Source organism: Dendrobates tinctorius, unplaced genomic scaffold, assembly GCF_039654945.1.
Source record: "Dendrobates tinctorius isolate UK_male_01 unplaced genomic scaffold, ASM3965494v1 ptg000021l, whole genome shotgun sequence".
In the NCBI taxonomy this organism is placed as follows: Eukaryota; Metazoa; Chordata; class Amphibia; order Anura; family Dendrobatidae; genus Dendrobates; species Dendrobates tinctorius.
Genome location: NW_027361689.1, coordinates 14,365,982 through 14,510,160, shown reverse-complemented (window position 1 = coordinate 14,510,160; position 144,179 = coordinate 14,365,982). Strand labels below are relative to the sequence as shown.

Sequence of the window (144,179 nt, the reverse complement as noted above, 5' to 3'; positions counted from 1 at the left end):
GGGGAATATTCAAAGAAATATTAAGAGACTAAATTGAAATAGTTTACAATGCATTGATAATTAGGATAATTTGGGTTAAAATACGTGTATTCATCACACCTTCGTATGTGAGGTATTTGGTTTAAAGTTAATATGTGACACAGTCTGAGTGACAGTGACTGAGTGTATGAGCAGCTGCTGAGCGAGTAATGTGATACGTTTGTATGAGGCCTCAGGATTCTGAATGAGGAAAGAAAAAAAACCCCAAAAGCTTTTATCTTTAGGAGAAATATGCAGATCAGTTAAATTATTAGAATATTAGGATATATAATGAAATATTATCTATACAACATATATTTCTATATTTCTATAGTAATTATTATTTCTTGATTTAGTTAATTGTGGATAAGTGCAAAGTGCAATCGCACATCAAAATGGTTTATGCAAATTAATTTTTCCAAAGGATAATTTTATGATATTCAAATTAATTTTAATGGTTACACATCTTCAGACAAATAATGGTATAAGCAAGAATAAATTTACATAATTTATACATTAATTATTTTTAATTTTGGTTTTGATAAATGAATTATTTCATAGAACAATATTTTTTGGTATTAAGGGGGAAAATATGTTTTTGATCCTGACTACATCATCACATTTGCTTAATACCTCTTCTTCACACATTTTAATAGGAAAAAATATTAATAAGGTGCAATGGTATAAGTATTGGGTATAATAACAAGTATTATAAGGATTCATTTCTTTACACTAAGAGGAATTACATGCAAAGTTGCATGATTTGAATATTTTGATAACACAAGTTTATGACAATTATGAAATAATCCAGATCATGGAAATATTAAGGGTATATGTTACTGAAGACATAACTACTCTGCATCAACATAAAGGCCTTATTCTTATTTTTATTTTTATTCTTATTTTTCATTATTTTTAATTCTTTCACCAATATTTAGTAAAGTAATATCTACTGAGAATATTGCTTCATTAAATATAGCAATTATATGGTTCTTTTACTAAGGAAATGTTTCACTTCTGAGTTATATGCAACAATTCTTTTATTCATTCATTTGCTCACTCATATATTCTTATTTTGGTTCATGGCTATACATTCCTACATATTATTAGTATAATAAATATATTCCTTATTAATAAAGATGATAACACTGGTTACATAAAACACAGTGACACCTATGGGTTGAAAAAGGTAATTACACCCATGACATAAAAATGTTCTATCACATGAAAAAATGGATAATAATGTATTATCACTTATTATTGGTTTATTATTTCAAATATTGAAATCCATATACGGTACAAATTCTGATAATAATTATATGGATATTACTGATTGCTATGGTACGCTGTGATATTTTAGGATAGGAAAATTACCAGATTTGGTATAGACTAGGGAATGAAGACTTCAAGCAAGATACTGAAATTATGTTAATAAAGACTTTTCACATTTCTAAACTTCATTGATTCTTATCAGTTGCAAGAAGAAGAATGCCGCGATCCAGAAATCCCAGAAGGTAACAAAGCTATGACTTCTGAGAAATGAACTGTGTTAATTACAAGTGCAGTATCCACCACCGACATTCACAATTAAAGTGTCTAACCTGACAACCAGAGGACGATGATCCTATGATGCTGAGAAGAACTGTGTTATCACGTTCTTATCAAGTTACAGAGGTTTTCAATCACCTGAAAAGCTTCGATGAAAGCTGGTGAACAATGAAGGTAATTATCAGGAAGCTACAACCCTGACATATGTCCTGTGCATTAGGACAAGGACTGGTTATGGTGCTATGTTTAGCAAGGAAGAGTCATTTTAACCCTTGCTTTGCTGACCAAAGACGTCACACCTGTTCAAAGACCAGTACCGATGGAGGATTCCAGAATATCCAAGGCGAGCCAATGTAAACCCAGGTTTTTAAAGGTGACACTACACAGATATTAAAGCTGCATTTCATCTATAGACTTTGTTTCTTATTAACATTTGAATTTATGGACTTTGATTTGATACACAACACAATTTCTATATGCTATAAGAAAACTGTATTTTTAAAAGAACCAAGAAGAAGACAGAAGACATCAAAATGAAGACCAGATGACATCAGATGATGATGACTGGACCTGAGATGCTTCAATTTAGACTTAGGGAAGTATAATTATACATATTTTATATGAATATTGTTCACGGCTTACCATAACATGAATTCACATCAATTATGTCATTGAGTACTTATAACGGTAATCTAATATTATTATTATTATTATTATTATTATTATTGATATTAAATTATTTTGTCAAAGAAGAAGAAAAGAAGAAAAAAGATCGTTATATTTGAGGGTTCCAATTAATGTCTGTCTCCCTCAAAAGGGGGAATTGTTAAATATTAATAATTCGTTAAATATTTCTTATTACACCCAGTTCTGTAGAATGGTTTAGCTTACACGACATAGGCTATTTTTAAGCTTGGCTCATGGTAGAAAGACAGCTCCATATATGTAGAGACCACGTGCTTTAGGAGACGTATATAATTCATGGCTAACTGTAGAGGTCGCTCTTCTTCCCTCACCATCATGAGACACAGACGCAAGATGACATAACTCAACAGCTGGTATGTTACTTTAGTACGAAGAAGCCGAACTGAGAGACAGATGCCATTTGCCATGTGGGATCTCAGAGTATGAACTATGGACAATTTCTCTTTCACCTATTTTTATTCACCTGTTTTTCTGTAATAACCTTTCTTTGATGGAAAAATCCAAATAAACCACTATATTTTTATCTGGTAACTAGTCCTGAGTATTTTACAGGATATGCATTATTTTACACAATGAAAGGTGGGAAGCAGATGGGGAGAGGGGATCATTAATGGGGATGTTAAAATCCCCCATGATGAGGGTGGGGATGTCACAGGATGGGAACTGTGGGAGTCAAGTGGCAAAACGATCTAGGAACTGATGGGAAGGACCGGAGGGTGATACAGTCATATGTAAAAGTTTGGGCACCCCTATTAATGTTAACCTTTTTTCTTTATAACAATTTTGGTTTTTGCAACAGCTATTTCAGTTTCATATATCTAATAACTGATGGACTCAGTTATATTTCTGTATTCAAATGAGGTTTATGGTACTAACAGAAAATGTGCAATCTGCATTTAAACAAAATTTGACCGGTGCAAAAGTATGGGCACCCTTATCGTTTTCTTGATTTGAACACTCCTAACTACTTTTTACTGACTTCCTGAAGCGCTAAATTGGTTTTGTAACCTCATTGAGCTTTGAACTTCATAGCCAGGTGTATCAAATCATGAGAAAAGGTATTTAAAGTGGCCACTTGCAAGTAGTTCTCCTATTTGATTCTCCTATGAAGAGTGGCATCATGGGCTCCTCAAAACAACTCTCAAATGATCTGAAAACAAAGATTATTCAACATAGCTTTTCAGGGGAAGGATACAAAAAGTTGTCTCAGAGATTTATCCTGTCAGTTTCCACTGTGAGGAACATAGTAAGGAAATGGAAGAACACAGGTACAGTTCTTGTTAAGCCCAGAAGTGGCAGGCCAAGAAAAATATCAGAAAGGCAGAGAAGAATGGTGAGAACAGTCAAGGACAATCCACAGACCACCTCCAAAGACCTGCAGCATCATCTTGCTGCAGATGGTGTCACTGTGCATCGGTCAACAATACAGCGCATGCATAACGCCTTTTTGTATGACCAAACAACTCAATCTTTGTTTCATCAGTCCACAGGACCTTCTTCCAAAATGTAACTGGCTTGTCCAAATGTGCTTTTGCATACCTCAGGCGACTCTGTTTGTGGCGTGCTTGCAGAAACGGCTTCTTTCGCATCACTCTCCCATACAGCTTCTCCTTGTGCAAAGTGCGCTGTATTGTTGACCGATGCACAGTGACACCATCTGCAGCAAGATGATGCTGCAGGTCTTTGGAGGTGGTCTGTGGATTGTCCTTGACTGTTCTCACCATTCTTCTTCTCTGCCTTTCTGATATTTTTCTTGGCCTGCCACTTCTGGGCTTAACAAGAACTGTACCTGTGTTCTTCCATTTCCTTACTATGTTCCTCACAGTGGAAACTGACAGGATAAATCTCTGAGACAACTTTTTGTATCCTTCCCCTGAAAAGCTATGTTGAATAATCTTTGTTTTCAGATCATTTGAGAGTTGTTTTGAGGAGCCCATGATGCCACTCTTCATAGGAGAATCAAATAGGAGAACTACTTGCAAGTGGCCACTTTAAATACCTTTTCTCATGATTTGATACACCTGGCTATGAAGTTCAAAGCTCAATGAGGTTACAAAACCAATTTAGTGCTTCAGGAAGTCAGTAAAAAGTAGTTAGGAGTGTTCAAATCAAGAAAATGATAAGGGTGCCCATACTTTTGCACCGGTCAAATTTTGTTTAAATGCAGATTGCACATTTTCTGTTAGTACAATAAACCTCATTTGAATCCAGAAATATAACTGAGTCCATCAGTTATTAGATATATGAAACTGAAATACCTGTTGCAAAAACCAAAATTGTTATAAAGAAAAAAGGTTAACATTAATAGGGGTGCCCAAACTTTTACATATGACTGTACATAACCACCACTCGCAGGGAGAAGGGACGGTAGAGTCTGAGAGCGTGGACCTCAAAGGAGAGGAACATTAGTGATGGTACTTGGGGGATAACCTGAAAAGTACATTTTGCTGAGAGGAGCAGACCAACACCTCCACCTGGTCTGTTGTCAGATCTGATGGTATGTGAAAAATGTAGGCTACCATATGAGACAGCAGCAGCAGCACTGGTGTCTGACTGCTGGATTCAGGTTTCAGTAAAAGCCAGAAGGTTAAGGGTATTTGAAGGGAAAAAGTTGTGGATGTAGGAGAATTTATTACATGCTGACCGTGCGTTCCAGAGAGCACAGACAGAAGGTATGCAAGAAACATTAATAAGATTTGTGAAGTTTCTGATTGTAGCAGGGGAGGGATTAAACTTAGTATTGCAAGAAGGGTCAGGGTTGGGTGAGATATCTCCTGCGACTAGGAGGAGAATGGAGAGAGTGACCAGGTGGTTGAGCGATTTGTGAGATCATCTCATGTGCTGTATGGTGAGAGTGAATGGATTAGTGCGGTTTAGGATTGTAAAAAGAGCGTAAGAACTGTACATAGGAGAGGAGATAGGGGCTGATATGGATTAAGTGCACAGAGTATGTAAAGGGGAGGTAGATATGAGTGATTGCAGAAGCTAGAAGGTAAATGATACAAATACATATGGTGAATATATTTTATAATGGCCTGGAAACAAGTTGTTTTTGATTGTGTTGCATGTCATAACTGTCTCCTGCTCTGTCCAACTGCCATGTTTAACTGTCCAGGGACCTTTAAAAATTGTATTTAAATTAAATCTGCATAAATTCCCCTGCATAAATGCTTCCCCCTAGCTCTGGCTAAATATTATGCCCAACTCGTGCTTCTGGAGACATTCACCCACAAGTTAGGTGGGCTCTCATAGCTACGAAAATGTCAAACATGTGGTTTAGGCACAAAGAAGCTCAGAAGGGGGGGGGCATTTGGATTTGGGAGTGCAATATTCGCTGGCTTTCTTTTGGAGCGAGGAGCCATTTTGCTTTTCCAGAGCCTTTGAACTACCAGTGACATGGAAATCCCCTACATTAAGTTAAATTGGTTATTTATTGGCTAATTATTATTATTCTTCACTATTATAGCGCCATTTATTCTATGGCACTTTACAAGTGAAAAAGGGGCAGCCATAGACAAGTATAATAAACATAAGCAATACGAGGCACACACAAGTACAGAGGGAGAGAGGACCCTGCCCGCGAGGGTTCACAGTCTACAGGGGATGGGTGAGGATACACTAGGAGAGGGGAGAGCTGGTCGTGCGGCGGTTCAGTAGACTGAGGATCACTGGAGGTTGTAGGCTTGTCGGAAGAGGTGGGTCTTCAGGTTCCTTTTGAAGGTTAAAATACATCATTTGAAAGGTAACTCACCAAACCCTGACTGATGCACTGGCAGGATGCAGCAGAGCCCCATTGATAAAGGCTGGGCAGCACAAGTGCACTCCACTGAAGAGGACAGCCAGTAACCCAACATGGTCCGGCTGCCCAGTGGAAAAAAAAAATGCACACTAATAAGGCTTGCATAAGACATAAGTCACTCTGATAAGTGTGATGCAAAGTGTCCGAGCAGTCTATTGATGACGCCCATAATCTTAGCAGGCGGGTCGCTCAGCACTGTATACATGCATCACACAGAAAAACCAAGCCAACATGAAGAGGTCTAGCTGCATTCTGCAAAAATGATAAAAAGTGCAAAAAGATAAATAGATATGGGGTATTAGTTACTATTTTGGCCAAAGCAGATAAGTCACAACCCAACGTCAAGGGTCCCCAGATATTGTGAGTCCCTATCACTAAATCTAAACAGCACACATAAGGAAAAAAAATTCCAAAAATACATCATTTGAAAGGTTTTTTTTTTCCACTGGGCAGCCGGACCATGTTGGGTTACTGACTGTCCTCATCAGTGGAATGCACTTGTGCTGCCCCAGCCTTTATCAATGGGGCTCTGCTGCATCCTGCCAGTGCATTAGTCAGGGTTTGATGAGTTACCTTTCAAATTATGTATTTTTGGAATTTTTTTTCCTTATGTGCGCTCCTTTTGAAGGTTACCATGGTAGGCTAATAAACACTTGTTTGATATTACCTCATTTTGCAACAGAATTGGTATTATTTCTATATGACTGCAAGGTGGGCCCCAAGAATGATTTTTCTCTGGTGGGCCCAAGGTACTCCAGTCTGACGCTGATTACAGACATTGTCGTATCTAGGGGGGGGCAGCCGGGGCAGTTGCCCCGGGCGCAGCCAGCAGGGGGGCGCAGTCGGGCCGCCTAATGCAGCGGTCCGCAGTGTCCTCCCTGGCGGCTGCGTTCTGCCGCCCCCCGGCCTGAGAGTCGGCGGTTCTCTGTGTCAGCTGTCAAGCTGACAGCCGTCGCAGAGAAGGAGGCCGTGCCGGCTCCCAGGGAGCAATCGTACTGGCGTCTATACAGACGCCTGTACAATTGAAGCTCTGACCGCCGGGCCAGAGCGACGTCAGCATCGTGATCAGGTCATGTGATCACGCTGCTGACGTCACTCCCCGGCGCCCAAAGCAAACGCTGGTGGTAAGTGTGCTCCACTATGTGGAGCTGAAGAACCACCGAAGATGGGAGATGGGGGGGATTTGTAGAGGGGATGGCGGTTAATGTGTGGGGATGGGGGTTAATGAGTGGGGATGCCATGGGGTTAATGTGTGGGGGGATTTGGAGAGGAGATGGGGGTTATTTAATGTGATGGGGTTAATGAGTGGGGATTGGGTTAATGTGTGCGGGGGTTAATGAATGGGGATTAATGTGTGGGGGCGTTAATGAGTGGGGATGGGGGTTAATGAATGGGGATGGGGGTTAATGTGTGGGGGTATTTGGAGTGCAGATGGTTATTTAATGTGTGGGGGGATTTGGAGTGGTGATGGGGTTAATGAGTGGGGATTGGGTTAATGTGTGCGGGGGTTAATGAATGGGGATGGAGGTTAATGTATGGGGGCGTTAATGAGTGGGGTTGGGGTTAATGTGTGGGGGTATTTGGAGTGCTGAAGGGGGTTAATGAGTGGGGTTGGGGTTAATGTGTGGGGGTATTTGGAGTGCTGAAGGGGGTTAATGAGTGGGGTTGGGGTTAATGTGTGGGGGGATTTGGAGTGGGGATGGGGGGTTATTTAATGTGTGGGGGGGATTTGGAATGGGGATGGGGGTACTTAATGTATGTGGGGGATTGGGGATGGGGGGATTTAATGTGTGGGGAGATTTGAGGACACAATAAAGAGTATGTATGAGGAAACAGTATGGGGGATTGGTGCAGACAGTATGGGGAGCGAATGGGTTAATGTATGTGGATGGACACAGTATGGGGAGTCGGGGATATGTGTGAGCAGACAGTATAGAGAGTGAGGGGGTAAATATATGAGGAGACAGTATAGTGAACAGGTGGGATGCTAGAGGGGAATAGTGTGAGGCGACAGTATATTGCAGATATTTTTATTTAGGAGCATTATAATGACACTTCTATCTTTAAGGGCTTCGTGTGGAGATTTGCTGCAGAAGACCGGAGAAGATGGAAGTCTGCAGAGATGAGATGTGGGTGAGAAAACTCATCATGGGGTCTAGAAGAAAAGGTGACTGACTGCAGAGACGACGTCATCTATAAGGTACTTGGATGTAAATGTTATTTGTGACGCTGACTAATTCTCATGTTTTTATTTGTTAGGAACATTAAAGGGGATGTCCAGGTTTGTGCTGAGTCTGCAGACATTCTATGTGACTGCAGACGTCTGAATTCTCACAGTGCTCACTGAACGCTGTTAGGATTCTCTCATGCCGGTAATTTACATACATGCGGTCACATGCTGACATGTGTGGCCTCACTCAATGAAAATGAACGGAGCGAGGCCGGGCACGTCTAGTTGGAATGTGGCCAGAAGTATATAAATCACATACTTGTGCTGACATGACTGTACATCGGCAAGGGAGAATCCTAAAAGTGTGCAGGGGGGGGGGCTGGGGGGCGCCGAACCAAATTCTTGCCCCGGGTGCCAGAAAGCCTAGATACGCCACTGATTACAGAGATAATATATTTACATTGTTTTTTTTGTGTGTTTTGCCATTAGCTATCTAAACACACCGAAAGATGCTTTTATTTGTGAAAACTAGTTTTTGCATCACCATATTTTGAGAGCTATAATTTTCTTATATTTATAGTCATGTAAGGCTTGTTTTTTTGCAGGATGAGGTGATATTTTTATTGGTACCGTTTTTGGGCACATAACATTTTTTCATCACTTTCTATTCCGATTTTTGTAAGGCAGAATGAACAAAAAACAGCAATTCAGCAATTGTTTATTTTTTATACCGTTGGTAAAAGTGATAAGGAAACTTGATTCTTCGGGTCAGTGTGATTACAGCGATGCTACATATATATAATTTTTTTATGTTTTGCCGCTTTTACACAATAAAAATTATTCTATAGAAAAAAATAATTATTTTTTTGCCACTTTTTTTGTTTATTTTTTAAGGTGTTCACTGATGAGGTTAAATAGTGTTACAGTCTTATAGATAAGGTCGTTCCGGACATGACATTACTAAATATGTGTAATTTTTTTGCTAATTTTTGCTTTTATGTAAATATACTGTTAGGCGTCAGGTTTCTGCGTCTGCTCTGCAGGAATCCAGAGCCTCACATTCTGCGGTCTCCTGCTGTCTTTCTACTGCAGAGGAGATTACTTTGCAGCAGACCGCTCCAGAGACTAAGTTCCTCTGTGCTCCCACTGGGCATGCTCACGAGGCGATCTCCCATTGGAGATCGGGAGTCATGTGCCCAGGTCCTGCTCCAGATCTCATTGGTCCATCTCGGAGATCTGGAAGGTCCCGCACGGCTATAAAAAGCGCGCATAACCGTTTGGCCATGCGCTAGTATAGACTTTTCAAGCTAAATGTGTGAATGGTGACGCATGTATGACTCTGGTGACTGACTCATTTGAAACCCCTTCCCTCTGATATTACGCATGTGGATAGGGAATTAGTGCAGCATTCAGCGCCAGTCAGTGGCAAGCCTTAGGCCACTGTGCACACCGCACCTCTACTCTAGCGTCCGATATTGCGCCTGCTTCCTAGCTTTGTCGACTAGCGGCCGTTCCCTACGCCGCGCTGCAGTTGCAGCCCTCCTTGGCATCCGCAGTAGCGACGCTGCACACACGGTAGGTCTAGAAGGACGCAGCTCCTCTGCCTTAGGTCCTGCTCCTGTGACCAGATACTGTGTGTGCATTTCCCTGTGGTCTGTGACGCTAACAGGCTCAGTGTTTTCGTATGTTTATGTTGCGGTGCCTCTGTGTGTGAACAGAGCCCGCTTTGCGCACTTCGGGTGAAGTCTAAACCGTGCGCATTATACCGCCATATTGCTCGTCTGTCATTACCAAGCGGCTGTGTAACACCTATTGCACGGTGGACCCCGAGCGGCGAACGCACTTTATTATTTATTTTTATTTAGTGCGTTCCGCCGTTCCTAACATATATGTACTTATTAGTATAATTTTTTGCATTTTTTTATTTATGTTGTGATATTTTTTCAAATATTTTTACAACTTTTTTTAACTACTTTTTCCTTTCTCTTTCACTTAGTATTGGGATAGGATGCAGCTGGAGTGAGGGACAGATTCTGACTGCGCAGTGTAACAACGCTGTGTGTACTCTGCAACCCATATCTGTGGTAGTTCTGTGTTAAAAGCCGCTGTGTGTACTTTGCACCCAAACCTGTGGGAGTAGTCTCCTTTAATCCACTGTGTGTATCACCCCCCTGCTTGTGGAAGTACGGTTCTTTAAGCTGCTGTATGTACTCTGCATCCCCCCGCCTGCGGCAATACTGTCCTTTCAGCTGCTGTGTGTACTCTGCATCCCCTACCTGTGGGAGTACTGTCCTTGAAGCCGCAGTGTGTACTCTGCACCCCCCAACTGTGTAAGTATTGTCCCTCACGCCTCAGTATATACTCAGCACCACACCTGCCTGTGGGAGTACTATCCTTTAAGCTGCTGTGTGTACTCTGCACCTCCACCTGTGGGAGTACTGTCCTTTAAGCCGTTGTGTGTATTCTGCACCTATATCTGTGGGAGTACTGTCCTTTAAGCCGCTCTGTGTTTTCTAGTACTAATAATTGGCATGAACTGTCTCATTGCCATTTCTAGGCCCGAAAAATAATTTTTCTGAACTACTGTATGTTTTTTAGTAGTTATCACGCTGCTGCAATGCAGGTAGGTGCAGGCTCCACTAGATAACAGTAGAGTGAAAGTAGGACTGCACCTAAACAGAGCTGGCCTGCAGTGCAGCAGTGAGGTTACCACAGGTGGCAGCAGAATAGTCAAACAAGCTGGGTCAAATCCTAGACTGTAGAGCAGTACCAAAGGAATAAGCAAACTCACGGTCAAGCCAGGAGATCAGTAACAGTCAGGAGCGGATACGCCAAAAGACAGAAGCAGGTCAGGATACAAGCCAAGTGAAAACCAGGGAGTCAGCACACTAAAGGGAAACACTGTCAAGACGGGAATAGGGGAAAACAGAGACACAGGTTCAGACAGCAAACGCAGTAGGACAAATCAGAGCAATCGGAGTCAGCTACAGCAGCCCTAGGCAAAAACTATAACTGTCATTGCCTGCAGGAAGCAGTGGCGATAAATAGCCAACCTGAACCAAGACTGAGGCTGGGAGGTTAACCGATCATGACAGTACCCTCCTCTCGAGGGGAGGCCACCGGACCCCCAGGTTTCCCAGGACACCGCGCATGAAACGCCCGAGCCAATCGATTGGCATGAACTGATCATGCCGGGACCCAGGATCGATCCTCAGGACCGTAACCCCTCCAATGGACCAAATAATGCAGAGAACTGCGGACCCTGCACAAATCCACCTCATACTCCATCTGCCCATCCACAGAAACCGGAGTTGGAGGGTATGGAGGCCCACCAGAGGAAGGTACAAATGACTTCAGGAGAGACTTATGGAACACATTGGGGATCTGAAGCGACGGCGGTAGATGTAAGCGAAAGGCAACTGGATTGACAACCTCAATGATCTCATAAGGACCTATAAATCTGGGACGTAGCTTAGTGGAAGGAACTTTCAGCTGAATGTTCTTAGTAGACAACCGCACTTTATCTCTCACTAGGAATATAGGTCCTGTAGATCGTTGCTTACCCGCAAACAGTTTATGTTTGCCTTGAACCTCCCCAATGTTCCTCTGGACCTCCTTCCATACCTCCCTCAACCTCTGAATGGCCGAATCAGCCCTTGGATACCCCGAGTCCATCCTGCAAAACTCACCAAAATGAGGTTCACCCGAGCCGTAATTACTAAAGAACGGATAGATGCCCATGGACTGATTAATATGATTATTAAAGGCAAACTCAGCCACTGGTAAGAAAGAACACCAATCATCCTGCTGTGACGTGGCAAGACAATACAAAATTTGCTCAAGAGACAATACAAAGTTTTTTCTAATCCTCTCCGTCTGACCGTTGGTTTCGGGATGATAGGCCGAGGAGAAGGCCAAGCTAATACCTAACCTTTTACAAAAAGCCCTTCAAATTGTACCCCCTGTGAGAATCATGTGGGAATAGTGGATGAGGGCAGGTATATCTCGCCCAGATTCCTTTCCTATGTGGCCTAGTCTGGTCAGTATCGCACCTGCTTGCTAATGAATAATGGGAGGTGGATATAAAAGGATGCCAGGTGGTTGTGTGAGTGTCTCAGCCTGGGAACACAGAGAGCCTGTCTGTGTGAGAGACACACGTGAGTGGAAGCAGTGCCCACTGCAACTGTGGTTTGGCTGGACGGGAGAAGCCCGCCAGTTGGTAGTTAGGTTGTCCATTGTTTAGTTAGTGCCGGACAGGCAAGGATTTGTTTTATGTTTTATTTCCTTTTTGCATTGCTTTCACCGTTAATAAACCTGACCCAGGGTCAGTTACACCCGAATCCCAGCTCTGCGCCTGAGTTTCATGCTGAATGCACGTGACCTTTGACCCCAGCAAAGGCGATCCCGGAGTGTTTTATCACACCCCCTATCTGAAACCACACGCAAAGGCACACTATGCAATCGCACCACGTGCTCAACAAACAACCTAGGGTCACAACTCCCGGATATTACTGCTGCGGGGAGAGCTGCACACAGTAGAAAGGGAGCTGGGCAAGGTGACAGGTAAGGCTACTTTCAGACTTCAGATTTCTAAATCCGGCGGGCTGCGGCGAAAAGTTGTCAAACCTGATCCGGTAGAAGCCGCAGCCCGCCGGATCATCTGTTTTTGCCGGATACGGTGCAGGAGAGGGAGAGGGAGAAAGAGTCTTTGTGCATGCGCTCTGCAAAAAAGCGGTCCGGCGCTGTCAAAAAAGTTGCATGCAATGTTTTTTTGCAGACGCCGGACAGGCATTTTTTGCCGTTTCCGGCAAAAGCCGGACACGCCGCATGGCCATCAGGCGCAATGCGGCGATAATGTAAGTCTATGGGAAAAAAAGTCGGATCCGGTGGCAACAGGCGCCGGATCCGGTTTTTACATTTTTTGCCGCATCGCGCCTGATGCTTCAAAACGGAGATCTGAAAGTAGCCTAACAAACAGGACCTGAACCATGTGACAGAGTAGGAGGTGGTCGGGGGAGGAGCCAGATGCCGGGGTACAGAGGAGACAATAAACACAGGAGAGTAGTCAAACAAGCTAAGATCAGAACCAGAAGATCACAAGGTACCAAAGGGGTGAGACGGGATTATTAGAAGGGAAGCCATAGGTCAGAAATCCAAAAGAATAAACAAGCAGAGTACCGCACGGAGAGCAAGCAAAACAATTGCAAACCGGGCACACACTCCAGGGGTCAGGCACACAGACTAGACGAAAGTATGGCTGACAGGGAATCCTAGTCTGGAGTGAGTATAAATACCCTTCCCAGATCCAAAGGGAGGCCAGCAAAATTAACCCTGAGAGAACAGGACATTAAAGGGAATCTGTCACCCCTTTTCTCGACTATGAGCTGCCGGCACCGACATCAGGGGCTTATCTACAGCATTCTGTAATGCTGTAGATAAGCCCCCGATGTAACCTGAAAGATAAGAAAAAAGAGTTAGATTATACTCACCCCAGCGTTTGGTCCTGTCCGTTGGGTGTCACCGTCCGGTCTGGCACCTCCCATCTTCTAACGGTGACGTCCTCTTCTTTGCTGCCAGTCGTGGTTCCGGCGCAGGCGCACTGCTCTGCCCTCTTGAGGGCAGAGTAGAGTCCTGCAGTACAAAATGCTGTAGATAAGCCCTTGATATCAGTGCCAGCAGCTCATAGTCGAGAAAAAGGGTGACAGATTCCCTTTAACCATGACCAAACCATGACAGTACCCCCCTCTTAACAGGGGGCCACTGGAGCCCCAGGATTCTCAGGGTATCTGGCATGAAAAGCCTGCAACAGTAGATCAGCGTGAACAGAACTGGCCGGAACTCATGACCGATCCTCAATGGAATATCCCTTCCAGTGGATTAGGTACTGAAGCCTCCGGCGCACCCACCATGAATCAATGATGCGCCCTACCTCGTACTCCAGCTGCCCCTCTACCAACACTGGCGGAATATTGGATGAGGAATCTTCTCTTACCGTCCCCACAGGTTTTAATAGCAACCGGTGGAAGACATTAGATATTTTGAAGGAGGTGGGCAACTGTAATCTGTAGGCCACCGGGTTGATCACCTCTACAATCTTGTATGGACCTATAAACCTGGGGCCCAACTTCATAGAGGGTATCTTAAGTTTGATGTTACAGGTAGACAACCACAACTTCTCCCCCACAGCCAACGCAGGAGCTGACCCCCTTCTCCTGTCCGCAAAATGTTTGTACTTCTTCTGGGCTTTGGAGATGTTCCCCTGAACCTCTGTCCAAAGGGTTCTTAACTGATGCACCATACCCTCGGCACCAGGGCAACCAGAATCCATGCGGGAAAATTCTCCAAACTGCGGAACAAACCCATAATTGACCTGAAAGGGAGATTTGCCAGTAGACTGATTAATACGGCAGTTGAACGCAAATTCTGCCATGGGCAATACCTCACAGCAATCCACCTGTCTGGAAGAGGCCAGACATCTCAGAATTTTTTCCAATGAGTGATTGGTGCGTTCAGTCTGTCCGTTAGATTCCGGGTGGTAAGCAGAGGAGAATGATAACGTGACCCCCTACTTCTTACAAAAAGCCCTCCAAAACCTGGCCACAAATTGCACACCCCTGTCAGACACCACATTAACAGGTACCCCATGCAACCGAACTATATGCTGTATAAACAAGCGAGCAAAGGTTTCAGCAGTAGGTAACGCAGGTAACAGCACAAAGTGGGCTTGCTTAGAAAACCTATCAACCACTACCCATACTACTAGTTGCCCTTGGAAGGGGGAAGATTAGTGATATAGTCCATGGACAGGTGTGTCCATGGTCTATCCGGAATTGGCAAAGGCACCAAATCCCCGGCCGGCCAGACTTGAGAGCTTTTAGAGCGAGCGCACACTTCACAAGTATTTACAAACCTTTTGATATCAGTACCCATAGAGGGCCACCAAAAACCCTTAGCCACTGCCCCCTGGGTAGCTGCAATACCAGGGTGTGCACTTAACACAGAATCATGAAATTCTTGCAGGAGTGTGAGACGGAAATGTTCGGGTACAAACAATTTACCTGGGGGTTTATTCCTAAGAGTTTGTGCTTGTGCTTCCAGAATCTCTCTCTGTAACTCAGATGAGACTTCTGCCACAACCACTCCGGGTTGAAGAATGGAGGAAGGAGGTTCTGGAGGGGACACAGAATTAAAACTTTGGGATAAGGCATCCGCCTTTACATTTTTAGACCCTGGTCGGAACGTAATGGTAAAAATGAAACCGAGAAAAAAAAGTGCCTACCGAGCCTGTCTGTGGGACAATCTCTTAGCAGACTCGATATAGGCCAGGTTTTTATGATCATGTAAAATATAGCGTGGCACTACTGCAGGGTGCACAAGTAGGTTACCCAAACCAAAGAGTGAAAATAGAATAACTTGGCACTCAACTTATGGCTTTCATGAAATGGAAAAGAATTTTATTTTATTTTTGCAGTCTGCAAACGTTTTGGCCTACGTCGATGTGACAAGTGGTGGAAACCACGTCCAGACCAACGCCCACTCCTATTAACTATCTAAGCCTCATTAGGACCTGCTGTATTGACACACTCATGTGAAACAAAGGGAATTCAGATATAGCAGCAGGCCGGACTTCAATCCTTGTCATACCACGCAATAGCCTTACAAGAGCCATCTGTACAGGCACCCAGTCCTTTTGTGAACTCATTTTCTGGTCTGCCTCTGGTTTCTGGTGAGGGAACTGTTTGTGCTGACAGAGGAATTGTGAGTTCTCTTTCCGGGCTCCCTCTGGTGGTGGCAGGAGGTAATGAAGCTGATCTAATTAACAGAGACCTGCCACCTGATAATGAGGACGACAATTGGACATCTGGAGTCTCAGACTGGATTTAAGACAGCCGACTCCCTATTCCCATGTTGGTGATTTTTTCCTGCCTCCTGAGGTCTTGGTTTCCAGCTCATTCCTGTCTTCTCAAGCTAAGTTTTCTCTGCTAATGTTCACATTTGATTTGGTTTTGTCTATTCAGTTTTTGTGTGGGCAGCCAGCCCCGTCTGGGGCTGTGCTGAATTTCCACTCTTATGTTACTGTATGTGCCAGTTTGCTTTTTGTCCCTTATTAGATTGGCCTCTTTTTGCTCTGTTCTCAGAATATGCCAGAGTTCTGATATAGTGGGTGAAGTCTAGTGACTTCAGGATTTTTTTTGCTATCAGAAGTGTTGGACATTTTTTGCATGGTTTTTTGGCGTGACTGCAGACAGTATCTTTCCTTTCCTGTCCTTTCTAGTTAGTGTGGGCCCCATCGTTTGCTCAGCCTATTTTCCTACCTGTGTTTGTGCTTTCATCTTGTTTCACTGTCAATACATGTGTGGGGGCTGTCTATTCCTTTGGGGTCTGCTCTGGGGCAGTTTAGATTTCCCCTTTTCTTGCTTTAGGCTTATTTAGTCCTCCGGCTGTGACGAGGCATCTAGAATCATCGTAGGTATGCTCCACGGCTGCTGTTTGTTGTGTGGTTAGGATCAGGGGTCTGCAATCCGCATAGTTACCAACCTCTCTGGTTTTCTGTGACTTAGCTTGGTTTTGTTTTCCTCCTCGGTGACCCAATCATAACACAGATCATAAATATAAGAATCTTGCTTGGACAAGGAGCTGGATAGCTCACCATATATTGGTTATTACACAGTACTTTACCTGGACAGTGAGCTGGATAGCCTACCATTATAGTACCCATAACAGGTGTTGGCACATTACTTACCTCATTACCTCCTTGTCAAATTATTTAAAGCAGTCGGACTGATGAAGGCCATGTAGGCCGAAACATTTGCAGACTGCAAAAATAAAATTCTTTTCCATTTCATGAAAGCCATAAGTTGAGTGCCAAGTTATTGTATTTTCAGGTTTTTATGATCAGTGATGACCGTAATGGGATGAACAGGCCTCTCCAGAAAATGCCTCCATTCTTCAAAGGCCAATTTAGCCGCCAACAATTCCCTGTTGCCAACATCATAATTTCTATCGGCCGAAGAGAATTTTTAAGAGAAAAAGGCACCCTTAAGATTAGTAAGGGTGGACAGACCCTGGGACAACACTGCTCCCACCCCCACCTCCGAAGCGTCGACCTCCACGATAAAAGGACTTAACAGATCCGGTTGTATCAACACGGGTGCTGAAGTAAAACATTTCTTCAGTGTCTGGAAGGAATTTTTTGCGGCCACGGACCAATTTTTTACATCCTCCCCTTTGAGAGTGAGGTCCGTCAAGGAATTCAACACCTGCGAAAACCCTTTAATGAACTTCCTATAGTAATTAGCAAAGCCCAGGAATGTTACAACCCCTTCAGGTCATGAGGTTGCACCCAATCTGAAATGGCCTGAACCTTCCCCGGATCCATGCGGAATCGCTCCCCTGATACAATTAAACCCAGAAAAGACAGTTCTTGCATAAAGAATGAACAGTTCCCTGTCACGTCGCCGTCAGACTCGGGGCCTGCTGTTCCGCCCTCAGCCACTAGGAGGCGACGGACTGTCACGCCGCCCTCGGGCTCAGGGCCCGCTGTCCAGGCCTCGGCCACCAGGAGGCGCCGGACTGACATGTCGTCGTCGAACTTGGGGCCTGCTGTTCCGCCCTCAGCCACTAGGAGGTGCCGTGGCTCGCGCCCGAGTGATGGCGGCAACAGTGAAAGGGCTTCTGCGCAGGCGAATAGTGGACGCAGACTCTGCTCCTCTGTCAGTCATGAAGGGGTTGGTGCATTGTCATCAGGTCTGGTCCTGGGGGCGGTCCTGATGACATCATCAGCCCGGGAGCCTGTGAGGGATGACCTGATCCCTCAAATACCTTGGGACTGGGCTTGCAAGCCGCCGGATATATTCTTGGTTCCCCTGCGTGTTACTGTGTGAATTGCTATAGTTTATGACTCTGACCTTGGCCTGGACTTCTGACCCTGCTTCTGCCTAATAATTCTGTACCTCTGCTGCCCTCCAGGTTTATGACTCTGACTTTGGCCTGAATCTGACTCTGCTACTGTCTACTGTTTTTGTACCTTGCTGCCCGACTGGTTTAGACCCGGATACCACTACGTTTTTGTCCTGTTTTGGAACACCTTTCTGGCGACCGTCCTGCTCTGGCCACTGCTCCTATTCAGACAGCGCCTCCTGGGCTCTGCTATAAATCCAGATAAATGTATAGGGGTAAAGGGTATCAGTGTTTCTCGGGGTGTTGGCTGGCTGCAGCCCAGACCGCAGACGGACGTCACATTATATCCGGCCATAAAAAAAAACAAACTGCTTTTTGTGTATATGTCCATCTTACATAAAAGCAGTCTCCTGAATTTTTTTTTGCTTTCTTCTTCTGACTGAGCTGATTTCCTGGCCTAACACCTGCTCCAGTGCACAGCCTGAAGGAACACTCCCATCTTCCTACACCAGCATGCTGCAGCCTGGAAGCTTCAAGGGAAATGCTGAGCGTCAGAAATCCACATTTCTGGGACGTCGGCCTCTGGGCAGCTCTGGTCGTGCTGGCCCAGAGGCTCAGGTATTGCCCGCAAATGCGGCTAAACTTTTGTTACCCGTTTCTCTCTCGTTTTCTAATAAAACTCTGTGTGTGAAGGCTTATGTGGATTGTGGTTCCGCAGGCAACTTCATGGATTTTTTGCTTGCAAAAAATCTTGGTGTACCTCTGCTAAAACTTAATGCCCCTATTCAGACCACTGTGATTAATGGTACATCCATTATCCAGGGTGGAGTGGAATTTGTTGCTACAGACATTGCTATGTCAGTGGGGGCATTACACAACGAACAGATGTCATTTTTTGTTATACATAATTTATCTAATCCAGTTGTGTTAGGCATGCCATGGTTGCACCAGCATAATCCGGTTATTGACTGGCGCTTATGTGATATCATTCGCTGGAGTCCACGGTGTCAGAATCACTGTATGTCACTGTCAGTGAACCAAATTAAAATTAAAAACCCCTCCATTCCATATGCGATCAGAGATTATGAAGATGTCTTCTCCATAGTGGTCTGAGAAACTACCTCCTCATAGAGAGTACGACTGTCCTATAGACTTGGTCCCAGGTGCCCGTCTCCCTAAGGGGAGAATATTCAACCTCTCTGGTCCGGAGCGTGTAGCCATGAATGACTACATAGCAGACAGTCTACGTAAAGGCTTTATTAGACCTTCCACCTCACTTGTAGGAGCTGGGTTTTTCTTTGTAGAAAAAAAAGATGGTGGACTCAGACCATGCATTGATTATCGTGAGCTGAACGCAATTACTGTAAAAAATCAGTACCCGCTCCCACTCATTCCTGATCTGTTTAATCAGCTACTGGGAGCCCGCTGGTTTACTAAACTTGACCTCCGGGGGGCATATAATCTGGTCCGCACAAGAAGCGGTGACGAATGGAAAACGGCCTTTAATACACCTCTTGGTCACTTTGAGTACCTTGTAATGCCGTTTGGACTCAGTAACGCACCTGCCGTATTTCAACACTTGGTCAATGATATTTTCAGAGACATTTGTGGGGTGTATGTCGTTGTGTATCTTGATGACATTTTGATTTATTCTGCTGACCCTGTGACACATGCTCAACACGTCCGTTCGGTAATGCAGAGACTGCGAAAAAACTCTTTGTTTGCGAAACTAGAAAAATGTGGGTTTTTTTGCCGAAGAGGTACAGTTCTTAGGGTACATGGTCTCAGGCAAGGGGTTTCGCATGGACCATGCCAAGATTCAACCCATTAAGGCTTGGGTGCAACCCGAATCGCTGAAAGCGCTGCAGCGATTTTTGGGATTTGCGAATTATTACCACAAGTTTATCAGGGGTTTCTCTGAGATTGCCAAGCCACTCACGGACCTTACCCGAAAAGGGGCGGACGTGACTAATTGGAATCCTGAGGCTATTCGGGCATTTTCCACACTAAAAGAGTGCTTCGTGGCCAACCCGGTTCTGATTCAACCGGACTTAGACTGCCCGTTTATTGTAGAAGTTGATGCCTCCGAAGTCGGAGTGGGAGCAGTGCTATCACAAGGCACTGCATCCCTCACTCAGCTTCGCCCATGTGCGTTTTTCTCCCGCAAATTCTCTGCCACGGAGAGAAACTATGACATCGGTAATCGCGAATTATTGGCGATCAAATGGGCCTTCGAGGAATGGCGCCACTTCCTCGAAGGTGCCAAACACAAGGTCACTGTTATTACAACATCTTTATCAACGATTTAGATGAAGGAATTGAGGGTAAACTGATTAAATTTGCTGATGACACAAAGCTAGGAGGGATAGCTAATACTAGAGAAGAGAGAGGATTCAAAAAGATATAAATAAACTGGAGCAGTGGGCAGCAACTAACAGAATGGTTTTTAACAGGGAGAAATGCAAAGTACTACATCTGGGCAATAAAAATGAAAAAAGCAGATATAGAATGGGAGGAATAGGGCTAAGTGACAGCACATGTGAAAAAGACTTGGGTATACTAATAGATCACAGACTGAATATGAGTCAACAGTGTGATGCAGCAGCAAAAAAGGCAAATGCAATTCTAGGATGTATTAACAGAAGCATACAGTCTAGATCACGTGAAGTCATTATTTCCCTCTACTCCTCTTTGGTCAGACCTCATCTGGAGTATTGTGTCCAGTTTTGGGCACCACATTTTAAAAAAGACATCAACAAACTGGAGCAAGTTCAGAAAAGAGCGACCAGAATGGTGACCGGTCTGCAAACCCTGTCTTATGAGGAAAGGTTGCAGGATTTGGAAATGTTTAGTTTGCAAAAGAGAAGACTGAGAGGAGACTTAATAGCTGTCTACAAATATCTAAAGGGCTGTCACATTGTAGAAGGATCAACTTTATTCTCATTCGCACAAGGAAAGACTAGAAGCAATGGGATGAAACTGAATGGGAGGAGACACAGATTAGATATTAGAAAAAACTTTTTGACAGTTAGAGTGATCAATGAGTGGAACAGGCTGCCACGAGAAGTGGTGAGTTCTCCTTCAATGGAAGTCTTCAAACAGAGGCTGGAGAGACATCTGACTGGGATGATTTAGCGAATCCTGCTTTGAGCAGGGGGTTGGACCAGATGGCCCAGGAGGTCCCTTCCAACTCTACGATTCTATGATTCTATGATTCTACAGACCACAAAAACCTAACCTACCTAGAGTCAGCTAAAAGACTAAATCCCAGGCAGGCCAGGTGGGCCTTGTTTTTCTCCAGGTTTGATTTTTTAATCACCTTTCGCCCCGGTACTAAAAATGTGAGGGCAGATGCCCTCTCTCGCAGTTTTTGCCCCACACAGACCGAGGACTGTGAACCAGTCCCGATATTGGCTAATGGAATCGTCGTGTCGGCAGTGTCTTTGGACCTTCTGGAGGAGATCCGTAGGTCTTCAGAGCAAGCTCCTGACACTACGCCCCCCAAAAAATTGTTCGTTCCGGCTAACCTTCGTCTGCAGGTTCTAAAAGAATCACACGACTCTGTCCTGGCAGGCCATCCGGGTCTCAATAATACCACCAGGCTGGTAACTAGGAACTTTTGGTGGCCGACGGTGGTCAAGGACTGTAAGGACTATGTTTCAGCGTGTGAAGTCTGTGCCCGCGCCAAGTCCCTCCATAGTCGCCCTGCCGGCTGGCTTCAGTCCTTGCCCACCCCTGAGAGTCCATGGACCCACATCTCCATGGATTTCATTACAGACCTGCCGCCATCAGATGGGAAAACTTGTATCTGGGTGGTGGTAGACAGGTTCAGCAAACAGTGCCATTTTATTCCCCTGTCTGGGTTGCCTAACTATGAAACTTTAAGTTGTTCGTTCTGCACATTGTACGTCTGCACGGCGTTCCGGCAAATATTGTGTCCGACAGGGGTACCCAGTTTGTCTCGAAGTTCTGGAGGGCATTCTGTAGACGCATTGGTGTGGAGTTGTCCTTCTCCTCGGCATACCATCCCGAAACTAATGGTCAAACTGAGCGTACTAACCAAGCTCTGGAACAATACCTCCGCTGTTATGTGTCAGGACATCAGACCGATTGGGTGAACATCTGCCATTGGCTGAGTTCGCCCTCAATAATCAATATCAAGACTCCATTAAAACTACCCCTTTTTTTTGTAACCTTGGACTACATCCGCGCTTTGGGTCGTTTTCGGCCAGGATGTCGGAGCTCCCTGGGGTTGAGCAAAATATACATCGGCTAAAAACGATTTGGTCTGAGGTTAATTCAAATTTGAAAGGGGCTCAGGTTAGACAGGCTTCGGCTGCAAATAGACAACGATCTAAGGGGCCGCACCTGGGAGTTGGCGACAAGGTTTGGCTCTCTACAAAAAACATCAAGCTTAAGGTACCGTCCGCCAAACTAGGTCCCAGGTTCATCGGCCCATACGAAATTATCGAGGTGGTTAACCCAGTAGCCTTCCGCTTAAAACTTCCACAGTCATTCAAATTGCCTAACGTATTCCACAGGTCTCTCCTCAAACCTTATCGTTCTCCCATTCACCCTGTTCAGTCCCCTCCTCTTCCTGTTTCGGTCGGGGGAGCTCTGGAGTATGAAGTCCAGGGTATCCTTGACTCCCGCCTTGTGAGGGGCTCAGTACAGTATCTGGTACACTGGAAGGGCTACGGCCCAGAGGAAAGGTCCTGGGTTCCTGCGGGGAACATCCATGCCAAGGCATTAATCATCTCCTTCACCCTGACAAACCGGGTTTTGAGGGTCCGGAGGCCCCTCCTGGAGAGGGGGGTACTGTCACGTCGCCGTCAGACTCGGGGCCTGCTGTTCCGCCCTCAGCCACTAGGAGGCGACGGACTGTCACGCCGCCCTCGGGCTCAGGGCCTGCTGTCCAGGCCTCGGCCACCAGGAGGCGTCGGACTGACATGTCGTCGTCGAACTTGGGGCCTGCTGTTCCGCCCTCAGCCACTAGGTGGCGCCGTGGCTCGCGCCCGAGTGATGGCGGCAACAGTGAAAGGGCTTCTGCGCAGGCGTCTAGTGGACGCAGACTCCGCTCCTCTGTCAGTCATGAAGGGGTTGGTGCATTGTCATCAGGTCTGGTCCTGGGTGCGGTCCTGATGACATCATCAGCCCGGGAGCCTGTGAGGGATGACCTGATCCCTCAAATACCTTGGGACTGGGCTTGCAAGCCGCCGGATATATTCTTGGTTCCCCTGCGTGTTACTGTGTGAATTGCTATAGTTTATGACTCTGACCTTGGCCTGGACTTCTGACCCTGCTTCTGCCTAACGATTCTGTACCTCTGCTGCCCTCCTGGTTTATGACTCTGACCTTGGCCTGAATCTGACTCTGCTACTGTCTACTGTTTTTGTACCTTGCTGCCCGACTGGTTTAGACCCGGATACCACTACGTTTTTGTCCTGTTTTGGAACACCTTTCTGGCGACCGTCCTGCTCTGGCCACTGCTCCTATTCAGACAGCGCCTCCTGGGCTCTGCTATAAATCCAGATCCCTGTATTGGGGTAAAGGGTATCAGTGTTTCTCGGGGTGTTGGCTGGCTGCAGCCCAGACCGCAGACGGACGTCACATTCCCCAGCTTAGAGTATAAATGGTTCTCCATGAGCCTCACAAGAACCGTATGTAGATGGTGTAAGTGTGACTGACTGTCCTCTGAGTATATCAAGATGTCATCCTGGTAAATGACCACATAGCACCCAATCAGGTCAGAAAAAACAACAATGAAATTCTGGAAAACAGCAGGGACGTTAGTGAGACCGAGGGGCATAACCAAATTTTTAAATAACCCCTCGGTCATCAGAAACGCTGTTTTCCATTCATCTCCCTCCCGTATTCTTATAAGGTTATAAGCCCCTCATAAATCTAGCTTAGAAAACCATTTGGCACCCGTGAGTTGATTGCATAAATCGGGAATCAGAAGGAAAGGGTACGTGTTTTTCACAATAATTTTATTCTGTTCCCGAAAGTCGAGGCATGGTCGCAAAGCACCATCTTTTCTCTTCACAAAGAAAAACCCTGCTGCCACGGGTGAGACAGAGGGCCGAATATGCCCCTTGCGGAGGCTCTCTGTGACGTACTCTTTCATGGCTTGACACTCAGGCCCGGTCAAATTGTACAGATGAGCCTTGGGTAATTTGGCCCCTGGGACTAAATCAACAGCACAATCATAAGGTCGATGTGGTGGAAGCGACTCAGCCTTGCTTTCGGAAAACACATCTTCGAAGTCCTTAAGGTACTCTGGAATACCCTCCAGACCGACAGACGACAAAGATACAGATTTTACCGGGTTAACAAAAGGTCCTAGGTTACAACACGGCCTGTTATCCTTACATCCCCATTGAGTGATCTCCCCCGCCACCCAATCAATGACAGGATTGTGGCGTTGCGGCCAGGGCATCCCCAATACCAGTCCGGGAGGCAGATTATTCATAACGAAACAACTTAATTTTTCCACATGAGTGGAACCCACTTTCAGAGAAAAGACATCAGTCCTGAAATAAATTCCATCCCGGGTAAGAGGGGATGAATCAACAGCCACAATTTTAACAGGGTCTTTCTGGAACGATGAACAGTTCAGACAGATCAGGCTGGACCAAAACAAGGACAGATATAAAGCATTTCTTTAATAAAGCAAACGACGCCACAGCCCTAGTTTTTGAGTTCAGCCCACTTACAAGTCAGATCTGTGAGGGGCTTGACTACCTGTAAAAATCCCTTAATGAATTTCCTATAATAGTTTGCAAACCCCAAAAAACGTTGAAGACCCGTTAAGTCGTTGGTTTGCACCCAATCCACAATGGTTCGTACCTTCCCAGGGTCCATACGAAACCTCTTGTCAGACAGAATAAACCCCAGAAAGGACAATTCTTGGACAAAGAATGAACATTTTTCAGGTTTTGCAAAAAGCGAGTTCTCCTGTAACCTCTGGAGAACAGCACATAGATGATAAATGTGAACTTGTTTGTTAGATGAAAACACAAGGATATCGTCTAAATATACTACCATGAAGCGCCCAATAAAATCAGAAAATACATGGTTAATAAAATCCTGAAAAACAGCTGGTGCATTAGTGAGACCGAAGGGCATAAACAAATTCTCAAATAATCCTTCAGAAGTGAGAAATGCTGTTTTCCACTCATCCCCCTCCCTAAGAGGGACAGAGGGACAGTTCATTCCACGTTTTCAGCTTGGATACCCAATAGATATACAGCACAGAGAAATCACGAATGATTGGTTGATTCCTCAATGTTTTGTTGAACCTCACAGATGTCAGACATCCATGCCTATTCATCGCTTGTTATTTACGGAGGCTGACCGGAATACCGACAGACGTGTTTGAGCTGGTATTCAACTACTGCCCTCTGCTGCTCAAAAAGCCTTACCAACATATACAGTGTGGAGCTCCAGTGCTTGGTTATGTCGCACAACAGTCGCTGAGATGGCACTTGCAAGTGCTGCTGCAGCACTGCCAGACCGGCGACAGCTGTAGCTGACTTACATCAAAAACCAGAAAAGAGGCATGTAAATAAGAGGGATCACCAGTGAAGTATAATGTGATACAAGATAATAAACTTTTTATTAATCATCCAAGACAAACAACATGCAGTGCAAATATAAAAACAATTAAAACCGCACAATCGCGTTCATTTTACATAATAACCCCTGCACAAACCCTCATAATCCTATTTATTACGAATATGCTAACAATATGCCTAGTATAGGTATATATGGTCTAATCCACAAGTAATAAAAAAACCATGCACTCCACCTTCCACCTAATATGTAAATGGATGCAAACTACCTGGTAAGTCTAACAAAATGTTAGAGCAAACAAACTGCTCAAAGTAGCACAAAACCCCTGAAAAATAAGAAATGATCATTCACAAATGAAAACATGGGGGTTGATAAGGTATAGTGCTGCTGATGCAGTATAAACAGGCCAATAATCAAGGGTCCCAATTGCAAATGGCCCCCTCTATACAACCTGTGTAAGAGCAAAATAATGCTGGCAGGTAAAACCCTGGTCCAATAACCAGTGAAGCCAGTTGTTCTGGCGTAACGCGTCGGGCGTTTCCTCTGCCCCTGCCTCACCACTCTTCACTCCTACCTTCACTGGTTATTGGACCAGGGTTTTACCTGCCAGCATTATTTTGCTCTTACACAGGTTGTATAGAGGGGGCCATTTGCAATTGGGACCCTTGATTATTGGCCTGTTTATACTGCATCAGCAGCACTATACCTTATCAACCCCCATGTTTTCATTTGTGAATGATCATTTCTTATTTTTCAGGGGTTTTGTGCTACTTTGAGCAGTTTGTTTGCTCTAACATTTTGTTAGACTTACCAGGTAGTTTGCATCCATTTACATATTAGGTGGAAGGTGGAGTGCATGGTTTTTTCATTACTTGTGGATTAGACCATATATACCTATACTAGGCATATTGTTAGCATATTCGTAATAAATAGGATTATGAGGGTTTGTGCAGGGGTTATTATGTAAAATGAACGCGATTGTGCGGTTTTAATTGTTTTTATATTTGCACTGCATGTTGTTTGTCTTGGATGATTAATAAAAAGTTTATTATCTTGTATCACATTATACTTCACTGGTGATCCCTCTTATTTACATGCCTCTTTTCTGGTTTTTGATGTTGGTCTTTAGCATGTAATTGGTGATCCCTTACAGTGGTGCCCTCCATAATTTTTTGAGGTTGCAGCTGTAGCTGACTTGCAAAAATGAGCGCACATGCGGCACACCTTCACAAGTAGCTCAGGCAAATCTGAGTAGGTTTTCAGAAAATGCCAAACCACCAAATTGAGTATGTGGGCCAGGCATGGTATATGTGCAAGCTTATCAAGCTTCAGAGCCACCACCATGTTACGGAAATTATCACACATGATCAGCGTCGGACTGGAACACCTTGGGCCCACCAGAGAAAATCATTCTTGGGGCCCACTATGTAGCTGCATAGAGTTAAATACCAGACCACCAATTATGCGGTAAAACACGCTAATATCCGGGTATAATATAAGGTTGTACATGTCTTAATTATGTAGCAGGAGTTGGGGTAGCCCCCTCACATAGTATAATGCAGCCATCTCATAGAATATAATGCAGCCAGCTCATAGAATATAATACTGCCCCCCTCATAGGGTATAATGCACCCCCTCATAGGGTATAATGCACCCCCTCATAGGGTATAATGCACCCCCTCATAGGGAATAATGCTGCCCCCCCCTCATAGGGAATAATGCTGCCCTCCTCATAGAGTATAATGCTGCCCCCCTCATAGGGTATAATGCTGCCCCCCTCATAGGGTATAATGCTGCCCCCTCATAGGGTATAATGCTGCCCCCCTCATAGGGTATAATGCTGCCCCCCTCATAGGGTATAATGCTGCCCCCCATAGGGGTATAATGCACTCCCTCATAGGGTATAATACTGCCCCCCTCATAGGGTATAATGCTGCCTCCTCATAGGGTATAATGCTGCCCCCTCATAGGGTACAATGCTGCCCCCCATAGGGGTATAATGCACTCCCTCATAGGGTATAATACTGCCCCCCTCATAGGGTATAATGCTGCCTCCTCATAGGGTATAATGCTGCCCCCTCATAGGGTATAATACTGCCCCCCTCATAGGGAATAATACTGCCCCCCTCATAGGGTATAATGCTGCCCCCCTCATAGGGTATAATGCTATATAGATATATAGATATAGAGTTAGATAGATATAGATAGAAAGATAGATGTAGAAATAGATAGATATAGAGATAGATAGTAGATAATGGATAGAAAGTAGATAATGGATAGATATAGATAGAAAGATTCATAGAGATAGATATAGAAAGAAATATAGATAGATAGATAGATAGATAGATAGATAGATAGATAGATAGATCGATAGGTAGATAGATATAGAGATAGATAGAAAATAGATAATGGATAGATAGATAGATATAGAGAGATAGCTATAGATAGAAAGATATAGAGATAGATAGATAGATAGATATATAGATAGAGATAGATAATAGATAGAGATATACAGATATAATAATAATAATAATAATATAGACATATATAGATAGATATAGAGATAAATATATATAGATAGATGGCTATAAATAAAAATAGATATAGAGATATATATATAGAGATAGATAGATATAGAGATAATAGATATAGAGATAGATAGATATAGAAAGATAGATATAGAGATAGATATAGAGATAATAGCTAGATATAGAGATATGTATAGAGATCGACAGATATAGAGTTAGAAAGATAGATAGATATAGAGAGAGATATAGAGATAGATAGAGATAGCTAGATAGATGGATATATAGATAATAGAGATAATAGATAGATATAATAGATAGATATAGAGATAGATGGATAGATCAATAGATAGATAGATAAAGAGATAGATAGATAATGAGATATAGAGATAGATATAGAGATATAGTGTTAGATAGAAAGATAGATATAGAGATAGATAGATATAGAGATAGATAGATAGATATAGAGATAGATAGATATAGAGATAACAGATAGATATAGAGATAGATAGATAGATATAGAGATAATATATAGATAGATAGATAGAGATAATATAGAGATAGCTATAGAGATAGATATAGAAACAGATGTAGATATAGAGATAGATATAGAGATAGATAGGTAGATAGATATAGAGATAATAGATAGATATAGAGATAGATATAGATATAAAGATAGATAGAGATAGAGCGGTAGAGAGATAGATATAGAGATAGATACAGAGATCGATAAATAGATAGAGAGATAGATATAGATATAGATAATAGATAGAATCATAGAATCGTAGAGTTGGAAGGGACCTCCTGGGCCATCTGGTCCAACCCCCTGCTCAAAGCAGGATTCGCTAAATCATCCCAGTCAGATGTCTGTCCAGCCTCTGTTTGAAGACTTCCATTGAAGGAGAACTCACCACTTCTCGTGGCAGCCTGTTCCACTCATTGATCACTCTAACTGTCAAAAAGTTTTTTCTAATATCTAATCTGTGTCTCCTCCCATTCAGTTTCATCCCATTGCTTCTAGTCTTTCCTTGTGCAAATGAGAATAAAGTTGATCCTTCTACAATGTGACAGCCCTTTAGATATTTGTAGACAGCTATTAAGTCTCCTCTCAGTCTTCTCTTTTGCAAACTAAACATTCCCAAATCCTGCAACCTTTCCTCATAAGACAGGGTTTGCAGACCGGTCACCATTCTGGTCGCTCTTTTCTGAACTTGCTCCAGTTTGTTGATGTCTTTTTTAAAATGTGGTGCCCAAAACTGGACACAATATTCCAGATGAGGTCTGACCAAAGAGGAGTAGAGGGAAATAATGACTTCACGTGATCTAGACTGTATGCTTCTGTTAATACATCCTAGAATTGCATTTGCCTTTTTTGCTGCTGCATCACACTGTTGACTCATATTCAGTCTGTGATCTATTAGTATACCCAAGTCTTTTTCACATGTGCTGTCACTTAGCCCTATTCCTCCCATTCTATATATGTTTTTTCCATTTTTATTGCCCAGATGTAGTACTTTGCATTTCTCCCTGTTAAAAACCATTCTGTTAGTTGCTGCCCACTTCTCCAGTTTATTTAAATCTTTTTGAATCCTCTCTAGTATTAGCTATCCCTCCTAGCTTTGTGTCATCAGCAAATTTAATCAGTTTACCCTCAATTCCTTCATCTAAATCGTTGATAAAGATGTTGAACAATACAGGGCCCAGGACAGAGCCCTGTGGTACCCCACTTGAGACATTCTTCCAACTGGATGTGCAGCCATTTACGACCACTCTTTGGGTCCGATCACTAAGCCAGTTATGAATCCACCTAACAGTTGCCTTGTCCATTCCATACTTAGTCATTTTTTCAATAAGGATTGTATGAGAGACTTTGTCAAATGCTTTGCTGAAGTCAAGATATACTATATCTACAGCATTTCCTTGATCCACCCAATCAGTGATACCGTCATAGAAGGAAATTAAGTTAGTCTGACATGACTTATTAGTTTCAAACCCATGCTGACTCTGTTTAATCACTTCATTCTTATCCAGGTATTGACATACATGTTGTTTAATAATTTGTTCAAAGATCTTTCCTGGTATAGAAGTCAGACTCACCGGCCTATAGTTACCTGGGTCCACCTTCTTCCCCTTTTTGAAGATAGGAACAACATTTGCTCTTCTCCAGTCTTCTGGCACTTCTCCTGTTCTCCAAGAATTTTCAAAGATTATAGAGAGGGGTTCAAAAATTATAGAGATAGATAGATAAAGATAGAGATAGATAGATAAAGATAGATAATAAATATAGAGATAACAGATAGATATAGAGATAGGTAGATATAGATAATAGAGATAGCTAGATAGACATAATAGATATAGATATAGATATAGATAGATATAGAGATAGATAGAAAGATAGATATAGAGATAGATGTAGAGATAGAAAGATAGATATAGAGATAGAGCGATAGAGATAGATATAGATAATAGATAGAGATAGATAGATAGAGAAAGATAGATATAGAGATAGAAAGATAGATATACAGAGAGATAGATATAGAGATAAATAGATAGATATAGAGAGAGATATAGAGAGAAATAGATATAGATATAGAGATAATAGATATATATAGAGATAGATAGATATAGATATAGAGAGAGATAGATACAGAGAAAAGATATAGAGATAAATAGAGAAAGATAGATAGATATAGAGATAGAGCGATAGATAGATATACAGAGAGATAGATATAGAGATAGATAGAGATATATAGATAGATAGCTATAGAGAGAGATATAGAGATAGATATAGAGAGAAATAGATATAGAGATAGATATAGATATATATAGATATAGAGATAGATATAGATATAGAGATAGAGCGATAGATAGCGAGAGATATAGATATAGAGATAGAGAGATACAGAGAAAAGATATAGAGATAGATAACGGATAGATAAATAGATAGGTATAGAGATAGATATAGATATTAGATAGAGATATATATAGATAAAGATAGATAGATATAGATGGTAGCTAGATAGATAATAAATATAGAGATAGATAGAGTAAGATAGATAGATAGACATAATAGATAGATATAGAGATATATATAGAAAGATATAGAGATAGATAGATAGATGTAGAGATAGAAAGATAGATATAAAGATAGAGCGATAGATAGATAGATATAGAAATAGATAGATATAGATAAATAGATAATAGATAGAGATAGAAAGATAGATATAAGAGAGATAGAGAGAGAGATATATATAGAGATAGATAGATAGATAGAGAGAGACAGATAGAGAGAGCGAGAGAGATATAAAAAACAAAACAAAACAATACTCACCTCTCCTCCTCGCTCCCACGCTGATCCCGGCTTCAGTGTCAGGAGCTGCCCCCTCTGCCAGACACACAGCGGGTGCGCGATGTACTGACGTCATCGCGCACTGGCTGTGAGCCAGGAGCAGAGGGGACTGAGGGCGGCACCGGCCCTGATTTACAGCTGTAGTCTGCAGAGCGGCTTACTGGGCTGGGGGCGGGGCCTCTGGGGGTGGAGACTGTGAAATGATATTCACTGCTTCGCAGTGAATGAATATTCATTTCTCTTTAGCAGCGGGGACAGGGGCTCCTGCCTCCTGACACCCGCTGCTTCTCCGCTGGCAGGGGCCCCCATAGCAGCTGCATGGTGTGCGACACAACACTGGCTGGGGGCCCCTGGAGCAGCGGGGGCCCTAGGCAACTGCTGGCCCTGTATGCCAGCAGGTGCCAGGGCCCACCAGATGCCAGGGCCCACCGGAGAATCCACCGGTTCTCCGGTGGGCCAGTCCGAGGCTGCACATGATCATGCCTAGTTGTAGGTTCAGTAGCGAGAGTCACAGATCTGTCTGCTATGTTATACCTTTCTACAACTCTGGGGTGGTGTGCTGTTTTGTCACCTAAACAAATTTTTTTGAGCAGAGACTGCTGCCGCTTCACCGAGGAAGTGCTGCAGTGCTTCCAGCTTGCGACTGATATGGACGACGTGATTCGAGATGTAAATTCTGAGATTGAGAAGGAGGGGTATCAGGAACTGGTGTAGGAGGTGGAGGAAACCCTAATTGAACTAAGGCCCGCAATCCTTTGCCTCAGTAGCACCTGTGCCGTCCCAGGATACGACTCGGTCCCAGTAACCACAAGGTTCATGCAGTGTGCCCTCAGAGAAATGTAGAGTCACTGTCTGCAAGCACTTGTCCACGTGTAGGTTCTTATGTGGAGTTTCCCAGTTGCTGTGTTGGTCAGGGCACAGGTGATGTTATGGGACAAATGCTAGTGTAAGATATGGATGGCACACTGGGAAAAATCGTGGCGGATGGGGACCGAGTACCAAGGGATGCCCGCCACCATGAGGTTGCTGAAAGCTTCGGTGTCCACAAGCCTAAATGGCAACATTTCCAGGTCAAACAGTCTGAAAATGTGTTTCTTTAGTGTTTGGACCTATGGATAGGTGGCTGGGAATGTACAATGACAGGTACAGGGTGGGAAGCATCCGCGCCAGCGTCATGGACAGGGAATTGGCAAGTACATACTACAGGAGAAGAGGCAGTTGTGTCACCTGCAGACATTGATTGTGGACCCAGTTGTTCAGCCCACCTAGTCGGGTGCTTTGATGACATGTTCCTCAGCATACTGGTGGTGGTCAGGCTGGTAGTGGTCAGGACCCTGCTGATCTTTGAACAACACGGGTTGCAAATGACCATTCTTTTATAGTCCGCATTTTCGTTAAAAAAGTGCCAGACTGGGGAACACCTAACTCTTGTCTTGGGAACTTGCTGCGTGTTGGTGCTCTAGGGAACAGTTGCCCACCTTCTCCCTATGGTGATCCCACTGCCTCTTCCTGCCTGTTGCAGTGCTGCGGATCTCTCCCCCTGTGCGCTGCTGGCCTCGCTCTGCATGGCACCTTCCCAGGTTGGGTCAGTGACTTTATCGTCCACCACCTCGTCTTCCACTTCAGCACTATGCTCCACCTGACTTGTTGACGAAACATTATTGTTGGCAACTGTGTCATCATCATCTACCTCTTGAGACACTTATTGCCATTGCCCATCGTCGTGTTTTAGTGAATGTGGCTGCTCAATTATTTGGGCATCCCTACCCACAAGCTCCTCGTGTCCCTCTTGAAACATGCAGGGTGAGATGCCATCATCAATAAATGGAAATATAAGGAGCTAGTGTCCGAGAGAGGGATCACTTGTCTAATTAGACTTGCCATTGAGGGAGTAAGGAGGATCAGGGTGAAGATTATGTGGTCCAGACTCTTGGTTATTTTTTGTTTTGACCAGGGACATCCCATCCCACATCAACTTAGTGTCTCCCAGCAGCTGGCACAAAGACACCACAGTGATTCTGAGGACAGAAGACCCCTGATCCACATAGCACAGAATGGACCAGAACTGACAAGCTCAAGTGATCCCACAGCCCAAGCCTCCCAGAGTAGCAAGGATTACAGGTGTGCGCCACAGCACCCAGCTTAAGGGCCGAGTCTCACTGTGTTGCTCTGTCTGCTCCATTGTGACCATGCATAAGTGCTTTATTTTCTATAGCGCTCCGAAACTCACGTTTACTTATTTTTTGTTTTGACCAGGGACATCCCATCCCCCATCAACTTAGTGGGTGTCTTTGTGCCAGCGGCTGGGAGACACTAAGTTGATGGGGGATGGGATGTCACTGGTCAAAACAAAAAATAAGTAAACGTGAGTTCCAGACTCTTGGTTAGTAAGACTGGACCGTGTGGAAGACATGGTAGTGCTGGGAAAAATCCTGGAAGCATTATGTGTCATCTAGCCCACCTCCTGTTCGCACTGATCACTGACCTGGAAGCTGGACTGAAGTCCCCTGGATTTCCCTCACTGCCACCGCCCTTCTGACATCTCCTGCTGGGATAGAAAGAAAAGGCAAATGGGCGTCTATTGGAATGTGGCCAAAACTTGCTGCTGCACGTCCCATGGTTTTCCCCTTTTTCTTTCTTCAAAACATGGGAGGTATGGTGAACATAGCCTGAGGCTGTGTACGCAGAGTCTCCTTAGGGTAAGTGTACACATTAAACAAGATGGCCCTGATAAAATAATAAAACTCCCCTCCCGTGCCAGCGCAGTTCCCGAGATGACGGCACTCGCGATCCTGGGGCTTTGGTGCGGTAGCATGACATGTGATGCTGGCATCCAATCAACGTTGACATCACTGTCCCAGCCTTCATATGAATTGAACATGAAGAGGAAATCAGAGATCAGCCGCAGCCCGGACTTCCTGTTCATGCTCAATCTGTCTGAAGGCGGAGACAGTGACGCCAGCGCTGATTGGCACCGGCCATGACGGGACACAACACCGCATCACAGCCCCGGGGAGAGCGAGTGCCGACACCGCGGGAACGGCACCAACACGAGAGGTTAGTATAAGGGAGGGGAGTATAGGCTTTATTATTTTATGGAGGCCAAACCTTTTCATCAAGCAGGAGTTTTCCTAGCAGTGGATAACCCCTTTAAGTATCTGGTGCAGAAAAGTCTGCACCATCTCTGCATCTCTTGGCAGGAGAACCACAGCATTAAATACAAGCATTTAACAAATATTTTTAGTGCTGATTTGTACCCACTCATTAATATGAGTGAAATCTGCAGCAAAAACGCTGAGAAACTGACTTCCTGAAGATTTAAATCTGCACGGAAAAAATAAGCAACGTGTGAACGAGACCTCAGGATTCTCCTTCACTCTGCAGGCATCAGGAAAATCTTCAGGTTTTGTGGCAAAACTGAGCAGGAAAAAACAGCCACAAACACGCAATGTATGCACACAGCTTTACGAGGCTTTCGGAGCAGAAACTCAACAAAAATTCCATATTTGAATGAAGAGTTTTGAGATTTGGAGAGTTTGCCCTCAGTTTCCCTTCCAAAACCCCTCAAAAAACTCTGTATGCACATAGCCCAAAGTGTTTTTTTGAGGGGAATTTTGTAGCAGATTTACTCCAAAAAACGTAATAAAAAACCTGTGACCAATTCACACTGCGCACTGCTGAGCGCCAGCGGCTGCGCCTCGCACATGCGCAATGGGGCAGAGGAATGAGACATCTCCAGAAACCAAAAGTCCTACCAGAGCTCCTTTACGTAAACTACGTACGCCTACACGTAGCTTACGGCAGGCTGATCACATGCACCGAAGTGTAATTCACATGAGCGCAAGGATATCCTGTGGAATAAGTAGTTCCGGCCCTGTGTGTAGGAAGAGACTTGTTGCATTGAATGCGTCTCATTCGTTACCGAGAATTGTGTGTATCCGTGCGCTGCGGTCTCCGCTGGGCGAGCGCATCCAGATTCACGACGAGCAGGTACGTAACGTATGAGAGTTTTTATCACTGCAGCTGTCCTGTGTTATGGCGCCTCTCTACCGTAGAGCACCCAGTATGGTGTGTTTTTCCCTTCCCTTCCTCTTTCCTGGTAAAAAAAAGCCCCATTTCCTCCTAATGTTTTGCTTTGGACTCTTTAAGGGGCTGTAATGGCCGAGTCTGATGCCAGTTTTGTGCCATTCTTGCTTCCTACAGAAGTCAAGGGAAGTGTCACACGCCTGACACTTGTTACGGGGGAGCAGCCGTGGAGTGGGCGCAGTGTTTATCAGCAGAACCATCAAAATCCACAGAAAATGTTGATAAAATCCCACGTCTCCTACGTAGGCGTTTAGTAATGGGCGTTTCTATTCACTGACAGCAAGCGGGACCTGGAAAAAAAGCTTCCTCAAAGCTCAGCATCAATTCACCCCATGATCTAGTAACTTTTTGATATGCAACAGTTAAATTGGCGCCTAAGATAAAGTCTGCCCCCCTCCGATACCCGAAGCAAAAGGGAGCGGGGCCCGGACTACCCCTTTTTAATTTTGGACAGGTGTGCAATACCTTGCGCTCACACCAGGTGGCAGACGCGAGTCGCTGACCCCATTTATCAACCGAAACCAAAGCAGGTGGAGTCGGATGACCCCTTGGAGGTTTGTTCACACGCTGCGGTTTTTTCTCCTCGTGGTTTTCATGGGTAAAAAAATAACAAATAAAACATTGCTGCATTTTACTGGATCAGCAGAGTAAATGAGATTTCTGAAATAGTTATTTTTTTTCCTTGCAGATTTGAAGCAGTTTCTTATCTGCAGAATGTCGATTCTTTCAGCCGTTTTGCAGAGTTTTTCATCCGTTTTAATGAATGGAAAAAAAATGCATATATTTTATGCTGCGTCTTTCCTGCCAATACTCCTGGTATTTGGTACCCCAAAAAATCTTCTGCAAATAGTCAGTGTGTTCACTTACGCCTTAAAGGGGTTGTCCGGCATTGGGGTACAAGTCTATGTGACTGCTGAGACTTGCGAATCCATACAGCGAGCGCAGTGTGCACTGTCAGGATTTCTGGTGCCGGGAGCGCAAGTATGTGATTTGCATCCATGCAGTCACATGCTAACTACAGCCATGGCCAAAAATTTTGAGAATGACACAAATATTAATTTTTACAAAGTCTACTGCTTCATTTTTTCTAATGGCAATTTGCATATACTCCAGAATGTTATAAAGAGTGATCAGCTTAACAGCAATTACTTGCAAAGTCAATATTTGCCTAGAAAATTAACTTTATCCCCCAAAACACATTTCAACATCATTGCAGCCCTGCCTTAAAAGGACCAGCTACATCGTTTCAGTGATTGCTCCATTAACACAGGTGTGGGTGTTGATGAGGACAGGGCTGGAGATCAATCTGTCATGATTAAGTAAGAATGACACCACTGGACACTTTAAAAGGAGGCTGATGCTTGGCATCATTGTTTCTCTTCTGTTAACCATGGTTATCTCTAAAGAAACACGTGCAGTCATCATTGCACTGCACAAAAATGGCCTAACAGGGAAGAGTATCGCAGCTAGAAAGATTGCACCTCAGTCCACAATCTATCGCATCATCAAGAACTTCAAGGAGAGAGGTTCCCTTGTTGCCAAAAAGGCTCCAGGGCACCCAAGAAAGACCAGCAAGTGCCAGGACCGTCTCTTAAAGTGTTTCAGCTGCGGGATCGGGCTACCAGCAGTGCAGAGCTTGCTCAGGAATGGCAGCAGGCAGGTGTGAGTGCATCTGCACGCACTGTGAGGCGGAGACTCTTGGAGCAAGGCCTGGTCTCAAGGAGGGCAGCAAAGAAGCCACTTCTCTCCAGGAAAAACATCATGGACAGACTGATATTCTGCAAGAGGTACAGGGAGTGGACTGCTGAGGACTGGGGTAAAGTCATTTTCTCTGATGAATCCCCTTTTCGATTGTTTGGGACATCTGGAAAACGGCTTATTCGGAGAAGACAAGGTGAGCGCTACCACCAGTCTTGTCTCATGCCAACTGTCAAGCATCCTGAAACCATTCATGTGTGGGGTGGCTTCTCAGCCAAGGGAATGGGCTCTCTCTCAGTCTTGCCTAAAAACACAGCCATGAATAAAGAATGGTACCAGAATGTCCTCCAAGAGCAACTTCTCCCAACCGTCCAAGAGCAGTTTGGCGATCAACAATGCCTTTTTCAACACGATGGAGCACCTTCCAATAAAGCAAAGGTGATAACTAAATGGCTCAGGGAACAAAACATAGAGATTTTGGGACCATGGACTGGAAACTCCCCAGATCTTAATCCCATTGAGAACTTGTGGTCAATCATCAAGAGACGGGTGGACAAACAAAAACCTTCAAATTCAGACAAAATAAAAGCATTGATTTTGCAAGAATGGACTGCTATCAGTCAGGATTTGATCCAGAAGTTGATTGAGAGCATGCCAGGGAGAATTGCTGAGGTCCTGAAGAAGAAGGGTCAACACTGCAAATATTGACTTGCTGCATTAACTCATTCTAACTGTCAATATAACCTTTTGTTACTCATAATATGATTGCAATTATATTTCTGTATGTGATAGAAACATCTGACAAACACACATAAAAACCAGAGGGCAGCAGATCATGTGAAAATATAATATTTGTGTCATTCTCAAAACTTTTGGCCATGACTGTAGACATGCACGGCCTCGCTCAATACAAGTGAACTGAGCGAGGCTGCGCACGCCTAGTTGGAATGTGGCCGGAAATATGCCAATTGCATACTTGCCAATGCTAGAGAATCCTGACCGTGGGTATGATGGGAAGTTTCATAAGTCTACAGTCACGTAGTGTACCCCAAGGGTAGACAACCCCCTTTAAGTGGGTATATTCTTAGGGTTAGGTCATGATTAGCAGAAATTGAACATTTTCACCCCTGATATTGGGCTTATGATATTGATGACTTATCCTTGAAATAGGACATTAATACCAGATCGGCGTGGGGTCCTATACCCGGTACCCCCACTGATCAGCTATTTACAGCCTGGATATAGACAGTGAACGGAGTCAAAACAGCGCTACTCGGTTCCTTTTCAAGTATCTGTTGCCAAAAACTGCAAATCAGCTCCTATTTATTACAATAGGAGCCAAATTATCTGAGAGCGTCCTGCCTAAAAGGAACCACTCATACTCCGTTTCGTCCATATCCAGGCACTGTCGGAGCTGAAAACAGCTGATAAATGGGGGGGTTACCGGGTATAGGACCCCCACTAATCTGATATTTGTGTCCTTTAACAAAGATGGGTCATCAATATCAAAATCCTGGGGGGGACTCCAATAAAGGTCTCCACACTTGTGAATTTTGGCTAACCCTGCTGATTGCCAATCATCTCACCGTGGGTATGGGGGTCCTTCACTTCCTCAATAGCAGATGTCTGACTCTGCCTTATCTCCTCTCATTATGGAGGACTCGGTAGATTTTGGGCCAGTCATTGTACAGGGAGAAAAGTTTTTAAGGAGATGAGTCCCCTTCATCAGAGAGTGGGCGAGGGTCCCGGACCTTTGATCCATTTCTACACTAACGGCATACCTAAGTGATATCGATGACTTTCCTTTGTCCTCAACGTGCCTTGTTTTTCCCTCTTTCCAGACCGGTGCGGTAACAATGGTTGTCACGTTGCCTTTTTTTACCATCATCTGAGATGTGAAGGAAGCATTTTACAGCGATCAGTATTTGCACGACGTTACACTTGTCATGTGGATTATCGCCCAACTCATGCGCATGGTGAATGGTCCTCGGGGGCAGTGACCGTGTGGAGTTTTGACGTTTGGTACACGGAAGTTCAGAAACAAGGAAAGGAAGTGAGGAAAGAAGATGGAGTCGGTCAGGTCTTGCGGTTACATCAGTTTATTTTTGGTACTGTCCTTATTGGTCGTCTTATCACCAGAACGAACAAATGGTGAACGGACACCTGCGAGGCATCAGCGGGATAGCTCGGGACAGCATGGTAAGAGCAGCGGGGTAATGTGTCCTGTATAATTTATACGCATGAGTTTTTTGTATGTCACGCAAACGCATGTAAAATACGTCCCCTGTATGGACCGGCTGCCGATCTCCCGACCTGAACTCAATAGTCTCATAAGCCTTAAGTTCAGGACCGGAGACCCGCGGTGGTCCATACATGGACCGTGTTTCATAGATGTCTGAATTCATCATAAAGGTTATCGTATGGGCAGTGGCGTAACTACAAAGTTATGTTATGAATGGGTCACCGAGGAGGAAAAAACCTAAACATGCTAAGCCCAGAAAAACCAGAGAGGTTGGTAACTATGCAGATTGCAGATCCCTGATCCTACCACACAACTAGCAGCAGCCGTGGAGCGTGCCTATGATGAACCTAGACGCCTCGTCACGGCCGGAGGACTAAATAAGCCTAAAGCAAGAAAAGGGAAAACTAACTGCCCCAGAGCAGACCCCAAAGGAATAGACAGCCCCCACACATGTATTGACGGTGAAACAAGATGAAAACACAAACAGAGGTAGGAAAATAGGCTGAGCAAACGATGGGGCCCAAACTAACTAGAGAGGATAGGAAAGGAAAGACACTGTCTGCAATCTGCCCAAAACCCTACAAAATAATGTCCAACACTTCTGATAGCAAAATTAACCCTGAAGTCACTAGACTTCTCCCACTATATCAGCACTCTGAAATATTCTGAGACAGAGCAAAAAGAGGCCAATCTAATAAGGTACAAAAAGCAAATTGGCAAATACAGATAAATAAGAGTGGAAATTCAGCACAGCCCAAGCCGGGGGGGCTGGCTGACCACACAAAAAAACTGAATAGAACAACAAAATCAAGTGTGAACATTAGCAGACAACTTAGCTTGAGCTGACTGGAACAGAGCTGAGAACCAAGACCTGACAAGCAGAAGGAATCACCAGCACCAGAGTAGGGCGTCGGCTGTCTTAAATCCAATCTGAGATTCCTGAGGTCCAATCGTCATCCTCATTATCAGGTGGCAGATCTCTACTGATTAAATCAGCCTCACTACCTCCTGTTACCACCAGAGGGAGCCTGACTGGTAGACCAGAAAATGAACTCACAACAGTTATGGGCCCCGGTGTGAACTTTCTAATGGGGCCCTCCCCATGCCAATATACACATTTCCGCTCCGCACACCTCGCACACACGCGGCTCCGCTCCGCACACCTCGCACACGCGCGGCTCCGCTACGCACACCTCACACACGCGCGGCTCTGCTACATCCACCTTGTAAACCCCTCCTGACCCCACACATAAACTTTACCTCATTCAGCACCATGACAACCAGCACAGCAGAGTCCTGCAGACACCGAGGCTCCTGATCATGTGACCCCCAGACTCCTCCCCTCCTGTGACCTCATCACAGGTCCTATGCGCACATTAGAGAAAACAGCCTAGCGACGTCATTGCTGGCTGTGAGGGGCTGCTGTCAGTGTGGTGGGTCTCCGTGGGAGGGCGAGGATGGGGTGCATGGGGAGGCGTAGTGGCTCAGTGCAGTGTGGGAAAAATAGAGTCCCGGGCGGGATGCAGGTGGGGGAGGTAAGAAATGTGATTGGCTTGCGAGAATCATGACGGTTAGGAAATATGCCTGCCAGGTCCCTTACTTCCCCCAGGCCCGGTCGCAGTGGCGACTGCTGAAACCGTGGTAGTTACGACTCTGCTTATGGGATCACCTATTAGCGGAGAAAGCCAGTTATAAAACGGTTGGTACTGCACTAAAATAATGAAGGAAATGTCTCGATAGGAGAAGGATGTGCTGCTGCTGTAGATTGCTATCAGCATATCCAGTCTGGACAGTTCCCAGCTGCTAGAAATATTAGTTTTAGGGTTGTTTTTCACCTTCCTTAGGCCACCAGCTTACATAGTTAGCCATATCGGCCAGGCAGTGCTCTCTGGGAAGATGATATGCAAAGCTGCCTCTCTAGCGACTCTTATTGAAGGTAACATCCTGATAATACAATGTCCATCCTTTAAATGAGCCCTGCCACATGACTTTGGATGCCACTTTCTGTCTGCAGGAAGCTGTGTCGGGGATCTTGCTCCTCATCATCGCAGTGCAAAGTACTGGTTGGCTAAGTGAGAACCCTGTGATAGAGGCTTAAGCCCCCGTTACACACTGCAATATCGCTAGCAATATCGCTGTAAAGTCACCGATTTTGTGACGTTGCAGCGATATTACTAGCGATATCGCTGCATGTGATACTTACCTCCGACCGGCTCCCCCGCTGATTATCGCTGGTCGCGCGAGAAGCTCCTGGACCGTTCCTCATCGGCCGCTTCCTGTGGCGCCGACGAGCGAGGCGTGGAGGCGGGCGGGAGGACGCCAGGATCACCTCGTCTGACAGGTAAGTAGCGATCCCCGACCCCAGCGATATCGCTGGTGAGATCTGCCTGTTTGGCAGCTCACTAGCGACCACTTAGCGATGCACCAGCGATCCTGACAGCGTCATATCGTTGTCGGGATCGCTGGTGCATCGCTAGGTGTAACGGTACCCTAAGGGGGTAATGTTTATTGTAATGGAGCTGGCCAGGAAAGTGTTTGTTTTGTTCTGGTATACAGCCTCCAGGTGTGAATAAAATTGTTCCTTATCAAAGAACATCAAGCAGAGGTTTTTAAGACGTAAAACAGTTTGCGTTGTGCAATGTAAATAGTCCTTTAGGTATAGAAAAGGTATGTTTTTAGGGCATTGGCTCACTGCTTTTGTTATTTTTCATCAGTGTGGAATCCCTTTAAATATATATTTTCGGTATATATTATGTATAGAAAACCTCTGCCCAAATCTACAGTCTGTGCTGGTGCCCATAAATGGGATTTGCATTGTCCTGTAGTTATTTGGCATGGGTTCAGCATAAAAAATAAACATTGTTCATATACATTGATTTTTTTTTTTGTATGGCACGTATTTTTTCTTTGGGTACATACCAATATATTGTATATTTAAAATTTTACTATTTCACTTCTGCATCTCTTTGTCTTCTGTATTATCATATCTCATCAATGGAAATGCTGGTTCTCTATGAAAGAATTGTCTGAGAAATGTGATTTAAAAAAAAACAAAGCAAAACACAAACAATATTCACCTATTTAATCCCCCATAACTCTACTGCCGGTGGTCCAATGTCCCCGACAGGAGGTCCGGGTTACTTGACCAGCAATGACTTGTACAGCCATGTGACCCCCTTGCAGCCAATCACTGGTATCAGCAGTCATCTGCTCTACGTGCTGACATCATCAGTAAGGTCAGTGATTGGCTGCAGCAATGACCTGTCGTACAGCCATGTGACCTCCTCACAGCCAATCACTGGTATCAGCAGTCATGTGCTCTACATGCTGACATCATCAGTAAGGTCAGTGATTGGCTGCAGCAATCACCGGAATGTATGACATATCCTCTGCAGGGAAGTAAACAGTCCGGCACGGAGGGGATTGATCAGGCAAGAAAGGTGTGCGTTTTTTTTTTTAAGTTTATCCCATGTTTTGGCTATGTGCCCCTGTTTATAACTCTGAACAACCCCTTTTGACATATTGGTTTCAAATGTCTCTCCTTTCACACTTCCTTGGTGATTACAGGATTTCATAATTTTATCACTGGTATATTTCTGTATTTCGACACAGCATTTTCCTGGTCTTACAGTGATTTCCGCCTGTCGTACAGTAATGGTGACTGAGCTGTACAGTAGGGTATTGTTCTGCCTTACCACGCTTTATATAAGCCAGACATGGGGGTCGATCTGTTTTTATATGGATTGCTGTTCACACCACAGGCTGCCATGTAAGACCGTCAGTAGTTTGCCGGGAGATTCCAGCAGCCGTCCGATTTTGGAAGGGGTTGATTCTCGAGGAAACAACCGGTTTAACTCTGGATCCTTTGTATCCAAATCTCATCTTTAACCATTGGATTGGTGAAAATTGATGACTGGTCCCAAATATTCCATCTGTGTAAATGGTTTTGTGGTTGAGCCTGGGCCCAACGGCTCCGGTCGCTCTCTGAGGGACATCCGGACTTAGCTGAGCACAGTGTGTGGCGATCAGAGAGTTCTGATAACTCTTTAATCATGGTCATGCCATGAGATGTCAACGCGACCCGGCAGCTTTGACTGTGACCCGTGGTAACGCTACCGCCAGTAACACCATCGGTCAGAGCGCTGCGCGGTCATGCTGTCAGATGTCAGCGGTGACATCCGGTAAAAAGCTTTCCGCAGGTCAGCAGGCGTGGGCTAGTGTGCGACTGCTGCTTCCATCGGGCTATGTCTGCTGTCACTGGTAACAGTGACAGCAGGTGCCACTGAAGAGAGATGGAGTCTCATCTGCCGGCGCCTATGCTCAAAGTTTAACCCCTTAAGCCCCAGAGGTATTTTCGTTTTTACATTTACGTTTTCATTTTTCGCTCCCCTTCTTCCCAGAGCCAATAACTTTTATATTTTTCCGTCAATATGGCCATGTGAGGGCTTGTTTTTTGCTGGACGAGTTGTACTTTTGAACGACACCATTGGCTTTAGCATGGCGTGTACTCGAAAACAGGAAAAAAAAATTCCTAGTGCCGAGAAATTGCAAAAAATGTGCAATCCTACACTGGTTTTTTGTTTAGCCTTTTTGCTAGGTTCACTTAATGCTAAAACTGACCTGCCATTATGATTCTCCAAGTCACTACAAGTTCATAGACACCAAACTTGTCTAGGTTCTTTTTTATCTAAGTGGTGAAAAATTTTTTCCAAAGTTTGCTTTAAAAAAAAAAAAAAATTTGCGCCATTTTCCGATACCTGTAGTGTCTCCATTTTTCGTGATGTGGGGTTGGGTGAGGGCTTATTTTTTGCACGTCGAGCTGACGTTTTTAAGGATAGCATTTGTGTGCAGATACGATCTTTTGATTGCCCATTATTGCATTTTAATGCAATGTCGCGGCAACCTGCTACACCGTTTAGCGACTGGGTTAATCCTTTTTTTCTATTGATTGGGCGATTCTGAACGCAGTGATACCTAATAAGTGTGTTTTTTTGTTGTTGTTTTATTTTGAAAAGGGCGAAAGGGGGGGGATTTAAACTTTTTTTTTTTAAATTTTTTCATATTTTTTAAAACTTTTTTAAAATTTTGGCATGCTTCAATAGCCTCCATGGGAGGCTAGAAGCATCCACAACTCGATCGGCTCTGCTACATATAGGCGATGAGCAGATTGCCTATATGTAGCAGAATTAAAGCATTGAGTGCCGTGGCGATCGGGTGCGGGTGCCAGCTGTATGTGATAGCTGACACCCCGCAGTAACGCTCACAATCGGTGCTAGCACCGATCGTGGGCATTTAACCCCTCTTATGCTGCTGTCAGTAGTGACAGCGGCAAAAAGATGAGATTGCGTTGTCCTAATGGTCTCCATGGAGACCCCAGCTCCAAGATGGTCCTTTGGGGTTCTGCAGGTAAGGTGGCATGCCTCTTTCCCTGCCTGTCAGATTGTGGGAACATTTTACACAACATTTATCCTGCTCTCTGCTTTGAGTGCTTACACCGGGGTTTCCATGTAAATCTCTGAAATATGTGATTTAGACAGAACCCCCGGCGGAAAATTCCCTATGAGGCAGGTGAAGGTACAGTAGACACCATCTGACCTGTGATCCGGTGGTGTTCTTTTTAGGATTGCATAAAAGTGCCATCGGCCACAGTTTTGTGCACTTCTGAAAAGAAAGACACCACGGATCACAGGCCAGACGGAGTCCAGAATAACTGCTTCCTCATTTATTGAATGGATCCCTTGGGGATTTCTTCTGAATCACGTCACTCAGAGATTTAGATGGAAACACCAAAGTAAGTGCTCAGCGTAGAGCGCCAGATAACTGTGATCCCAAACGTTATGTAAAATGTTCCCAATAAAAGCTTCAACTCAATCCACAAAGAAAGCAAGTCCCCACTCAGATCTATCATCTGTTAACAGAAATATAGGGGGCTTCCATCTTACAGGTAGCACAAACGCTCTGAAAAAGCTAAATGGCAGCTCACCCGCCAAAAGAAATTCAGCAAAAACTCTGCTCCCAAATCCAAATACCCCCCCCCCCCTCTGAGCCCCTGTGTGCCCAAACAACATTTAGCGCCCACATGTTTGGCATTTCTGTAGTGATGAGTCTGCCTAATTTACAGGTGCATGTCTCCAGAAGAGGGTCACTTATGGGGGGTTCTGCAGTTCTGGCACCTCAGGGGCTCTGTCAATGTAACATGGCACCCTCAAACTTGTTCAGCAACATCTGCACTGTAATATGGCGCTACTTCCCTTCTGAGCTTTACACTGTGCCTCATAAGTAGTTTTTGACCACATACGGGGTATCGGTGAACTCAGGAGAAATTGCACAACAAACTTTGGGGTCCGTTTTCTCCTTTTGCCCTTGTGAAAATACTAAAAAAGATTTTTGTGGGACAAATGTGTTTTTTTTTTTTTTTTTTTTTTTTTTTTTTACATTTTTAAAATTTTTATTTCGTCTTAAAATATAAATTTCTGTGAAGCACCTGGGGGATTCAAGATGCTCAATACACATCTATATAAGGTCCCAAAGGGGTCTGATTTTCAAAATGGTGTAATTTGTTTGGGGTTTCCACTGTTTAGGCACATCAGGGGCTCTTCAAACGCGACATGGCAACTGCTAAGGATTCAGTCAAATTTTGTATTCAAAAAGTGAAATGGCGCTCTTTCCCTTCCGAGCCCTGCCGTATGCCCAAACAGTAGATTTCCCCCATACTCAGGAGAAATTGCACAACAAAATGTAAGGTCCATTTTCTCCTGTTACCCTTGAGAAAGTAAAAAAAAAATAGGTCTAAAGGAAATTTTTTGTGATAGAAAAGTAAATGTTTATTTTTTCTTTCCACATTTCAAAAAAAATCCTGTGAAGCACCTGAAGGGTTAATAAACTTCTTGAATGTGGTTTTGAGCACCGTGAGGGGTGCAGTTTTTAGAATGGTGACATTTTTGGGTATTTTCTGTCATATAGGCCCCTAAAAGTCACTTCAAGTGTGAGGTGGTCCCTAAAAAAAAAAAAAAAAAAAAAGTTTTGTAAAAAGGAATTGCTGGTCAACTTTTAACCCTTATGACGTCATAACAAAAAAAATGTTTCCAAAATTGTGCTGATGTAAAGTAGACCTGTGGGAAATGTTATTTATTAAATATTTTGTGCGATATGACGCTATATTTTAAGGGTATAAAAGTTAAACTTTTGAAAATTGCAAAATTTTCGCCAACTTTCCATTTTTTTCACAAACACAAGTAAAATCAAAGAAATTTTACCACTATCATAAAGTACAATATGTCCAATATCTCGCGAGAAAACAGTCTCAGAATCACTTGATTATCGCCTATGTACGTTCATTCTGTTAGCGCTCCAAATAGGCTGGTGACAGTGTATGTTGGTTTGTGTATGTTTGTATATGTTTGTGTTTATGTGAGCTCAATTGCCATGTCAAGGCATCCTTCGTAAATTAGGTCCCTGTCCTGATATGTCACCTCTCCTGGACAAAAAAAACTACAATTTATGTGGCAGGAAGGGACCAGCTAACTGCTTAAAATCAGCTGTGGCTGATGGGAGTGGGAGTGCACATGTCCAAAAAGCTATGATTCAATCGGAAAAAAAAGGACCAGCACATCTAAACTAGTGTGCCAACCAAAAAAGCATATAAACCGCAAATAGTAAGGTTGCATCATAATATACAAAGAAGGATTATGGTATGTTTCCAGGTTCCGTATTAGCCATGCTTTGGACACAGCACATGTCTGCTCTGTCCAAAGTTCTGCCAGCTTTTGTATGCGCCATGATTACGCATGTGTTCATTGAACCAAGCGGAAATCCTCGCATCCGATACATTGGACCGTGCTATTTATCTTGCGAAGACAGCGCCAGAGGCGTCCCTGCACGCATATTGGAGATGGGATTTCATAAAATCCCATCCACTATGCTGTAACATCTGGCTGCTGCGGTTTGGACGCTGCGGCTGTATGCAGCGTAAAACCGCAGCGTTTACTGAACATGAAAACATACTCTTACTCTAGAACATTTAAACTGCATTGCTGCTATAGGAAATAGGAAAAAACGCTATATAATGTACACATGAAATATTCTCACGCTGCTAGCGGGGATCTCACCAAGATTACCGCAGTTCAGCCTGGCTGGGAACTCAGCCTCAGCGACCGGAGGTAACCTCGATGACGTCCCTCCGGTCACTGACGCTGCACTCACCAGTGGTTCTCAGCTTGGACAGTCACATCTTGGCACCGTCCAGGTTGAAAACTGTATATCCCTCAGACATGGATTACGGTGTGGGACAGAATTACAGACAGGTATGGTATATTGTTGTTTTTTTTATTTTAGATTTATTACAGGAGATCGAGGGCTTCGGTGGAATAGGCGTTAGGTGAGTATAACTGTGTTTGTTATTTTAAAATAAAAAATTAAAACTTTTGTTTTATTTCTAATAAAAGACTACTCTGGGTTTGTCTTTATTTACCATACAACTATAGGATTAGTAATGGATAGGTGTCTTATAGACGCCTCTCCATTACTAAGCCGTGGGCTTGATGTCACCTGACAGTACAAAGGTGACATCACCTGACAGTACAAAGGTGACATCAACCCTACAAATATGAACCCCACTTGACATCGGTACAGTGCAAGTGGGAAGAGCCGAGCAAAGCGCAAGAATTGGCGCATCTAATAGATGTGCCTTTTCTGGGCAGCTTCGGGCTGCTATTTTTAGGCTGGGGGAGCCAATATCCATGCCCCCTTACCAACCTTAGAATACCAGCCCCCAGCTGTCTGCTTTAGCAAGGCTGGTTGTCAAAAATGGGGAGACCCCACGCAGTTTTTAAAATTATTTAAATAATTGAAAAAAAAAGTGTGGGGACCCTCCTTTTCTTGATAACCAGCCTTGCTGAAGCTGACAGCTAGGGGATGCAGCCCCCAGTTGTGAGTTTTGCCTGATCGGTTATCAAAAATACAGGGGAACCCACTCTGTTTTTTTTTTTTTTTAAATTATTTATTTACAACGCAGGATTGGCTGATGAATACTCCCAACCGCCACTCCTGCTTTCATTCTAATTAGTGGTAGCAGGTGTTGGATGATGGGATCAGTAGTCCCATCAGCTGAGACCAGTGACCGGAGGTAAAACTTATACTTCTGATCACAGCTGAGCACCTCACGCTGTCTTTTGACAGCGTGGGAACCGCAGCTCTATAACCGGCGGTGATGATTTCCCTGCCGATCAGAAATGGTGTTTGCTGCGCTGTCATGCCCATGACAGCGTGACAAACACCCGGTGTTTGGACAGCCGAACCCGAACAGTAACGCTGACTTCCTGGAGAAGTCCGTGTCCGGGATCTGTGCCTGAAAAATAGGTGTTCGGTACGGACGCCGAACTTTACTGTTCGGGTTCACCCATCTCTAGTTTTCACCGCAGGCCATTCCAAATTTTCATACGATATGGGGATGAGATTTGGTAAAAATCTCATCCACTTTGCTTGTATGCTTTCAGTCAAAAAATGTGTTCAAATCCAAATTCCCAGCCATTTATTCTGTCTCCCTATAATGAGGCCACACAAAGGATAAGCCGAGGCCTCTGGTGTTTGTCATGGGGGCTCATGAGTAAAGATGGAGCGTCAACCACAGATTACATGACAAAAATTAGGTAATGAAAACCAGTTTTTCTTTTTTCAATATTATGGCTTTGTATACATTTTATTTTACATTTTTGCACAACTTGTCCCTTCTAGTATTTCATTTTGTTCTTTTGAGGAACAGCCCTGGCCCTATAGCGGGAATATCACCAGGAAGAATACTCGCTGTGTATTTTTATTATTCCATTTTTCGAGGAGGATTTATTGTTTACCGCATACTGTGGTTAACATGAAGTGCAGGAAATAACGAGCCCGCGGGGAGAGCTAGCGCTCCATATATTTAACAAGCTGAGGGGATCGCTTTCTTCCAGGCATCTTGGTGGTACTAGCGGGAGCCATAATTCTTAGTGCAGGACACGTAAACCTCTTCCCACTGACAGAAGGCGCGAGTGTTCAAGTGGCCGTCTGGAATGAAATCTTGGCAGACGTCCTGCAGAGACTGATGTGATTGATCGGAATCCATATACAGAGGAAGCGCTGGCAGAGCATTCAAGAAGGAATATTCTCCATTTATATATTGTGTTGCCATCACCAGATTTGGCGTTGAGTCACCGCATGAAATTGTTCTCATCCAGGGTATGAACATCGCGTCCTGTAACTCTACCACCATAGCTGCATATGTTCTCCACTCGAAATGTAGACCGTCTAGTGATCCCCTGATCTCCTGGTATCTCATGGCGGGATCCCGGTTGTGCGTCCTTTGTGGCACCCATCCAACTCTGTACCCTGCATCACAAGTGAAGGGTGCGCATGGGTTGTTATGGGTTCCCCACTATCTTGATTCCCTCTGAGAAGCCCTGGTATTTATAGGAAACTATGATCTTCACTACATGCTACAATATTTAAAGAGTAACCATCACTTTTATTTTGTTTTCTCCATAAATCAATAATTCACTTGAAAATAAGAAAATTTGAAATATATCTTATCAGAGAAATCTGCTCCTTTTTCTTTCAGGACTAGTCATTCACTCTCAAAATTCTCAATTCATTTGTAAAATCTGTGGCTAGTTAATACAGGTTTCCCCATTGCTGAGATGGGAGATTACAGTTGGTGGCGCATAAAGTTCTATGGAGAACTTGCTGCAGAATGTCTGTGCTTTATATCCCGATGCTCCTGCTTTATAATCCTCCATGTTCAAATGCAACTTTTTTTTTTTTTCTATCCTCAGCAAACCTAGACACCATGTTGTCAGAGTATGACGTTATCTCATTGTCTGGTATCCAGCAGCACTCCATCCGAAAACGGGATCTGGAGCCGCAGTCTCAGGTGGAGAGGATGGTGGACTTCACTGCCCTGCACAGGTAATCCACATCGGACCCATCCTGACGTACTGGGGTTACATGGCCTAACATCTGTTCCTGACCAAATAGAGATTAGGTCTATAGCGGTGGGGGGGAAGCTCTTGAATACGTCCAGTGAGTAGAAATGTATATGAAAGTGGGCGCCTGTGTACTTGGTGCACCCTTGGCGTGGCCGAGCGGCTCCGTGCACCATTCCACCCCTCTATGTTGAAGGACAGCGCTGTTTGCAGCCATCTCTCCCCTCTGCTGCGGCTGCTCGCTGCACTCCAGGAGAGGAGGGCTGTGTGCATGTGCATGTCCAAGATTTCCCTGCAGACCGCGCTAGCTCCAGGCAAGCCAGCACTGTGAATCAACACACAGGAAAGCAACTGCCTGCAAAATATGGGGGACAAGGGCCATAATTAGCATTTTGGATGAAAAAGGATTTTTATCAGAATGGAGTGATAAATTAAAGGCATGTTTATTATAGGGGCCAAATTTACTCTATGGTCCCTTTAAACCATATCTGACCGACTTTTGTTATCGGTTTAGTCACACAAATGTGCAGAAAAATAAATTGTAGTAGAGGTTTTTTCACTTTTTATTCACTGTCATAAGCCACGCATCCTGCCAAGTCTACTGTCCTAATTGCATCCCCCTCTCATCCCAAAAATGGCCACAGATGGGGGGATATTTGACGAGACTCCTAAAAACACCCTGCTCTGGTGCCACTTTCCCATATATCCATGACCTGGACAGCCATAAATTGAACTAATCAGTCATCTTTGTAATGGTTTCTTACCAGTGACATGCAAAGTGTTAGAAAATAAAGATTCTTTTTCAAAAGTTCTAAAAAAATATTTTTGTATTTTTAGGCATTTTAAATTGTACCTAACCTCGGATGCCGATCATCTCTCTGAAAATCTGAAGGCTGTTGTACTGGATGGGAACGGCAAAGGAAAGGAGTATCACATAAAGCGCTCAGACTTCTTCACTGGGCATGTAGTTGGTGAGTGCCACAGCAGACCTTACTGCAACCAATAAATGCGATTAAAAAATATGAAATTGAGCTCAGAGACAACTCGCATGTGGAAGATCCCCTTTATCGGGAGCAGTTTTGAGAACCCTATAGCATTCTTATGTTTCTCATAGTATACATATCTCTATCCCCATCATTATTATTGCAATTATTATTTTTGACTGATTTTGTTATTTTTTTACTGATGTGTTTTTTTTGGTTTCTTTTTGCAGGGGAGCACAATTCAAAGGTCATAGCACATATTGGTGATGGTGATTTTACAGCACGGATCTCGGCAGATGGCGACGAATATAACATTGAGGTAGGACTTCTCAACAATTCCATACGCCAGCTTCTGTTGTGTTGCTTGTTCTCCTGACGTGACTTTAGTAAAAACTTACCATCACATTGAAATTACATTTCTGGAACATGTTGGTGTTTTTTTTTTTTTTTTCTTCTGTTATTCCTCCTGCAAATTTAGGAATACATTTAAAAAACCGTTGTGGGTGTGTCCGTACCCAGTCTGACATTATTTGCATTGATTGGTCAGAATCAGAACACGCCCCCAGCTGTCTTGTACTTGTACATTTGAAGGAGGAATAGCAGAGGAACAGCACAACCCAGAGTTCTAAGAAAACATGCTGCAGACTTGAGACTTAAACGCAGACATGAGAGCAGGCGACAAGTCCTTTTTAATCCCTATTTTTCCACGTGTATCAATATCATTCACTAAAATTACATTTAATATGACTAGCCCTCCCATTCCTTGTGGTTCTCAGGCCATCATGTCTGCAGAACCAAATTCTATGTAGATTTATCAAACTTATTATTTATGGTTTTTAGAAAAATCAAGTTATACCTAGGCACACTTGTTTGTCTCCAGGATATATGGATCTGTATATACAGTTTTCATTTTTCCACAGCTCCTGTTACTTTCAAACCCTTTTCTTTCAGCCACTGTGGAGGTTTACCGGGAATGCCTCGAGAGATAATCTTTTGGTCTACCGATCCATAGACATCAAAGAAGTGTCCCGTCTCCAGTCCTCCAAAGTGTGTGGTTATGTCAATCCTGAACAAGATCTCTTTAGAAATCAGGAGTCTAAAGAAACTCATAAAGGTACTGCCTAAAACTCTTTAAAGAAGTCCTGTTTTTGGTTTTATTCCTGCTGCTTGCCTTAGGATAGTTTCACACTAGGGTTCAGCAGAGCCACGGAGGGCTGCGTAGTTCCTCCGTTATGCTCTGCCCACTACCACACCTCTTCCTTCAGCTCTGCCTACATCTGCATGCGTCCTGCATACCTATCTTTAACATTAGGTACGCAGGCCATGCGGATGTATGCGGATGCAACATGTTGCATACGACGCAGCTCGGCGCAGCGTCAAAACGACACATGAGGAGGCATCCGCATACATCCGCATGGCCTGCGTACCTAATGTTAAAGATAGTGAGGACACATGCAGACGTAGGGGGAGCTGAAGGAAGAGGTGTGGCAGTGGGTGGGGCTTAATGGAGGAACTACGCAGCCTCCGCAGCTCTGCCGAACGCTAGTGTGAAACCAGCCTTAGTATTCTGTTTTGTTTTTTTTTGTTTTTTTTTTAAATCTACCATATGGTTACAAAATTAGGGGTTTATTTGTGGTATGTCATTTTTATGGTCATCACATAGGAGACTCTATGTGATGTATAGACAGCAGTCTCAATGAAAGCAATGTGGTGTGTGTGTATATATAGCAGTGTCAGTCTCTCCTGTGTACAGCAGTCTGTGTCTCCAATGTGATGTATATACAGCAGTCAGTGTATCCTGCATGATGAATATAGCAGTGTATTCTATATGATGTATATACCACAGTCTTTCTTCTATGTAATGTACATGCAGCAGTCTCAGTGTCTCCTTTGTGATGTATATACAAGTGTCTCCTATGTGATGTACTTACAGCAGTCTCAGTGTCTCCTATGTGATGTGTGTACAGTAGTCTGTGTCTCCTATGTGACGTACGTACAGCAGTCTGTGTCTCCTATGTGATGTATGTAGTAGAGTAGAATCGTAGAGTTGGAAGGGACCTCCTGGGCCATATGGTCCAACCCCCTGCTCAAAGCAGGATTCGCTAAATCACATCACATCAATGTATGTACAGCAGTCTCAGTGTCTCCTATCTGATGCATGTGGTAGAGACTCAATATATGCAGCCCTTAAGAGCAGGAGGCAGAGTTGTGTGTTGCTCTTTCTCGGATACATTGAAAAGTCTGCACTCAGAGATGTAAGTGTGAATTGGGAATTTTATAATGCTTCTGTTAATCATTGTATGGGCTCGCCTTTATCACTATAGTGTTTTTATATAGCCATATTTATTTCTTTAACTGCATGAAAGGACATGAATAGAATTAGAGAGCCAGTACCTTTGTACCAAGGGAAAGGGTCTAAAAAGCTGCTGGGAGGGATTTCGTAAGTGAAGTCATCCTGGAGTTCACAGGAAATAAGAGACTGGCTTCCTGTCTACACATTAGTGACTGTGCGGGAGAGGTAGACAGACTGAAGATCACAACAGGACCCAACATCTTATCATGAAAGTGTGGTGGGATATATTGCCAAACTGGGCTGAAAAAAAGACACGGCTAGAATATATACTGCAGTGCTACATTCAGTGACGATTCTGATTTACAGCCGATCTGTCATCTGATGCTTTAAATTGTGGTGTCTAAGATGCCTTGCTAATGGGAAGGCAGGAGGTGTAAAAGGCCTGATCACCAAAACATGGATCATTGGCAAGTGAATCCTCCGCCGGACATAAAAGAAAAAAAAAAATGATCATGTTAGTGGAAAAATCTAATAGTTGTCTTTCTGGTACCATTTATGGTTCCCAGGTGCGGTCATTAACTAGCGTGTTCTATCTGTTGTCAGCTGCGGACGACACAGATTTGACTCCAGTTGGCAGCATTTGTAGTCATTGTAACGTCTCCTCCAGACGTGCACAGGTTTCTCATTGTCTGCCTCCGCGTCGTACAGCAGTAATGATCATCCTCCTAGAAGGGGAAAAGAAAAGGCTTGAAATTATCAGTAAGTGGCGCTCCTCCACCCCCTCCTCCTCGGCTGCCCACTCACTTGTAATGAAGAACAGCTCCTGCGTGGGGTGAATCTTGTACTAGAGCCAGGCACACGAGCGGCAGGGGAGCGTCTCCTCTGTGTGGGATCCTGTGCAATTACATGCACTGCGGCTCTATGGGAGGCAGATATTGTCCGCACATCTGCGGCACATGCTGTAAATTGGGGAGTAGTGTAGGAACGGTAATGGGTGACAGCGCTGTGATGCTTTTTGACCACATTTTTTTTGCAGAGGACTGGTAAATTAGGTGGCTTGTATGTACCGAGATTGTACATGGCTCTGCTTTGTGCATTTTCATAGATTTAGCTTTAATTTTTAATAACATTAATAGATTTTTAAGGTGCTAAATGTGCTGTACCCTAATCGCCCCTTTTTAGGAAATTACTGTAGCATTATATAATAAACAAGTTATTACTGTCTCCTGCCGCACACATGCAAAATGCCAATGTCACAGGGTAAGTGGGGATTTGTTTTTTTTTGTCTTGGGGCATTTGGGTATTTTAGAGTGAGGTCTTTCTGTAGCACTTTGAAGTGGTCATTATTCAGATAAGTAGATGGTTCAGGAGAAGAGAGATAAGGGTCTCAGACCCCTGCTATTCATTGATGTATTAATTGCCACCTCATTCTTCTAGGGCAGTGGCGGCAAACCTATGGCACTCGTGCCAGAGGGGGCACGCAGAGCCCTCCCGGTGGGCACGCGTGCCATCTCCTCAGGTCTAAAAGACGGCGGTAGAGGGGGGGCGGTAGAGGGGGGGCAGCAGAGCAGCGGGTCACAGGAGGCAGGAGCACTGGCAATTAATATTCATTTCTCTTATAGCGCGCACAGTGTCAGCCACAGCCGCCAGCTCCTGCAGCCGCCAGGCTATCACGGATTCACCTCTCTCCACTCCCATGGGCGTGGAGTGAATTTTCATTCCGTTAATGAGCGGGGACACGTGACTGGCTGTCCGCAGATGCCGCTGGCACAGGAACAAGATGCTGCGAGGGCTCTCTGGGAAGGTAAGTATGTTTTTTTTTTTTTTAATGCTTTTCTCATGGGGGCCATGCATACAAGGATAGGGATGAGGAACAATGCATACCATGACAGGGATGAGGAGCCATGCATACAAGGATGGGGATAAGGAGCCATGCATACCAGGACAGGGATGAAGAACCATTCAGACAGAGATGGGGAAAAGGAGCCATGCATACAAGGATGGGAATAAGGAGCCATGCATACAAGGATGGGAATAAGGAGCCATGCATACAAGGATGGGGATAAGGAGCCATGTAGACAGGGATGGGGATAAGGAGCCATGCATACCAGGATAGGGATGAGGAGCCAGCATACCAGGATAGGGATGAAGAGCCAGCATACCAGGATAGGGATGAGGAACCATGCATACAAGGATGGGGGATGAGGAGCCATGCAGACAGGGATGGGGATAAGGTGCCATGCATACCAGGACGGGGATGAGGAGCCATGCAGACAACGATGGGGATGAGGAGCCATGCAGACAGAGATGGGGTTAAGAAGCCATGCATACAAGGATGGGGATAAGGAGCCATGCATACCAGGACGGGGATGAGGAGCCATGCAGACAAGGATGGGGATAAGGAGCCATGCAAACAAGGATGGAGATAAGGAGCCATGCAGACATGGATGGGGATGAGGAGCCATGCAGACAAGGATGGGGATAAGGAGCCATGCAGATAAGGGTGGGGATGAGGAGCCATGCAGGCAAGGATGTGGATGAGGAACCATGCATACCAGGATATGGATTAGGGGACAATGCACTCGAGTCAATAAGTTTTCCCAGTTTTTTGTGTCAAAATTAGGTGCCTTGGCTTATACATGAGTATATACAGTATTTATTTTTTTTATGTGAGGCCATCATACTATATGTGAGCACATTATACAGTATGAAACACTATGTGGGGCCATTATATAGTATGGAGCATTGTGTGGGGCCATTATAAAGTATGGAGCACTATGTGGGGCCATTATAAAGTATGGAGCACTATGTGAGGCCATTATACAATATAAAGCACTATGTTGGCCATTTTGTACAACCCCTGGCAAACATTATGGAATCACCGCCCTTGGAGGATTTTCATTCAGTTGTTTAATTTTGTAGAAAAAAAGCAGATCACAGACATGGCAGAAAACTAAAGTCAATTAAAATGGCAACTTTCTGGCTTTAAGAAACACTAAAAGAAATCAAGAACAAAAAATGTGGTAGTCAGTAATGGTTACTTTTTTAAACCAAGCATAGGGGAAAAATTATGGAATCACTAAATTCTGAGGAAAAAATTATGGAATCACCCTGTAAATTTTCATTCCCAAAACTAACACCTGCATCAAATTAGATCTGCTTGTTAGTCTGTATCTAAAAAAGAGTGATCACACCTTGGAGAGCTGTTGCACCAAGTGGACTGACATGAATCATGGCTCCAACACAAGAGATGTCAATTGAAACAAAGGAGAGGATTATCAAACTTGTAAAAGAGGGTAAAATCATCACGCAATGTTGCAAAAGATGTTGGTTGTTCACAGTCAGCTGTGTCTAAAATCTGGACCAAATACAAACAACATGGGAAGGTTGTTAAAGGCAAACATACTGGTAGACCAAGGAAGACATCAAAGTGTCAAGACCGGAACTTAAAGCAATATGTCTCCAAAACAGGAAATGCACAGCAAAGCAAATGAGGAACGAATGGGAGGAAACTGGAGTCAACGTCTGTGACCGAACTGTAAGAAACCGCCTAAAGGAAATGGGATTTATATACAGAAAATCTAAATGAAAGCCATCATTAACACCTAAACAGAAAAAAACAAGGTTACAATGGGCTAAGGAAAAGCAATCGTGGACTGTGGATGACTGGATGAAAGTCATATTCAGTGATGAATCGCGAATCTGCATTGGTCAAGGTGATGATGCTGGAACTTTTGTTTGTTGCCGTTTCAATGAGGTTTATAAAGATGACTGCCTGAAGAGAACATGCAAATTTTCACAGTCATTGATGATATGGGGCTGCATGTCAGGTAAAGGCACTGGGGGGGATGGCTGTCATTACATCTTCAATAAATGCACAAGTTTATGTTGATATTTTGGACACTTTTCTTATGCCATCAATTGAAAGGATGTTTGGGGATGATGAAATCATTTTCCAAGATGATATAGATCCTGCCATAGAGCAAAAACTGTGAAAACATTCCTTGAAAAAAGACACACAAGGTCAATGTCATGGCATGCAAATAGTCCGGATCTCAATCCAATTGAAAATCTTTGGTGGAAGTTGAAGAAAATGGTCCATGACAAAGCTCCAACCTGCAAAGCTGATCTGGCAACAGCAATCAGAGAAAGCTGGAGCCAGATTGATGAAGAGTCCTGTTTGACAATCATTAAGCACATGCTAAAAAGGAAGAAAGAAATGTTTATAAAATGGAAAGAGGGAGGCATATCTAAAGAAGAATATAATAATGTCTGCAGAACCTGCAGGGCACAAATAAGATTAATTAAAGCTGACAATGAATTGAGGCTTGCAAGAGACATCAAAAGCAATAATAAAGGATTTTGGGGATATGTCAAAAGTAAAAGAAAAGTCAAAGATGCTATAGGATTTTTACAGGATGAAAATGATGAAATGGTAAGACAGGATGTTGAGATGGCCGAACTTTTAAATTCCTATTTTGCATCTGTTTTCTCTCAGAAAGGAAATGTAACATCAACTGTTCTTCACTGTCCTATTAAGGGAATAGAAGAATCCAGGATATCTATAAACAGAAAGATAGTGAGGAAGCACTTAACTAACCTAAATGAATTCAAGTCTCCAGGTCCAGATGAATTACACCCCAGAGTATTGAAGGAGATAGCAGATGAAATTTTTGAACCGCTCTCCATAATCTTTGAAAATTCATGGAGAACAGGAGAAGTCCCAGAAGACTGGAGAAGAGCAAATGTTGTTCCTATCTTCAAAAAGGGGAAGAAGGTGGACCCAGGCAACTATAGGCCGGTGAGTCTGACGTTTATACCAGGAAAGATCTTTGAACAAATTATTAAACAACATGTATGTCAGTACCTGGATGAGAATGAAGTGATTAAACAGAGTCAGCATGGGTTTGTAACTAATAAGTCATGTCAGACCAACTTGATTTCCTTCTATGACAGAATCACTGATTGGGTGGATAAGGGAAATGCTGTAGATATAGTATATCTTGACTTCAGCAAAGCATTTGACAAAGTATCTCACATAATCCTTATTGAAAAAATGACTAAGTATGGAATGGACAAGGCAACTGTTAGGTGGATTCATAACTGGCTTAGTGATCGGACCCAAAGAGTGGTTGTCTCAAGTGGGGTACCACAGGGCTCTGTCCTGGGCCCTGTATTGTTCAACATTTTTATCAACGATTTAGATGAAGGAATTAAGGGTAAACTGATTAAATTTGCTGATGACACAAAGCTAGGAGGGATAGCTAATACTAGAGAAGAGAGAGAGGATTCAAAAAGATAAAAATAAACTGGAGCAGTGGGCAGCAACTAACAGAATGGTTTTTAACAGGGAAAAATGCAAAGTACTGCATCTGGGCAATAAAAATGAAAAAAGCATATACAGAATGGGAGGAATAAGACTAAGCAACAGCACGTGAAAAAGACTTGGGTATACTAATAGATCACAGACTGAATATGAGTCAACAGTGTGATGCAGCAGCAAAAAAGGTAAATACAATTCTAGGATGTATTAACAGAAGCATACAGTCTAGATCACGTGAAGTCATTATTGCCCTCTACTCCTCTTTGGTCAGACCTCATCTGGAATTCTGTGTCCAGTTTTGGGCACCACATTTTGAAAAAGACACCAACAAACTGGAGCAAGTTCAGAAAAGAGTGACCAGAATGGTGACCGGTCTGCAAACCCTGTCTTATGAGGAAAGGTTGCAGGATTTGGGAATGATTTACCTGCAAAAGAGAAGACTGAGAGGAGACTTAATAGCTGTCTACAAATACCTCAAGGGCTTTCACATTGTAGAAGGATCATCCTTATTCTCATTTGCACAAGGAAAGACTAGGAACAATGGGATGAAACTGAATGGGAAGAGACACAGATTAGATATTAGAAAAAACTTTTTGACAGAGTGATCAATAAGTGGAACAGGCTGCCATGGGAGGTGGTGAGTTCTCCTTCAATGGAAGTATTCAAACAGAGGCTGGACAGACATCTGTCTGGGATGATTTAGTGAATCCTGCTTTGAGCAGGGGTTTGGACCAGATGGCCCAGGAGGTCCCTTCCAACTCTACGATTCTATGATTCTATAAGTCCATGCCTCAGAGACTAGGTGGTGCAACAAAATACTAGTGATGTGTTGGAGTGTTTTTTTTGTTGGTTGCTTTTCATGATTCCATAAATTTTTCCTCAGAATTGAGTGATTCCATAATTTTTCCCCTATGCTTGGTTTAAAAAAGTAACCATTTCTGGCTGCCACATTTTTTTGTTCTTGATTTCTTTTAGTGTTTCTTAAAGCCAGAAAGTTGCTAGTTGAATTGACTTTAGTTTTGTGCCATGTCTGTGATCTGCTTTTTTTTCTACAAAATTAAACAACGGAATGAACATCCTCCAAGGCCAGTGATTCCATATTTTTTGCCAGGGGTTATAGTATGGAGCATCATGTGGGGCCATTATACTGCATGGAGCACTATGTGAGGCCCATTACACTTTATGCAGGACTATGTGGAGCCATTATACTTTATGGAGATCTATGTGGAGCCATTGTACTGTATGGAGGACTTTATGTGCCTGTAATACTGTATGGAGGGCTGAGTGGGGATTACAGTTGGAGAATCATACTGTGATGGGATCACCATTCTTTGTTGGGGTACTGAAGGAGGGGATTCTGTAGGGTCATCATACCGTGCGGGTGGAGGAGTTCACTGTGGGGGTATCATACTGTGTATGGAGCACTTTTGTTTGCATCATACCTTCTCTGCTTTATTCAAGTTTTTTTTATCCTTTGTTATTACATATTTATATTAGGCCATTGGGCCATATGCTTTTTACTGCTGTTACATAATATATTATATTATTCCACTATAATTCCAAAGCTTAATTGTTTTATTTGATAAGGAAAAATTTCCTCAATTGTAGACAATTTTTAACAAATATCAAGTTTTGCCTACAACTTTCTGTAAGCTTTTAACTCTGTATTTATGTTTGATATCTCTGCCTTAAAGGGTTTGTTCTCGTCAGGATAAAGGGTTACAATTGCAAAGAGGTTGTAAAAACAAACAACTTTGCAATTTTCCTTTTGATTAAAAATCCTCTCCATTCTCAAGAACAGACGTTTGCTACAATTGGTGGCTAGTATCTTAGGCTTGGAGTGCAGCACTTACAAGCTCTTTGATATTGACTCTGTAGCGCGCTAATGTACAAGTTGTCTTTCTAATCTAAAACCTCAGTATTCCGGGCACTCTGTGAAAAATAAGTGGGTTTTGGATTGCAGTTTGGGCCACTTGGTCTCAAAAGGTTTGCCATCACTGGTCTAGAGCATTTGGTATTTTAGAATGAAATGTTCCTGTACAACTTTGATGTGGTCATTATTCAGTTTAGAAAATGGTTCAGGAGAAGAGAAATGTGACATTTTGGATCACCTCCCACTGGCTGGCTTGAACTTTTTGCACCCAATGCTGCTATATGAGGCTGCACTGAAGCTGGCCAGGATCGGGAGATTAAAGTGTCTTGCAGTGATCTGACCTGTTTCAGCGCAGTGCTGACAAGTGCATTAGAAAAGTGTTTCTAAGCGCTGTTGCACACTTACGCAGTGATGAGGCAGTGACCCACAAAGTTCAAAGCAAAAGTCTCATTAATGTGTTTACTTCACACAATAATAATGTCCAACTCATTCAAATGCTTAGAATTTATGTCCAGTTCACATAAACACAGCACACGATATCCTCCGGATCGCAGCCGGACACATATCCTTTTGATTACAGTCATTAAACATGCTATTCCTCTTCTGACCAGTTCCCGTGGCTGACTGCACCGCTGTGTTAATTTCTCTTTACTCTCTTGATTACACAGTACATGATATCCTTCAGTTTACAGTCACTAAAAACGCTAGTTCACCTTCGACCAGTTGTCGCGGTCGACTCCACCGCTGTGTCAATGTTCTACTCACAGCATTACACCGTCCACGATGTCCTCCATTTTACAATCACTAAACACGCTAGTCCTCCTCTGACCCATTACCATGGGTGACTGCACTGCTGTGCAAGAGGGTGCCAGGCGTCTCCGCTCGCCTGGCTGTTTGGCTCCACTGGCCTGTGTTGCCTCCCACAGGTGGAACGCTACAGAGCCGACTGCTCTGTCCTCCTCCAAACACCAGACTGACACTGACTTTGACCCTGAAACTGACACCCAAGCCCTTCACTGCAGGGCTTTTAACAAAGAAACCTGTGGCCTTCAGCCAAATAGAAAACCCAGGCCTGGAATGAAACTGACTGCACGACTACCATCCTGCAATGTGTTTCACAGCACAACATCCCAGAGTAGGTTTTCCCTACATCTGCCTTGGACACTAGCATGTCCAAGTCTACACTTATTTTTATTATATCTAGTCTGCATTGCAGTTACTGCTACGCCCGTGACTGCCATGCACTCCTATGGTCTTCATACGCCCTCATGCACATCGTGGGGAGAACACACAGTGACCCCTACCTATGACATTGGTCACTGCTTCACAGCGCTGTGGTTTGTTCGACCACCTCTACTCAACCATAACAGTGGCCGATCCCCTAAAGAGCTGTAAACACAAAAGCATATTAGTGATATCCAGAGAACAGTGTTAAGTTTTAACAAATAGTGAATTGTAAGGCTATGTGCACACGTGCAATTCCGCAACTTCCTGCCGCGGGAAATCTGCATGAGGAATTCCCGCGAAAAACTAGCGTTTTGCAAGCGTAATTAGCTTGCAGAATTGCTAGCATTTTCCAAGCGATCTGTAGCATCGCTTGGAGAACTGATTGACAGGTTGCTCACACTTGTCAAACATAGTGTTGATAAGTGTGATCAACTTTTTACTATTCATATGCCTATGCAGCGATTCCGCAAAAAGAATGAGCATGCTGCGTATTTTTCCACGATGCGATTTCGCCACAGAAAAATACGCAGCATTAGCACAGCATGTGCGGAATGCCATTGACTTCAATGGGTTGCTTATTTTATGCGTTTTCGTGGCAAAAAAAAGTGGCAAAAACGCATAAAATTTGCAGCAATTCCCCACATGTGCACATAGCCTAAAGTTTCTCATTTTTACAGGCACTTTGCGATCGATCATACTTCTCTTTGAAGATGGGAATAACTCTTTAAGTAGGAAAATAAAAAACCTCCAAAGGTGTCTGTATTTTTAAACATGAAGATGCACTGAGGAATATTTGGAACATACATGCGGAAGCAAAATGTCCGCTATTTAATGAAGACTGTGTTAATGATTGAACGTCTTCTGAATTAACATTATATCCTTTCTCTATTGGTGTACCACTCCTGCACATCCTCCTTCTCTTTGAAATCTTGTTTTCTTCACTTTTTTTGTTTATTCTCTTCCAAATCGAACACTTCAGAAATCTCTGATCTATTATCATCCATCATTTTATTTGTTGCTCTTTCGATCCTGTTGCAGTGATCAACTATGATCGATAGACCTTTTGATGAGCCAATCCATGTGCCTAATGAAGCATGAGCGCCATCATAGTCGGATCATTCCTGGAAGACAGGACCCCAGTCCTACAAAGTGCAAACCACTGAGTCATCGTGCTGCCTATCATTGCCATGATAAAGATAATGCAATCAGCTGGTACGTTCCACCCCCCCCCCCCCCCAAGGTCCATTGCTGTCTCCCCTGCACTTCTGGTGATTGTGCACATGCTGCAGCCAGTCACAAAGCTGCAGCCAATCACTAAGCTCAGCGGTGTATTCCATCAACATTAGCATATTCACTGAAATCAGTGATCGTCTGCAGCGCTGTTAAAATGACGTCTCTGCAGCAGCTTGTACACAATCCGTGGTGCAACACGACGTGGAACCTGAAGGAGAGTGCCATCTGGTTTTATTATTGTTATCACATATAGGACAAATTTGTAAAAAAAAAAATAAATAAATAAAATAAAGTTTTGAAAAAAAGACTTGCATTCAAGATTAGATATATATACTTGGTTTGAACCCACTGTTTTGTGTAAATAGTCGACCATATGATATCAGTAAGAAAGAAGCATGGAGCATGTTGGATTTCAACATGCCCAAGCCTTTATTTACAAAGGAAATTAGCAGCTGATAGAGCTGCCTGGTAGAGGTTTATTTCCCTATTCAAATTTATAGCAGACACTGCAGGTCTCTCACTTCCTCTGGCTGTATGTGGATACGTCCGAAGATGGGGAGCATGAGGACAGCGCTGATTGACCGCAGGCATTGTGTGACATTATTGTGTCATGTGATCCCCGGGAGAGCAAGTGACAAGCCAACACCGCTAGACTGGCAGCGACACTGGAAGTGAGTATTAGGGTATGTGCACACGTAAGCGTTTTTTTTGCGTTTTTACCAAGTAAAACGCTTAAAAGAAACATCCCACTCATTTTAATGAATTCCGCACTTTTTTGCATATTGATGCGTTTTTTTTCCGCAAGAAAACTGCATCGCGGAAAAACACGCAGCATGCTCATTAATTTCGTGGAAAATTCCGCATTTCCAGCTATTTTCTATGAGACTGGGACCGCTCCGGAAAAAAACGCGCGTTTTCTGGGAAGGAGTCCGGTTTTCATGCAGAAATTTTCTGCATACGTGTGCACATAGCCTAAGTGTTGTTATTTTACAAGGGAGGAAACGTAGGGATTCAGAAGGGGTTGTCCGAGTAATGGACAACCCCTTTTAAAGTTATATGGGCACGTTTAACCATTTTTGGACAGTTTTAATCCAAGTTCTACTGTCTTATATTTTTGCTGTTACTAGATATTGTCTCAACTTGGAAAGTTATTCGCTATCCACAGGACAGGTGATACATTGCTGAATACTAGGGGTTTGACCCCTAGGTATTAGGGTACCGTTACACTTAGCGATGCACCAGCGATCCCGACAACGATATGGATCGCTGGTGCATCGCTATGTGGTCGCTAGTGAGCTGCCACACAGGCAGATCTCACCAGCGACATCGCTGGGGTCGCTACTTACCTGTCAGACGTGGCGATCCTGACGTCCTCCCGCCCGCGTCCACACGTCGCTCGTCGGCGCTACAGGAAGCGCCCGACGAGAAATGATCCAGGATCTTCTCGCGCGACCAGCGATAATCAGCGGGGGAGCCGGTCGGAGGTAAGTATCACATGTAGCAATTTCGCTAGCAATATCGCTGCTACGTCACAAAATCGGTGACTTTACAGCGATATTGCTAGCGATATCGCAGTGTGTAACGGGGGCTTTAGGCCTGCTCAAGTGTCGTAGAAGATAAATACAGCTGGAAACTCCGAACGATCTGCAAGTCGTCATCTATCCTGTACGTAAATGGTAACTTACCCCACAACAAAGTCCGTTCCCTCCTAAACCATCATGAAGTACCAGGCTACGTAAGGCTATCTGAGATTGAAAGTTTGTGGATTTAGAAATGTCTGTCTTAGAGAAGCTGTAGCAGCCATGTCGGGGTTAATCTTACTGTTGTGTGCATTATTTTTACCGATAAACTCTCTGTATCGTAGGAGCATAAAATCCACCTCATCAGGACGGACCATTTTGTTCTTAACAGAAAATAAAGTATCCGGTCAAGGTCAATTAGTTTCCAGAAAAATGATCTTCTGCATCGGTATAAGATGCTCCGGGCAGGATGCCTTCAGGTTCCTCAGAAGACCTGAATCATCCAAAGCGGTGGTTAGAAGGTTCTCGTTAGGGAACACGCACTCCTCTTAGCTCGTCTGTAACGAGGCGGCCAATTATGTGCAGAGCACTCAGCCGCCGTCTACAGCCCTTCACACTTCTTACTAGAGCGACACTTCCCAGCCTAAAGCACTTCCAATCTGAAGGTTACGCTCACCCCCCCATGGTGGATGTCGTGAGCTGGGGATGTGCTCAATACAGCCCGTTCTTTGTCTTATATGAGATTAAGCATCTAGTTTAGCTATTGAATCTGCTCTCAGCCAGCCCCCATACTGCCAGCCCCCTTCGCTGCCTGCCTTAGTTACTTGTCGACACAGGTATCACTCTTTTGTGTTGGACACAAATCAGAGGAGAATTTGCCAGGTTCTGGGATGGCCAAAACGTGCAATATTAGACAGGTAGGCCTCACATGCCCGCAATTCACGGTCCGTGTATCGACCATGATTTTTGGATCCTCTGCAGGTCTCCCAACCTGGACTTGGATATGATCATTCTGTGCAACCGGGAATCTCACCAGGCATGTGATTCCGACATTGAAAACAATCATTGCAGAAATAGTCTTCTAGCAATAAGCGGAGATCTGCTTTAATAATTAGTTTTAAACACAAAAATGTAAATAAATGAATGTAACCATGAGTATAATCATACATTATATTGCTCTGATGGATCCATTTACAGACGGACCTACATTGACACGGACGGATCTCATTCTGTATATGGGATCTTTTTGGGGATCTGGAATTTTTGTCCGTAAACTATGATTCTGTGATCGCTGATTGAACCCCAATAGGGGGAGGCACCTAACACAAATGTGAACAGATGCCATGGGAAATGGATATATTTATTACTTTTTATTAAATTTTACTTAAGTCTTTATTTTTGTAGTACAACCTTTCAAGGAAACAGGAAATCCATTATTAAAAAATAGAAGATTTTTCCGGTAGTTCTCCTTTTTCTTCTATAGTAACAGATTCTGCATAAAATCTTGGAATAAGGTACTGCTTCCTGTTGTAACTGAGAACTTCATTTTAGGCTCTGACATTTCCCTCTCCGTGGGTGGCACCACAATAACACCCTGGCAGCAGGCGCGCTGTCTGGGTGTTATGTTTGACACCAATCTCTCCTTCACATCCCATATACAATCTCTTGATCGCTCTTGCCGCTTACACCTAAAGAACATCTCTAGAATCCGCCCTTTTCTCACCATGGAACAACAAAAACTCACTGTAGCATTGATCCACTCCTGCCTGGATTACTGCAACGCTCTATTAATTGGCTTCCCCGTCACTCGACTATCTCCTCTCCAGTCCATACTTAGTGCAGCAGCCAGGGTCATCCATCTGGCTAATCAGTACTCAGACACATCCGCTCTTCGCCAGTCCTTACATTGGCTGCCCATTCATTATAGGATCCAATTCAAAGTTCTTGTTCTCGCCCACAAAGCTCTCCACTGTGCGGCACCCCCCTACATCTCCTCCCTCATTTCTGTCCATCGGCCTAGCCGATCGCTGCGCTCTGCAAACGACTTTCGACTAACCTCTGCACTAATCCGTACCTCCCACTCCCGACTCCAAGACTTCTCCTGTGCTGCTCCTATTCTCTGGAATGCTCTACCCCAAGACATCAGGACTATCCACAATTTGCACAGTTTTAGGCGCTCCCTCAAAACACATCTGTTCAGAGCGGCTTATCACGTTCACTAATCAAAGTCATTCTATGTGTAAGTGTGCGTGTATAGCCCATTCACTATCTCCATCCATCCCTCACTCCCTCAAGATGGCTGGACCTTCATTGTAAATACATCAGTGTAAATACACACCTGTACTTTGTATCTCCCCTCACCTCATTGTAGATTGTAAGCTCTCACGAGCAGGGTCGTCTTATTTTGATTTAATTATTGTATTGTTAACATTGTTACTTATGGCTTGTGTTTTGAAACTGATAAACTGTAAAGCGCTGTGGAATATGTTGGCGCTATATAAATAAAGATTATTATTATAGGCTCATATAGGAGACTGTGCATACTTAAGCTGCCCATACACGTGAGATAGATGTCGGCCGGTCATGCTCCCGAGTCTTCACACACGGGATCGTACAGCTCGGCCGCGCTTTCATGAGTTTTCAGCGGGGAGAGAGGAGAAAGCCGCTGGCAGACTCTTCTATCCGTGGCTCATCTCTTCTGAAAACCAAAGGATCAGGAGTTGAAATTCGGAGGCCCCATCCTTCTTCCACTGTTAGAGAGTTGAGCACCCCCCCCCCTTACAAATGGAAATGCAACATGTTCTTCAGATTTTTATCTAATGTCTATGGGGCTCGTTATTTATTATTTTTTTTTTTTATAAATCATCCATATTGATCTTGTTTTACGGTGAACTCAAACACAGCCGATTTGCCTAAAATTGTGTGAAAGCTCTGGAAATTTCTACCAAAATTTTGGCCTGGAAGCTTTTTTCTTTTATGCTTCCTTTTACCTAAAAGAGAAGCCCATGAAAACTTTAAAACCTAAAGCAGATACAGTTGGTACGGAAAGTATTCAGATCCCTTTACATTTTTCACTCTGTTTCATTTGCAGCCATTTGGTAAATTCAAAAAAGTTCATTTTTTTCTCATTAATGTACACTCTGCACCCCATCTTGACTGGAAAAAAATAGAAATGTAGAAATTTTTGCAAATGTATTAAAAAAAGAAAAACTGAAATATCAAATGGTTATAAGTATTCAGACCCTTTTGTTCAGACACTCATTTTTAAGTCACATGCTGTCCATTTCCTTGTGATCCTCCTTGAGATGGTTCCACTCCTTCATTGGAGTCCAGCTATGTTTAATTAAACTAATAGGACTTGATTTGTAAAGGCACACACCTGTCTATATAAGACCTCACAGTGCATGTCAGACCAAATGAGAATCATGAGGTCAAAGGAACTGACAAAGGAGCTCAGAGACAGAATTGTGGCAAGGCACAGATCTGGCCAAGGTTACAAAAGAATTTCTGCAGTACTCAAGGTTCCTAAGAGCACGCTGGCCTCCATAATCCTTAAATGGAAGAAGTTTGGGACCACCAGAAGTCTTCCTAGACCTGGCTGTATAGCCAAACTAAGCAATCGTGGGAGAAGAGCCTTGGTGAGAGAGGTAAAGAAGAACCCCAAGATCACTGTGGCCGAGCTCCACAGATGCAGGAGGGAGATGGGAGAAAGTTCCACAAAGTCTACTATCACTGCAGCCCTCCACCAGTCAGGCCTTTATGGCAGAGTGACCCGACGGAAGCCTCTCCTCGGTGCCAGACATATGAAAGCCCGCATAGTTTGATAAAAAAAACACATGAAGGACTCGCAGGCTATGAGAAATAAGATTTTCTGGTCTGATGAGACGAAGATAGAACTTTCTGATTGTAACGAATGGAAGCAGAGGCAGAGATGATGAAGTTCACATTAGTTTTTTATTTTTAAAGTGGAACCTCGGGACCACGGTCCGGGGGGGCTCCGAAGGGGGCGTAACTAGTGAGCCCCCGGGTACCCTTAGTAAAGCCCCTCAGACAATACCCGAATGGAATACCCAGAGGACACAGGTGCTACCTCCAGTTAGACCCCAGACACATGGCACCTGTCCCAGCGGGACCAAAAGGGATAACAGAAATGACAGCAGAGTTCGTAATGAGACGGCTCCTGGATCCGGGTAGATGGTGTGTAGCGGTCTCCGGTTACCTTGACTCAGTTCTCGGACTCGGATGGCTGTTGGCGGAACGGGATGGCTTTCGCCCAGATGATTGCAGGTATAACCATGGTTATGAGAAAAAACTTTGTCCAGCTCCACGATGTAGTGAAAAATATTCTTTATTCACTCAATAGAAATAAGTTTTAAAAGCCAGCATGAGTTACAAGGCATGCGATCGATCTACGCGTTTTGAGTGGCTAAGCACTCTTAATCATGATACTAGGGTTATCATGATTCAGCTATTTCTGTGGAGACAGACAGCATAAGAAAATGCACAGACTGCTACGCAGCGCAGACAGGTTAGCAACAGAACCGGATGTAGCAATGATTGATACTCGTTGCTCCGGCGCTCTCCCTTTGGAGGAGAGGCCAGAAATAACAGCCAGTGCGCTGCCATTGAATAATTGCTTATTTTGAAAAATGCATGCTGTCCCTTTAAGAAGCCAGGGGGGCGTGCGCGCATGCCCTAATAGCTCTAGCTGAAGACCTGCCAACAGGAAGCCAGGAGGTAGGGGAAGGGGAGAGCACTGAACGCTGAGAAGCAGGATGGGACACACAGTGAGCCGGCAGCTGCACAGGCACAGCGTGCAAGGCACGAGGTGAGTGCCCTGAACGGGGAGCAGCGGCAGACCAAGGCGCAGAACCAAGACAGGGACCGGGTGTAACACTGGCATTAATTCTAAGCGGTATGTGTGGAGAAAACCAGGCACTGCTCATCACATGCCGAATACAATCCCAACAGTGAAACATGGTGGTGGCAGCATCATGCTATGGGGGTGTTTTTCAGCTGCAGGGACAGGACGACTGGTTGCAATTGAAGGAAACATGAATGCGGCCAAGTACAGAGATGTCCTGGATGAAAACCTCTTCCAGAGTGCTCTGGACCTCAGACTTGTCCGAAGGTTCACCTTCCAATAAGACAATGACCCTAAGCACAAAATAACAAAAGAGTAACTTCAGAATAACTCTGTGACCATTCTTGACTGGCCCAGCCAGAGTTATGACCTAAACCCAATTGAGGATCTCTAGAGAGACCTAAAAATGGCTGTCCACCAGCGTTCACTATCCAACCTGAGGGAACTGGAGAGGAACTGCAAGGAAGAATGGCAGAGGATCCCCAAATCCAGGTGTGAAAAACTTTGCTCAAAAGGGTGCTTCTACTCAATACTGAGCAATGGGTATGAATGGGTATGAATACTTATGACTATGTGATATTTCAGTTTTTCTTTTTTAATAAATTTGCAAAAAACTTCTACATTTGTTTTTTTTTCAGTTAAGATGGGGTGCAGAGTGCACATTAATGAGAAAAAAATGAACTTTTTTGAATTTGCCAAATGCTTGCAATTAAACAGAGTGAAACATTTAAAGGGGTCTGAATACTTTCCGTACCCACTGTACATTTTAAAGGGGTTATCCACTACTTTAGCAACCCATTCCTCAATGCCCGAGTCCCCTGAGTAAAATAAGAAGAGCTTGTACTCCCCTTCCGCACCACCGCAGTTCCAGTGCTGTCCAGTCATCCGCTTCTGCGGGTAGAAGGATTATCTGCAGGTGTTGGGCTGAAGGGGAATATATTCCTATATTTTCCACGGTTTCTGATGCTGGTGAAGGCTCGTTCCTCCATGAAGTCTGTCCAGAGCTGACCACAGCGGACGATGACCGTGATGAATCACTATAAAATGTATACACGCCGGCTGACTGCTGTTTTTATTCTCTCTGCCAAGATAGATCATGATTGCAAAATGAAGTGAACTCATACTTCTATTTTATTCTAAAAATAATTCCTACGAAGGTCTCAAAATTTTTCTAGGCTATTTTCTCCAAAATATTAGTCCTATGTAGTCCCTATAGCTGGGCTGGCTCCCAGAGCGGAGATCACCGACGGGCCCCATTCACATTGTGTATTTGTGTTGATGTTAAGCTCGCACCACACAATCGTTTGAAGAATTATTCCCATCACTAAAAGTAATCCCCTATCCAAAAAATAGGTAATAGCTCATCTTGGTATGGGGGCTCTGAAATGCCAAGTCAGACTGGATTTGCACCATTTCACATTGCCCTACCCTTCAGTACCTCTTTTTCATAGGGGAAATGCTACAGACAGGGGTAAACGCTGTATCAGAAAATGCAACAAAGCAATCAAAACACCAGGTACCCCAAAACTGTATAAATAAAAAGTACAGCAAAAAAACCAAAATAAACCCTCATAGAACTCTATCAATGGAAATAAAGTAATGAATTTCAGAAAGAGGGGACACAACCACATTTTATTTGTTTCTGAAATTTTCTTTTTGCTAAAATTTAAATAAAGTATAGAAAATTTGGTATCGGCGTAATCCTACTGCCCAGGAGCAGCATGCTGTCAAGTCATTTTTACCATACAATGAATGCCGTAAAAGTAAAGAAAAATTGGCAGAATTGTGAGTTTTATTGGGGTCATTTCACTGCTATATTGTACTGACATTATATGGTGAAATTAATGGTACTGAAAAATACAACTTGTCCTGCAAAAAAACAAAAAAACGAGCCACGTATGACTGTCAATGGGTGGATAAGAAAACATTATGACTTTTGAAAGAAGAAAGGAAAAATGGAGACTATGGAGCACCCTGCGGTGGCTGCGGGCCAGACGGTGAGTCTCGGGGATAGCCTGTGGGTGTGCAGAGATCTACGGAGGATATGTATTGTGGACTGGAGCCAGGGAGATGTACTAATGCACTGCTCCACCAATGCTCCCCTTATGTGTGTCAGGTGCTGCAGAGTAATGTCTATCATTTGCCTGATTATTCATTTATAGCTGGAGCCTTAAGTGTCGGCCATTACCGGAAATCCTCCGCAAAGTGCAGAACGAGTCTTCCCTGCCGTCGCCAGAAGCTTATAGATGTCGACTGCGGGGGGCTTTCCTTGTTTGTCGTGCAGGGTGTTTTCTCTGTATAAGGGGCATGATGAGGGGCAGTTGTAGCCGGTCACTTGGTCATTGCACTGTTACGTGAAGTCTCTGAATATTTTATCCGGCAGACGGCTGCTAATTAAGAGCGGCCGCTCCTTCTGGATTACAGCGGGTTCTCCTGAGAGTTCGGCCTCTCTGTGATAGTCACGTCCTAATTTACACACCGTTTAACGGAAATAGAAAGTTCTGCTTTTCTACAAAGGGAATTGCTGAGTTGTTCTGCAAGCAGAGATTTCACATACAAAATCAACAAATATGGATATCTCTGCAATGGCGCGATGCAAAAAGGAATAGCGGCAGAATCAAGGGAGCGGAGGGATTTTTACAAGTTATTTTGCTCAGTTTTTTTTTTTTTTTTTTTAGCAAGTCATAGGTTATCATTAACCCCTTCACCCCCAAGGGTGGTTTGCACGTTCATGACCGAGCCAATTTTTACAATTCTGACCACTGTCCCTTTATGAGGTTATAACTCTGGAACGCTTCAACGGATCTAGGCGATTCTGAGATTTGTTTTCTCGTGACATATTGTACTTCACTTTAGTGGTAAAAAATTTTCGCTATAACTTGGGTTTATTTATGAAAAAAACAGAAATATGGCAAAAATTTTGAAAATTTTGCAATTTTCAAACATTGAATTTGTATGCCCTTAAAACAGAGAAAGATGTGACACAAAATAGTTACTAAATAACATTTCCCACATGTCTACTTTACATCAGCACAATTTGGGAAACATTTTTTTTGTTAGGAAGTTATAAGGGTTAAAATTTGACCAGCGATTTCTCATTTTTACAACAAAACTTACAAAACCATTTTTTTTTAGGGACCACCTCACATTTGAAGTCACTTTGAGGGGTCTATATGGCAGAAAATACCCAAAAGTGACACCATTCTAAAAACTGCACCCCTGAAGCTACTCAAAACTACATGCAAGAAGATTATTAACCCTTCAGGTGCCTCACAGGAGCAGAAGCAACGTGGAAGGAAAAAATGAACATTTAACTTTTTAGTCACAAAAATAATATTTTAGCAACAATTTTTTTATTTTCCCAAAGGTAACAGGAGAAATTGGACCCCAAAAGTTGTTGTCAAATTTGTCCTGAGTACGCTGATACCCAATATATGGGGGGGAACCACTGTTTGGGCACATGGCAGGGCTCAGAAGGGAAGGAGCCCCGTTTGACTTTTTCAACCTAAAATTGGCTGGAATTGAGATCGGACGCCATGTCGCGTTTGACGAGTGTCTGATTTGCCTAAACAGTGGAAACCCCCCACAAGTGACCCCATTTTGGAAACTAGACCCCCTAAGGAACTTATCTAGATGTGTGGTGACCACTTTGAACCCCCAAGGGCTTCACAGAAGTTTATAACGCCCGGGCGTGAAAATAAAAAATCATATTTTTTCCACAAACATGATCATTTAGTCCCCAATATTTTGTTTTCCCAAGGGTAACAGGAGAAATTGGACTCCAAAGGTTGTTGTCAAATTTGTCCTGAGTACGCTGATACCCAATATGTGGGGGGAACCACTGTTTAGGCACATGGCAGGGCTCAGAAGGGAAGGAGCCCCGTTTGACTTAAAATTGGCTGGAATTGAGATCGGACGCCATGTCACGTTTGACGAGCGTCTGATGTGCCTAAACAGTGGAAACCCCCACAAGTAACCCCATTTTGGAAACTAGACCCCCTAAGGAACTTATCTAGATGTGTGGTGAGCACTTTCAACCCCCAAGTGTTTCACTAAAGATTATAATGCGCAGGCGTGAAAATATAAAATCCTGTTTTGTTCCCACATAAATGATCATTTAGTCCCCAATTTTTAATTTTCCCAAGAGTAACAGGAGAAATTGGACCCCAAAAGTCGTTGTCCAATTTGTCCTGAGTTCCCTGATACCCCACATGTGGGAGAAAACTACTGTTTGGGCACACGTCAGGGCTCGAAAGGGAAGTAATGTCGTTTTGGAAAGCAGACTTTGATGGAATGGTCTGCGGGCGTCATGTTCCATTTGCAGAGCCCTTGATGTTCCTAAACAGTAGAAACCCCCCATAAGTGACCCCATTTTGGAAACTAGACCCCCTAAGGAACTTATCTAGATGTGTGGTGACCACTTTGAACCCCCAAGTGTTTCACTAAAGATTATAATGCCCAGGCGTGAAAATATAAAATCCTGTTTTGTTCCCACATAAATGATAATTTAGTCCCCAATTTTTAATTTTCCCAAGAGTAACAGGAGAAATTGGACCCCAAAAGTTGTTGTCCAATTTGTCCTGGGTACTCTGGTACCCCACATGTGGGAAAAAACTGTTTAGGCACACGTCGGGGCTCGAAAGGGAAGTAGTGTTGTTTTGGAATGCAGACTTTGATGGTCTGCTGGCGTCATGTTCCATTTGCAGAGTCCCTGATGTGCCTAAACAGGAAAAAACCCCACATATGACATCATTTTGGATACTAGACCCCCAAAGAACAAATCTAGATGTGCCCCCAACTAATCTAATGTAAATTAGTAGTGCATGGAGGTGTGGTACAATTTGAAGCAATCCTTCATGCACAGGCCAGGTTTTTCGGGGCAGGTGTCGCATTGATAAGTGGTGTCCCTGCGTATTCCTTTTTTGTAACACACTCGACACCTTTTTTGCGGCTTACCTTTTCTTGGGGTTGGCGGGACCAACCCCGGAAAATGCTGACCTGGGACAATACGAGCACCTTCAGTTCCTGAAGTACTGGGGCCCGCTCCTTCCTGAGCGCCAAACATCATGGCCTTAACCACTACCTCCTGGAAATGAAGGTACGACGTATCGCTGGGGCATGCACATTGTGACAGCAGGAATGCGTTGAGCATTGCCATTTGGACGATGTGCACGGCCAGCTTTTTGTACCACACCTTGGCCTTCCTCAATGCATTGTACGGTTGGAGGAGTTGATCGGAGCGATCAACTCCCCCCATGTTTTTGTTGTACCCCACTACACATGTCGGTTTGAGGACCTGTGTAGAGGTACCCCGTACAGTGCAGAGGGTACTGCCATCACCGTGTATGGTGGTCAAGAGATGGACATCTCTCTTGTCCTTGTACTTGACCACCAGCAGGTGGTCGCTACATTGGGCTCTGCTCTCACTTTTTCGGAGCATCTGCCCAAGTAGCGTCTTCGGGAGGCCTCTCTGATTTTTGCGGACAGTACCGCAGGCTGCGGTACGTCGCTCAGAGAGGGATTTGTAGAGTGGGATGCTGGTATAAAAGTTATCAGTGTAGAGGTGATAACCTTTATCCAGCAGTGGGTGCACCAAATCCCACACAATTTTCCCACTCACTCCCAGGAAAGGAGGACACTCAGGGGGTTCAATCCGGGTGTCCTTCCCTTCGTAAACTCTAAACTTGTGGGTGTACCCTGAGGTACTCTCACACAACTTACAGTTTGATTCCGTACCTGGCCCTCTTACTGGGCAGGTATTGACGGAATCGCAGCCTTCCCTTGAAGTGAACCAAGGACTCATCCACGCAAATGTCCCTTTGGGGCATGTACACTTCAGCAAACTTTTTGTTGAAGTGTTCGATGACCGGCCGAACTTTGAACAGACGGTGAAAGTTGGGGTCATCTCGTGCGGGACACTCTGCATTATCAGTATAATGCAGAAACTTGTGGATGGCCTCAAAACGCGTCCGGGCCATGACCATTCGGAATATTGGAGTGTTGTATAAAATATCAACACTCCAATATTGCCGAATTTCCGGCTTCTTCAGTATCCCCATATGGAGGACCAGGCCCCAAAACTGCGTCATTTCAACTGCGTCTACAGGAGACCAGTTTGAAAATGTTGAACACGGGTTTTGCTCCAAAAATTGACGAGTGTACAAATTAGTTTGCTCCACCATGAGGTTAACAAAATCCTCAGAGAAAAAGACTTTGAAAAAGTAAATTTCTGTGAGGCCGGTGGTGTCAAACTTGATTCCTGATTCTGCCACAAAATCAGGAATCAGTGGCTCGTAATTTTCACGGGGCGAGGTCCATATGGGGAGCACTGGGTCAGCTGCGGGCATGGTGGGCGCTGCCTCATCTTCTGTCCTGGAGCGTCTGCGTGGCGGTTCCGCAGGACCCGAGGAGGAATATGAGGATGGGGAAGAGGAAGAAGAAGAGGATGAAGAATCCGAAAAATAAAGAAAAGTCGGATCGTCATCCAAATCGCTATCAGTGTCGGAGGCAAGTATAGCATATGCCTCCTCCATTGTATAGCGCTGTTGGGATGAATTTGATGACATTTTTGTGTAAATATGGTGCTTGGGTGTACACTTTATTGAAAACTGTATGTGTACGTGAGGGGGGGGAGTGATTGGTGTAAACTTTCTGTAAAGAAAAAGCTGTGGAAAAAAGTCTAAAACAGCAGGCCCTAGCTGATAAGTGTCACTTATCAAAACTAGGCTGCTGGATGTGCGCACGGGGTGGCGCAAGGGGGGGTGGAAAAAAAAAAAGGAAAACGGCAGGCACAAACTCTGATAAGTGAACTGTGTCACTTATCCAAGTTTCGCAGCTGCGGGATGTGTGTACGGAGGGGCTAAGGAAAAAAAGCGAGCTCGAGTGTTGATCGGTGAACTGCGTCACCAATCAACGCTCGGCGGCTGCGCACGGAGGTGGCGCAAAAGTTGGGTGGAGGGGGGTAAAAATAGGGAGAAGGGGGATGGGGGGATTGGGGTGGATGAAGAGAGATTGGGCAGGGATCAACAGTTAGGGTTGTAGTTAGGTGGCACAAAGGGGGGTGAAAAAAATAAAAAACGGCAGGCACAAGCTTGGATAAGTGACGTGTGTCACTTATCCAACTTTTGCGGCTGCGGGATGTGTGTACGGAAGTGGCGCAAAGGGGGCTAAGGAAAAAAAAGCGAGCTCGAGTGTTGATCGGTGAACTGCGTCACCGATCAACGCTCGCCGGCTGCGCACGGAGGTGGCGCAAAAGTGGGGTGAAGGGGGTAAGGGGGGGATGAAGATAGATTGGGCAGGGGATCAGGGATCAATTAACACTTACAATTGTAGTTTTCTTTCTTCTTCTTCTTTCTTCTGCAGGGATTGTGATGCTACAAGCTGTGGCACCACAATACCCAGCACAGGAGCTCTTGCTGCGTCTGACCTCTCTGCAGGAATCCTCAGCTAGAGTGAGGACCCCTGCAGACAGGTCAGACAGGTCAGAGGCAGGTCAGGGGGCAGGTCACAGCGGTCACATCGCTGCTGTGACCTGTCATTGGTGGGATCGAATGATTACATCGATCCCACCAATCCCTGATCTGCCTGGTGACCATGGCAACTGCCTAGAATCGGAGCTCGTAGCTCCGATTACTAGGCAGGTCATGCCCAGGTCACCAGCAGGGCACAGAGCGGTCACATGGTGCTAATATAGCACCGATCCTGGCCGGTACTGGCAGGGCACAGCGGCGATATAGCGCCGCTGTGCACTGCGATTGGCGCGATCGATCAGATCGGTGATCGCGCCAATCCGGGTGCTTTTTGCCGGTGCCTGGCGTTGCCAGGCACCGGCTCTAGGATCGAGTACATCGGTACTCGATCCCAGCCTAGGACATCATTGTTTCAGCCAAGCTGATTGGCTGAAACAATGAGAAATGCTGCGATTGGCTGTTCAGAATTGAACAGCCAATCACAGCGCTCTGGATGCCGGGGGGGACGGGATCGCAGCCCGGGATGCCGACGCCATCTTTTCTAAGGTGAGATGGCGGCGGAATTTTAATGCGATCACCGCGACTTTAGTCGCGGTATCGCATTAAAGGGCCCGACGTACTATCCCGTCCACGGTCATACGGGCCCGGGTACCGTGGACGGGATAGTACGTCGGATGTCAGAAAGGGGTTAAAGAAGAGCCAAGTGGCGCTTAGTATATCGCCTGTCGGTGCTAATTTTGGGCATAATTTTTGGGCTGTGAGGTCTTTTATAGACAGGTGTGTACCTTTTACAAATCAAATCCTATCAGTTTAATTAAACACAGCTGGACTCCAATGAAGGAGTAGAACCATCTCAAGGGTGTGTGCACACATTGCGGATTCTGCTGCAAACCCGCCGCAGATTTGGCCCTGTGGATCAGCAGCAGATTCTGCTTCGTTGTACAGTACCATTAAAGTCTATGAGAAATGAAAAGCGCTGTGCACATGCTGCGGATTTTTCCGCGGATTTAAATCCGCAGCATGTCAATTCTTTGTGCGGATCCGCATCGTTTTGACACCTGCTCCATTATAGGAATCCGCAGGTGTCAAAACGCAGGGGAAATCCGCACAAAATCTGCAGAAAATCCGTAGATAAAACGCAGGTCATATGACCTGCGGATTTAGCCAAATCCGTGCGGAAAAATCCGCAGGGTAATCTGCAGCGTGTGCACATACCCCAAGAAGGATCACAAGGAAATGAACAGCATGTGACTTAAATATGAGTGTCTGAGCAAAGGGTCTGAATACTTATGACCATGTGATATTTCAATTTTTCTTTTTTAATAAATTTTGCAAAAATTTCTACATTTGTTTTTTTTCAGTCAAGATGGGGTGCAGAGTGTACATTATTAATGAGAAAAAAATGAACTTTTTTGAATTTAGCAAATGGCTGCAATGAAGCAAAGAGTGAAAAATGTAAAGGGGTCTGAATACTTTCCGTACCCACTGTATGCTGCCAATGATGGCATAAATGGTGTTATCAAAGGAGTGTTTGCTCTCATTGCTGCTGTGTTTATACCGGCCGATGGCTCCGCCATATTCTCGGCTGTGTAGGGTGTTTTAGCGCATCCCTGACTTGTGGCTTCTCAACTGTTGCAAAACTCCATGTGCTGGACCATCTTGGGAGTTGTGGTTTACAGCTGTAGGAGAGCACTAGCCTGGACCCTTACCAAGCGCTGCTTAATACACATAGACACGCCTTTATATTGGTTTATTACATCTGCTCTCGTGATCTATCCTTTATCACAAGAGGGGAGCAGCAAACTCGTGTCTGCTTCAGATGCTCGTCTGCCCAGTGGTATAAGTGTATGTAGTTGGACTCAGTAGTTCAGTAATAGATTTTATAAAAAAAATGTCTGCACATCAAGGCTAGAACTACATTTGATTGCCCGGGAACTGGTTGTTGCATCCACCAGCTTTCCAAAAAAATGGGGTAGACCAAAAATCCATTTTGTGAATTGAGATGGTAGTGGGCATGTGTGACCTCTGCTGCTGTGGACCGTGCATGGAGCAGTGGTTGCACATGCTCACTAACACAAGGGACTTTGGGGCCCTCATTCTCTTGGTTGGTGCTGGTCCGATTGGTTAGACCTATGGCAATCTTTCATTTATCATCTATTCTTCTGAATAGGTGTTTTGTTTTGGTGACAACCCCTTTAAGTTAATGAACAGTATTAGGCTTTCCATGTGGTTAGTACACCTCTCGATGTTAGAAATGAGCCTGAGACATATGTGTGAAATTTGGAGAAATTGCAACCTGTTAAACATTTAGGTTACAATAGAAATGTATTAGCTCCACACCTTTTTATAAAGTCACGTTTCTCCTTGTGGAGAGTGACATACCAGCCGTGGCATGCCAATATATAAGCGTCCTTACGTTGGCATGCCAGGGTTGGTATGTCACTGTCCACAAGGAGAAACGTTCCCCCTTAGGCCCCAGTCCAGAGCCACTCACCTAGCCAAATCAGATCTCATACTTTTCACTGATGAGGGGCAAACACCCCGAAACACAGTGTCTGCAAATTGAGATCCTGATTTGGCTTTTTTCCTAACTCATATTGCAAGGCTCGTTAAAGGGTCAATAGTGACTTGTAGGATGGCTGCTTCCATCAGGTGGCGCTATACAGTGCAAGTCCTCTTCCTCTCTGAAGAGGCAATTTTCATATTTTATAAATGAAAAAATTCTTAAATGGCATAAAAACATTGATAAGCTCGGTGCAGAGCATTTACAAGAAGGAAATAAAGCAAATTGCATAAAATTTGAGGGGCAAACACAATGATATGTGCTGGGATTAATGCTCTGGTGGCTAAGTGTCTTTATAAAACCCCTTTAATAATCGTCACTAAACCTCCGCCATTAATAATAAACATTTGTTTCTATTGTATTCAGATCCCGAACATTTACATCGGGAGAAAAGGCAAAAATCTCCTCCAGATCCTAATAAGAACACATGTAAGATGCTGGTGGTGGCCGATCATCGCTTCTACAAATACATGGGGCGGAAGGAAGAAAGCACCACCATCAATTATTTGGTAAGTAATCATCTGCATTTGTGTTTTAAAGGGCTTCTCCGATTTCTTTTTCATCTCTATTTTATAAGAAGGGTCTGTTGACAATCAGCAGAAATCCAAAGTGCCTATGTGTCGGGATCCCAAGCAGTTTAGTAGAAATTTGTGGGAAAACCTGTAAGATAGTGTTCATTTTGCCTGCAACGCCACCGCAGGGGAAATGAAGTATTACACTGTGTCCCTTCAAATTCATTTGATACCATTGGTATTTGCTTGTTAATTAAGGCTAGTTTCACATTTGCGTTTCAGGGCGCAGCGACGGCCTGCGCACGGCCGCCGCTATGCCCCGCCTACGGACGCATGACGCTGCATGCGTCCTGCGACCCCTATCTTTAGCACTGGGGACGCAGGCCGTGCGCAGTATGCGTTTGGCGGCGCATGCGTCCTTTTGACGCTGCGCCGACCAGCGCCAAACACAACAGGTTGCAATTTGGTGCGCTCGGCGCAGCATCAAAAGGACGCATGCGCCGCCAAACGCATACTGCGCACGGCCTGCGTCCCCAGTGCTAAAGATAGGGGACGCAGGACGCATGCAGCCCGTAGGCGGAGCTACCGGCGGAGGTGCGGCAGGGGGCGGGGCTTAGCGGCGGCCGTGCGCAGCCCGACGCTGCGGCTGTAAACGCTAATGTGAAACTAGCCTAAGTCATATTTGTACTAAAGTGGATTTTCATTATTTTCTTACACTGATTCTGTGCTCTGATCTGTATTCTTGTTTTTACCAGCGTAATTCATTGTTTCTTAACAATTGTAGATTGAGCTGATTGACCGTGTGGACGACATATACCGGAACACGTCGTGGGATTCTCAGTGGAAGGGATATGGGGTCCAGATCGAACAGGTATGCTGTGATTAGCCGTCTAGACCAGTGGTGGTGTCCTCATCCCAAGGCTGCAAGGGAATGGGACGATCGGCATTTTAAAGGCTCAAACAAATATACTACGGATGTGTACATCAGCCACAATACAGCTCTCATAGAAGTGTACGGAGCTTCACTGTGCCTCTGCATGGCACGGATTTCATTATGGAGGCAGGAACTAAACAGGCAGGGAAAGAGTACAATTGTGATAGATTGGTGGCGACAAGCATGTAAAAGTGGTGGAAAAAAAACACGTGTTGGTTTTGCTTACCAGGAATGGTTAAGAACACACCAACTATGGCTGCTGCCGCCGATCCCTATGAATGAACTCAAAGTGAAATGGTCGTGGGAGTCGACCACTGCATGGACTGGCCAGCGACTCCACCGTCCCGAGCGTGACAGCTTCCTGTATTTCTATGCAGCTGCCATGCTCGGGATGGAGAGCCGCCAGCCAGTCCGTGCACTGCATTCCCATCTCGCCCTGATTCATACGGCCTTCTTACTGTGCCCTAATACAGGGCACTATGGCTGGGGCACAGGTCTGTGGGGACTGTATGTGCCGCCATCCCGGATCCGTGCATATGGCTGTGCTGTGTGCATGGTACCTGCCTGTGCTCAGAAAGGATAATAGTCTTATGCACAAGTTACTGATGGCACAAACCTCATCAACCTCTGTGTGGCCTTGCTCTCAGCAACTTTTCCTTTTGAGAACAAGTTTTTTTTTTTTTTTGTAACTTAATTTAATGTATTTGGGGCTAAAAATCATTTTTGCAATTGAGTTTCATGAAAACTGTTGCACGGCCTCTTTGCTTCCTTGCGCATTCAACGTTGATATAGTCTGTGGTCAAAAATCAGCAGAGAGGAGCTCTAAAACAGACATAGATTTAAAAAACTCTAACTTCAGACCCTCAGAATGAGCTTACTGATGGATTCTCAGTTGGCTCTTTCTGCAGCCAGCAATAAACATTGCAACACAGGCTACGTATTGGGCTGGGGTTACACAGTGTAGTTGTGTACAACAATTTTAGAGCTGCAATTTTACTATATATAATGAAAGGTACTTCCAGTTCTCAGACATGTCGTAACTGCGTCTGACTTGCATTGAAGTCTATGGCAAGTATGGACTGTGCGATTTGTGACCAGCAACAGAAAATCTAACACTCGTGGAAACAATTGCGATGCTGTGTTGCAGTCTTGGTAGAAAACATTAGGAAATCCATTAGACGCAATGTTGCAATGCAACACCTCTAGTATTCCAGGATCCTGGTAAAGCGCTGTATAACCTGACGCATTCTAGGTCATGCTTTGACCAGTGCTTCCACATCTGCTGGACTGTTCTGTATTCCTGCTCTAGATTTTTGGATATGCCTTTGAAAATCATGCTGGGGATACACGGCAGTGACACGGGTCATGTAGCTAAAGATCGCAACGTGCCGCAGCGACATCACGGCACAATTCAAGTGAATGGGGTCGCACTGCAACGCGTAAAATTTTGCATGAAGCAAATTGCCAAAAAATCCCAATGATTCCAATTTTTTTCCTTTGAAAAGACTCCCCATTGACTTGCAAACTGCTGCAATGTAGCAGCAGCACCTTTGACCACACGACCTGCGTCTGCGTAGCTCCAACCTAAAGTCACAATGTCCTGTAGGATCTTTCTTTGTACACTCGGTCTTGTCTGGTATCCAGCGACCATGATGTCACCCGCAGTCGTACGGCAGCTGTAACGTCTGACCGCCCCATTACAGGGGTCTCATGTTGCACTGGAGGTTCCTTAATGCTGGGAATCCTATTTAATAATTTATGGACAACTGATGATTCTTATGCTCGGTGCAAAGACAAGGCTGTTCTTCATGTTTTTACAATACAGGACAATGGTGGGTAGTTTTTTATTTAATGGAGTATTTTTTCGTGTGTGTGTGTTTTTTTTTTTTGTTTTTTTTTAAATAGTTGTAGATGCTGCCCCAGCCGCGAGTTTACTTTTTTATTCATTTATATGCATGGTTACGTATAGTTATTATTGGCGATCATTGGCAGTAATCTTACCGAGACACTTTGCAGTTTGCCCCATGTGTGCAAAGTTGGAGTCCCCATGCCATGCTTGGATCCAGCATGGACCTAAAATATAAAGGAAAAACTTGTAGTACTTCTTCTTGCTGGATACAGACCTAATTTTAGCTATAAAAAGAAGCAAAAACTTCATCGATAACATCATGTGTGTTTCCAGCCGAAAGAGGGAATTTCGGATAAAATGGAGCTGCTAATTAGCTATTACCCAAACTTTAGGCGATCGACACCCTTCCCGCCAGTCCGGTAGGGTTATTCCAATCGTTACTGGTTATCACCGATCCTCCTGGATAAGTGATTAATTGCAGATCCCTGGGGGTCCCACTATTAGGTCCCTCCACCCAGCCCGAGGACAAGGCTCTGTAATTCACTTTTGGAACGGTTGGCCACAGCTGCATTAATCTTCTATGGGACTTCCTACTCAGTATTTCAGATCTCTATTCTCGGGATTAGGACTCGCTAGCGCCACCGTAATTTCTGTCATGAGTGCAATCTGACAAAACATCGGATCTCAGTCGGACCAGTGTTATTCTATGAGGCCGTGCACCGTCTTTTTATTTTTTTTCCTTGGATCGAGCCACGCCTCGGAAGAAATTGGGAGACGTTCAAGTTAATTGTTAATTGCATCCAAAAAATACAATGATTTACAATTAGAAAATAAAAACATTATTTATACATTCTTTTTAGAGGAAATGGACATTTTTTTTTTCTCTTTTTACTTAAAAGCATGTTCAAACCTTATTCCAAAATAATTTGGTCCGCGGTGTAAAGAAAACAAGAATGGAAAACAGACGGCATATCAGAATTCATCCGTTTCATATGAAAAAAAAATAACTCCATTTAGAAACTGATGGCAGCAAGACCTCTCAAAAAATTTGGGACCAGGTTAACAAACAGCTTAAAAAGTAAGTGGTACTGATAAACAACAGCTGGAGGGTCAATTTTCAAGTTACACGACTGTATATAAAAAGAGCATTGTTAGAGAGGCAGGGTCTCTCAGAAGCAAAGATGGTCAGATGTCACCAATCTGTAAAAATAACAGGTGATGCTACATAATGGTAAATATGGGCCAGGGCCAAATTTTTTGCGCTGTGCCATTAATTTCTAAATGAGTTAATTTTTTTCCCCACAAAATGGAACATGTTTAATGTTCACCATCTGATCTGTTCTATGTTCTGTTTTAACTATAGCTATAAGAGATTTTCAAATCATTGCATTCTTGTTTTCTTTACATACCAGCCCAACTTTTTGGAATTGGGGTTTTATTTTGGAAGCTAACATAAAGTTTCCAGCCCACTGAAAATAAACTGCCACAACTGGTCTCCGGTGTATAAGAAAGACATAGCTGAACTGGAGCGGGTGCAGAGAAGAGCGACCAAGGTTATTAGGGAACTAGGGGGTCTGCAATACCAAGACAGGTTATTACACTTGGGGTTATTCAGTTTGGAGAATCGTAGGCTTAGGGGTGATCTTATTACAATGTATAAATATATGTGGGGACAATACAAAGACCTTTCTAAGGATCTTTTTACTCTTAGACCTGTGACGGGGACAAGGGGGCATCCTCTACGTCTGGAGGAAAGAAGGTTTAAGCATACTCACAGACGCGGATTCTTTACTGTAAGAGCAGTGAGACTATGGAACTCTCCGCCATATGATGTTGTAATGAGTGATTCACTACTAAAATTTAAGAAGGGACTGGATGCCTTTCTTGAAAAGTATAATATTACAGGGTATATACACTAGTCTCCTTAATATTGCGTTGATCCAGGGAGCTAGTCTGATTGCCGTATGTGGAGTCGGGAAGGAATTTTTTTTCCCCAATGTGAAGCTTACTGTTGCCACATGGGTTTTTTTTGCCTTCCTCTGGATCAACATGTTAGGGCAAGTTAGGATAGGATATGGGTTGAACTAGATGGACTTAAAGTCTCCCTTCAACCTTAATAACTATGTTACTATGTTACAAGGTCATTTATTGTGGCTGTTGCCGTGGGGCCCCTCCATACACCTCCATACACCTTAGCTCAGGTTGAGCTGCTGCCTCTGCACCCTTCTTCAGCAGTGACTAGGCTGGATATTGGGTGTTGCAGCTTATAAAGCTCCTGGGCCCAGTAAGTGTGTGCTTGTGATTGCTGATCCGGGGACCCGGCAGGGGGGATTCGGAGCCACTATAAGGACTCGTTTGCTGTACCGGCTGGGATAATGGAGGAGACGTAATGGCTGACGATGATCGCTGTCTGCTGCGCCATGCGGTGTTTATTCCGAGCCTCCTGCAGAGGAGTCTGGGCGCAGATGGCGCAGCAGAGACGGGTGATGTTGTTGGCACAAAATAATGAGCTGCCGAGCAGAAGGCTGGGATCAGGAGGCGACTGAATGACAATATTCCTAGGAAGAGGCAAGATGAGCAGGCATTAAGATGGCAGGGAGGGGGACAAACAGGAAAGCTGAACAATCTGCTGTGTGTACTGCGAGCACTGCAGAACACGGTGCGGTAAGGCTGACATTGTCAGGCGCCTGTACTGCCTGATTTACTTCAGCATTTTTATATTCTTTTGCCTTTATTTATGTAGATTATTGTTCACAAGGAACCAGAGAACGTGACGGGCTCCAAGCTCCACTATAACATGGCAAAGAACTATCCGAACGAGAACAAGGACGCCTGGGATGTGAAGCAGTTGCTGGAGGTGAGGGCCACGGGGACAGGGGCTTCATCAGAGGAGGCCTGCGGACCCTGCTGTGCACAGTGCCCCCGCCAGGTTATAATATAGATTTTATTCAGTGGCAGTCATTGATGTGGGAGACGTAAGTCTATTAGAGACTTGGAATTGGATCTGAGGGCCACAAATATCAACCCAATATCATGAAAAACATTGACAATAACATTTAGAGTAGGTAAAGCCCCTTTTATAGGATACATCATCAGCTTTACAAAAGCTTTTTATGACCTATTCATAAAACAGATACCATTAGTCTCTGGATACCTGATGCCAAAGTGAAGCATCACCGGCATGTGTCGTCACCTACAGGCTTCCAAACCATGGCCTCCGTCCGACTAATGAAAGCCTATGGACACGATTATCTTGCATGTTGGGAGATTTCCCGTTGTACATGCATCTAATACTTACAGGGGTTGGACAAAATAATGGAAACACCTGGAAACATCAATAAAAGTTAGTTTAATATGGTGTAGGTCCACCTTTTGCAGCGATTACAGCCTCGATTATCCGAGGTATGGACTCATACAAGGTGTGAATTGTTTCCAAAGGAATTGTAGCCCATTCTTCAGTTAAAACACCCTCCAGTTCTTTGAGCGACGATGGCGGCAGAAATCGACGTCTAACTTGAATCTCTAAAATCGACCATAAATGCTCAATAATGTTGAGGTCTGGGGATTGTGGGGGCCAGATAAGATGCTCAACTTCATTACAATGTTCCTCGTGCCATGCTTTAACGATTCTAGCTGTATGAATTGGTGCATTATCATCCTGAAAGATGGCATTCCCCTCCGGGAACAGTGCTTGAACCATAGGATGCACTTGGTCACCCAAAATGCCTAAATAATCTTGGCTGTTAATTTTCATGAAGGGATATCATTGGCCCGGCGTAGCTCCACGAAATAGCACCCCAGATCATCACAGGACCTCCACCATGTTTTACTGTTGGGAGAAGGCAATCTGGATGGAATGCTTCTTTCGGCTGTCTCCAAACGTACACTCGGTCGGAAGTAGGGTAAACGATGATTTGTCTGAGAATATCACGTTTCCACTGCTCGAGGGACCAATTCTGGAGGTTTCTACACCACTCTAAACGCTTGGAAACATTTGTCATTGAGAGCAGCGGTTTTCGAATTGCAGCTCTTTCATGGAATCCAGATTTGTGCAGTTCCCAACGAACATTTTTTGTGGAAACTGGGTTCTGTAGGTGTTCATTGAGCTCAGCAGTGATTTTCGGAGCCATGGTCTTGCGATCCTCTCTCTCAATTCGCTTTAGAGTCCAATGGTCTCTCTCAGTCAACTTCGACTTTCGGCCGGACCTGTGCTTTGCTGCGGACATTTTTCCTTCTCTTTCAAATGCAGTCATTACTTTGGAGACAGTACCTCTTGACACTCCAAGCATTCGGGCACTTTCTGTTACACTAGCGCCTGCCATACGAGCACCAACAGGTTGGCCTCTTTGAAAATCCGAGAGGTCTGCCATTGGTATCAGGTTCTCATCAATGTTCTTACAATTCTGCAAAACAAACAGTTAATTTACATACACATATCACATAACACAAATAATCAACTACAAAACATTACCATATGTCACGGTTTGCATGTTTAGAACATGTTCGAAGATTATGATGCCAAAACGTTAGGCGTTTCCATTATTTTGTCCAACCCCTGTATATTCCCACGGCTGGGGAAATGGTATATTGTGTAGTAAGGTCAGTCATGTGAATTTCTTGTTTGCAGCAATTCAGCCATGACATATCAGACAAGGCGTCCACGGTCTGTCTGGCTCATCTCTTCACCTATCAGGACTTTGACATGGGTACACTAGGACTGGCCTACGTTGGATCCCACAAGCCAAACACTCATGGTGGAATCTGTCCTAAAGGTGAGAGACAGTCAGCTCTTGTATGGTCATTTATGTATATCTGTACTTTGTATTGGAAAGTCTCTGTTATATGATTTATTCACCAGATTTTCATTAAATTAAAGATCGGTCCATCCTAGATCCTGTAAAATGAAATGTATTGAATACTAAATACTTCCTCATCACTGTGTTATTTGTACACTTGGAGAGCTGCACAATATATGGCATACAGGTAGAGGTCAAGAGAAGACCATTACTGTACATATTGACTATTACAGTACATGTAGTGCAGGTGGAGGCCATTACAGTACAAGTAGTGCAGGTGGAGGCCATTACAGTACATGTAGTGCAGGTGGAGGCCATTTCAGTACATGTAGTGCAGGTGGAGGCCATTTCAGTACATGTAGTGCAGGTGGAGGCCATTTCAGTACATGTAGTGCAGGTGGAGACCACTACAGTACATATAGTGCAGGTGGAGGCCATTTCAGTACATGTAGTGCAGGTGGAGACTATTACAGTACATGTAGTGCAGGTGGAGGCCATTACAGTACATGTAGTGCAGGTGGAGACTATTACAGTACATGTAGTGCAGGTGGAGGCCATTTCAGTACATGTAGTGCAGGTGGAGACCACTACAGTACATATAGTGCAGGTGGAGGCCATTTCAGTACATGTAGTGCAGGTGGAGACTATTACAGTACATGTAGTGCAGGTGGAGACCACTACAGTACATATAGTGCAGGTGCAGGCCATTTCAGTACATGTAGTGCAGGTGGAGACCATTACAGTACATATAGTGCAGGTGGAGACCATTACAGTACATGTAGTGCAGGTGGAGACCATTACAGTACATGTAGTGCAGGTGGAGACCACTACAGTACATGTAGTGCAGGTGCAGGCCATTTCAGTACATGTAGTGCAGGTGCAGGCCATTTCAGTACATGTAGTGCAGGTGGAGACCATTACAGTACATGTAGTGCAGGTGGAGACCATTACAGTACATGTAGTACTGGTACGGACCATTTTTGTACATGTAGTACTGGTGCGGACCATTTTGGTACATGTAGTACTGGTAGAGACCACATGCTTTTTATGTTGCTGAAATGCCAATGTCCTTGTGGGTTTCACCCCTTCAGTGTATGAGGTGAACTCTATCATGAATTAAAGATCGGTCCATCCTAGATCCTGTAAAATGAAATGTATTGAATACTAAATACTTCCTCATCACTGTGTTATTTGTACACTTGGAGAGCTGCACAATATATGGCATACAGGTAGAGGTCAAGAGAAGACCATTACTGTACATATTGACTATTACAGTACATGTAGTGCAGGTGGAGGCCATTACAGTACAAGTAGTGCAGGTGGAGGCCATTTCAGTACATGTAGTGCAGGTGGAGGCCATTTCAGTACATGTAGTGCAGGTGGAGACCACTACAGTACATATAGTGCAGGTGGAGGCCATTTCAGTACATGTAGTGCAGGTGGAGACTATTACAGTACATGTAGTGCAGGTGGAGGCCATTACAGTACATGTAGTGCAGGTGGAGACTATTACAGTACATGTAGTGCAGGTGGAGGCCATTTCAGTACATGTAGTGCAGGTGGAGACCACTACAGTACATATAGTGCAGGTGGAGGCCATTTCAGTACATGTAGTGCAGGTGGAGACTATTACAGTACATGTAGTGCAGGTGGAGACCACTACAGTACATATAGTGCAGGTGCAGGCCATTTCAGTACATGTAGTGCAGGTGGAGACCATTACAGTACATATAGTGCAGGTGGAGACCATTACAGTACATGTAGTGCAGGTGGAGACCATTACAGTACATGTAGTGCAGGTGGAGACCACTACAGTACATGTAGTGCAGGTGCAGGCCATTTCAGTACATGTAGTGCAGGTGCAGGCCATTTCAGTACATGTAGTGCAGGTGGAGACCATTACAGTACATGTAGTGCAGGTGGAGACCATTACAGTACATGTAGTACTGGTACGGACCGTTTTTGTACATGTAGTACTGGTGCGGACCATTTTGGTACATGTAGTACTGGTAGAGACCACATGCTTTTTATGTTGCTGAAATGCCAATGTCCTTGTGGGTTTCACCCCTTCAGTGTATGAGGTGAACTCTATCATGAATTAAAGATCGGTCCATCCTAGATCCTGTAAAATGAAATGTATTGAATACTAAATACTTCCTCATCACTGTGTTATTTGTACACTTGGAGAGCTGCACAATATATGGCATACAGGTAGAGGTCAAGAGAAGACCATTACTGTACATATTGACTATTACAGTACATGTAGTGCAGGTGGAGGCCATTACAGTACAAGTAGTGCAGGTGGAGGCCATTTCAGTACATGTAGTGCAGGTGGAGGCCATTTCAGTACATGTAGTGCAGGTGGAGGCCATTTCAGTACATGTAGTGCAGGTGGAGACCACTACAGTACATATAGTGCAGGTGGAGGCCATTTCAGTATATGTAGTGCAGGTGGAGACTATTACAGTACATGTAGTGCAGGTGGAGGCCATTACAGTACATGTAGTGCAGGTGGAGACTATTACAGTACATGTAGTGCAGGTGGAGGCCATTTCAGTACATGTAGTGCAGGTGGAGACCACTACAGTACATATAGTGCAGGTGGAGGCCATTTCAGTACATGTAGTGCAGGTGGAGGCCATTTCAGTACATGTAGTGCAGGTGGAGACTATTACAGTACATGTAGTGCAGGTGGAGGCCATTACAGTACATGTAGTGCAGGTGGAGACTATTACAGTACATGTAGTGCAGGTGGAGGCCATTTCAGTACATGTAGTGCAGGTGGAGACCACTACAGTACATATAGTGCAGGTGGAGGCCATTTCAGTACATGTAGTGCAGGTGGAGACTATTACAGTACATGTAGTGCAGGTGGAGACCACTACAGTACATATAGTGCAGGTGCAGGCCATTTCAGTACATGTAGTGCAGGTGGAGACCATTACAGTACATATAGTGCAGGTGGAGACCATTACAGTACATGTAGTGCAGGTGGAGACCATTACAGTACATGTAGTGCAGGTGGAGACCACTACAGTACATGTAGTGCAGGTGCAGGCCATTTCAGTACATGTAGTGCAGGTGCAGGCCATTTCAGTACATGTAGTGCAGGTGGAGACCATTACAGTACATGTAGTGCAGGTGGAGACCATTACAGTACATGTAGTACTGGTACGGACCGTTTTTGTACATGTAGTACTGGTGCGGACCATTTTGGTACATGTAGTACTGGTAGAGACCACATGCTTTTTATGTTGCTGAAATGCCAATGTCCTTGTGGGTTTCACCCCTTCAGTGTATGAGGTGAACTCTATCATGAATGCACAGCGGTTTGTGGCAAAGCCCTATTATATATATATTATAATCTAAGGCAGACATAAGCCTTCTATAGTTTGTGTCACAGTTGACCTCACATTTTGATTGAGCATTCATGTCTTATGGGCAGAGGTGAATAAGCCGCTGCCAGACCTGACTTTTTGGACAGTGGATCAGTCATATTACAATCCAACATGTCCAATCCTTCTAGGGGGATTCTGTTCTCCTCCATGCACATTAGTCAGTCCTGCTGACATTGGCCGCCATTGAGCTGACTTATAGACGACCTTCATCCCCACATTCCATATACTGTGTGTTTCCAGCGGCCATCGCCGTGTTTCTGCGGCACATCCCCAGCACTGTTGCAGGTGTTATTCGTGCAGCCGGACCCTCCAGCAGACACTGCTTTGTGTTTGGTATTCTCCGCTCGTGGCCGGAGACGTCTCCTCCAGTCCTTTGTCTCACACAGTTGATGCTGGTGACTTTTTTTCCTTCTACGTTCTGCTCTGACTGTAGTGTCGCCTGACGTGATCTCATCTCTATTCCCGCAGCTTACAGAAGTGAGTCATCACAGAAATCTATTTTCTTGAACACCGGTTTGACAAGTACAAAAAACTACGGAAAAACCATCCTTACAAAGGTAGAGCCAGACCCACTGTTTAGTGTGTGTGTGTGTGTGTGTATATATATATATATATATATATATATATATATATATATATATATATATATATATATATATAAATATAAATAACACATTACATGATTAGAAAATGATCAGTTATTTAAATTGAATAAGGTTTTTATTTTAACCCCTAAACGACCAAGCCATTTTGTAGGTTAAAGACCAGGTCTTAATTTTGAAATCGGACCACTGTCACTTTATGTGGTTATAACTCTGGAACGCTTCAACGTATCCCACTGATTCTGAGAATGTTTTTTTCGTTACATATTGTACTTCATGTTAGTGGTAAAGTTTCTTCGATATGACTTGCGTTTATTTATGAAAAAAATGGAAATATGGCGAAAATGGTTAAAATTTTGCAATGTTCAAACTTTTAATTTTTATGCCCTTAAATCAGAGAGATATGTCACACAAAATAGTTAATATATAACATTTCCCACATGTCTACTTTACATCAGCACAATTTTGGAACCAAAATTTTTTTTCTTGGGAGTTATAAGGGTTAGAAGTTGACCAGCAATTTCTCATTTTTCCACCAAAATTTACAAAACCATTTTTTTTAGGGACCACCTCACATTTGAAGTGAGTTTGGGGGATCAATATAACAGAAAATACCCAAAAGTGACACCATTCTAAAAACTGCACCCCTCAAGGTGTTCAAAACCACATTCAAGAAGTTTATTAACCGTTTAGGTACTTCAAAAGAATTGAAGCAATGTGGAAGGAAAAAATGAACATTTAACTTTTTTTCCCAAAATTTTTTATTTGGACACAATTTTTTTTATTTTGTCAAGGGATCAGGAGAAAATGAACCACATTATTTGTTGTGCAATTTCTCCTGAGTACACCGATACCCCATGTGTGGAGGAAGAGCACTCTTTAGGCGCACGGCAGTACTCAGAAGGGAAGGAGCATCATTTGAGATTTTGAATGTCAAATTGGCTGGAATCGAGAGTGGACGCCATGTCACGTTTGGAGAGGCCCTGATGTGCCTAAGCCATGGAAACCCCCCACAAGTGACCCCATTTTCGAAACTAGACCCCCCCAAGGAGCTTATCTAGATGTGTGGTGAGCACTTTGAACCCCCAAGAGCTTCACAGAAGGTTATAACGAAGAGCCGTAAAATTAAAAAATCATATTTTTTCCACAAAAATGATCTTCAATGAGCTATAATTTTTCCATATTTCGGCCGACAGAGTCATGTGCGGGCTTGATTTTTGCGGGAAGAGCTGACGTTTTTATTGGTACCATTTTCGGGCATATAACGTTTTTTGATCGCTTTCTATTCTGATTTTTCTGTTCATTTTTTGAATGAACAAAAACCAGCAATTTAGGAATGTTTTTTTTTTTTTTTTCCCCTCCGTTCCGCATGTGGTAAAATTAGTATGGCAGCTTTATTCTTTGGGTCACTACGATCACAGCGATACCTCATTTATATCGTTTTTATGTTTTGTTGTTTTTTACACAATAAAAACTTTTATAGAAAAAATATTTTTGTATCACTTTATTCTGCGAGCTATAACTTTTGTATTTTTTTGCTGATGATGCTGTATGGCGGCTCGTTTTTTGCGGGACAAGATGACGTTTTCAGCGGTACCATGTTTATTTATATCCGTCTTTTTTATCGCGTGTTATTGCACTTTTTCCAAGCGGTATGATACTGCTTGGAAAAAGTATAATTTGCTACTTTTTTGTGTGTTTTTTTACGGTGTTCACTGAACGGGTTAACTAGGGTGATACTTTTATAGATGGGATTTTTACGGACGTGGCGATCCCAAACGTGTGTTTTTTTGTTTTATTTTTTTTTTATATAAAAATGTGTAATTTTTAGGGGATTTTTTAGGAAATTTTTTATATTTTTTAATTTTTTTTTACCTTGTCCCTTTATGGGACTTTCACTATAATACATTACAATGCTCCAGCATTGTAATGCATCATACCAATGCTGAGAGCTGCTGACACCATGCTGTGAGCATGATCTCACCAGCTCTCCGTAGGTAAATGACCCGGAGGTTGTCATGACACCTCCGGGTCATCATGGCACAGGTCGGGCCCCGCGATTACATCGCAGGGACGCCGACCTGAGGCAGAGGGAGCCCCCTACCCTCTGCCTCCCCCTCTGAACGCTGCGATCACGCTCGATCGCAGCAGTGAGGGGGTTAACAGCCAGGGGCAGTGGGGGCTCCACTCCTAGCTGTCAGTGCAGGAGGCTCAGCCACTGCAATGCTGGTCTCCTACACTGATCGGGCAAGGAGAAGCTCAAATTTCAGCTTCTCCTGCTCATCACTGCTGTGTTTGGTCTGTCAGATTGACCGACCAATCACCGCGCTGTGGGTGCAGGGACCAAGTGCAAGGGTCCCTGCCCCCTTGTTGTGCTTCTCAGCTGTCATAGACAGCTGTCGGCACTGAACTGAAACTGCGTGCTTACACGCAGTGACAGTTCAAAGGCAGGACGTGCAGAGTCCGTCATGGTGCTGAAAGTTACCTCCTGCCATGACGGACTGTGCAAGTCCATAGACATTAAGGGGTTAAAACTAATAAACGTTTTTGTTTTCGTTAATGTTCCATATTAATCTCTATATTTAAAAAAATTAATTTAATCCTGGGCATTTTTCATCGGGCTTACATAGACCAATACTTCCTGTTCTGTAGAGGTCACTTTTCAGCAGTCTCATTCTCTTCACAGACAGGATTTCAATGACAGTTAACACCTCGATATAGGATCCCACCTTTCACTATAGATGGTGGTCACAGCTCGCCTCCTCCCTCTCACTGCATACAGTCATGGCCAAAAGTATTGACACCCCTGCAATTCTGTCAGATAATATTCGGTTTCTTCCTGAAAATGATTGCAAACACAAATTCTTTGGTATTATTATCTTCATTTAATTTGTCTTAAATGAAAAAACACAAAAGAGAATGAAGCAAAAAGCAAAACATTGATCATTTCACACAAAACTCCAAAAATGGGCCGGACAAAAGTATTGGCACCCTCAGCCTAATACTTGGTTGCACAACCTTTAGCCAAAATAACTGCGACCAACCGCTTCCGGTAACCATCAATGAGTTTCTTACAATGCTCTGCTGGAATTTTAGACCATTCTTCTTTGGCAAACTACTCCAGGTCCCTGATATTTGAAGGGTGCCTTCTCCAAACTGCCATTTTTAGATCTCTCCACAGGTGTTCTATGGGATTCAGGTCTGGTCTCATTGCTGGCCACCTTAGATGTCTCCAGTGCTTTCTCTCAAACCATTTTCTAGTGCTTTTTGAAGTGTGTTTTGGGTCATTGTCCTGCTGGAAGACCCATGACCTCTGAGGGAGACCCAGCTTTCTCACACTGGGCCCTACATTATGCTGAAAAATTTGTTGGTAGTCTTCAGACTTCATAATGCCATGCACACGGTCAAGCAGTCCAGTGCCAGAGGCAGCAAAGCAACCCCAAAACATCAGGGAACCTCCGCCATGTTTGACTGTATGGACCGTGTACTTTTCTTTGAATGCCTCTTTTTTCTCCTGTAAACTCTATGTTGATGCTTTTGCCCTAAAAGCTCTACTTTTGTCTCATCTGACCAGAGAACATTCTTCCAAAATGTTTTAGGCTTTTTCAGGTAAGTTTTGGCAAACTCCAGCCTGGCTTTTTTATGTCTCGGGGTAAGAAGTGGAGTCTTCCTGGGTCTCCTACCATACAGTCCCTTTTCATTCAGACGCCGACGGATTGTACGGGTTGACACCGTTGTACCCTCGGACTGCAGGGCAGCTTGAACTTGTTTGGATGTTAGTGGAGGTTCTTTATCCAACATCCGCACAATCTTGCGTTGAAATCTCTTGTCAATTTTTCTTTTCCGGCCACATCTAGGGAGGTTAGCCACAGTGCCATGGGCTTTAAACTTCTTGATGACACTGTGCACGGTAGACACAGGAACATTCAGGTCTTTGGAGATGGACTTGTAGCCTTGAAATTGCTTATGCTTCCTCACAATTTGGTTTCTCAAGTTCTCAGACAGTTCTTTGGTCTTCTTTCTTTTCTCCATGCTCAATGTGGTACACACAAGGACACAGGACAGAGGTTGAGTCAACTTTAATCCATGTCAACTGGCTGCAAGTGTGATTTAGTTATTGCCATCACCTGTTAGGTGCCACAGGTAAGTTACAGGTGCTGTTAATTGCATAAATTGGAGAAGCATCACATGATTTTTCAAACAGTGCCAATACTTTTGTCCACCCTCTTTGTTATGTTTGGTGTGGAATTATATCCAATTTGGCTTTAGGACAATTCTTTTTGCGTTTTTTCATTTAAGACAAATTAAATGAAGATAATAATACCAAAGAACTTGTGTTTGCAATCATTTTCAGGAAGAAACTGAGTATTATCTGACAGAATTGCAGGGGTGTCAATACTTTTGGCCATGACTGTAGTTACCTGCGCACAGGCCACAGAGCATGCCCACAACAATTTCTCCCTACTAAAGACTCCTATGGGCCATGTGACAGCTGTAACGCCGGGGTCAGACTTGCGAGAAAACCGCACAAGTCTCACACGTCAATACCTGGCACTGCCTCCGGCACTCAGGACCGGAGTGTGCGGCTGCATAGAAATAAATGCAGCTGAACGCTCCGGTCCTGAGTGCCGGCAGTAGTGCTGGGTATTGACGTGTGAGAGTGCGACTCGTGCGAGTTTGTCGCATGTGTTACCCCGGCCTAAAGCAAGGCTCTGGATGGTGTATGCAGGTGCGCTACATTGGCATAGACCTGTCAGTCACTTGTAGCAGCACTGGGACCGTAAGGAGATGCATGATTGGTTCGGTGCTGCCCCGGCCGGCTCTTTATAGTGCTGCTGCAGGTAATCGACAGGTCTCTTCCAATCCGCTTCAGCAGCGCTTCTATCTTCAAAGTAAATTTTCTTGAAACACCAGAGCAATTGAGCAGCATGAATCGCCTGATAGATTGATACCCTCCTCTCTTATCATGCCTCTTCTCCTATGGGGCATTTACATGGCTGACTAGTGGTGACATCCGTGGCTTCTTCCATACTGAAGTGACTGCAGCCAGGCACCGTTCATCCATTATACAGGGCTCACTTTTTTAGCTTCACCCCCCCCCCCCTTTCTACCTCCATTTGTAATCTCTGCAAACCACCGGCATTTCCTGGAACAGCAGTGCTCTCACTCCTCCATTTTGTATCTGGGTCTCCAGTGATGCATTGCCGGTAGACCGATGGACGAATACCAGGAGGATCCGCTCCCGGCAGAGCTCTGCATGGGGATGAGCCGTTATGTGTGACATTGGTTTCATGTCTTCTCTCCGACAGGAAGCTGACCTGGTAACTACTCATGAACTGGGTCACAACTTTGGTTCTGAACATGACCCCGACAGCATGGAAGACTGCGCACCCAGTGAGGATCACGGGGGCAAATATGTGATGTATCCTATAGCTGTGAGCGGAGACCACCAAAACAATAAGGTACAGATGATCCTTCCCACATCGCTCACTGGTTTCCCTCACTTCTCTGAACACCTTACAATAGTCGTATTTTCCTCGCTAAACGGATCAGAACTGACATCGCATTGGTTTCCCTTGGTCTTCTATCATGTAGCCCCATGAGGTCACTCTCGTGGTTGCATCTTTTGTGAGCGACCCTGACAATACCCGTCTGTAACACTATTATCCTTGTAACAATTAGGCCTCTTTCACACATCAGGTTTTCACCGTCAGGCGCGATCCGGCGCTTTTGACAAAAACCGGATCCGGCGAAATGCAATGCCGGATCCGGTTTCCCCCCCATTGACTTGCATTAGAGCCGGATCGAGCCGGATGGCCATGCGTTTCATCCGGTTTTCGCCGGATCCGGCAATGTGTCGCGATGCGGCGTCCGGCGTGTCCGGCTTTTTCACACAATGAAAGCCTATGAGCGCCGCAATGCGCCTGATCCGGCGACAGCCGGATCCGGTTTTTTTGGTCTGAGCATGCTCAGTAGCTCTGCCCACAAGACACATATATAAAAGCAAGACAGTGGGACCCTCAGCCACACCCAACATGCCACCCAAGACAAGAACCAGGTGCAGGAGAAGACAGGAGACATCTGCAGCAGCACCATCAGCACCACCACCACCCCAATTGGAGCAGCATGCTGAACAACAGGAGGGGAGTCCAGCAGCAGATGAGAGATGGTAATTATCAAATCCCCCATTCCTCCAAACTAGGGCCATGGAATATCAAGATATTCATTGGCCCTTTGTTTCTCTTTATTCAACAGCCGCCCAAGAGATGCAGCAGCAGCAGCAATGGCAGCAGCAGTAACACCACCCACAGCCATGGAGTCTGGCCAGCAGGAAGACAGCACATCTTCTGGGAGCCCTCCCTCGCATCGTCAGCGTTTGACGGTAAGTTTTTATTTCCAAAATCCATCATCTCTGTAATATATGTCTATTCATTGCCTTTTATTTCAAAACCGGAATCACAAGATGAAGAGGAGCTCCCAGAAGAAGAAGGAAGGGGTGGACAGACACCTGGAGTGGGCTCACAATTGGTAAGATTTTTGCATCAAACGCAGAAACACAACATCACACTACACACAACACATAGAAAACAATGTTCTGCAGACCACACACAGCAAACAAATGCCTACATCCAAAGACATAACATTTTTTGTTTTCTTCTCTAGTCTTCCCAATCTGGTGCTCGGCCAAGAGGTCCTCGCAGTTCCTCCCAGGGTCGTCGGCGACAGCAACACGGCGGTCAACAGCGTGTAAGTATAAATATTTTTGCTTTGTTTTTTTGCACTTTTTATTTCATTTCTTTTGTGGAGGCTAATTATGTTATTTTTGTCTTTTTCTTTAACAGCCTTCACAGCGTGCTCCCGACTCTGACGGTGAGGATGGAGGTATTGATGTGGACCACCTCATCGATCTCGTCAGAGAAAGGGAGCCGCTATGGAATATGGCTGACCGCCGCCACGCTGACCTTATCGTTACCCGACGACTCTGGGAGGAAATCTGTTCGCTCCTTGTGGACCGCTGGGAGGACCTCGAAGCTCGGGCCCAGATTAAAGAGCGTAAGTATATACAGTACCGGTTGCTTGGTTTAAACCAGTGTTTCCCGAACTCCAGTCCTCGTGGTCCCCATGGATCATGTGTTCAGGATTTCTATTTACTTTGGAAATCCTGAAAACATGACCCCTGGGGACCATGAGGACTGGAGTTTGGGAAACACTGATGTTGTATACTAACCACTTTGTCCTTTCTCGTTTCAGGGGAGAGAATTGTGAAGCGGTGGCGGTCTGTGAGGGATCGTTTCAAGAAGGAGTTCAATAAAGAGATGCGGGCCCCGAGTGGATCTGGAGGACGCAGGAGCAAGTACAAGTACGCACGAGCCCTGTCGTTCCTCAGGTATACAATGGTCACCAGAAGGTAAATATTACACACCACATGTGACAAAAAAATGTTTAGATGTAACTTTTTTTTTTTCAGCCAGGGCCATACCATGTCACTATTTTAATTGGGTTTTTTTTCTCTTTATTCCACAGCACGGTGAGCAGCACTCGGGAGCCTGCACGATTGGACCCTTCTGAGGCGATCCCTGAGGAGACCGGCACCGAGGGACACTTCGACCGCCCCAGGACATCTGCACCTTCCCAGCCTTCCCACACATTCGACCCATCTGTCCCATCCACCAGCACAGGAGCATCGTGGCCGCCTACATTACATGAAGCTGCTGGTGAGGAGATCGCTTTCCCTTTACCCCACCCTTCTGCCCCTGCCACCTCTAGTACACCTGCGGGTACTGGGCGGCAGCAGCAGAGGGGTCAGGAAAAGACTTATGCGCCAGAGTTCTTGCATCTGAATGCATCTTTCCAGAACTGTCTAAAAGTCTTGTCAGAGCAAATCTCCGCAGGCTTTCAGCAGATCAACTCCAGCATTCTGGAGGTGAAGACACTTCTGCAAACCATGCATTCAGAAGCAAGATCTTTGCCAAACCACACCTTTTTTAGGTCTGTTGTGGAGCGCATGGAAACGCTCTCTCCTACCCAGCAGATGCATGTAATGCATTCATGCCACAGTGCTCTCCAGCACGTTACCTCCCAACCTCCTCCCACCACAGTAGTTCCTCCACCTGCACCCCCTCCAGCCACTTTCCATCCTCCCCCTCCTATTACATACCAGCCACCTCCCCAGCACCAGCCACCTCCCCAGCACCAGCCACCTCGCCAGTACCAGCCACCTCCCCAGTACCAGCCACCTCCCCAGTACCAGCAACCTCCCCAGTACCAGCAACCTCCCCAGTACCAGCAACCTCCCCAGTACCAGACATCTCCCCACTTCCAGCAACCTGCCCCGTACCAAACTCCTTCCCCGTACCAAACTCCTTCCCCATACAACTTGCCATCAACATCATCTGCTACTACAGTCCCTGCCCAACCCTCCACTCCACCGCCCACCACCTCTTCTGCCTCCCACATGTCCACCCATTCTGTAGCTTTTTCCACACCTTCACCTCTAACTGTTCCTTCCCCACCATGATCCCAGTCCTCTCTCCACACTCCCAGTGTCGAAGTGTCCCGCAGCCCCTCCAGCAGTATTTCCACCCCACACTACACCGAGTTGTAATGGTTTTTTTTAATAAAAATGCCCATTTGTTTATTTTCAAACATTTATTCAAAAAGTTTTTTTAACTTTAAAAATATTTTACAAAAAAAAAAAAAAATTTAAATAAAAGTTAAATTACTTTTACAATGGTTGTCTGTCATTTCTTTCTGCTGCGAAATATGTTTACAAAAAAAGGTTAAATAATTTCAAAGGTCAAAAGGTATTCAAAACCTGGTATATAACTGTGGGTAAATTTTAGCTTTTTGCCACAGTTGTGTTCCTGGTTGTGTTTGAAGCAAAGTATTTCACCTAAAAAGTTGTGTTTATTGTTGGTGATTTCCTAACAATGTACACAACTTTTGTTAAAAGGTGAAATACTTTGCATAAAACACAACCAGGTACACACCTGTGGCCTAAAGGTAAAAATAGTAAGGCCATGACAAGATAGCCAACTTTGGTTGGCAAAGGTATATACTGTTGGTACACAAGTTTGGTTAGGGCACAAATCTTTCACACTCTGTAATCCTGCCAGTGTACTCTGCCTTGAGGTGACATAAAGTATAGTGCAAAATTGTCCCTCATTACTGAAACAGTCACAGAACTTCTAGTGGTAATGTCCTGGTAATCTTGCAAGGTGGTTTCTTCAGAGGTGTCCTCAATGGAAATGGGTTCCTTGCAGATAACAAAATTGTGGAGTACCACGCAAGCTTTGATCAGCTCGTCCACAGTTTCTGTCTTGAGGTTGATCGCAGTCAATAGGACCCGCCATTTGGCTGTCAGAATACCAAAGGTACATTCAACCATTCTTCTTGCTCTTGTGAGGCGGTAATTAAAAATGCGTTTTGTTCTTGACAATCCTCTGCTACCGTACGGTTTCAAAAGGTGTTCTGACAGCTGGAAGGCTTCATCCCCTACACAGACAAATGGCATAGGTGGACCAGATGTTTGCGGCAGCGGTCTAGGTGGTGGGAACTGGAAGGTGTTTCCATACAGTTTACGCCCCATGGCAGACAGTTTGAAAACTTGAGAGTCATTGGAGCGGCCATAGGCCCCAATATCAACAGCAATAAATTTGTATTCCGCGTCAGCGATGGCCATGAGGACAATTGAAAAATATTTCTTGTAATTGAAATATTCCGATCCCGATCCGGCTGGCTTTACAATGCGGATATGTTTCCCGTCCACAGCGCCCAAGCAGATGCGAAACTGACATATCTGTTGAAACTTTTCTGAAATTTCAATCCACCTCTCTGTTGTGGGCTCTGGTAAAAACTCTTCAGCTAAGGAGTCCCACAGTGCACGGCATGTGTACTTCACTATTCCAGATATGGTGGAAATCCCGAGTCTGTACTGGAAATGCAGTGACGAAAGGGATTCTCCAGTTGCAAGAAATCTGTGGGGAATTAAAAAACAATCAATTAGTTTAAAATCACAGCATTACATACCAAAACTCAGCTATAACACTTGGAGATACAATCTACCACCAACAAGATTGCAGTGAAAGTGTGCTCTGATGCGAGCACATCCAATAAATGTGGCTTACCTTAAAGTCACCATAAGACGCTCTGCGGGTGAAACGGAGAAGCGGCAATAGGTGTCCGCTTTTCTTATGAGGTGTGCAATGCGCTCCACCAAGTAATCAAAATTCTCCATTTTCATCCTAACATATCCAAAAAATTTCTCCGGGTTTCGTCTAAGGTCCATGCAGAGTGTAGAATAGACCCCACGCGTCATTCTCTTGGCTGTGATGGGGTGGATCCACAAACGTCGTCTACGATGCCTGATGCGCTGCTGTCTCGCTCTCTCCTTCTCCAGAACAATCACCCTCAAACGATTCGCCTCCGCTGTAAAATCCGCCAAATTCTTCAAAATATTTCCAATCACAACATCCATCTTCGCCAGTAACTTGCTCTTCTCTCCAACCTGCACTTTCTCCTCTCCAACCTGTCAAAGAAGGGCTGTAGGAACACACTATATATAGTTTTTCAGTAGCCAATCCCGTTCGGAAGGCCACAAGGGGCGATTTTAAAAACCGGATCCGGCGTAATCCGTCGAAAAACGGAACAAAAACCGGATGAACCGGATGAGACGGATCCGGTTTTGTCTGTGGAGAAAAAGACGGATCCGGCAGAAAAACGGATCCGTCACATCCGGTTTTACGAAATATTTGCCGGAACCGGCGCTCCGGCACGACGCCGGATCGTGCCTGACGCCGAAAACCTGATGTGTGAAAGTAGCCTTAGGAAGTGAACAGAGAAAGCACAAATCAAGAAGATAATCATAAATAGAGAATATGTATGTAGATCAAATCACAAACCATACTTTAAAATCCACCTCTAGTGACCTCAGATGTGAGGGACACAAAAGGGCTACTGGCTCCTTTATACACACTGTAGCGTACACTAAATAACAAGTCTATAAATGAGAGAAAGGCTAGCCATATGATTTACATAAAGTGCTATGTGCTAAGACCAGAAGACTTGTCATCCCAAATCACAAATATTCCAATAATTGGGCATTAACATCAGCCTATATCATATATTAAAGATGGGTATAACCTCTCTGAGATAAAGCCAATAATCCTTAAAGCAGCGAAAATAGGAGGCAAAGAAATTCTGTCATGAGTATACTCACTATGTGTGTGGAGTCCATGCCTTGTCCCTCCAGTGGCGGGTTCTTGTCTCAGTACAAGCAGTGGGACGGGTTCTTGTCTCAGTACCGGCAGTGGGGGCGGGTTCTTGTCTCAGTACCAGCAGTGGGGGAGGGCCCTTGTCTCAGTATTGGCAGTGGGGGCAGGTCATTGTCTCGGTACAGGCAGTGGGGACAGGTTCTTGTCTCAGTATCGGCAGTGGGCGCGGGCTCTTGTCTCAGTACCGGCAGTGGGGGCGAGTTCTTGTCTCAGTACTGGCAGTGGGGGCGAGTTCTTGTCTCAGTACTGGCAGTGGGGGCGGGTCCTTGTCTCAGTTCAGGCAGTTGGGGTGGGGAAATGGGGGCGAGTTCTTGTCACGGTACAGGAATTGTGTTCTTGTCGCTACAGAAAGTGGGTTCTTATCTCGGTAAAGGAAGTGGAAAGGTTTCTTTGTTTCGGTACAGGAAGTGGAAAGGTTTCTTTGTTTCGGTACAGGAAGTGGAAAGGTTTCTTTGTTTCGGTACAGGAAGTGGGAAGGTTTCTTTGTTTCGGTACAGGAAGTGGAAAGGTTTCTTTGTTTCGGTACAGGAAGTGGAAAGGTTTCTTTGTTTCGGTACAGGAAGTGGAAAGGTTTCTTTGTTTCTGTACAGGAAGTGGGAAGGTTTCTTTGTTTCGGTACAGGAAGTGGAAAGGTTTCTTTGTTTCGGTACAGGAAGTGGGAAGGTTTCTTTGTTTCGGTACAGTAAGTGGGAGGGTCTCTTTGTCTCGGTACAGGAAGTGGGAGGGTCTTTGTCTCGGTACAGGAAGTGGGAGGGTTTCTTTGTCTCAGTACAGGAAGTGGAAAGGTTTCTTTGTCTCGGTACAGGAAGTGGGAGGGTTTCTTTGTTTCGGTACAGGAAGTGGAAAGGTTCCTTTGTTTCGGTACAGGAAGTGGAAAGGTTTCTTTGTTTCGGTACAGGAAGTGGAAAGGTTTCTTTTGTTTCAGTACAGGAAGTGGAAAGGTTTCTTTGTTTCGGTACAGGAAGTGGGAGGGTTTCTTTGTTTTGGTACAGGAAGTGGGAGGGTTTCTTTGTCTCGGTACAGGAAGTGGGAGGGTTTCTTTGTCTCGGTACAGGAAGTGGGAAGGTTTATTTGTCTCGGTACAGATCCTAATCTCCTGTCTGTGATATTGCATACTGATATAACACAAAGGCGAGTTTTCAGTTTAGTGCAAGCAAGAAATTGGACAATGGCAAGAGCAATGCATCCTTGCAAGATAAATTAAGTTCCAGCACCTATAGTGCTGTCAGAATGCTGATGTTGAAGAAATGGCCACTCAATAAGAGTGGGTAGCAAGTTAGAGAGCATGAGAATTGGAACAGTTCCTGTACATATGTGATTGGTATATGCACCAAAACTAGTTTTACCTTGTAAGAAAGGAGGGGCAGTAAGACCCTGTTTTTTAGAGGGTTAATGTGAAAAGACACTCTTTATTGTGCCCTAGCTGTATGATCTGCCGCCATTGTGTGTTACCTATTCTGGCTTTCTGGACTACACCTGTGTGAATAAGGCAAAGCAGGATGGAAGGAGAGGACTTCTCTCCCAATCACATCACTCATGTCTGCTTCTCTCCATCAGATGTTCTCCGCTTGCAGCAGAGAGTCAATCCTGCGCACACTGATGAACAAGGCGTCCATCTGCTTCAAGGAGCGAAACAACAAGGTCTGTGGCAACTCCAGGGTGGATGAGGGGGAAGACTGTGACCCGGGCTTGCTGCACCAGCACGATGACCCCTGCTGCACCTCTGATTGCAAATTTAGGAATAATGCAGAATGCAGGTCAGTAAATGAAGATAACTGCATTGAGGAGCAAATTCCCTACTGGAGAACTGTTCTCTTCTTTTAAAGAGTTAAAACCAACATGAAAGGGGTTGTCCAGGCTGTGGGTCCATGTCTGCAGTCACTCTGTGATTTCAGATTGGTGAATCCTTACTGCGTATAGTGTGCACGCTTTCGGGATTCTCCGGTGACAGGAAGGGGTGGGCGCATGATCGTAAGCATGTGATTTGCATACATGTGATCACGTGCTGACTGGATGTGCACAGCCTCGCTCACTGCAAGTGAAATGACTGAGGCCGGACACGTCTAGTCAGAATGTGACCAGTTTGGATATCACATACTTGCGGCCACATGACTACTCGCTCCTGGCGCCGAAGAATCTTGACAGTGTACACCGTGCGGATACACAAGTCTACAGTCACATAGAGTCCAACCCTGGACAACCCCTTTAAGTGATCACCTATCCTATGTGACTGCATCATTATACGGCTGCTGCCTCTTACCTGCAGTGATCAGTTTTGGTATCTCCATGATCGCATTGATATGGAAAAACTTATTGCCAGATCAGTTGTACTGCAAGGCGAGGACTGTAGAAACAAAACTCAACAAATAATGGTGAATATTTTACTCTGTCGCCTTATTGGGGGACACAGAACCGTGGGTGTTATGCTGCTGTCCACTAGGAGGCGACACTATGCATAATCTGAAAAAGATTAACTTTGGCTCCTCCTCTGCAGTATACACCCCTGGACGGCGTCAGCCTTCTCCAGTTTTTGCTTAGTGTCGCAAGGAGGCACACCTTTTTTTCTTTTTTTCCTTTCGTCGGAACAGATGAAGAAAAGTGGGTCTCCAGCGAGACTCCCGGCATGGCTCCTTCCTTGGCCCCCTTTTTAGGGGTGCCCAGTTGAAGTAGAGATGGCGGTCCCCCATGTCGCTCCTTCCCCAGTCCCTCGGGTACTGGTCCGAAGTTGAGACCCCCCCCTCCTTCCCCAACCCCCTTCAGGGTCTGGGTTGAGATTGAGGCAAGGATGAAGACCCCCTGACGGTGACAGACGCACCCTCCCTAATCCCCCGCAGGGGGCATTAGGTTGAGACGCTGCAGGTAGGGTCGGAGTACAGACAGCATTCTGCACCAGGGACCCCAGCCCAGCTGTGGGATCCTGCTGGGGCCGGGGGAGGGTGCAGGCAGACGTGGCACAGCAGAGACAGGGCTTTCTGCGCCCCTGCCTCTGCAGCAGCAGTGGCTCCATGGCGCTCCAGGGACCCCCCACACAGGAACCGCTAGCACTGCTGCCCCCACCGCTAGCCAGTCGCCCATTCTGGGGGGGTCCGGTGCAAATCCGACCCCCTCCCGGACTACCGCGCCGCTCTGGAGCCCTCCTGGGCATCAGGCCTCTAATTTAGACCGCGGCTTCGGCCTAGCCGAAGCCGCCGCCTTTTCCCCTCCCCCCCCCGGCCCGCCCCTGGCACGCCCCCCCGGATGACGAAAATGACACTGCAGTGTCATAGAAGGGGCGGATCGAGGCAGGAAGGGCGCGCTTTTACATGGCCCAGCGCGCCCTTTTCCAGCTCTCCGCCCCCTTCCCCCTCCACCTCAGAATCCGGTGGCCATCTTGCTGCACCTGGAGGAAGGCAGCACAGAGTCTCCGGGGGGCACAGGACATGGGGCTTATCAGCGCTGGACCTAAGGGGAGCACCGGTGGGGTAAGATCACAGCTGGGTCCTTGGTACTCAGCTGTGAATTCCTATAACCTATAGCGCTCTCCTACTCCTTTTTCCTCTGCGTAGATACCCCTGTAGGGTCTCTATTAATCAGCCTAGGTACTATGTCGGGCTCAAAGAAAAGAACCAGGCAAGACTGCTTTTATGCAGTCTGCACAGCCTGCAAGGCCACTCTCCCCAGCGGCAGCACGTATCCGCACTGCCGGGACTGTACCCAAAAAAACGGAGCAGAACCCCAAGAAGTCCCTACCAACGCTTCTGCGACCGCTACTGCGCTGGAATGGGCAACTCAGATGTCGCAGTCTATGACACAGTCTATAGATAACCTGACCTCCACATTACTGCAGGGTCATGTCTCCGCTATGAACGTTACCCAGCAAAGGGACGTCCGGTCTCATGATCAGGGCGCTTCCGACAGTTCGAGGCGTAAGCGGACCCACAGGTCGCGTTCAGCTGTGTCCTCACATAGCAATAGGTCTTCCCCCTCCAGGGAAAGACACAGTGGCCTCAGGTCACCGAGGCCGTCCCCTGATAGAGAAGGACAATGCGGATCTCCACAATGATCCCAGACTACGGAAAACCTCCGCTCTAGTTCGCCCGCTAGGGAGCTCCTTAGCGATGCGCAGGACTCAGAGGGCATATGTGACTCCAATTCAGATAACGAAACAGAGAACGCTTTGCTCCCTAGTCCCCCTAGCAATACTGCGATAGTTGAGGATATCGTCTCTTCCATCCTTCGGGTGCTGGACATTTCAGATCCAACCCCGGAAGCACCAGAACACAACATTTCCTTTGAAAGTGTTCAGAAACCATCGAAGGTCTTCCCTAATCACCCGGAATTCCAAAAAATCCTTTCTAAGCATTTTTCGCAGCCTGAGAAAAAATTCGCCAATCGCAAGTATTTGGAAGCAAAATACCCCTTTCCACAGAAAGACACCAAGGATTGGACAGATCCGCCTGAAGTGGACCCTCCAGTCTCTGGGCTGGCAGCACAAATTCTTCTCTCGCTGCCGGACAGATCAACCCTCAAGGACACGGCAGACAGACAAGTCGAACGCATGGCTCGTTCAATCTTTGAAGCGGCAGGTGCCTCTTTGGCTCCCGCATTTGCTTTAGTCTGGGCAGCCAAGGCCATCATTGCTTGGGCTGCTCTATTGCAAAAGGGCCTTCAAGCTTCAAATCCTCAGATGGCGGACCAGTCGGTGCAAATTGCAGTGGTGGCAGATTACATGGTCCTTGCAGCGTTGGACTCTGCAAGAGGAATAGCGGGAATAGCATCAAACGCCATTACAATCCGGCGTATTCTCTGGCTAAGAGAATGGAAAGCGGATGCGGCCTCAAAAAAGTCCCTAACAAATCTCCCGTACTTCAGTGGCCGTCTTTTCGGTGAAAAGCTGGATACAATGATATCCAATGCTACCGGGGGCAAAAGTACTTCCCTCCCTCAACTAAGACCAAAACGCACGTTTAAAAGGCGTAATCAATCTCGTTTCCGATCCTTTCGGAATTCTTCGGGCTGGTCCGTCTCACGCCCAGCACAAAACCGTAATCGTTCCCCCCGCAGGGACAACACACGGCGGCACAGAGGCCGGACAGGAACTGGCAATCAAAGGCAAGCCAGGCAAAACCTAAAGGAGGAAAACCTCAGACTTTTCCCTCGTCCTGACTCATGCCCTCTCGAAGACACCCCACTTGTTGGCGGACGACTTCTACTCTTTCAGCAGGTCTGGCTGCCTATTACAGAAGACAAGTGGGTCAAGGAAATAGTGTCTTCAGGATACAAAATCGAGTTTACTACCAGCCCACCGCACAGGTTTTTTCCATCTGTCCCTCCAAAATCCCCGCTCAAAGCTCAGGCCTTCCGTCAAGCGGTTTCTTCCCTCCTGCGAGCAGGAGTCATAGTGCCAGTCCCAGCAGAAGAGCGCTTCCGAGGGTTCTACTCCAACCTGTTCGTGGTGCCCAAGAAGGGAGGCAGCGTCCGACCCATACTAGACCTCAAGCAACTTAACAAGTACGTTCGAGTTCGTCACTTCCGCATGGAATCCCTCCGGTCAATCGTTGCGTCTATGGAAAAAGGAGAATATCTTGCCTCCATAGACATACAGGACGCATACCTGCATATACCAATTGCTCCCGCCCATCAGAGGTTTCTCAGATTCGCAATCAACCAAGACCATTATCAGTTTGTGGCCCTCCCGTTCGGTCTGGCCACGGCCCCCAGAACATTTACAAAGGTCATGGCAGCTACCATGGATGTTCTGCACTCCAGAGGCATAGTAGTCGTTCCATACCTGGACGACCTTCTCATCAAGGCCTCCACCCTCAAGGACTGCGAGGTCAACGTCTCGATCACGATCGACACTCTGACACGCCTGGGATGGTTAGTCAATTTACAGAAGTCCTCGACTACCCCGAGTCAGTCTCTGACCTTCCTGGGGATGCTATTCGACACCTCCAAGGGTCTGGTGATCCTCCCCAGGGACAAGGCACTGGCTCTCCGTCTGGGAGTTCACACACTCCTCCGCAAGTCCCCCAGATCTCTCCGGTATACCATGAGAGTACTTGGCAGGATGGCAGCAGCAATGGAGGCGGTACCATTTGCCCAGTTTCACCTCAGACCCCTTCAACTGGCCATCCTCAAGTCCTGGGACAGGAATCCGTTCTCCCTCGACAGGGAGTTCCGGTTATCAGCAAACACCAGGAGGTCCCTGCACTGGTGGCTCAAGCCAACCTCGCTTGCAAGGGGAAAATCCTTTCCGGTCAATGGAAGGTTTTGACCACCGACGCAAGCCTTATGGGTTGGGGCACGGTGCACCTACATCACAGAGCGCAAGGCAGGTGGTCACCAAGGGAATCGACCATGCCCATCAACATCCTGGAAATTCGGGCCATCTTCCTGGCGTTGCAAGCCTTCCATCACTTGCTGGCAGACTTTCATATCAGAGTACAGTCGGACAATGCCACGGCAGTGGCATACGTGAACCATCAAGGCGGCACCCGCAGCATCCAGGCGATGACCGAAGTAACGCGTATCCTACAGTGGGCGGAGGATGCAAGGTCGGTACTCTCCGCGGTCCACATTCCGGGCGTGGACAACTGGGAAGCTGACTATCTCAGCCGACAAGGAATGGACTCGGGGGAATGGTCTCTCCATCCCGAAGTCTTCGGTCAGATCTGTCATCGTTGGGGGACCCCGGACGTGGATCTGATGGCATCCCATCTCAATGCCAAGGTTCCCAATTTCATGGCCAGGACGCGCGATTCGCGATCGCTCGGAGCAGATGCCCTGGTTCAGGACTGGACCCAGTTCCAGCTTCTGTACATTTTTCCACCCCTCCCCCTGATCTCCAGAGTCCTGAGGAAGATCAAACAAGAGGGTGTTCCCACCATTCTGATCGCTCCAGACTGGCCCAGGCGTACATGGTACGCCGACGTCGTGCAACTCACAGCAGACGCTCCCTGGCGTCTCCCCACACGTCCCGACCTCCTGTCACAAGGCCCGTTCTTCCACCAGAACTCAGGGGCTCTCAATTTGACGGAGTGGCCATTGAGACCTGGGTTTTGACCCAAGCAGGTTTTTCACCGGACGTTGTTAAAACCATGATCAGGGCTCGAAAGCCAACTTCAGCCAGGATTTACTATCGTACCTGGAAGGTTTTTCTTCACATAGTGCGACTCTCGTGGGCAGATTCCACTTCCCTATTCTCTTCCAAAGGCCCTCGGGTTCCTTCAGTCAGGCCTGGACGCCGGGCTATCCCTGGGCTCGCTGAAGAGCCAGGTCTCAGCGCTTTCAGTGCTCTTTCAGAGGCGTATTGCTAACAAGCCGCAAGTGTAGACTTTTCTCCAAGGGGTTTCCCGATTGGTTCCCCCCTACAAACGTCCGTTGGAGACGTGGGATCTCAACCTGGTCTTGACAGCACTACAGTCACCTCCTTTTGAACCCCTTAGGGTGGTCTCACTCCGCTTTCTATCGCAGAAAGTGGTTTTCCTAGTGGCAATCACCTCGCTACGCAGGGTGTCTGAACTTTCAGCTCTTTCCTGCAGACAACCCTTCCTGGTTTTTCATCAGGACAAGGTGGTTCTCCGTACAGTACCATCCTTCCTTCCGAAGGTCGGGTCCAGCTTCCACCTCAATGAGGAAATATCACTACCGTCTCTTTGCCCGGCTCCCGTTCATAGGGTAGAGAAGGCTCTGCATACGCTTGACCTTGTCAGGGCATTGCGTGTTTACGTGTCTAGGACTGCTCCTTTCCGGAAGTATGATTCACTTTTCCTTCTTCCAGAAGGCGTTCGCAAGGGCCTACCGGCTTCCAAAGCCACCCTTGCTAGGTGGATCAAGTCCACCATTCAAGAGGCTTACCGCCTCAACAATTCTCCTCTTCCGGCTGGTATCACGGCACACTCTACGCGGGCGGTAGGGGCCTCTTGGGCCATTCAGCATCAAGCCTCAGCACATCAAGTGTGTAAGGCAGCCACTTGGACTAACCTGCACACATTTACAAAACACTACAGAGTGCATACCCAGTCCTCAGCGGATGCGAGCCTGGGTAGATGGGTCCTGCAGGCGGCAGTACTCCAAGTCTAGGGGACTGTCGGCACAATATTCGTCCACTGCTTCCCACCCAGGGACTGCTTTAGGACGTCCCACGGTTCTGTGTCCCCCAATAAGGCGACAGAGTAAAGGAGATTTTTGTGTACTCACCGTAAAATCTCTTTCTCTTAGCCTTTAATTGGGGGACACAGCTCCCACCCTGTAGCCCTTGCGGGCCGTTGTTACGGTTGGGTTCTCATATTGTTGTTTGAGCCTGTTTATAGTAGCCTTTTTTTTTACAGGCATGGTTATGTTTCTGGTATATTCCTCCTAATGCTTTTGCACAAAACTGGAGAAGGCTGACGCCGTCCAGGGGTGTATACTGCAGAGGAGGAGCCAAAGTTAATCTTTTTCAGATTATGCATAGTGTCGCCTCCTAGTGGACAGCAGCATAACACCCACGGTTCTGTGTCCCCCAATTAAAGGCTAAGAGAAAGAGATTTTACGGTGAGTACACAAAAATCTTTTTTTTTACATTTTACGCCATTTTTTTTAATACATTTTTTGGTAACGTGAATTGTGTTCTACAAAACTACGACTGCTGCAAAAAAATAAGCCTTTTTAATGGCTATGTGGATGGAAAAATAAACGAAAAGTTATGGCTCTTGGAGGAATGAAGGAAATTGCACAAAAAAAATTGAAAATTGTCTGGTGGGGAAGGTTGGAGCAGAACGAAAGACTGTAAAATACCACGGTACATAGTCGCCGTCAGTCGAGCGCTATAGTGTTGGCCTTCATGTTATGTTTGCTAAGTCATACAATGTGTTGGGTTAGTAGGGTCATTAAATCTTAAAAGTAAATTTTTCTAAATTCTCCAATGTTCCAGTGATCGGAACAGTCCGTGCTGCAAGAATTGCCAGTTTGAAACTGCACAAAAGAAATGCCAAGAAGCTATAAACGCCACCTGCAAGGGCGAGTCCTACTGCACAGGTACGTGCTGTCAGATCCACCTGACTATTCTTTTCAGGACATCTGTCACATGAGAGTACTTTTTTTTTTTTTTTTTTTTACTATAGTCAGTGACCCTGTATCATCAAGACCAGAGTTGTTTATGCCGGTCTTGAAGAGGCATGGTGGGGTCAGAGACGGCCCGATTCATAATAATGATAATCTTTATTTTTATATAGCGCTAACATATTCTGCAGCGCTTTACAGTTTGCACACATTATCGTCACTGTCCCCGATGGGGCTCACAATCTAAATTCCCTATCAGTATGTCTTTGGAATGTGGGAGGAAACCCACGCAAACACAGGGAGAACATACAAACTCCTTGCAGATGTTGTCCTTGGTGGGATTCGAGCCCAGGACTCCAGCGCTGCAAGGCTGCAGTGCAGTTATTCTTTGGGAATCAGACACGCCTGTACAGTGGCCTGCAACTCTCCAGAACTCTTACTCCAGTCTATTTTTGTTTCCTTAATAAATTGCATGTAATTTTTAGCTAAAAGTCATATTTGTAATTAGGTTTCATTAAAAATGTCTTCTATAGCTTCTGCGTTCCACCGTCTACTGCTGACTGCAGAATGAGTTAACTGAATATCTGTCAGTGAGCTCATTCTGACCATCTCACATACCATAGAAGAAAAGCAGGACAAAGGCACAGCTGTATGACCTCGGGTTAATGAAGCTGCACACACTTCAGGGAATACGGGTGCCACTTCCAAGGAAAATAGTCTGTATATCCATAGAGAAGAAAGCGAATAGGCACAATCCATCCCGTGCAAAAACGACAATCGTTTTGTGCTTACATTGCAAATATGACCTGTTGAAGCGCAATGTAAGCGAGAAACGATCGTTGTCTGTATTTGCTCCATCGTTTTATCTGCCTGCTGTTGGTAATATGATGCCACAATAAAGGATATTTTTTGCACGGGACGGATTGTGCCTATCCGCTTTTTTTCTCTAAGGTCATTCTGACCATCTAGTGTTGGATTTCTTGACTCTTTTTCTGTTTTTCTGAGTTACTCTCGGCTTATTATCCCAGACCACATTGAAGTTGAATGTGAACAGAAACTAAAAGCCTGTAATAGCCAAATTTTTAATGAAATGGAATTGCAAAAATTAATTTTATCCCCAAGTACATGTAACTAAATTAAAAAAAAAAAGTCTTCACAATTAGACAACCTTTGTGTCACATCAGAGATTATTAAAAAAAAGATCCATGCTATAGTGCCCATACCTGACAGAGTGCAAAGCCAGGAAGTGTTTGTCATGGGCACAGAAACTTGTCTTGCTAACATTGGTGTGTATATACGGTGTGTGTGTGTGTGTGTGTGTATGTGTGTGTGTGTGTGTGTGTGTGTGTGTGTGTGTGTGTGTGTATATATATATATATATATATATATATATATTTTGTGTGTGTTTTTTTTTTAAATATATAATTCTATTATTATAATATATATATATTTTTTTGCTTCATTTGGTCATGTGTATTTATGTGCAGCGTGCTCCATTATAGACTGTCCAGGATATTTCATGACCCTCACTTTCTGCCTATCTACAGGGAACAGCAGTGAGTGTCCTGCGCCCGGAAATGCAGCCGATGACACCGTCTGTGTAGATCTGGGAAAATGCATGAATGGGGAATGCCGCCCCTTCTGTGAGATAGAAATGAGCCTCAAGTCTTGCGCCTGCAACGGTAAGGGTGTACAGCACAGGTACAGCGGGCGAGGCGTGCACAGGCACAGCGGTCGAGCAGCGTACAGCCTGGTGTCCCGGCCCATCCCTAATGGTCCCTGGTCCTGTTCTGTCCTCACTTCCCAAGCAGCCCGATGGGTGATCGGCTGCTGTATGCAGAACCCATCACTATTTCATGCAGTCACATGAACCTTGACGGTTCTCCGATATTAATAAAGACTGTTAGGGAATTTTGCGTTAGAGGGGGCTTTCTCCATACCGGACTCTACTTTTAGAGGTTGGTACGAGCGGTTATCGTGCTCCAACGTCCGTACTTTTCTGGAGAGCCCACTGAAGTGTTTATTGCTTCACACTGTATTGATGCCATTTTTCCCAGGCGTTTTGCTTTATTTTTTTTCCCTCCAGGCAAATTACACTGCGCAGAGGACTGGAGAAAATAACCCCAGCCCAGCTACAGGGTGATTAATGCCGGTTTTGCAGGATTAGTTCTCAGCAGCAATCACTTATGATTTCATGTTACGTAATTGCTCTTTAGCTTATTTAGAGAATGACTCGTCCAAAATGTACGTACATAACCCGGTGTACAGCGTCACATCCGGCCGTACAGAACAGTGCTCATCGCGGACGATTACTACTCATAATGTCACTTATCGCTTTATCTGTTTAATTTCTAACTGGCCATAAGTGTCCCTCCAGACATAAGTTTTGATTTTGTTTTTTTTTTATATTCCAAAATCCTGTATCAAATTAATTTCACAACATATCTTTATAGGAGTCAGATGTTTTTTTTCTTCACTCAATAGGTTCAGAGTGAATAAATATATAATCAGAAAATTACATATTATGTAATGGTTTCATGTCATATACATTTTATAAAAACATTTTATAAAAACTGCCATTCTTTTATTTTTCATTATCTATTCAATTTTCCATAACACTGTCTGTCTCTCCTCTCCCCCCTCTTCTGCACTCCTCTCTCTGTTCTCGTCTCCTTTCTCTGTTCTCCGCTCCTTCCTCGTCCCGTCTTTCTTCCTCGTCCCGTCTTTCTTCCTCGTCCCGTCTTTCTTCCTCGTCCCGTCTTTCTTCCTCGTCCCGTCTCCCTTCCTCGTCCCGTCTCCCTTCCTCGTCCCGTCTCCCTTCCTCGTCCCGTCTCCCTTCCTCGTCCCGTCTCCCTTCCTCGTCCCGTCTCCCTTCCTCGTCCCGTCTCCCTTCCTCGTCCCGTCTCCCTTCCTCGTCCCGTCTCCCTTCCTCGTCCCGTCTCCCTTCCTCGTCCCGTCTCCCTTCCTCGTCCCGTCTCCCTTCCTCGTCCCGTCTCCCTTCCTCGTCCCGTCTCCCTTCCTCGTCCCGTCTCCCTTCCTCGTCCCGTCTCCCTTCCTCGTCCCGTCTCCCTTCCTCGTCCCGTCTCCCCTCCTCTTCCCGTCTCCACTCCTCTTCCCGTCTCCCCTGTCCTCTCTATCTTGCAAATTTTCCCACTGACCAGTAAGTCTAATATTACTCACACTTCCTGTCCTGTACAGATTACTTTTCAGCAGTCTCATTATCTTCAAAGACAGGGAGACAATGACTGTTAACCTCTATACTCTATACAGTAGAAAACACAGAATCCTCTGATCAGATTGGGTGATTTCACAGCTCACCTCCTCTCTGCACAATTTATCTTTGCCCAGTGGAGTCGTGCTCATAAAGAAAATTATATATACACACACAGTGCCTCGCAAAAGTATAAACATCCTTGGCTTTTTACGGAATTTGTTACATTATAACCTGTGTTTAAATATTTTTGTAATCTGATTTATGTGTGACACGTCAGCACTAAATAGTCTAATTTGGTGAAGGGAGAAAAATATAGGCCAAAATTTAATTTCTGGGATCAAATAACTAAAATTTAGCATGTGCATATGTATTCATCCCTTTTGCTATGAAGCCCCTAAAAATTTCTGGTGCAAGCAATTAGGTTCAGAAGTCAGATACTTGGTGAGGGGAAGTCCCCCTGTGTGCAATCTAAGTGTCACATGTCGGTCACTAACCAAACACCATGAAGACCAAGGAGATCCCCAACAAATCAGGGACAAAGTTGTTGAGAAGTACAAGTCAGGGTTGTGTTATAAAACAATATCACGATTTCTGATGATCCCCCGGAGCACCATCAAATCCATTATCATCAAATGGAAAGAACATGGTACCACAACAGACCTGCCAAGAGAGGAACGCCCACCAAAACTCTCAGCCAGGGCAAGGAGGGCATTAATCAGAGAGGCAGCACAGAGACCAAAGGTAATCCTGAAGGAGCTGCAGAGATCCCAAGCAGAGACTGGAGTATCTGTCAATACAACCACAATATGTCGTACACTCCATAGAGATGGCCTTTATGGACTGACACAGGGGAGTGAATAGTTATGCACAGTGAAGGTTTCAGTTATTTTTTCCTATTTGTTGTTTTCTTCACAATAAAAAGAAAATGTTCACAGCTGTAGGAAAGTTCTTCACATGAACTGCTGCAAACCTTCAAAATGAACAGTGAAATTCCAGATTGTGAGGTAGCAAAACCCGAAAACTGCCAAGGGGATGAATTCTTCTGCAGGCCACTGTGTGTGTATATATAATATATATTGTAGTTACATTGAACATAGAACCCTGATTTAGACAATGTGCCATTTTCTGATGACCTGTACGTTTTACACGATTTAGCTTTGCTCCTTGTGTCTGCCACTAGGGGGCTATCAGGAGGTTACATCACTGGTTTACTATTGAGCTCAATGGGAGTCGTAGATATGTAGTAAGCGCCCTCTAGTGGCAGATGCATTGAATGGAAGTCTATGACTATAAAGAGGAATTTGAGACTTTTCCTTTAATATCAGACTTATTATACATTTTTTGGCTCAAAATGCTCAGTTGTCTAGAATATGATTTGTCTTGTCCTTTCAGAAACTGAGCATTCATGTAAAGTCTGCTGCCGGAACAGCGATGGGACCTGCAGCCCGTACACCGACGCCTCCAAGCAGAACCGCTTGCTACGGAAAGGAAAGCCGTGCACCGTGGGCTTCTGTGATGGCAATGTAAGCGGTCAACTGTCCGTATCTGAAAGCTTCCTTATGCCTAGACTTGTCCTGATATTTAGACTCTGATCATGTGTGTATACGGTCGGGGCGATGCACAGATGTTGCCCGGCTCCTGAAATCTGCGTTTGCTCGTGGTGAATCGCTATGGGTGCGCCCATTCTCCATCCTTTTAGTCATTTAGTAATCTGCTTTATTTCTCGTGCTTTTTTCTTATAGGGAAAATGTGAGAAACAAGTTCAAGATGTGATTGAGAGGATCTGGGACTTCATAGACAAACTGAGCATCAATATGTTGGGTGAGCGATTGATTTCTGTATATACAGGGGCATGTAAAAGTTTGGGCACCCCTGGTCAAAATGACTGTTATTGTGAACAGTTAAGCAAGTTGAAGATGAAATGATCTCTTAAAAGGCCTAAAGTTAAAGATGACACATTTCCTTTGTATTTTAGGCAAAAAAAAATAAATTATATATATAATAATATTTTTCTCCTTCGCCTCATTGGGGGACACAGGACCATGGGTGTTATGCTGCTGCCACTAGGAGGACACTAAGCAAATACACTCCTCCTCTGCAGTATACACCCTCTGCAGGCTATACCCTGAACCAGTTCTTGCTTAGTGTCTGTAGGAGGCACTAGGGTCTGGCTTCAGACCCCGACTTCATTATTTTATTTTAATTTTTTTTTTTACATTTTTACTTTTGTCTTAACGGATTGAAGGGGCGACGGGGCCTTTCAAGGTCCCCATCTCTCAAAACCACCAACAGGTGGGAACGCTGAGTGTCACCTCCCCATATCCCTTCCTGCAACCTCTGTGTCTGCCTGGGCTCTCCTTAGGGGCAACGGATCTCTTTAATGGGTCCGCTCTCCCCACACCTACAATGGACGGGAACATGGGGTGTCGCCCCCATGTACCCCCTTCTGTAGCCAGTTCTTCAGCCGGACAAATGCCCTGCCTTCCCCCCCAAAGGATTACCTCAGGTAACGGGCTTCCATCGGCGTCCGTGTGGCCCCACTGCACCACCACTGCAGAAAGTGGATGATGCCAGGAGGCGAATGAGCCCTCTCCACCTCCCTATCAAAGGGATGGCGGATTTAAGATGATCTGCCTTAGCCCAGCCTCACAGCCTTCTCCTGTGCAACCCCGGCTCTGCTTCATCTGGCCTGGGAACAGCGTCCACGGCAAGGGGGGCTCCCCTCAGGATGGTCCGTTGCCCTCAGAGGGATAGGTGTCCGCTTCGCTACTGGTACATGGAACTAGTGCAACTAGTCACCGACGCCCCCTGGCGGTTACTAGACCGCCCAGACCTTCTCTCTCAGGGGCCGATTTACCACCAGAACTCCAGGGTTCTTAGCTTAACGACCTGGCCATTGAATCCTGGATTCCAGCCCAGGCCAGTTTCTCGCAACAGGTAGCTTCCACTATGTTGAATGCTCGGAAACCTACATCCATGCGTATTTACCATTGCATTTGGAAGGCCTTTTTCTCTTGGTGCCGAACCCTCCGATGTTCCCCACTCATGTTTTCTATGCCTTCCATTTTGGAGTTTCTCCAAACAGGATGAGACTCAGGTCTGGCACTGGCTTCTCTCAAAGACCAAATTTCGGCCTTATCCATCCTGTTCCAGCGAACAATAGCTTCCAAATCGCAGGTTAAGACCTTCATACAGGGGGTGTCACATCTCGTCCCTCCCTACAAGATGCCCCTGGAGCCTTGGGACCTTAATTTGGTCGTAGGAGCCTTGCAAGAGGCCCCCTTCGAACCTCTGCTGGACACTTTCTCTTTTTTCTTGGAAAGTTGCTTTTCTTGTGGCGGTATAATCCATCAGGTGGGTCTCGGAGTTGCTGGCTTTGTCTTGCAAACCTCCTTTTCTGGTTTTCCACCAGGACAAGGTGGTGTTGAGGACGTCTCCGTCCTTTTTTACCTAAGATCGTCTCTTCCTTCCATCTGAAAGAGGACATAGTTCTGCCCTCGTTCTGCCCAGCACCGATCCATCGTACTGAGAAAGCTCTCCACACTTTGGAGTTGGTTAGGGCACTCAGGAAATACATTTCCAGAACAGCGTGTTCCGCAAATCAGATTCCCTCTTTGTGTTTCTGGAGGGGCACATAAAGGGTCTACCTGCTTCTTAATCTACAATAGCCAGGTGGATCCACTCAGCGATCCAAGAGGCTTACCGTATCAGAGGTCAGCCTATCCCGGCGGGGATTAAGGCACACTCCACTCAGTCAGTGGGAGCTTCCTGGGCCATTCGGCATCAGGCGTCGGCACAGCATGCTTGCAAGGCTGCTACTTGGTCCAGCCTTCACACGTTTGTTAAACATTACAACATTCATTCTCAAGCTTCTGCAGATGCGGCCCTTGGCAGACGGATTCTGCAATTGGCAGTATCACATCTGTAGGGCAGATTTAACCTGTTGGTACACGAGGTTTCAGCTGTCGTGCTGTTTCCCACCCAGGGACTGCTTTAGGACATCCCATGGTCCTGTGTCCCCCAATGAGGCGAAGCAGAAACATGGATTTTTGTGTGTACACACCATAAAATCCTTTTCTCCAAGTCACTCATTGGGGGACACAGCACCCACCCTGATAGCCTGTTGGCTTGTGGTTGTTCTTTGGTTTGGATATGTTGCATTTTTGTTTGCTATTTATGAGCCCCTACTGCTTTGGCACCGAAGTGGTTTAGCATAGAGCCAGCAGAGGGTGTATACTGCAGGGGAGGAGTTAATTTCTTTCTATGTTTGCTTAGTTTCCTCTTAGTGGCAGCAGCATAACACCCATGGTCCTCTGTCCCCCAATGATTGGCTCGGAGGAAAGGATTTTACGGTGAGTACACACAAAAATCCCTGTTTTTTTTTTTCTTCATCTTGTACATTTTAAAAATTACAAAAAGGCAAAATTAGCTAATGCATGTTTAGTACCTAGGAGCACCCCCTTTTGCAAGTATCACAGCTTGTAAACACTTATTGTAGTCAGTCAAGTCTTCCAATTCTTTGGGGGATTTCCATCCTCTGCTATTTTGAGGTCTAGTCACAGATGTTCAATTATGTTCAGATCAGGGGACTGTGACAGCCATTGTAAAACCTTCAGCTTCCGCCTTTTGAGGTCGCCTATTGTGGATTTTGACGGGCTTATTTAGATATTCTTTTGCGTACTTCTGATGCTGAATTTTATGGTGAGGACGCAGGAGAGGTTTTATTCTGAGGACTCTTCCATGAAGGCCAGCCATATTTGTGCAGGTGTCTCCGAACAGTAGAACAATGTAGCACAACTCCAGAGTCTGCTAAACCTTTCTGAAGGTCTTTTGAGGTCTAGCAGGGATTCTGATTTGCCTCTCTAACAATCCTACAAGCAGCTCTTACTGAAATTTTGGTTGGTCTTCCAGACCTTATATTGACCTCCACTTTTCTTGTTAGCTGCCATTTCTTAATTACATTTCGACCTGAGGAGAGGGCAACTTGAAAATGCTTTGCTATCTTCATATAGCGTTCTCTTGCTTTGTGGGCTGCCACCATTTTCATTTTCAGGGTGCTCGGCAGCTGCTTAGAAGAACCCATGGCTGCTCTATTTGGCACAAGGTTAGAGGAGGTTGGGTTTTTATACAGCTGGGAAATTTGCATCACCTGGCCTTTTCTAACGATGATGGTGAACAAGCCATAACCCTAACAGGCTAATTAAGGTCTGAAACCTTGGTCAAAGGTATCTGGGCACACAAATCTCCAAAGGTGCCCAATATATATATATATATATATATATACAGTGCCTACAAGTAGTATTCAACCCCCTGCAGATTTAGCAGGTTTGATAAGATGCAAATAAGTTAGAGCCTTCAAACTTCACACAACAGCAGGATTTATTAACAGATGCATAAATCTTACAAACCAAAAAATTATGTTGCTCAGTTAAATTTTAATACATTTTAAACATAAAAGTGTGGGTCAATTATTATTCAACCCCTAGGTTTAATATTTTGTGGAATAACCCTTGTTTGCAATTACAGCTAATAATCGTCTTTTATAAGACCTGATCAGGCCGGCACAGGTCTCTGGAGTTATCTTGGCCCACTCCTCCATGCAGATCTTCTCCAAGTTATCTAGGTTCTTTGGGTGTCTCATGTGGACTTTAATCTTGAGCTCCTTCCACAAGTTTTCAATTGGGTTAAGGTCAGGAGACTGACTAGGCCACTCCAACACCTTGATTTTTTGCCTCTTGAACCAGGCCTTGGTTTTCTTGGCTGTGTGCTTTGGGTCGTTGTCTTGTTGGAAGATGAAATGACGACCCATCTTAAGATCCTTGATGGAGGAGCGGAGGTTCTTGGCCAAAATCTCCAGGTAGGCCGTGCTATCCATCTTCCCATGGATGTGGACCAGATGGCCAGGCCCCTTGGCTGAGAAACAGCCCCACAGCATGATGCTGCCACCACCATGCTTGACTGTAGGGATGGTATTCTTGGGGTCGTATGCAGTGCCATCCAGTCTCCAAACGTCACGTGTGTGGTTGGCACCAAAGATCTCGATCTTGGTCTCATCAGACCAGAGAACCTTGAACCAGTCTGTCTCAGAGTCCTCCAAGTGATCATGAGCAAACTGTAGACGAGCCTTGACATGACGCTTTGAAAGTAAAGGTACCTTACGGGCTCGTCTGGAACGGAGACCATTGCGGTGGAGTACGTTACTTATGGTATTGACTGAAACCAATGTCCCCACTGCCATGAGATCTTCCCGGAGCTCCTTCCTTGTTGTCCTTGGGTTAGCCTTGACTCTTCGGACAAGCCTGGCCTCGGCACGGGAGGAAACTTTCAAAGGCGGTCCAGGCCGTGGAAGGCTAACAGTAGTTCCATAAGCCTTCCACTTCCGGATGATGCTCCCAACAGTGGAGACAGGTAGGCCCAACTCCTTGGAAAGGGTTTTGTACCCCTTGCCAGCCTTGTGACCCTCCACGATCTTGTCTCTGATGGCCTTGGAATGCTCCTTTGTCTTTCCCATGTTGACCATGTATGAGTGCTGTTCACAAGTTTGGGGAGGGTCTTAAATAGTCAGAAAAGGCTGGAAAAAGAGATAAATAATCCAAACATGTGAAGCTCATTGTTCTTTGTGCCTGAAATACTTCTTAATACTTTAGGGGAACCAAACAGAATTCTGGTGGTTTGAGGGGTTGAATAATAAATGACCCTCTGAATAAACTTTGCACAATTTAAAAAAAAAATTAAACAAAGAAATAACATTCTTTTTTGCTGCAGTGCATTTCACACTTCCAGGCTGATCTACAGTCCAAATGTCACAATGCCAAGTTAATTCCGAATGTGTAAACCTGCTAAATCTGCAGGGGGTTGAATACTACTTGTAGGCACTGTATATATATATATATATATATATATATATATATATATATATATATATATATATAATAATTTTTTTTTTTTTTTTTGCCTGAAATACAAATGGGATGTGTCATCTTTAACTTTAGACCTTTAGAGATCATTTCATCTTCACCTTGCTTATCAGTTCACAATAACAGTAACTTTGACCAGGGGTGCCCAAATTTGTACATGCCCCTGTAGCTGCATCCTAGAAATGTTCCAGTGCCACTACTTTGATTTAGACCAGGCTTACACAATAATATGAAAATTATAATCCTTAAGGGTTCTCAAATCAAACTCATATATAAATCCCTAAAACAATACTTTATTATTTAAAAACCACAGATGTGGTACACACCGGAAAAATGTGACAGTAATAGAAAAAATGAAAAATAAGTGTTCAAAATTAAACCCACACTAGGGTAACCCCTACGAGTCCCTATTGGGTAACTATGCTGTACCCTGCCTGGCTGCGGAGGTTGGCACCCTAAGGGGGGAACGTTGTGGCGCCCCCGCTCACGATGGCTATCCCTGGGGGCCCTGATAAACCCTACAGCCACTAGTGGTCCCTTCTACCCAATGTAAGGGAACCCCTCGTTCTAGACAGAGATCAGACCTGCTCTATAGAGGACCCTGTGTCCCAAAAAGAGAGGTTAAAAACAGAGGTTAAAAACAAATTAGAACACACATGGCAAAAAGTGGCATATTTGAAGTCCCACAGAAAGATACAGGCAAACTTCAAGGCAGACCAGTGGGGTATCTCAGTTCAGATCATGCCTAATTCTTATATACACAATAGGGAGAGGCATCTTTTACAGAAATCGATGTAGAAATAGCTGAAAGATGCCATCAATAGTCTCCCACTCATGAAAATTTATATGGGAAACGCAGAGCTGCAACAGCGGTACTTATCTGCGTTTTTCGCCACCTGCCATCAATTTATGAATGCCTCAAACAAATTAGAACACACATGGCATCGAGTGGCATATTAAAGTCCCACAAAAAGATACAGACAAACTTCAAGGCAGCCCAGTGGGGTATCTCAGTTCACTTTGACGGGGCGGTTGCATATTATTTTAGTGTGGATCATCTGTAGATTGCATAGATTATCTGAAGATAGATATCTGTATATTTTTGCCTCACAGTGATTTTCTTGGGAGATTAGATATCTTGAACTTGATGGGGTAGTTGCATATCGATGCCTGGTTATATTAAAAGGTATATACATCAGATGTTGTTTACATATATTGAGATGGGTAGCTGTAGACGCCTGCTCACATTGCTGTGGGCGATGATGCGGTTTTGTATACATATATATATATCAAGCAGAACGCTAATTATCATGATTAATATAACACATTAAATGAGATCGTCAGACATGAGCTCCTAAATGTAGCGATGTGGGCATACACGCCTGGTCTGTGGAACGTTTGCTGCACATATGGGGTTAAAGTGCAGAGATGATAATATGCCTTAGGTGCAGTGATCGGTGATTGCTGAGAGACTCTCCGTCTAAAGAAATGGGATTGGTGAGTCAGCAGTGACGCTGCATGCAGGCTAGGTGCAGAAACCAATCTAAGCCAGGATGACAGGGGAGCTATGGGGAACCCTGTGTGTGAGGACACGTGATTGGTTAGCATGACGGTGCATCAGAGATCTGGTAACCGATTGGGGCAGCAGAAAATGGGTGGTGTTGCAAGAGGCAATGGGATTGCAGTGGGCGGAGCTTAGGCTCTGCGCGGCAGATTATAAGAGTGGAGACTTATGGAATATCGGTAAGCTATGTGCACCTATATTGGACACCAAATATCGTAGCATCGGGCCTCCTGATGAGCCCTGGAAGGCGAAACGCGTTGAGGCATTCATAAATTGATGGCAGGTGGCGAAAAACGCAGATAAGTACCGCTGTTGCAGCTCTGCGTTTCCCATATAATTTCAATAAGGGGAGACTATTGATGGCATCTTCTAGCTATTTCTATATTGATTTTTGTAAGGGATGCCTCTCCTTATTGTGTATATAAGAACTAGGCATCATCTGAACTGAGATACCCCACTGGACTGCCTTGAAGTCTGTATCTTTTTGTGGGACTTTAATATGCCACTCGATGCCATGTGTGTTCTAATTTGTTTGAGGCATTCATAAATTGATGGCAGGTGGCGAAAAACGCAGATAAGTACCGCTGTTGCAGCTCTGCGTTTCCCATATAAATTTTCATGAGTGGGAGACTATTGATGGCATCTTTCAGCTATTTCTACATCGATTTCTGTAAAAGATGCCTCTCCCTATTGTGTATATAAGAATTAGGCATGATCTGAACTGAGATACCCCACTGGTCTGCCTTGAAGTTTGCCTGTATCTTTCTGTGGGACTTCAAATATGCCACTTTTTGACATGTGTGTTCTAATTTGTTTTTAACCTCTCTTTTTGGGACACAGGGTCCTCTATAGAGCAGGTCTGATCTCTGTCTAGAACGAGGGGTTCCCTTACATTGGGTAGAAGGGACCACTAGTGGCTGTAGGGTTTATCAGGGCCCCCAGGGATAGCCATCGTGAGCGGGGGCGCCACAACGTTCCCCCCTTAGGGTGCCAACCTCCGCAGCCAGGCAGGGTACAGCATAGTTACCCAATAGGGACTCGTAGGGGTTACCCTAGTGTGGGTTTAATTTTGAACACTTATTTTTCATTTTTTCTATTACTGTCACATTTTTCCGGTGTGTACCACATCTGTGGTTTTTAAATAATAAAGTATTGTTTTAGGGATTTATATATGAGTCAGGCTTACACAATACTTAGGCTGGACTCAATTCAGTGTGTGGATTGAGCCCCATTCATTATTGCATTTACACTCCTTTTTGTGCTTTTGCTTATTTTTCATTTGTGCATATTTTAATGTTCTCCTTTTTTTGAGTCTATTTTCACTTATTTTGTTTTTGCTTGATGTATCATGTGACTTTTCAAAAATTGTTGCCAATTTCCTTCATTTCCCCATTTTGGAATTACTTTTAACACTCCTGAAAACCATAGCACAATTTTTGTGGTACTTTGTGAACTGTATGACATTTTGCTTTAAATATAAAACATACAGAAAAATATTTGTGCTATTTATATGTTAGTGGCAACTGCTTAAAAGGCAATTCCCCGCATAAAAGACAACTCCTACAAGAGTAACCACTAAAAGTTGCTAAAAATACATAATTGCAAAAAGATCAACTAACCAAAATGTCTTACTTTTTTGTTAGTTGATCTTTTTCCAATTGGGTATTGTTAGCAACTTCTATTAGTTTCCCTTCTAGGAATTGTGCCTTATTCGAGGCATTGCCTTTTAAGCAGTTGCCATTGACATACAAATAGTGCGGAGATAATTCTGTATGTTTTATATTGGTAAACATCCTACTATTAGTATTGAATTTCAATATATTATATATTTAGGGGTGCTGGTGTATTTACTATTCAAAGTAATTTTGTGCTAAAGTTGATTTTTGGCTTCGCGCCACATTCATGAACAGTGTGTGCGCCATTTTGAATACTTTGACATGAAAGACAGCAATGAATACCACAAGACTAAAAAACAGTGACTTAAAAAAAAAGTCATATGGCAAGGCTCGTTAAAGGGTCGATAGTGACTTTTAAGATTGCTACATCCAGTAGGTGGCACTAGAGTCCAACTCCTTTTCTTCTCTGAAGAGCCAATTTGCATATTTAATTTCACAGAGTAGCATTGCACAGTGAATAAGTCTCCTTACACTGGCATGTAACTCTCCACAGGGAGAGATTTTACCCCTTAAGCCTCAGAGGCTGCTCATACAGTCGAATCAGATCTGTTGCTTTGCACTGATGTGGGGCAAACATTATGGAACATGTATCTGCAAATATAGTATCTGGTTGACTTTTATCCTAAATAATATGACAAGGCTCGTTGAAGGGTCTATACTGACTTTTAGGATTACTGCTTCCAAAAGGTGGCGCTAGTGCCCATGTCCTGTTCCTCTCTGAAGAGGCAATTTTCATATTAAAAAAATGCAAATGAGGAATAAGGGCCTGTGTGTCCATTCAGTGCCTGCATGCAGAGATCTTGCCACCCCGTGCTTTAATATCATATACACAGGATATGACATAAATGTATGACAGATGGAGGGCACACCTCTGTATCCTGAGAATTGGGGCCCTCCAACTCTCCAAAGTAAGGCAGGAGCCACGTGCTGTAGCCGGTCACAGAGCAGGTTCAACACTGAACTTGCTGAAATTTCGACAGATGAAGGCGCCGGTTATGGACTTTTACTATCTGAGATCCTGTGTGCGGTGGTTTTATAACGTTTTCTCTATTGCCTGTCATTTATTTTTCTCTTTCTTTCCTTTAGGCAAGTTCCTGGCAGACAACATTGTTGGATCGGTCATCGTCTTTTCTTTGCTCTTCTGGATTCCTCTCAGTATTCTTGTCCACTGTGTGGTGAGTGCATCAGCGATTCCCTATCCAAAGTGTTCATACAGAGGGGTCTCCACTCATGGCCCACCCCCTGCTATCATACAGAGGGGTCTCCACTCATGGCCCACCCCCTGCTATCATACAGAGGGGTCTCCACTCATAGCCCACCCCCTGCTATCATACAGAGGGGTCTCCACTCATAGCCCACCCCCGCTATCATAAAGAGGGTTTGTCCACTCATAGCCCACCCCCCGCTATTATAAAGAGGGTTTGTCCACTCATAGCCCACCCCCTGGTATCATACAGAAGGGTCTCCACTCATAGCCCACCCCCTGCTACCATACAGAGGGGTCTTCACTCATAGCCCACCCCCTGCTACCATACAGAGGGGTCTCCACTCATAGCCCACCCCCCGCTATCATACAGAGGGGTCTCCACTAATGGCCCACTCCCGCTATCACAGAGGGTTCTCCACTAATAGTCCACCCCCCCATCATAGAGGGATCTCCACTTGTAGCCCAATCCCTGCTATCATACAGAAGGTTCTCCACTCATAGCCCACCCCCCGCTGTCATACAGAATGTAATCCACCCATAGTCCACCCTCCGCTATCATACAGAGGGTTCTCCACTAATAGCCCACCCCCGCTATCGTACAGAAGGTTCCCCACTCATTTCCCATCCCCGGCTATCTTACAGAGGGGTCTCCACTCATAGCCCACCCCCGCTATCATACAGAGGGGTCACCACTAATAGGCCACCCCCGCTATCATACAGAGGGGTCTCCACTAATAGCCCACCCCCGCTATCATACAGAAGGTTCTCCACTCATAGCCCACCCTCCGCTATCATACAGAAGGTTCTCCACTCATAGCCCAGCCCCGCTATCATACAGAGGGGTCTACACTTATAGCCCATCCCCACTATCATACAGAGGGGTCTACACTCATAGCCCATCCCCACTATCATACAGAGGGTTCTCCACTAATAGCCCACCCCCACTATCATACAGAAGGTTCTCCACTCATTGCCCATCCCCGGCTATCTTACAGAGGGGTCTCCACTCATAGCCCACCCCCGCTATCATACAGAGGGGTCTCCACTAATAGGCCACCCCCGCTATCATACACAGGGTTCTCCACTCATAGCCCACCCCCGCTATCATACAGAAGGTTCTCCACTCATAGCCCAGCCCCGCTATCATACAGAGGGGTCTACACTCATAGCCCATCCCCGCTATCATACAGAGGGGTCTACACTCATAGCCCATCCCCGCTATCATACAGAGGGATCTCCACTTGTAGCCCACCCCTGCTATCATACAGAAGGTGCTCCACTCATAGCCCACCCCCCGCTATCATACAGAAGGTTCTCCACTCATAGCCCAGCCCCGCTATCATACAGAGGGGTCTACACTCATAGCCCAGCCCCGCTATCATACAGAGGGGTCTACACTCATAGCCCATCCCCGCTATCATACAGAGGGGTCTACACTCATAGCCCATCCCCGCTATCATACAGAGGGATCTCCACTTGTAGCCCACCCCTGCTATCATACAGAAGGTGCTCCACTCATAGCCCACCCCCCGCTATCATACAGAAGGTTCTCCACTCATAGCCCAGCCCCGCTATCATACAGAGGGGTCTACACTCATAGCCCATCCCCGCTATCATACAGAGGGGTCCCCACTCATAGCCCACCCCCCACTATCATACAGACTAGGAAACTATATTTCCCCTGCAGAAAAGTGTTGCTGCCAAAGGCTTTACTACCAGCAAAACCCATAGATATCAGGTCAGTGGCAGAGCTGCAAAACAGGTTATCCCGATGGCACCCGGACCAAATCTGTACATGATCCATTACAGGTTGTAGAAACCCGAAATCTCTTGTGCTGCTCCTTAGGGTTTATCTCCTGTACAGCTCCCATTTTTATGAAGGATGCAGTAAGGCTGTGTGCCCACGTTGCGCTTTTTTAAGCGTTTCCGCAGCGTTTGTGCCGGCTCAGACGCTGCAGAAACGCTTAAAAGAAGCTTCAAATTAATTTGCATGCGTTTTTGGCTTTTTGTGCCAATGCATGTGTTTTTAAACGCTCAGGAAGCGCTTAGCGGCTAAAAACGCAGCATGCTCATTAATTTCCACATTGCTGAGCGTTTTAGCCTTCTCCTATGTTCCCAGAAAACGTGCGTCAAAGAACGCGTCAACGCGCGTCTTTTGTGCAAGAAACGCGCGGAAAAAAGACGCACGTTTTCTGGGAAGGGGATCAGTTTCCTGAGCGTTTAAAAACGCTAACGTGGGCACATAGCCTTAATTGTACAATTGTAGATTGGTATGGACGGCAGCAGCTGGATTATGCTGGACTGATGAGCAAGAAAATGGTAGACAGCGTCCAGTAGAGGATGAAGCTAAAAGCCTCTTTATTCTGCCATACACCGGAGATGACATTTTGACCATTACGGGTCTTTTTCAAGTATATAAAACTGCAACATAGTAGGTTTACATAGTAGATCCAATTAGAAAGTCTCTATCGCAGGTCTGTTATAGCTCGCACTGACCCATCACCCTTTATAGACTCCTTCGTTTTCCCGACTTTTCTAGGATAAGAAGCTGGACAAGCAGTATGAAGAAAACGCCAAGTCCTTGTTCTTGCCAAGTGTAAGTGTTCATCCTGTAGCCAGCTGCTTCTTTATTAGATTTATCCTCTGTGTGACTGCAATACAATTACTGATACTAAATGTGGACATAGACATTACAGGGATTCTTGGCTCCTCACTCCTGCGTCAGAAGGTGAGAGGTGATGATGATGATGTTTCGGTCAAATATTGTAGACGCATCCTGGCAGGCACATGTCAACAAAACATCAGCATCTCTGACCTTCCGTTATTGCAGAAAGTGACGTTGAAGAGTCTCTTTACTGGTACGTGAGCATGGCGTCCCTATAGCACACAATATAGAGTTCGAGACGCTGTGCCACCAGAACGACGGCAAAGCCGCCTTGGGAGAATGGCCGCTAGCATTTTCCTGAAGAAGGTTCTCCTGCTAAAACTCAGCAGGTGCGCCAGCGTCTAAAAGGTGGTGTGTGTACATAGCTCCAAGAAACTTTTTCTGCCTATTTGTAAAGCAGTGTTCTTAAGTTTTAAAGTTATCCCCTATAAATGAGATGGAGGGTAACTTCCCAATACCAGGGTGTCTAACCCATTGACCCCTACAGATCTGATAAATGGGGTTCTTAAGAGACCCGAGTGAATGTAGTGGTGGTCAATCATGTGTACTGCTGCCCCATTCATTCTAATGGGAGTGCTGAAGACCAACTGAGCTACACTCTGCTGTTTCCAAGCGGTCCTATTAAGAATGAATGGAGCATAGCGCATGATCGATCACCACTCCATTCACTCAGGGCTGTTCAAATCCCTGGTTTACAAGATTGTTGCGGGTCCTAGATGTCAGGTAGTCATCCCCTATTCTGTTATATCGTGGTCTATACTTTACAGAAGACTTTTCAGCAGTTTTGTTATCAACACAGGCAGGATTATCACTGCTGATAATACAGGATCCACAAATACACATTAAATAATGTCACAGCTCAACCTCCTTCCTCCCATAACAATGACTTAACCAGGGTAGACCATCCTCAGATAACTTTTATACAAAAAATTTGAAGTCAGAGTCATACTTTTGCTGCTAATACTGATGTGAAGAACAGGAAGTAGGAATCAAGTATTAGGCTCATTGATGCTGTGTGAAAATTGCAAGCTTTTTAATATAAAATATTTGTTTCTCTCATGACAAAAAATTAAGTTTCCAAGCTTCTCCTGCTTATAAAAAAGTAAAACAGAATGGCATCTATGTGCTGTCTGTGTATACAGTTGTGTGAAAAAGTGTTTCCCCATCCTGATTTCCTATTCTTTTGCATGTTTGTCACACTTGGATGTCTCAGATCACCAAACAAATTTAAATATCAGACAAAGATAACACAAGTAATCACAAAATGCAGTTTTTAAATGAAGGTCTTTATAACTAAGGGAAAAGGAAATCCAAACCTATAGGATCCTGTGCAGGGCTGTGGAGTCGGAGTCGTGGAGTCGGAGTTAGTTTTGGTTGGAGTCGGTAGAAATGTACCGACTCCGACTTTAAAAAAAAGTATTAATATTTCATAATTGAACTTTCATATGAATTTTATAAATGTTACTCAAATATATATGTTCTATCAAACTATGAACAACAGTGATAAGCAGTTCTGCTGGAGATAGAGACATTTCTTACTTCTTGTGTGTCACTGTTCTCCACTGCCCTTATCTAATCTTATACTTGGTTAACCTCATGCTGCCCCAACCCCCCTACTTACAATGTATGAAACTGAAAGTGAAAATGTGTTGCAAATTCTTAGTAGTAAAGCTCCTCCTCTAGACTAGATCATACTAGGTGTGCGTCTTCCAAGCATCTCACAGCTGCCTGCTACTCAGAAGAGGAAGACTGTAAGAAGTATTATCCTTTCAACAAACTTTGCATCAGTTAACTGTGGGTACATGAGGAATAATAACAGTATTACTGACCACTATATCAGTTGTACGACCTGGCAATAATTTTGTACAATTGTTTTTAGGAAAAACAATTGTCATTTGGATTGTGAATGCAGAATTAAAAACCTGAGAATGTCAAAGAAGCATCACATTAAATCAGCTGTATTTGAACATTTCACCATCACTCAAGATAGAAAACATTATGTCTGTCAGTGTATGACAAATGATCCAGACGAAAACAAATGCTGTGAAGCCAAGATGAGTGCATATTCAGGCAAAGATAAAAATGCTCCTACCAGAGCTTCTAATCTAAAGAGACATTTACAGCGCTTTCATCCAGAAGTACTGAAAGCAGTGGATGAGAAAGACTGCATCCAAACCAATGAACCAGTGCCCAGCTCTTCCAGCCAAACAAAGGAGCAGAGAACTTTGCAGCCATCAGTTGCAAGATATTTTGTCAGTGACAAAGTTACTGTGACAATGACAGTAGATACATTTAAAAAACAGATCATAGAGCTTGTTGTAAAGGATAGTGTGCCTATTTCATTATTTTCACGACCAGCTTTTATGTGTCTGAATGGGGAAATGGCCCGCAAGCTTGGTGTTTCTCTGGAGAGAGAGAGTATTAGAAAATTAGTAATCGAAGAAGCTTTTAAACAAAAGGAAGACGCTTTCTGTTTCTTAAAATGGATGCCTGCACACGTCACAGAGTGAACTATTTTGCCATCAATGTCCGATTTGTTTGTGACAAAAATGAAATAGTTACCAAGACATTGGCGGTAAAAGACACCAAAGCTCATCACACCAGTGAGTTTCTCCAGGTCTTGGTGGAAAAGGTTCTGCAAGACTATGAACTTAAAAAAGAGCAAATTCTTTCTGTCGTAACTGACAATGCTTCAAATATGATAAGTACTATTAAGCTAATGAATGAGAGTAATGATGGTGACCAGCAGCTAGAAGAACATTCTGGGTCCACAGACACAGAAATGTTTGAAATAGAGGAACACAGTATTGTAACTGAGGAGCAAACTGAAGTTGCTTCAGATGAACAGCAACATGATAGTTTAGATGATCTTGTTGAAACTGTGTCAATATGTTCTTTCATTCATCACATGCGCTGTGTTGTGCATACGCTACAGCTGGCTATAAGAGACAGTCTGCAAGAAGGACATGCTGCTGCACTGATTGGCAAGGTGAGAAAATTGGCTACTGTTGCCAGAACCCCTAAAGTTGACTCAATTTTGAAGAGACGTGCTGGAAAAGGGGCAATTATTGATCAAGCCACACGATGGGGCAGTACTTAATGATTCAGAGCTTGGTTAAACTGAAAACCTTTCTTGTAGACATGGCTAACCCTCAACTGATGCTAAATGAAAGTCAGTGGAATCAGGTGACTGAGCTGGAAAAATTGCTAGAGCACCCATTTACAGTGACTAAAAAATTACAAGCAGAGGACTTAACTCCAGGTATTTTCTTAAATGAGTGGAAGAACCTGATGTTTCGCCTGTCCCAAAGAGGAGGGTTAATTGCAAGTGGCATTGCTACATCAATGAAACGGAGAGAGGAGCTACTATTACAAAATAACATTCTTTTGGCAGTTGTTTATGTAGACCCAATGCATCGGATTCTTCTAGATGATCAACAGCTAAGTAAAGGAAAAGAAGCTCTGTTTGAAATAGCAGTAAGGATGAAAGGGTTGCAGAACAGTCAGGAGGAACAAGAAGAATTTGGTCGTCCTGCCACATCTTCACCCTCATCATCAACTGATGAAGAATTTAATTTCGAAAAATATTTGGATCACAAGGACCGTGCAAAGCTTTCCCGCATAGAAGAGTCATCCCCATCAAGGAACACAGCCAGTACATTTCAGCAGAATTTTTCATGTGCACTAAAAGAAATTGAGAAATTTGACCGTTCATCAAAAATAACAGTGCAACAAGCGATTCCTCTGTATCCTGACATTGTCAGAGATGTTGCCCGAGTGGTTACTGCTTTGCCACCAACACAAGTTAGTGTAGAGAGGTTGTTCTCTGCTCTCAAAATAATTAGATCAGATTTGAGGGCATCCATGAAGGAGGATCTGACAGAGGCAATACTTTTTCTGAGGACAAATTTATAGATTTCTTCTTATTAACTGCATAAAAGTGTTTATTGAATATTTACTTACAGTTTAGAAAAGTTTAGAAAAGTTATTTCCTATATTCTAATTGTATTCTAATAAATGTAGTTTTTGCTCTAAGTGGTCTGATTACTTATATGATGGTGAGAAACTGAATAAGCACGATTTTTAATATTTTACAACAGTAAATTTGTTGGTATAGAATCATAGAATCGTAGAGTTGGAAGGGACCTCCTGGGCCATCTGGTCCAACCCCCTGCTCAAAGCAGGATTCGCTAAATCATCCCAGTCAGATGTCTGTCCAGCCTCTGTATGAATTGGCCATTTATGAAGGAGTCGGAGCCGGAGTCGGAGCCTGATAAAATCCAGGAGTCGGAGTCGCAACTGTGGCTTACCGACTCCACAGCCCTGATCCTGTGTGGAAAAAGTGACTGCCCACTTTCTCATAAAACATAAATTAACTGTGGTTTATCACATCTTTGGGAAGCTGAGTTAAAATGTACTAGCCACATGCAGGCCTGATTACAGCCACACCTGTTCTCAATCAAGAAATCACTTAAATAGGACCTGCCTGACAAAGTGAAGTAGACCAAAAAAAACCCTCAACAGCTGTATATCATCTCACAATCCAAAGAAATTCTTGAGCAAATAGATTGCAATTACTCCAGCGAGCCACAGTGAAAGCCATTATCCACAGATGGCGAAAACATGGCACAGTGGTAAACCTTTTCAGGAGTAGCTGGCCAACCAAAATTACCCCAAGTGCGCAGCGACGATTCATCCAAGAGGTCACAAAAGACCCACAACAATATCCAACTAACTGCACGCCTCATTTGCATCAGTGTAGGTCATTGTTCGTGACTCCACCATAACAAAGAGTTTAGGCAAAAATGGCCTGCATGACAGAGATCAAAGACAAAAACCACTGCTGGTAAATAAGAACATAAAGGCTCATCTCAGTTTTGCCAGAAAACATCTTGATGATCTACAAGACGTTTGGAAGAATACTCTGCGGGCTGACGAGACAAAAGTTTAACTTTTTGGAAGGTGTAAGTCCCACTACATCTGGTGTAGAAATAACACAGCATTTCAGAATAGGAACATCATACCAGCAGTAAAATGTGGTGGTAGTGTGATGGTCTCGGGCTGTTTTGCTGCTTCACGACTTGGAAAACCTGCTGTGATAAATAGAACCATGAATTCTGCTGTCTACCCAAAAAATCCTGAAAGAGAATGTAGCAGGTCAATGAACCAAAACAAACCAGCAAGTCCACATCTGAATGGCTTAAGAAAAGCAAAATTAAGATTTTGGAGTGGCCTAGTCAAAGTCCTGACCATAATCTGATTGAGATGCTGTGGCATGACCTTAAACCCTTCGTGACCACCAATACGTCTTTTTACGTTTAAGAGACTAGCATCCCCCCAGTGGGTGACAATCCTGTAGCTGTCAGCTGTACAGTATAGCTGACAACTTGCTGCATCTGCCATGATTTGTGTTGGCGCCGACTATAGTTCTTTAACCCCTTAAATGCTGCTGTCAATAAAGACTACAGCACCTAGATAATTAAGAGTGTAGGGGCTCCTCTTCAACTCCATCGGCATCCTGAGATCATGATCATGTGGCCCTGATGTTTTCCATGGCCAAATAATGGCCTTAGAGTCTTCCAGCTTTAACGGCCTGTTCCAAAGTCAGCAACATTTAGATGGTAAAAATCAATTTCTTCATTCCTGCTATGACACTTTGCATTTATTCCGGAAAAGCACCTGAAGGGTAAATAAACTGAAAGCAATTTTGAATATGTTGAGGGGCGCCGTTTTTAAAATGGTATCACTTTTGGGGTTTTCAAATATATAGGACCCCCAAAGTGAATTCAAAACTTAATAGGTCCCTAAAAAAAAAAAAAAATACGTTTTGTGCATTTACTTGAAAAAATGAAAAATTACTGCTACATTTTTAAACCTTCTAAAAGGCTAACAAAGTAAGGCTAGTTTCCCATTAGCGTTTACGGCCGCAGCGTCGGGCTGCGCACGGCCGCCGCTTAGCCCCGCCCCCCTGCCGCGCCTCCGCCGGTAGCTCCGCCTACGGACGCATGACGCTGCATGCATCCTGCGTCCCCTATCTTTATCACTGGGGACGCAGGCCGTACGCAGTATGCGTTTGGCGGCGCATGCGTCCTTTTGACGGTGCGCCGACCAGCGCCAAACGCAACCTGTTGCAATTTGGTTGCACTCGGTGCACCGTCAAAAGGACGCAGGCGCCGCCAAACGCATACTGCGCACGGCCTGCGTCCTCAGTGATAAAGATAGGGGATGCATGACACATGCAGCGTAATGCGCCCGGAGGCGGAGCTATCGGAGGGGCGCTGCAGGGGGCGGGGCTTAGCGGCGGCCGTGCCCAGGCTGTCGCTGCGCCCTGAAACGCAAATGTGAAACTAGCCTTAAACATTTTACAAGTGGTGCAGATGTAAAGCAGACATGAGGGAAATGTTATTTATTAATGTTTGTGTGCTATGACTATCTGAATTAAAGAGATAATCACTCCAAAGTTTGAAAAGTTGCACATTTTTTGAAATTTTTGTAAAATTTCTGATATTTGTATAAATTAAGGCAGAAAAGATCGACATTAATTTACCATTATCATAAAGTACGATAGGTCACGAAAAAACAATCTCCGAATCAATGAGATATGTCAGATTTCAAAAATTTTGCTCGGTCACGAAGGGGCTAAAAAGTCGGATCATGTGGCCAAAATTCCTCCAGAGCGTTGTAACAGACTCATTGCCAGTTATCGCAAAGGCTTGATTGCAGATGTTGCTGATAAGGGTGGCTCAATCAGTTATTAGGTTTAGGGGGCAATCACTTTTTCACACAGGACCCTGTAGGTTTGGATTTCTTTTTCCCTTAATAATAAAGATCTTCATTGAAAGTCTTAGTTACTCACCGGTTAATGGTGTTTTTCGGAGTCCATGACAGCACCACCTGAGAGAGGGGATCCGCCCTTCAGGAACAGGAAACCTACAGATACAAAAGGGCGGCACCTCTCCCATGCATCAGTTGGATTACAGAGCACAAGAGGACCACAATGGTTAATAGCATAATTTATATACAATACTTTTACACAACTATTCCTTACCAGTGTACATACAAGAGGAAGAAGTGCACACCCAAATTAAACTAAAGGGAGGGAATATACGGGTGCTGTCATGGTCTCCGAAAAACACCGTTAACCGGTGAGTAACTAAGACTTTATCGGTCGTCCATGACAGCACCACCTGAGAGAATTACAGAGAGTAAACCTATTTAGGGAGGGACTACAGCCTGCAGCACCCTTATACCAAAGGAGAGGTCTGTGGAAGCACCCAAGTCTAGCCTATAATGACTAAAAAAGGTGCTCGGAGAGGACCAAGTAGCCGCCTTACATATCTGGTCAATGGAAACTTCTGATCTCTCGGCCCACGAGGTCGCCATGGCTCTGGTGGAATGCGCCCTCAGCTTCCGGGGTGGCGACCTGCCCCTTTGAGGTGTATGCTATTGAGATCGCTTCTCTAATCCACCTGGCTAGTGTATTTTTTGACGCTCTACAACCTTTCCTAGGGCCTTGATGGGAGACAAACTGGGCATTATCTTTTTTCCAGGGATCGGTAACTGCCAGATATTCTATGAGGCATTTCCTAACATCCAAGGTGTGAAGCTTCTTTTCCTTCTCATTAGCTGGATTAGGGAGAAAAGATGGAAGGACTATCTCCTGTGTCCTATGAAAGCTGGAAACTACCTTAGGTAAATATGCCGGATCAGGTCTGAGTATTACCCCATCGTCCTTGAACTGTAAATAAGGAAGACGTCTAGATAATGCCTGGATGTCGCTTACCCTACGAGCTGAGGTTAGAGCTACCAGGAAGGCTACTTTGAGGGACAGGTTCTTTATGGAAGCTGATGAGAGAGGTTCGAATGGGGCTTCTGTCATAGCCGTGAGGACTAGGTTCAAGTCCCACGGCATGAATCTATCTTTCGCTATTGGCCTGGATCTACCTGCTGCCTTAATGAATCTACTGATCCAGTAATTACCCGCGATGTTGCAGCTAAAGAGGGCCCCCAAGGCTGATACTTGTACTTTAAGGGTACTAGTGGAGAGCCCCATATCCAGACCTTTCTGAAGAAACTCTAAGATTTGGTTTACAGGTGCCGAACCGCCAGCGACCACTTCAGAGTTCTGCAGGAATTTTTTCCAAATTCTGACATAGATTTTGGTAGTGATGACTTTTCTACTTTTAAGTAGGGTGTTAATTAGGTCTGGGGAGAAGCCTTTTTCTCTCAGCAGTGTCCGTTCAAACTCCACGCCGTCAGATGTAGGCCAGCCACCTGAGGATGGAACACTGGGCCCTGGGATAGGAGATCCGGGATGTCTGGAAGGACCCAAGGGTCGGACACTGACATGGTCCTGAGGCAAGAAAACCAAGCCCTCCTGGGCCAAAATGGAGCGATAACTATCACCCTTGCTCTGTCTCTCCTGATTTTCTTCATCACCAGGGGGAGTAGCGATAGGGGAGGGAAGGCGTATGCTAGCCCGAAGTCCCACTTTATCAGAAAGGCATCTACCGCCAATGGGTTCTCTCTGGGATTTAGGGAGCAAAATTGTTTTAATTTTCTGTTTTCCCTGGTAGCGAAGAGGTCTACCTCTGGTTGTCCCCACTTTTGTATAATAAGGTCGAAGATGGAGGTGTTTAGGGACCATTCTCCTTGTTTTAGTGGATTGCGGCTTAGGAAATCTGCTGTGATATTTTCCTTCCCTTTTATATGTAGAGCTGTTAAAGATTGAAAATGCTGCTCTGCTAGCCGGAACAATCGTTCTGCCACATTCATCAGGGGTTTGGAACGAGTCCCGCCTTGGTGGTTGATATAAGCCACGGTGACCTGATTGTCGGAGAACACTCGCACATGATGGCCCTGTAGATACACAAGTAGCTCTTTAGCTGCCTGCTCTACTGCTGTCAACTCTTTCAGGTTAGATGACATTTCTATCTGATGATGCTCCCATAGGCCCTGAACTAGGATCTCTCAAATATGAGCCCCCCAACTGGTAGGGCTAGCATCCGTGGTGATTATGCGGGATATGTCATACTCCCAGGGGACCCCTTTGGATAAATTATCCTTGTCTAGCCACCACTCTAGGGACTCCCTTGTGTTTCGGGACAAGGTTAGCTGGCCCTCTAAGTAACCCTCGAGGATTCTTTGATGCCTTAAGACCTCGCCCTGCAGTTTTTTTGTATGAAACTGTGCCCACTGGACTGCCGGGATACAGGACGAGAAGGAACCCAGAAGGGACATGGCTTTCCTGAGGGACATGGTGGGGTTATTGCAAGCGTTTAGGACCTGATAGTGTAGGCGAACAAGCTTCTCCGGGGGCAGACGGCATTCCTGTTTCTCAGAATCTAGGATCAGGCCCAAGAATTGTTGGACTCTTACCGGCTGTAACTGAGACTTTTTAATGTTAAGCAGCCATCCTAACCCCTCTAGGGCAGACATTGCCCTTTGTAGCTGTTCCAAACAATGTTTTGCTGTTTTCCCTACGATCAGGAAGTCATCTAAGTAGGGGATCACAAGAATGTCTGATTCACGTAGATGGGCCATAACTTCCGCTACTACTTTGGTAAACACACGGGGAGCGACTGCCACCCCAAAGGGGAGGGCCGCATATTGGAAATGTTGGACTGACCCATCCAGCTGAACCGCCACTCTGAGAAACCGCTGATGAGCTGCATGAATGGGAATATGGTAGTAAGCGTCCTTTAAATCTAACACCACCATAAAACAGTTTTGAAACAGCAATTTTATTGTTGATTTAATTGTCTCCATCTTAAACGGGCGTATGACCAGGAATTCGTTGAGGGATTTAAGATTTATTATAGTCCTAAAGGACCCGTCTGGTTTACGGACCAGGAACAGGGGGGAGTAAAACCCTTTCCCCGTTTCTCCCTCTGGGACCACCGTTAGGACCCTCTTGCGGCAGAGATCATGCACCTCGGCCTCCAGGGCATCTTGTTCTGGTGTGGAAGACCTGAGCTGGGTGACCTTAAATCGATCTTGGGGAACCCGGGCGAATTCTAGGCGTAGACCCGCAGCTATCACCCCCAGTATCCATTTGTTATTGGAAATCATGGACCAGGCTGGGTAGAAGGCAGCTAGTATCCCCCCTACCAGAGCAACTAGTCATTGGGGCGGTTTTTTAGTGTCACGTGCTGGACCTTCTTGACGCCCCCCTCCTCCGAACATGAAACCTGTACCTCTCCTTCTTTTGTCATCCCATCTGCCCTGATCTCTGGACGGCCTTCTACGGAAATAGCCTTTCCTGGTAAAGGGACGTCTGTAAGAAGGATTCGGTAGACTGGGGAACTTCTTTTTATCATCCCCGGCTTTCTCTAAGAGTTCATCTAAGACTGGGCCAAACAGATATTCACCCTCACATGGAATGGAGCAGAGTCGTGATCTGGCCTGGATATCCCCCGGCCAGCATTTTAACCAAAGGGCCCTTCGAGCTGCGTTAGATAAACTCGCAGTTCTAGCTGCCATCCTCGCAGAGTCCGCTGAAGCATCAGCCAAAAAAGCTGCCGCACTTTGGATGATTGGCAGCGTTTTCCGGATAGATGCTCTTGAGACTCAGTCCTTTAGTTGGGAATCCAATTGGTCTAGCAAGACCATCATGGATCTGGCCGTGCATGTGGCAGCTATCGCTGGTCTTAGAGCACCTGCTGACATCTCCCATGTTCCCTTCAAAAAAAGAGTCCGCTTTCTTATCTAGCGTGTCTTTTAAGGAGGCCATGTCATTGAAGGGTATGGAGGATTTTTTGGAGGCTTTGGCTACTGCCGCGTCCAGCTTTAGGGGCCTTATCCCATCTGTTTACCACTGGGTCGTCAAACGGGTACCTCCGCTTGAAGGCAGGAGGTAAGGAGCCCCTTTTTTCAGGTCTCTTCCATTCACTATCTATTAGGCTCTGGACCTTATCATTTAATGGGAAGGCCTTCCGTTTCCTGGGATCTAGACCTCCGAACATCACGTCCTGAGCTGAAAGTTCCGGTTTTGTCTCTGCTACCCCCATGGTGGACCTTATTGCTTTAACTAGCTTATCCATCTGGTCTAAGGGGAAGCAGAATCGACTCGAGTCTTCCTCCGAAGAAGACGAAGTGGAGGCCGGGGAATCTGAAGAGTCATCGATCTTTAGGGCGGTCGAGGACTCCGAACCTGAGAAACTAAATTCTCTTTCCCTAGAAGAATCCTTTTTAGATAGGGCCTTTATCTCTGTCCTGATTATGTCCCTCAGGCTTGTGGTGAAGTCCGGCGTTTCTTCCGCTACCTGTATGGACGGGGGAGAGTGTAAGGGCCTGTCAATCTACCCCTGGGCCAACGTCCCCTTCCACCCCTACCGTTTGTCTCACGCATGGCTGACACAACTTTTTAGGGTGGCCGTCTGGCGAGGGGCAACTACAGAGAGCACATTCCCTGTGCTTCTGTTTTCCCGTAGCTTTCTTCCCCTGCGAAAGAAACATAAGGGAATACTGCATCAGGGTTCATTCACGGAGATCTCTTACCCATGCAGATGAGGCAGGTACCGGATCACGGAGGGAGGCAGGAGGGTCCTTTAGCCTGGAGGAACTTCTTCTGCTGGCCACTCGCATGCGGTTTCACTGTGGCCTGTTTTTCTGTGGGTGCTCCTGCACCTCGTCCAGCTGGTCTATGGGGGCTTCTGTCGTATCCATCGCTGGGCCTTCAGAAGCACCCCAGCAGCGTCACCACCTGCCTTTTAAGGCCTCCTTGTCCGGGTTAGCAGGGTTCTGGCGCGGCACCTCCCACCCGGGACCCCCCCGCGACCTCCCCCCCGCATGCTCCGGCCATCCCTCCCCCCTGCCCCGGGCACCGCGCGCCGCCCAGTACCGTCACGACACATGAAGCCGGCCGGCACCCGACTTCTGGTTTCGGCGTCCCCGGCCCCTGCCCCGCGTCACTTCTGCCGCCCGTCTGAGGCCTGCGGGGAGCGCGCAGAGGGAGTCGGCACGGCGCCACCGGCTCAGGCAAGGCCACAGCCCCCACGCGCGCCGGCCCGCGCCCGCCGACCGAGCGCCACCGCCGGCCCGGAGAGGAAGCCTGAGAGACCGGACCACGGGGAGAGCGCAACAGGAGGGGCCCGGGACATACATACCTCCTGGTGCCGGCATTATGGAGGCGGCTGTCCACCGGGCCCTTGCTCCACCTGCTCTTACCACCGTCGTGGCGACCTACCCGGCCCCACCGTGGCGCTTCCAGGGGACCCGAGCTTGACCGAGGTAGGAGACCCTCTCGCTACCTGGGTCGGTCAGCCGGCCTGGGAATCCCTCGGCGACTCCATGATGGACGATCTGAAGGAAGTCCCGTCCTCTAGGAACAGGAAACCAACTGATGCGTGGGAGAGGTGCCGCCCTTTTGTATCTGTAGGTTTCCTGTTCCTGAAGGGCGGATCCCCTCTCTCAGGTGGTGCCGTCATGGACGACCGATAAAAACTGCATTTTGTGCTTACTTGTGTTATCTTTGTCCTATATTATAATATGTTTGGTGATCTGAAACATTTAAGTGTGACAAACATGCAAAAGAAAAGGAAATCAGGAAGGGGAACATTTTTCACAAAACTGAATAACTATGTTATGTATATATGTGTGTGTGTGTATGTATATGTGTATATATATATATAAAATTTACAACACATTGATTTTGGATCAAAATTTTACATGTCTGTTTTAGTTTTTTTGCAGCACTTGGTCTGTAAAAAAAAAAAAATACAGACCTGTGAACAAGCCCCGTAGACAATAAAAGGGTCTGCATTTTCCATGAAAAACACTTATCAAACCAGACAATAGCAATGAGTGAACGCAGGTCCTGCAAATTTATTCACCCATCTCTATACCAGTTAAATGAAAACTGGACGTCCGAATGAGGCTTATCATGTATTGCCTTGTTTAACCCCTTAATGACGAGTGCCATACATGTATGATACTCATCGGGAGTGGCTAACTGGAGCGAGCTCAGGAGCTGAGCCCGCACCATTCCCGGCAGATAATGGCTGTGTTCAGCTATAGTTTGCCTCAAACAACTTGTGTCTGTTAACCTGTTATTTGTTTTAACCGCCTATAGGCTCCCCACAGCACAATGTTGGGGCGCCGATGGGTTGTCATGACTTCAGGGGGGCTGCTAAAGACCCCTGTGCCTATCATGACTGCTCCTGTCAAGGTCTCATAGGAGACCGTGATTTGTACTACAGTATCTAGCGTAATACAGTAGTATTGCTGTATATAGTATATGCAATCGAATTATCTCGGGGACTAAAAAAATTAAGTAAATAAAATTCTTAAAAGAAATACACTTGGATTTGCATTCATAAAAGTTTGATCTTTCAAAATATAAAATGAATTACCGTCACTTGATTGGTCAAACCTGGAAAGAAAGAAAAAAATTGAAATGCCATAATTCTGCAAAAATGCAATAACAATGTTGTAACTACCCCAAATTATCAATAAAAACATATAACTATGAAAAAAAAATCATCTCCTCACAGCGCCATCTACCTAAAATTTAAACGTTACAAGTCATAAATGGCGGCACAAGCAAAATGCCTCTTGAAAGAAAAGAAAACATGGAAGGTTAAAATGGTAATTCCGGCTGGTCTTTAAGTGGTTAATGATCTTGTTCTAAAAAGCAAAGTAAACCTAAAATGAGTGATAAACAGAAGTGTCAGGATTTTCTCCGTTAACATAGAACCTGAAATTAGGAGGAGACTCCTGCTGCAGCCAGTTGCCTTACAGTCATAGACCGGTCGGATTTCACTTTTGTCATGGGGGGAACACATGGGGATTATGATGTTTTCTTCACGGTAGATTTTGGTTCTTTTCCTGACAGAACGTGGAAATGCTGAGCAGTATGGACTCAGCCCCCGTACGCATTGTCAAACCTTTCCCATCCTCCCAACCCAACACTCGATTTCAGTCCTTGCAACAAGTGCCAGTAGCCCCCAGCTCCGCTAAGGCCGACCATCAGAGGATGGATACTATCCAGGAAGACCCCAGCACAGACTCTCACCTCGAAGACCAGTTTGATGAAGACCCCTTCCCCAACAGCGGCTCTCCTGCCAAGTCTTTTGAGGACCTCACTGACCACCCGGTCACCAGGAGCGAGAAAGCTTCTTCATTTAAACTCCAGAGGCAAGGAAGAGTGGACAGCAAGGAGACGGCGTGCTGATACCCCCGGTGCTCAGCCTTGACAATCACGTACATGTCTGCACACAATCTTCAAGATGTCCTTGCATTGTGCACTGTTTTCTGACGTTGCCAGATGTTGTATATATTTAATATTTTCTGCCAAGTGTTGTTTTGTACACCCTAACACGTATTCTTAAAAGGAAGTCTATTTATGATTAAACTGCTTTACACTGCTTTTGTACTGGGATGATTGCAAAATATTCCTTTTATTACTAGACATAACCTCACTGCGGTTCAGATTTAGTTCTATCGTTGCTGGAACTTTCCCTTCTCAGTGTGCGTTACTCTTGTCATTGTCAAATAGCTTGCTTGCTCCAAATGGGAAGCCACCTCTGTTATTCCTGTATGCAGGTTGACAGACAGTAGAGAAGGAGCAGAGAGCCAAAACCCGCCCCCACTTCTTGTAGCGAGGCAAAAAACCCACCCCCATTACTTGT

General features: G+C 44.9%; 1 protein-coding gene across 1 annotated transcript; it reads left to right on the top strand.

The window, feature by feature from the left end:
• The first annotated feature begins 35,423 nt into the window (after nucleotides 1–35,423).
• Nucleotides 35,424–143,915, top strand: ADAM17 (ADAM metallopeptidase domain 17). Its single transcript, XM_073568206.1, has 20 exons — nucleotides 35,424–35,579; nucleotides 39,215–39,572; nucleotides 50,421–50,553; nucleotides 51,408–51,541; nucleotides 51,784–51,872; nucleotides 52,505–52,667; nucleotides 80,285–80,427; nucleotides 81,215–81,301; nucleotides 85,957–86,070; nucleotides 87,841–87,985; nucleotides 91,876–91,964; nucleotides 97,319–97,471; nucleotides 104,840–105,039; nucleotides 112,179–112,282; nucleotides 113,854–113,988; nucleotides 116,913–117,043; nucleotides 117,263–117,341; nucleotides 126,764–126,852; nucleotides 129,424–129,480; nucleotides 143,384–143,915. Exons 2-20 carry the CDS (start codon nucleotides 39,440–39,442, stop codon nucleotides 143,720–143,722), a joined length of 2,517 nt encoding a protein of 838 aa, XP_073424307.1. The 5' UTR covers nucleotides 35,424–35,579; nucleotides 39,215–39,439; the 3' UTR covers nucleotides 143,723–143,915.
• Nucleotides 143,916–144,179: the final 264 nt, after the last annotated feature.

What these genes read in the sequence shown, in the direction of transcription:
- ADAM17 (XM_073568206.1), top strand. Translation starts at nt 39,440, where the DNA reads ATGGAGTCGGTCAGGTCTTGCGGTTACATCAGTTTATTTTTGGTACTG. An exon ending in TGGTGGAATCTGTCCTAAAG is followed by an intron (nt 87,986 to 91,875) that starts GTGAGAGACAGT and finishes CTATTCCCGCAG; the next exon opens with CTTACAGAAGTGAGTCATCA. An exon ending in ACTGAGCATCAATATGTTGG is followed by an intron (nt 117,342 to 126,763) that starts GTGAGCGATTGA and finishes TCTTTCCTTTAG; the next exon opens with GCAAGTTCCTGGCAGACAAC.